Consider the following 121896-nt stretch of genomic DNA (forward strand, 5'->3'; position numbering starts at 1 on the left):
GGGGAAGGGCCGTGGCTCAGTGGTAGAGCATCTGCTTGGCAAGCAGAAGGTCCCAGGGTTCAGTCTCCAGCATCTCCAGATAAAGGGACTAGGTAGGTAGGTGATGTGAAAGACCTCTACCTGAGACCTGGAGAGCTGCTGCCAGTCAGAGTAGACAGTACTGACTTTGAACGACCAACGGTCTGATTCAGTATAAGGCAGCTTCACGTTCATATTTTCAATTGTTTAGTACAATGCAAACCTATTGCCTGCGTAGAAATGCTCTTTTGCAGTTTGCGGAAAGCCAGGAGTGGGAGCCTTCCTGACCTCCTCAGGCGGGCCGTTCCCTAAGGAGGGGGCCACAACATAGAGGGGAGGGGGAAGACTGAACCCAGAAAGGGAGGCCCTGGCTCCCCCAGACCTGACTCCCCTGACATCCGGCTGCTGCCTCCTGCCCTGAGTCAAAGGGTGCTAATTGTTTGCACTATTTATTTATAGTATCCCGGCATGGGGCTGGCCTGCCGTGGAGAGGTGTCTGGGATCAACGTCTGCTTCCCAGCATCTGCTGACGGCCGCCTCCCCCTCTAGGCACATTTGCAAAGGGTCTGGAGGGAGGGGGCAGAATTATCCCTCGTACCTTGCTTAACCTATGCTGGGGATGACTTCATCCTAAAGATCGATGAGTAATCTCTCCCAGGCACCAGTCTGCAGCAGTGGCGGGGGGGGGGGGGGAGAAGGTGCCGCATCATGTATAGGCGACATTCTGGGTTGTCAGCTGCAGATGCCAGGGTACCTTTCCAGGGTTTGTAGCCCAAATGCTTTGCAATTTGCCCTCCATCAGAAATGCCCCACAGTCCTGAAGGAAGAGAAGAAGACAGGGTTGCCAGTTCCCTTTTGAGAGATGCCTGGAGATTGAGAGAGGGGTGGAGCCTGGGGAAGGCAGGGTTTGGGGAGGGGACAGAGAACAATATAATGCCAATATAATGCCCCCCCCAAAGTTGCCCTTTTCTCTAGGGGAACTGATCACTGTCGTCTGCACATCAGCTGTAATTCTGGGAGATCTCCAGCCCCCATCTGGTGGTTGGCAACCCTAGAAAGACCCATGGCGTTAGTGGGAAACAAGAGCCTGTCTGAGTCCTGGGGTCCTTGAGCAGGCTGCTCTGAGCCCCCAAATGCCCCTAAACCAGTGTTTCTCAACCAGGGTTCTGCGAGAAATAGGGATGAATAGGTGAATCATATGTAAATCATACGTAGTCATATGTAGGGGTTCCCTGAGACGTATTATTTAAAGGATTCCGCAAGGGTAAAAAGGTTGAGAAACGCTGCCCTAGACTGACTTCCCACTCCACAGACACTCTCTCTGCAGCCTGGTCTTGAGGGAAAAGACCCCCAGCAGCCATCAGGCTCCATCCCTGGGTAAGGGGAGCAGGTGGCGTGAATGAAGGGAACATTTGTCTCCTGCCCTCCCTGCTTGGTGTAGAAGACCCCAGGGGGTACCTCCACGAAGGAGGCTGCCTTCCTCCCCTTCTGCAGGCTCCACCTTTTGCAGAGTTCTTGGACAAGATGGCTGTAACAGACCCCTCAAAACGGGAGAGACGGGCAGGGGACTGAGCCAGTGACTTCTCCCACCTGCTTGCCCTGTGGATGGCAGTGAGGGCGCCTGTCGCCCCCCTGGATCCCTGGCATGGGCCAAAAGAGATTGCAGGAACCTCTCTGGTGTTGAGTCACGGATCCAGGAAGAGAGGGGTGTTTTCCTCGTGCTGCATGCAGTTGCAGGGGCACTCCTTACTTTGTGTGGGGCAGACGTGTAAGCGGTCTTAGGGTACAGCTGAAAACAAAAGCCCCACATCTAGTTGAGTGTAGGGGAAATAACTGCTGCTCTTTTCTGGCAAATGGCTTCCAAGCAGGCAGAAGGCAACTTCCTGGGGGGCTGTAATTTGAGAGGTGACACTGGAAAAGCCCCAGGTGCTCCCTGCGTTCCTCAGGTGATTCTAGCACCACTGCCTATTCCTTCCACTGAAGCCTCCTTCCGATAGAGGGAGTGGAAAGAGCTACAGTTTAGAAGATCAAGGAACCACAGCTCCATCCTAGACATAGAACAAAATACCCGTCTGTGGTAAAGAAAAACATTGGTGACTCCAGCAGCCACGTGGCTTGCAACTGAATCATATTGAGAATGGCAGGATCCACCCTGTAGGCCTCCAGACTACAGCCTCTGCCCCCAGCTGTAGAACCTGGATGACCTGAACGGCAATCCAAAGGCACCCTCTAAAAAATGCAGCCCCACCCATTGAAGGGCCAGCTCCCCTGCTTGACCACCTGGACGTCCACTAAGTTTGCTGTCCAGGCAAAGTTCAGGTAGCAGAAGAAGCAGAGTCCAAATCTCAGTGTGTCAGGCTGAATGGAACATGTTGACAGAAGCCCTAGCCGCCGCGAAGGTCACTGCAAAACAAACCGTGGGTTGAAATATAACAGAATTCAGGAGGGTCAGATTGAGGGAGGGGCTCTCCAGAATCACTTCCTCCTTCCATTTTGCAAAGATCTATTTTTGGTGCTCAAAGTTGCCAAAGTGGGAGTTCTTGAGGTGTGAAAACTCCTCCCCCCCATACTAGGTGCATAAACTTGAAGGGAAGCAAGAACACAAATAGCTCAGCCCCCCCTTTCCCCCACAATTAATGCTCTGTACACAAATAAAGAATCTTTGTGCCGTGGAATTCCCCTCGGAAATTCTGATTTGGAAACCCTTCCTCTTTTGAGGAGTCCTTCCTCTCCCCCATATCTCTGAGAAGCCGGTGGTGCCACCACTCAGGCCCTGGCAAGAACGTGCATCAGCGTCCCTACCTCTGGGGTCATGTTACGCAACCGTGGGGGGAGTTTTGTGGGGGGGGGGCAGGCTGTGCATCCCAGAGAGCAGAATGAGTCCCCATTATGCAATTAAGATGCCCATTATGTATATCAAGTCGCATCAAAAGCTGGGATGCATTGACTGTGGTCATTCTCTGTGGAGAGGATTTTTGGCCCAGCTGTCCGGCCAGAATGCCAAACTCTGCAAAGGCTGCATCCCGCCTTGTGGGGTGCTGCCAAATTTCTAACCCATGTCAGGTTTTAATTGCCCAAGAAGAATCTCAATATGCTGCAGAGCTAATATGAAAGACAACAGGGTGAGATTTTTTTAAAATTTAAAATCTGTGAACAATTAGGAGAAAAAAATATACAGATTATTTTTAAGGGTCCACAAGGTAGAAGCTTTGCATGAAGCTACACCCGCCCCCCCCCCCAAAAGCTTAAGAATATAATTTCACATTTTCACATATATTGTTTCTGGCAGGGCTGGAACGAAATCCCAGGAGCTCGGTGGCCTGGAGTCCAAAAAAAAATGCAAGGATGGTTCCCAGAATGCTGATTTTTCCTGCCAAACTGGATTTCTGATTGGGAGGATGGAATTGTAGAACTGGTGGTGGAAGAGATCAGAATTAGGGCTGCCAACTCTGGCTTGGGAAATTCCTGGACATTTGTGAGGCAGTGCCTGGGGACAGAGTTAAGTTTGTCCTAGACTCTATGGTATACCACAGAGTCCACCCTCTGAACCAGCCATTTCCTCTACGGGAACCAATCTCTGTAGTCTGGAGAGCAGTTGTAAATTCCAGGAAAGTTCCATGCCTTACCTGGAGGTTGGTAACCCTACGACAAGGCCCTTAAGGTTAACCCCCTGCTACGAGGCAGAACTGGAAAAGGGCAGGCGGGGGAGTGCCCAGAGCTGGTTGGGGTCATCTCACAGTCCCCTAGGAAAGGAGAGCCTGGGGCTGGCCACCTCTGTCTGGTTGCAATCCTGTTGAATTGTGCTTGCCCTTATCCGTGGCCCTATAAACCTGCTGTGCGGGCTGCAGGCCCAACCCTGGCAAGTCACCTCTTTAGCTGGCCAGGATCTAGGAAGGACCTTGAGCCCCACCTGGCAAATGCCAGGGCTTCCTTAGAGCCTGATCCTATTCCACTGTGTGTGTTTGTCCCACTTTGGAAACACTACAAACCTCTGCACCATTTCTTGGTCAGGATGGTAGCAAGGATGTGTTTTGTTTCCACCAGAGTGTGGTTTCCTAGGCTGGCCCCCTAGGATTGCCAACCTCCAGGTGGGAGCTGCAGACCTCCGGAATTACAAGTGATCTCCAGACAACGGGAGAAAACAGCTGCTTTGGATGGGAGAGACTGTGGCATTATACCCGGCTGAGCTCCTTCTCACCAAACCCCACCCTCCTCACTCCCCAAATCTGGTCTCTCCAGACAGGGTTGGAATCCCTGTGGCTTCCTATTGCAGAGCTGGCCCTTCCGCCTCCTCCCCCCCCCCAAATTCCCCAGAGGAACAGGAGAGGGAGGGGGCTTGCTGTTTCTCCCCCATGAATGAATGTAGTCTTTGATTAGACTACAAGTCACTTGGAGTGCTGATTTAGAAGCCAGGCTGGTCATCTCCCTCAAGAACCCCCCCCCCGTGGTCCCCCTCCCCACAAGGAGCCTGTTATCACTCCCGCCCCAGGCGGGGGGAGGATTTGGCCCAGGGCGCCCAGTTGCCGACCCTTCCCGCTGAAGAGAATGGAGATGCTGGATCGATCCCCCAGGGCGGGCGAAAGGGCGCCCTGCATCCCGTTCATCCCCCCCACCCCCAAATCTTTATTTTAAAATCAAAGAAGACAGCAGGAAATCTGCACACCCGACCGGTCGATCCCGGCTTTTGCGAGGAAAACCCCTCCCGCAAAGGTGGAGGAACAACCAGGCGGAGACCAGGCTGGGGAGCGCGCGGGGCCGGACGGCAGCTCGGCCAGCGCACACGTGTCTGCAGTGCGCGTGTGGACTCCAGGGCTGGGGGGTAGCACACAAAGACTGCGGGGAAGAGGCGGCTGCCTTCGGAGCCCACCGGGCCCCAGGAGCAGGGTGGGGAGAAGAGGCCGGAGAGGGCCGCCATCGGGCCAGCCCGCTTGTCCGGGGGGGGGGGCTGCATCTGCACGACCTCCATTGGAACATGCGAACGGGCGCGCCCGAGAAGGCCCGTTTCACACGCCTCAGTAAACCGGGATGTTGTAAAAAAAAAGAAAGAAAGAAAAGAAACCCGTTTCCAAGCCCCCTCCATCAGCAGCGACGCTCCCGTTCGCCTCTCCCCGGGGTGGGTGTCGAGGGGTGCGCGCGCGGGTGCAACCAGCCAGCGAAGCCTCCAGTCTGGCCCCCCCCTCGCTCGGGCACGCGCGCCGAATGCATGCATTAACCAAATGCCAGCCAGAGCAGCAGCAGCAACTCAGCGTTCCGCGCGCGAGAAAGCCCCGGGGGTGCGCGCGCACCCTCCACCCCACCCACCCGTGCGTCCCGTCCCGTCGCCTCGCCGCAGCCTGCCCCGCCCCTCCCTCTCTCGCTGCGCGCGCCAGCAACGGCCCCTCCTCCTCCTCTCCTCCGGCGGCCCCCCGCCCTCGCGCCCGGGCTGCGCGCGCACCCAGCCCCCCCCTCCCGCCTGAGCCGCGCTCCGTCGCGTTCGATGGTGCCGCCGCCGCCGCCGCCGCCGCCTGCGAGGGGGGCAAAGGATCGCCTCAGCCGCCGCCGCCATTACAGGCCGCTCCCCCTCCTCGGCCGCTCCTCTCCTTCGCCTCTGCCGCCGCGGACCGGGTGAAAGGAGGGAGGGACGGAGGGAGGAACATGGCGCCGCCTCCTTCTCCTGCCGCTTCTGGTCCCTCGCCGCCCCGCCCCGAGAGCCGGGCCCGACGCCGGCCCGGTAGGTATCGTCGCCTCCGAGGAAGGGAGCGAGGGAGGAACAATGCGGGAGGGGGGGGGTACGCCCCTCCCCCCCTTTTCCGCCCTGGCGGAGGGGAGGGGCGGGGCGGGCAGCGCCCCCTCCGCCCGCCTCATGCGGAATGTGCAGGGCTGCCCGTGGAATACAGGGGGCTTCTCTCGCTCTCTGAGGGGGCGCGCGAAGATGGAGGAACAGACCCTCGACCCCCCTCCTCGTCGTCCCCCCCCAGAAGAGGATGGGAAAGGGGGGGCCTTCCGAATCTCCTTTTACTCTAATTCCCACCCAGTCAGCCCCCACCCCTAATTGCCTTGTTTGGGGATGCCAAGGATGCAGTCTCTAACCGCTGCCACCCAGCCCCGTCATAGGGTAGGATTCGCATCCAGGGTCCTAGGAGGAGGAAAGCTCAAAGGTGGCACAGAAGTCCCCCTCTTTCTCTCTCTCTCTCCCGCTCCCTTTTTCAATAGGGAATGGGTGGGGCCGAGCTGGAAAGCAGACAGAGCGACACCCCTTCCCTTTGACCATGACCTCTGGGCTGGCATGCTCGGGATGGAGTCCAGCCAAAGGGGGGGGGGAAGAATTCCCATAAAGGAGACAAGGGGAGTGGAAACACCCCCCCCCCGTTGCTTCTTATTGGCGGGGGCTCTTATATGAGGTTAAGATGGGGAGGGGTGGCACAGGAAGACCCATGGTTGGCGTTGAGAAGGGCTGGTAGCCCTCTTTTGGCAGGTCCCATCCTTCACCACAACCCCTCCCCCCCCCACCATGTATTTGAGGTGGATGGCAGGGTGGTGATGTCAGGCTGCTAGTGATCAGTTGCTTCTCCCAGTGATCAGTTCCTTCTCTCCTCCGTTATTTTCTCCCCGTTTTGAAGGAGTTTGGATACACTGAGGATAACGCCTTGAGAGGGAAGTGAGTCTTCATCTCGAGCTTGTCACCCTCGCTTTTAGAGGGAGAGCAGCTCCCCCAAATTCTGTAGGACGTCACCAGGGCTGAGAAGAATACTGCCTGAATGCCTCAGTGCCATCCCCCAGCTCTTCTGTCTGGTAACTATAGGCAAGATTTAGGCATCTAGAGCAGCTTTTTGATGCTCGTTTTCCTGTATTGCAGGCTTTTGTGTAGGAAATGCACAGTTGTAGAATTGTGGTGTGAGAAAGAGACACCTCCTTCGTCTGTTTCCTCTTTTGCTCCCTTTTTATTGTTTCTCACCTTTTGAAAGATGGCAGGTTTCTGTCATGGGCAGTCAGTCACATATGGTAGCTAATGGAAGGTGTAGGGATGTTCTTCTTGGGCTGTTGAAATGCAAATTGTTCTTCTGTAAAAAGTTTATCAAGATGATTTTAACGAAAATATTTGATTCCTTCTGAAGATGATGGTGTAGGAGGAAAGATGAGCACCCTAGAATGCCAGGAAAGACGTGGCTGTTGTGGTTCTGCCCTTTGGGGTTATGCCAAAACAAACTGATTTTATATGAAGACCACCCCCCCACACACACACACACACACGAGAAAGGAGCTAGGAAACGCTCTTAGGGACTATTCTTGCCTTCTTTTCCCCCTACATCGTTCCATTATTGAGTGAGTTCTCTGTTACTTTTAAAACTCTCAAGGCCCAGTGGCCTTTTTTCTGCTGTCTCCCTTCTCAGTAAAATTGTTTTGGTAAGGCTTTGCTATGAATAGATTGACACCAAGAATGCCATCTTCCTCTCCCTTTCTCCTCCCTTTCAGGATTAGAGGATATACCTTCAATTTTGGAGGTAAGGGAAGAACTACTTCACCTTGTTCTACCTGGTCTTGGACTTCCTTAATCCTCTGCCAGACAGGGAGAGTATTCCAACTTCCAAGCACAGACATCTTGGATTATTACAATGCTAATTTTTTTCCTGCTTACTTTCTTGTCCCTTTTCATTTTTCATCTATGTTTAGGCATCGTCAAACAATATCCTTGCATAGCCTGTTCTGAAATAAGTTAGAATGTGCACAGCTGAACGGCAAGTGATGGGTGCTCAGTTTACTAGACAGCATCTCTGGTGTCTACTTTTAGTAATTGATTAAATTGCAATGGTTCTTGCTGTAGAATAAAGCTAGGCCAATGCTTTATGTTTAGTCAAGCCCCTGCTGTGTGAGAATTAGAGCTTTTAAAAATAATTAGCATCTAGTAACTATTATCCAGTATATCAGATACCTCAAGCCAGCAAAATTCCGATTATATTTATTTGTTTTAAACATTTCTACCCCACCTTATTACCTCAGATTCAAGGTGACTCTCAGTGCTAGAGACTGAGGCTTTCAAGTCCAAAAATAGTTGCATCAGTGACTTCTGTTGGATGTTGTTTGTGTTCTGAATTAAGTTTTTGGTAGTTGCAATTTCGAAGACAGTAACAAATTCCAGTCATAACTTTAGACCTGACTAGATCTCCACCATTGGTGGCAGTGCCAACAAGATCTGGTCGGTAAAGATAATTCAGGATCTGATCAGCAAAGAATAATTCAATATGAAGTGGCTAATTAGCCCTTGTTTATCTCAAGCTTTAAATTTAGATGTGTACACATGTAATTTTGTGTATCACCGACTGCTCTGGGTAAATATGAAAGAGAAAAATCTTTCTTTGTGATGCAAGTCAAAATAGTTTTGATCAGGGGAGCAGTCATGAGTTTTTAATTGTAAATGGTGCTGGGGAAATCTTAGCAAGGAACCAGAGCATGCACACACCATTAACTGAGGTTTTTGTAAAGCTAGTTAATTACAGTCAGTAGGAAATTAATTTGTTTGTGAAGGGCCTTTAAGATTCATCTGCATCTCTCAGTTGTGAGGCATTCTGGCCTCAAGAATTCCAAGTTCTCTTTTCAGCAAGGTCAGAATATTGCCAGGAGATGATTTTCAGGATGTGGCAGTAAATGGTTGTGTGTGGTTTTTTTCCTTCTTTGTGCATTGTGGATGAAACCATGGACCTGGCTTTTACCACCATTAACACTCTTACAAAATGTTGGTGTGTGTCCTTTAACAAGGCTTCTGTGCATAGTAGAGCAAGTAGACAACTTCACTCAGAGCAGTTTTTCCTCCCTGTGCCCTCAAGCCAGGTAACTGGTAGGATAGAGGTTGTTGGAAAAGCTGCATTTCCATGCTGAGAGCTGACAGTGAAGGAGTAGATTCAAAGCCAGTGATGTATTTACATCTGCTTTTGTTCTTGTACTGATGGCTTCAGGAACCCTTGGAGATAATGTGTTCTGTAATAGTTACAGATGCCTGTTGCTGAGGGTTTTTTCCTCAAAGAGGATGCATGTTCTGCAAAAGCTTCAGCTTTCCCCCCCACAGGTGTCTTTTTGGGGAGGTGGAGCTGGGGTGCTTCGGATGTGCTGTGCAGAAAGAATAAACAGTGTATTGTTCCAGCTTATTTGTTGGGAAGGTGGCTTGGCAATTCCTGCATGAAAGCCAGCAATGATGGTGATGTCCATGTTTGTCTTGCATTGCACAAGGTCTGGAGGCTTCCTGACGTAATGCTGATTTCATTTTCTTCATCAAGTTTGGATGCACAAATACAAATTTGTGTGTGCCAATAAGTGTGATAGAGAAATGCAGTAATTGGCCTTCATTGCTGCTTGCCTCTCAGCCTTGGTTACTTGGGAGTAAGAACAGTTGATTTAATTTTGCTTCTGGTAAGTGTATGTAGGGAAGTACTTTAAGGATGTTTTAAAATATATACAATTCCACAATTCTATTGACCTTGTCCTGAAATAACTGAATGAATAGTTTGAATTTCTGTGTTTCAGTAACAAACTCACTGGTTTGGCTCATGTACAATTATTTTAAACTACAAAATTGGCAATTTGCAGATTTGTTACAGAGAAGAGATTTCATGCGCTGTTAAGATTCTTTATGTATTCTCTTGAACCTCTGAATGTGATGATCTGAAATATCCTTTTTTTGGAGCTTCCCATTCTTTGTGTGTTAAAATGGAATTTCTTTCCTATATACATCAAGAAATCTCTAGTTTGAGGCTTTCTTTCTTATAGCATAGGCATTGTGTACTGACAGATAGCTTACAACCTTTTCCTCTTCTTTCTTTCGAGGTTAAAAATGGGATCCCTTGAATTAGCAGATTTGCTTGGAATTGGATAAAAATATTCTCTCACTTATATGTGTCAGTCTCTGGCATTGGATTAGAGACCTACAACTTTTTTGGTATTGGAAGATATATTTGGAAGTATTAGAAGTTGGGGAGTGGTCACCTATTGACATATATGGACAAAAGAGTGGTAGATATCAGGTCACTGTAGAGGGTAGGAGACCTATAGAATGCTACTTAACTGGGACGACCACGAGCTTTGGAAGTGCTATTTCTAACCATTTTAAATCATGGTTTTGCTCTCTTAATAGTTTGAGATTTGAAAATAATAACTAGATCCTTCCTTCTTGGAAAATCCTGGGCTCCTGTTTGGCAAGAATTTGTTGTGGTACTTAGGATATGCCATCTCTGTTGTGGTTCTTAATACTTACAAAGCATTGCAAACAAAGTCTTATAAAAGTGGGTTGCTTCACTCATGAGAACTGCTTGAAGAAAGAAGCAGTTCTTAGAGGCTTGTTGACCTGTACCGGATGGCATCCGATAAAGCTTTTAGCATTGATTCTTTTGAAAGGTCACTGGCTAAGGGGAAGATTTGACTTGAGTCTTGTTTTTATTTTCAGACTTCTATTTTCAAATTTCTGCCTTTCTACCCAAAGTAGAGTCTATCATGTAATGTAAATTTGTTCCATTCTAAACAAAGCAAGGCAAATGTGTTGGAGTGAGAATAATATATCGTCATGAATCAGTTCAGTCAGCTGTGCTCCAAAGCTTGGCAGGCCTTCCTATGAGGAAATTCCCTACTTGTGGTGACAAGTAGTGGTGACACCACAGAAAAGGCCCTGCTCTGAATGGCAGCTGATTCTCTGGGGGTTGTACAAGGATACAGATGGTATAAATGAACAGTATCGACCATATAGGGAAAGGTACTCCCTAAGTTACACTGCATCCTGCTCTGCAGGTAGTCCTGTAAATGAGGTCACAGAAGCCTGTTCTGTATCTTATAAATTGATTATTCAGCCTGTTCTAATCTTGGCACCTTTTATTTCTTCAGGGAAATGATGAAAAGCTTAATTGTTTTAATAATCTTTTAAAATATGAGAGTTTGTTCATCATTTTTTGTGGGGGAGGGAAAAACAGCAGTAAGCAAGAGAACTGCAGATAAACGGTGCTGTATAGTCTGTTCTGTTGTAAAATGTTTTGAGTACTCTGAGAATTAAATTGGTCATGCCCCCAAAGTAAGAAACAATGTTTTGCAGCCTATTTAAATTTATTGCACATCAACTTAAATATAGTTACAGTGTTATATCCAAAGGAAAGCTTTAAAAGACTTTTTCTTCTCTGTGGAAAGGTCAAAGGTATTCTGTTTCTCTTTGGATCTCAGCATGTGAGAGAAAATAATTAAGGAGGCAATTGGAGAAACTTTGGTTGTTGCAGAACAGGGATAAGGAAGCCATGTCTTGTAGGACTTCTTAAGCTTAAAAAAAAGCCAGTATTTCACTTAAAAAAACGCAAAGAACTTAAAAAAAACAGAATAGAATGATATTTAAATCAGTGATATAAATAGATTTGTCAGGTTTCCTAACGTGCGTTTTTCCTGAACTACAATGCATCTAAATGACTGCTAATAATTAAAACATCAAATTGCAAATAGAGCTTTTATACTATCTAGAAGCCTAATTCAAAACTTGAATGCATTTTGCACTTCAGAATTTATTTCTGCTGAAGCGAACAGTTGTAAAATTAAGAACTTCTGTTTGATACTCTGTTCTCCACCAATGTAAGGGCATTAAGTAAACATGGGAAGTAAATTCCCCTCCCTCCTGTTGACACTTTAAAAATCCATCACTTAAACAATAACACATACAACCTGATTTATTTGTACAGCTTGACCTCAGTCTAATTTTGGCCCTGGCTTGGCCCTTTAAATAAAAAAGGTTTTAAATTATGGATTCAATATTAAGAGATTTTGGCCACAATCCAACTGAATTAATTACGACTTTGTTCTACTGTTTTCAATAGTCATGACTAATTTCATTTGGACTGGGACATACAAACATAGACCCCCATGTTGGTTGTATCACATTGTCAGATATCATTTTAAACTTTGTTCTTTTAAGGGACACTTAAAATGGCATTGCAAAAAAAATCTAATTCTTGACTTTAATTTTTGTAAACCAGTGGGTATCCCCTCCCCATCTTGGTATAGTGAGGCCATGTGACAGTAAAAAAGCTGAAGGGCGGGGGGAGGAACCAAATAAAAAGGTTTGGGGTATATATCATGGTTTCTTTAGGGCCTAAGCATATGTTATTTTTTTTCAAAATATATTTTTTCAAAATAAAACTATTACAGAATAGTGTGCTGTTTTCCCTTACACTTAGTATAACTTAATTCAGCTGTTATTCCTTGGGCTTCCACTGCTGAATAAGGGGTCGACAGTAGGTATTTTTTATTTCTAGGCAGGTAGGACCCCTATAAATGTCTTGGTGATTATTGACATTATAAAATAATTGGGCTGTGAGGCAAACACCGGTTTCTCATTAAAGACTATTTCTGGCTGATGTGGTGTCACTATTATGATACAGTTTTTTAAAGGCCCAAAATATTCATTCTCCGCCCCCCCCACCCGATCCTGTGTCAAATGGGAAATATGAGCTGGGTTAGCAGAACAATATAAATGAAGAATTTGGTCAAAGGGGGAGGCATTTGCATATTGCCCAAAACACTAAAATTATCATAACCATGTTTTGTTGTCAAGAGCAAGTGTTCAGCAACTGAGTTGCTGGTTCAGGCCATCTTTCTGGTCCAGGGTTTCCAACTACATGGCTGGGATGCCTTTTTGCACCTCATAATTAATGCTCTGAATTCTTGCTGAAGAGTTGTTCCAGGTGGGCTGGGCTGGAGATTTTATACCAGTAGTGATGGTTGGGGACACAAATGAGCAAAGTACATTGCTCTGTCAGATGGCCACTACCAACCTGTTTAGTTTTTGTTCTTCTGCTCCCCCCTCCCCCCAGCTCCTGCTGTACTGGAGTATTGTACGTTTTCTGTGTTATCCATGGTGGATGGTGAGAAGATAGGAGTAGTAGTGATGTCATGTTAAATGCTAAACTGTAAGAGATAAAGTCTGTTTTTCCTGCCTGCAGAGCAGTTGTCTCCATTTGACAGCTATAAGAATTCTTCATTGTTCTGTCTGTCACATCATTGGTGTTTTTTATTTTCATTCCAGCCAATGCAGAATGTGGTGATACATCTATTTTTGAACTACTGTCCTTATAATTTTATTAAGTAGCACTGTATGGAGAATTTTGCTTTCATTTAGCGCTTGAGGGGCAGCCCTGATGACTCAAGTATCACCCATCCTTTTCTCTTACAGACGTAATATGTCCATGATATAGCTAGTGCATCCTAACTCAGTGAGAATCGGTGTGTCTGGACTTGGTTGTTCCAAGGGATGAAGCACACAAAACTCTGTGAAAAAAATGCCTTTTGACTTGATGCAATAAAAAGATATTCCTGCTTTAGCTTTTGTTTGCATCTGAAGGTTAGGGTTAAGTAGGTAATTGTATCTGAAATGTTAGGTCTGTTGTATACAATTTTACAGCCTTCTCTGGTTTTGAAATAGATATTATGCTTTCCCTCCACTCCCATCCTGTTTCTTTGGTTTTGATTCTCTGGTTTTGAACTCTAGGCTATGTGTTGAGTGGTGTGGGGAGGGGGGAGTGGGCATCGCTTCCCCTGTAGGGACTGTGTGGTGTACAATCATAGAACCATAGAGTTGGAAGGGACCACCAGGGTAGTGGTTAAGAGTGTCGAACTAGTATCTGGGAGACGCAGGCTCAAATCCCCACTCTTGCCATGGAAGCTTGCTGGATGACCTTGGGCCAGTCACATTGTCACAGTCTTACCTATCTAACAAGGTTGCTGTGAGGATTAAATAGAGGAGAGGAGAATGATGTATGCTTCTTTAGGTCCCCATTGAGCAGAAAGGCGGGGTTTAGATGAATTAAATAAATAAGAATAAACTGTCCGAGATGCTCATTTGGTTGGAAGGATTATGGTCTAGTGCTTTGGGATCTCCCCTCCCACAGATTATGCTCTGCCATTGAAGCACGATAAGTGGAGCAGTGTGTGTGGGCTTAATTTGTCATTGAGAGATGGGAACTGGCCGCCACATTTGCCTTATGTGCAGCAATGGGAATCTTCCTTGCGCTCCCAGAGCGAACTTAATTTATGCTGGACCAATGACTTGCGTGTTGGTTAGCTGGAGAGAAATCGTTAACAGGTTGCTTTAACGTGGTTACCCTTGTGTCCTGATCTCATTAAGGGCAAGCCTTGGTATGCAGTTGTGGGCCTCAGATGTGATCTGAAATACATTTGGTATATACCCTGTTTCTGGTAATTGCTACATGCCCTTATTTAGCAATAAGTGAAGGTGACAGAAATTGGAAGTTAAGTAGAAAAGGAACAGAAACTGCAGGTGGGACTGCTTGTAACAGATCTTGGGAAAAGAGTGTGCCAATAAATGGTCTTGATGTTGTCAGGTTTCAGTCTTTGTACTGAATTTTTGTCATTATAATTGAGCTCTGCAACAAACTGTTCTGTCACTTACCTTCTGTAGTGACTGGATCAGTGTCTCTCATTCGTTCCTTGGATAAGTTCTCTCTTGTTGTCTACTATGAACCGTGATGTATTTGGTGGCTTGCCTATTAGGTTTGGTAAACTCATTCACTTATCTGTCTCCCAGAAGAGGCTTTCTGAAGCTCCACCAGCGATCTGAGGGGTTATTAGTTTAGAACAATGTCACCCTTCCTTTTCTTTAGTTTCAGAGGATGGTTGTGTTGGTCTGAGGTAGAACAGCTAGATTCGAGTCCAGGAGCACCTTAGAGACCAACAAGATTTTTTGGGTACAGGCTTTTGTCCAACGAAGGGAGCTTTGACTCTTGAAAGCTGATACCCTAAAAATCTGGTTGGTCTTTGATGTCCTACTTTTCACTGTTCACTTGTTAGGTCATGCTGTCTCTGTGCTTGGTTGTGAATGTACAGTGGAGGATCAGGATCACACCACTACCTTCTGGCACCCCCTACTCCTCTCCTGGTCCCCTGTGATTGCCCATTCCAAGGGTTTTGCATTTGCAGAGGGGCCTGTTGGTATAGAGCCAACTGTTCATAGAACCAAACTACCGGGCCTGTACACTTCTGTAATGTGCTGAGCATATCCTATGATGTGGACATGCACACTGAATATGATGAGCAACTGGAGGTGCCTATAATGAGCAAGGAAAACTGAGCCAGCGTGATTCCAATCTCCCATCTTCCTGAACATCTCTGTAAAATAAGCGCTTCCATTTGCCGGCTATCCAGAGAGGCTTACACATCAGGGTGTATAGCCACATTGGGCCAAGTGCTAATAGCCTTAGCTGTAGTTTCAACATGATGGGTAGCCGTGTTAATCTGTCACTAGCAGTAGAAAAGAGCAAGAGTCCAATAGCACCTTAAATACTAACAAAAGTTCTGGCAAGGTATGAGCTTTCGTGAGGAATGAAACTTCTAACACCATTACATGCTCTTTAATTTGCTTTTTTAATATTTCAGAGACATTGCAGGCTCTGTGTGTGTGGGGGGGATGATGGTAGGGAATGCATTACAGTGGTGTGCCTGTAGGAGTGTTATCCTATAGACCACTGGAATAAGAGGTTTCCAGTTCTGTGATTAAAGAACCATTCTTAAAGAACCATTCTCTGAAAATCTGATCAGCCAGTACCAAAACTTCCTTTGTGCTGAGTAATTTGTTATGTGAAGTAACCCTGATAACTATGGAATTGCGATCATTGAGTAATCTCCCCCAAATATACGTTTTTGCTGTATTTTATTAGCTTTCTTAAATCCATTGCATGATTTGGTTAAGTATAGAATACTAAGAACAATAGAAATTAGATTTCTCCCTTTTTTTCTTCTCATCTCTAACTATTATTGTACTGTATATCTCACTGTGTCTTTGTTCAATTTATAAACCTATGCCCCACACCCATCCTACATGCACGTACACCCTTTCACTTAAGAGGACACCCCCCCATTCCTGACAGAGTTCACCAGAGCCTGAACTATCTTCTGGAGCTGTTGAATCCTTAAGGATTCAGTCCCTCAGGCATTTCAAGTCTTCTAGCCCCAGGGAGGTAGAAAGTCCAGTGCTAATTTTTAAAAATTATTTTTGTCTGAAAAGATTGACTTAGTCTTAGAACATCTTCTCATTGTGTGAATTCAGAGGCAAATATCTATTTGGCTTTCAAGTACTGACTTACAAATATCTTAGAAAGCCGCTGGGTCTTGTGCACAATGTGTGGAGGAGGCCCGGGTGATTCGGGCATTGTCCCTGGGATAGAAGTCCTGCTACTGTGATTAGTTTCCCCCCTCTTAAAGATATTAGTAGCTGTGCCTGTGCGTGTGCCCAGCCGAACCCTTATTTTGGATGTGCTGATGAGAAGATTTGAGAAGAATCTTTGTAGGAAAATGTCAGCCTTTTGTTAGCCAAGCTATTAGTGGGATTTGGTTCACATTCACTGGAAATGTTTCAATTGTAACTCCTTAAAAAAAGCCATGCTTGTGTGCAGCTCCCATTAATTTCTTGGGGTCTCTGCACAGGTGACATTCCCTAGCGGATTGTCCCCTTCTCTGTTACCGGGCTGCTAAATTTACAGCTGTCACTTTGGAGGCTAAATGCTAGCTGCCCAGTTATAATTGCAGAAGTCTTAAGCAGTTCTTTGCAACAATAAACTTACCTGTCTCTTTTGAGAACATCTTTGTCCACTGAAGAGACTGCTGGAGGTGGGGAGAGCAGACTGTGGATGGCCTGAGATACTGTTTAACTAGAGCCTCCCCCCCTCACGTTAGTTAGATTTAATGACCCAGCTGGGGAGAGAGTCCAAGCCGCTTGGCTTCTGTCCAAGTCTTCCACCATCTGAGCTGTTAGATGCTTCAGAGTGTTCTGATACCACAGTGATAGGGGCTTTGGAAATGCCTAAGCGAGCCGTAGAATGCCTTGCATTATTTGCCTGATTCTTATACACTTAAGACCCAGTTCTGCTCCCTAAGAGTTTTCTCTGGGATTGTAATAAGCCCTGACTCAGAATGAATAATGGGTGCCAGGAGAACTGGGTCTTTTTCTTGCTGCTTGAGTATTTTATGGAAAACTAAGATTTTCATTACTAGCGACAGATATGCTTGACTTGGTGGCCTGTGCCTGCCTCGTCTTTCCAAATATAGAAAGCTGAAGAAAGTCCTTGTTGTTGGCATAGTTCTGTTGGACTGTAACAGTGCAAGGCAAATGTACAGATGGCCCCCAGAAATGCATATTATAAATCATAAAGAGGAAGAGCGTGGTCCTGTGGTTTGCTATTTGGGGCATTTGACAGAAGCTTAGTTAAAATGAATGAATGTTGCACAGTGGCAGGTCCTCAGTGAAGTGAGAAGAATTGACGAGTTTAGGGTGATAACGAGTCTCAGAAGTTGATTGTGAGCCCTTAAGTCTTAATTGGCATCCAGATATACTAACACCTTACAACGGGGATTGTGAACATTCCTGTTGGATGATACAAGATGATTGGCAAGACCTTACTGATAAAAATAGTTCTTCAAAGAATTGGACACACGTTTATCCCACTGTTACATTGGGCTCTGTGAAGGAGTTGTACAGGTTTATTTTCAGATGCTTCCTTGGCTAAAGTGTTGCTTATCTTGGAATGGAAAGTTTAATACTTATTCAACACAAAAAGTTTGCCCTCTTACTCTCTTTCCTCTTATGGTACACTTTCCCTTCTGCCAACTTCATACTCATGGGTCCTTTATTTACAATTAACTAATGCAGATGAAATATTGCCACACTCCATTTCAGAGAATATGTTGAAATAAAATCATACTTCTTGTTAGCTTGGAGTTTGACAGGGCTTTATAGGATAATTAATATTAAACCTGAATAGGGGCAGTGACACAATACCTTTTTATAAAGGGTAGCTAAAACCTTTTAACCAGTGAAATAGCTTCTGAATATCATAGAACTCCTCTTCCAAGCTTGACTCTAAAAGGTGGGGCAAGGCAGGAAGAAGGGACCTGGCATTAATTGCATTAACTTTGTCGTTGGCTCATCATAACTCATGAAAGAGTTTGACATTGTAGGGTTCGGTTGTAACTTTTGAGCAGATGTAAGAGTTGTGAAGGCTGTCCTTCTCAGGGGAGGGAGGGTGCATGCAGTTTACAAGGCTTGGCCCTGCCACAACTATGGAAACCTCTAGGCTAGGTGGGGAAAATACAAAATGCTGTAAACGCTGTTGGCATATATATTTCCCTTTTCTGTCTCATTTATCACTTTTAATTAACGGCTGGCAAAGACAGGGAGCTTTGTTGCTTGAAGAACAAAGCAGGCAGACAGTGTTCCATCTGCTGGTTTAGGGCCCTACAGCAGGAAGGTGAGAGAAAAGGCCCTAAATTCTTTTTAAAAATCAGACCACGAAAGCACAATTATCTGGCTGGATGGGAAAAGGAAAGAAACCAAGCCCTCTTTGTTGCACACAGATATAAGAAACTGTTGAGCTGTGATGCTGCGAGGACAGGCCCAGAATTTGGCTACTTCACCTAGGAGTAGACTGTTTCCCCCCTTCCCTTCCCCCCACCCCAATTTCTGTTTGTGGTAACAGAAATGGCTTTGCTGCTCTGCAGCATCACATCTTGCAATGGTAAAATTGCTCTGGAACCAGAGAGATGTTTCTGTTGTAGTCAGTGAGATGTCAGCTTTGCGGTAGGGGCTTTTGTTTCAGGGAAGAAAAAATCCAATTGGGCCCAACCATTTCCTTGATGGTGGAAAGTGGGGTCAAGTTGCACCTGACTTATGGTGACCCCTTGAGGTTTTCAAGGCAAGAGATGTTCAGAGGTGGTTTGCTGTTGCCTGCCTCTACATAGTGACCCTGGTTTTCCTTGGTGGTCTCCCATCTAAGTACTAGCCAGAGCCAAACCTGCTTAGCTTCCAAGATACAGCAAGATTGGATTAGCCTAGGCCATCCAGGTCAAGGCAAGAGATGTTCAGAGGTGGTTTGTCCTTGCCTGCCTCTGCATAACGACCCCGGACTTCCTTGGTGGTCTCCCATCCAAGCACTAGCCAGGGCCAACCCTGTTTAGCTTCAAAGATCTGATGAGATCTGGCTAGCCTGGGCTACCCATGTCAGGGCCAACGATATCCTTGGACCCACCTGAAGTAGCTCTTGAATCCTATTTCAATAGCAGTTTTCTCATTAGGATCTAGTTTTCTATTTGACATGCTATGATTTTTTTTAAAAGGAGGTTATTACTAGCTAGTTAATGGGCAGCTGAAAGAGCATATTACCTTTTCACAGATCCTTCATTTTTTTTGTAATGGTGTGCATGTGTGTGTAAATTGGCCTTCAGAAAGCTGAACAGGAGTTCCTGCAGATGGGACACATTTTAAGATTAAGCTTTTCAGGAGACCGGCTTGCAAAATAATCATATTGCAAAAACTCTGTTAGCTCTGCTATTCATGTGTTATTCTAAGTTTCTTGGTGCTTTCATGTCTTCTATCTTAAGTTATGATTAAAAACTGATTTTCTATTTATAACTAGGTAGGAAGTCTCATTATTTAAAAGCTGAAGGTAAGAAATGGTGAAGCTTACAGCTGACATAGCTTCATTCACGTGAGTTCTCATTACAAATCTGTTTATGGACCAGGGCCAGGCCCCCCCCCCCCCAAATCTTTTTAGGAACCAGACAAGAAGAGAAACCTGGCTACTGACCTGTACAGCGGCCTAGTTGTGAGGTTCAATCTTCTAGACACCACTGGTAACTAGGTGCCTTGATTTTTTTTACATACCGTAATTCTGATTATGCATGTTGATTAAAAAAAACCCTCCCATTATCAAACAATATTTAAAGATATTGCCATGGTTGAAGAGCAAGGTTAGGAGTTCTGTTTCCTTAAACTGAGGATGCTGTCTTGAATGTCTCCACTGGGGATAAGGATACAACATCCCATTCTGTTGGATGTACTGGTGAAGTTATCAGTGCTAGCTTGGGAAATACACAACTAGAGGCCTGTGGCAGTAAAAAGCAATGGTGCATTTGTACAGCATTCCATATGTGCTGTTGTTTGTAAAACAAAGCAACATGTGCATATTAATTTTTGACCTTAAGAACTTTTTGCTTGAACTGAATACTTTGAAACCATTCTATGTTTGTAAAAATGGTTTGGATACGCATGCCCTATTAAAGAAACCGGGAGTTGAGCAAGAGTGAAGCTTTTTATTTCACTAGGGAGAACAACATTTTTGAAGATTATCTGTACTGGCTTGTTTTCTTTTAAAAATAATAATACTATTGTTTGTTTTTTGTCAAGTAAGTAGCAGATTTTCCACACAGGACCAAAAGGGATGTGTGAACTTAACTGCATGCACTGGAATGTCAGCTGTTACCCTTTTTCTCTTGCTCCCCTGCATTACTTGAAAAAACTATTCAAAATTTAGGGGGCCCTTCCACAGCAGTATTTGATGCAGTGCTTGATTTCTGCTACTCAAAAGAGAATCATTGAAGCACTTAGATATGCGCGTAGAAGGTCTTTTGGCAGCCTCATTTTCTTTAAGAGAACTGTAAAATAAATTGTAGATTATTTCATGGAATTAAAAGGATTCTCCTTATTCTCCCAGTAGGGATGGGGTGGGCTAGTTAAGTGTCAATAGATTTGGAATCTTCTGCAATATGTTTATTTAAGTAGAGCGCCCATTTTGCTTCCAAAGCTTCTTGCCAACATTAGAAGTGTTGCAGACATAAACTGAGCACAGCCGCACCAAGTGGTATGTTTGGGGAATAGGGTAAAAAAACCATCCTGTCTGTCATCATGGGCCACTGTAAGGGTTGCATTCACTGGGCACCTGTCGTTCAGCAACCTTCATTTTTTTTGAAGGGCTTGAGCGTACAAGACCTTGTACAAGACCACGGAAATGAGTGTAAGGGGTGTGCAGTATAATACACAGGTGAATTTTGCCTATACTTGGAACTCCCCCCCCCCCCGTATTGGTGGCTTTTCAAAGGGTCCAGAGATGGGGTGAATTTGGGGTTGGTGTGGATTGCCTGTGAGCTCCCGGGCTCCCTCCATCTAAGAATAGCGCATCTGTTGCCGGAGATTAAACGATCCAGATGGTTAAAAGCTTAAACCAGCCTTTCCAAAGATACAAATGACCCATTTCAGAGATTTTCTACACTTGAGCCACAGTGGTGCAGTGAGAAAATTTACGATTCTGTGAGGAAATCCTTTGCCTATTGTTACGTATACAGTATATTCAGCAGACTGAAGCGGCACCCCCTCGTGCCACTGTGCTTCAGGGTCATTCGGTGTTTCCTTTATTAAATGATTTTCAGCAGTGTGATTCTGAACACTAAAACCACACCAGACTGAAATTGAGCATTAAATACAAATAGCGCGAATGTTGTTTGCAGTAGCAAACACCCCTTAAATTAGGCTAATTTGTGGTATGTTTTAAAGAAAGTGCTCAGTTGGGATGTGTTTAATTTTGCATAAGAACAGTATCTGGCGAACAGGGAAGATAATTTAGTTGTGCAGCATGCACAAGGGGAGCTTTATTCCGTCAATAAAACATCCTAATTTAACGTTGTGTTTTCATGTACCTAGCACAGGCTTAACTAGGGCTCACTGTAGGTCTGCGCTACTTCTGTGCTTATCTAGCTGCTTTTGGTGTTGTGGAGACCTGTTTTTCCTCCTTGTTTTTTCTCGAATCATACTTAGTGCTAGAGAGTCTCCTTCTTTTCTCTGGAATCATACTTAGTGTTAGAGAGCCTTCTTCTCACTGTCACCTTGCACATGCAGCTGCTGTGATGGGCAGGCAGGATTGTTGTGACTTCAACAGATGAGAGGAACATTCAGCACAGTCCCTGGGCCAGCTCTTAGAAGCAGTGCAGGTTAAATTATGTGGTGGTGAAAAGTGCTGTCAGGTCACCGCTGACATATGGCAACCCCAAGTGGTTTTCAAGGCAAGAGGCATTCAGAGGTGGTTTGCCATTTCCTGCCTCTGTGTCTTGACCCTGGACTTCCTTGGTTGTCTCCCATCTAAGTACTAACCAGGGCCGACCCTGTTTAGCTTCCAAGATCTTATCAGATTTGGCTACCCTGGTCAAGTTAAATTGTAGGGCTGCAGCATTTATATGGGTGTCTAAATTGATTTTTAAAAACCTGTATGATTAACTTTAAGAGCATCCTTGGTTGGTCTGCAGTAGAACAGCTAGATTTGAGTCCAGTAGCACCTTAGATGCCAACAAGATTTTTGGGATATAGGCTTTCATGAGTCAGAGTTCCCTTCATTGGATATGACTCAGACTCGTCTCCAAAGAGAGCTTTGACTTGCAAAAGCTTATACCCCAAAAATCATGTTGGTCTCTAAGGTGCTACTGGACTCGAGTCTTGATTAATCGAGAAACACTTTTTCAAAAATAGTTACTTGTAAGAATTGCAGGTGGCCAGTGCCGTCTGAGAAGAGGCACTCCTCCTCTTAGGAAGACGTACCTCTTAAGAGAGGGCGCCTGCTGTGAGACCCATCTGAAAGCAAAGTAGTTTTTCCTTCAGAACTGTTGTTTTATTCATATGCAAATTTATGCAGATTTAACTGAACGTTCAGTTAAAATTATATGGTCAGCTAAGATTTCTTTAATCAAATGACAGCTCTATTAAATTGTGAAGAAGCTGTGTATTTTAAGGATGCAGCCTGTGACATAAATCTTTTTCCTTCCCCCACTGAAATGGTGCCCCTGTGGAGCAGGACCGGTCAGCCTTCACTGTGGGACCACCCACACAGGGTGCCTGGTACCACAAATTTCACATCTAGACTACCAAGAATGACGGGCGACAGAGGAAGAACATTGCTTGAAGGAACAAGGACCGAAATAAAATGGTCAGCAGGTTATAAGGCTGTTGAGGCATTTATCGCTTGTAGTTTCCCCCCCTTTGATTATTTATTTTAGATCTTGCTGACACCTCATTTGTCTCAGATGTTTACAGTTCCCCTCTTAAGAAAAAAGAGCAGCCTAATCTGGGCAGAATAGCAGCATGTGTTAGGATGTCCCAAAACCACAGGGATTGCTTCAATAAGCAACTGTTTTAGCAGATGCCTGCTGAGCATATTTGTGATTAGTTTTCAAGGGTAGAGAAGTTCGTTTGGTGTCCAACAATTATTTTTTGAATGTTGTAACCATTGAGGGTGCTTGTCACTTGACAAGTTTCCCAATCAGATATCTTGACAATCCTTTTTTTTTTAAGTTGTATCATCAGTTTGTTGCATGTGTCATTCTTTTGTCTTGTTCAGAGAAAAGTCTCCCACATCTTTTTTTAGCACTGGGATGGCCTGCCGCTGCCCTTTCCCTCTGGCAAGTGTGTGTTGACATTGCTGGCTACCCTTGAGACTGCTCTGGAACTCCAGCTGGTCCAGAATGCAGCAACGAGGGTCCTCATGGGGACCCCACTGAGAGCACACATCCAACCTGTACTTCAGCAACTGCACTGGCTCCAGGTGGAGTACCACATCAGGTTCAAGGTGTTGTTGTTAACCTTTACAGTGTGGGACCACCGTACCTTCGGGACCACCTCTCCTGATATGCCCCCAAAGAGCATTATGCTCTGCAAACAACAACCTGCTGGTAGTCCCTGGACTGCGAAGTGTCTGGCTGTCCTCGGCCAGGGCGTTTTCAGCCCTGGCCTGGTGGAACTCTCTGTCAAGTGAGACCCGGGCCCTGCAGGATCTGGTGCAGTTCTGCAGGGCCTGTAAGACAGAGATGTTCTGCTAGGCCCATGGTTGAGGCAGCAACGGTTTCCATCGTAGCTGGCCTCCCTTCTCCTCCTTCCTTTTCCCTATTTATTTGGATTGATGTGATTGGGAATCCTGACTGTTCCCCCCAGGCTGGCTGTGAACCTCTGTATGAAGAAATTGAAATTTGGCGTCAGTTCTGGACTTAGCTTTATAAATTATGGTTTTAACTGTAGAACTATGTCGTTATTTTAATGTGATATGGATTGCATTGAACAATGTTGATATGTATTGTTGAAGGCTTTCACGGTCAGAGTTCATTGGTTCTTATAGGTTATCCAGGCTGTGTAACCGTGGTCTTGGTATTTTCTTTCCTGACGTTTCGCCAGCAGCTGTGGCAGGCATCTTCAGAGGAGTAACACTGAAGGACAGTGTCTCTCAGTGTCAAGTGTGTAGGAAGAGTGATATATAGTCAGAAAGGGTTTGAGCTGAATCATTGTCCTGCAAAAAGTAACAAAGGTAATGTGCTAACCATTGTCCTGTAAGTATCAAGATAATGTGCTAATGAGGGTGTGGTGTGTTAATATGGAACCATTGTATCCTGAAGTGATCTGTTAATGTGTGAAATCCAAAGCTAATCTGCATGGCTATTGTTGAGCCGCTCTGAGCCTGGGCTTGGCTGAGATAAAGCGTGGTATAAATTCAATAAGTAAACAAATAAAAATGGTTGTGGTATCCTCCAGCTGTCTCCCCTACACCAATAGCCCCCAGCTCTTCTCCTTCAGCTCTGAACAATTTCGGTTGTGGCTGGTTTACTGTGTGCTCTTCCCAGGAACTTAAGCTTGACCAGTACTTGAAGCATGTTGTGGAGAAAACTGTTTTGTTTGCCTTGAGCCCTGCTGCCAAGGCACAGCTGGCAAGGGTCTTCTCCAGAGCTTGCCTTGGGACAAATCCGCTTTTGCTTCTTTGCAAATCTTTTTGCACAGTGAATTTGTTTAATTTTACAAATACATTGTGTATGTACTTAGCATGAGCAAACTTGGTGGTGGAAAACACGGTCGAGTCACAGCTAACTTATGATAACCCTAAAGGGTTTTCAAGGCAAGAGACCATTTAGAGGTAGTTTGCCCTTGTCTGCCTCTGTGGGTGACCCTGGACTTCGTTGGTGGTCACCCATCCAAATACTAACCAAGACCAACCCTCTTTAGCGTCTGAGATCTGACAAGATTGGGCTAGCTTGGGCCATCCAGGTCAGGGCTGAGCAAACTTATGAAATAATTAACATACAAATTTAATTGAAGGACTGTTTTCTCCCATTCCAGCCCAAGAATTAAGATTGCGGGGAGAGACCCTCCTGACTGTCCCATCAGTTAAAGATGCTCATTTGGTGGGTGCATGGGAGAGGGCCTTTTCTGTGGCAGCCCCACAGTTATGGAATAACCTCCTTAGGGAGGTGCACCAGGCCCCCTCGTTGATCTTCAGGAGGCAGTTGAAGACTATTTTATTTAGGACTACATTTTGATTGATTTAGCTTTTATTATTGGCAGTCATAATTGGAGTTTTTAAATTGACATTTTATGAGTTTTATAATTGTTGTTTTTATTGTGTTTTAAAAATCATTTTATTTATTTTGTAAGCTTCCTTAAGTTCCTCAAGAGAGAAAGGCAGCTAATAAGTGTTTTAAATAAAAAATAAATAAAAATGTTTACAGCTTCTTGCAGATAGCTATTAGCGTTTCTCATAAGCCAACAGTAATCTCCTGTATTGAGAGGTGATTATTGTTGGCTTATGAGAGGATGCTGCTAGCCAAAAAGCGCAAAACAAAACCAAATTTGGATGCAAATCAGAAACAGCAGCAACATGGTTTAATTCAGCCAAAAGGCCAAAAAGTTTTCATCTAGTGCCGAAAATTGAAAAGAGTTAAGCACCAGCTGAGCAGCTTCAGGGAAGGAATTCCACAGTTGAGGTGGCTCTGTCGGAAGTCCCCAATGTCTTATGACTATCCGTTGCGCTGCTCAGTGGGAGCACAGAAGAAGGGCCTCTGTCAAAGACACTGTCAGGAGGCCAGGTTCATATGGGAGTGAGCAATCCTTAAAGTATCTTGGCCCCAGGCATGTAGGGTTTTCGCTTACATTGAACTTCACTTCCTAAGATGTTGTCCATGCACTCAATTTGGCAAGACAGTTTTTGAGCTCATCATCACTATTCTACTCCCTCCCCATTCCACCCATAAACAGATTAAACAGCACTGATCTCCAGTACTGAACCTTGTGGGGCACTGCTGTTTATTTCCTTCCATTGGAAGAAATGTCCATTTACACCTCCGTCTGCTTCCTGTCGTTGAACCAATTTTAAATCTATAACATCCCCCTATGACCATTAAATTTACTCAGGAGTTTTTGGTGAGGTCCCTTGTCAAAAGTCCAAGAATATAGTGTCTACTGGATTACTCTTATCCATATACTTGTTAACACCCCTGTCAAAGAACTCCAAAAGACTGATGAGGCAGAACTTCCCATTGCAGAAGCCATGCTGATTTTTCTGTTCTTCTGTATACCTAAATCAGTCTTTCTTCATTAAAAATTTCTGCTAATCTGCTTGAAAGAGATATGAAACCTAATGGGCATGTAATTTCCTAGGTCTCCTCTGGACCTCTTTTTTAAAAGTTTGTGTTCTCGGCTCAGAGGGACAAAGGGCATCTTTATGATGGGTGTTTCCTTTTCCTCTTAGCTCGGGAGGCAGGAATTAATATTTAATTTTTTTTCCTGGCTTCTTAGGGTAAACGCCCCCTATTGCCAGTTCTATTTCCTGCCTTGATCGGCAGCCTTTCGCAGTTCTGTGCTTCTAAGGATGGAAATTACCGAGACTTACATCTATTTCTACTAACTTATATCTATTTCTTATTCTTCTACTCTTTACCTACTTCTATTCTTCTTATCTTTCATTGGGGACATAGAAAATAGTCTGAATTAATAGAGGGATCCCTTCCCACCAAAACAAAATGGCGGATCGGCAGGGCGACAATTACATTGCCTCAGCCGACCTGGATCGTAGCCTCCTGAAGGCTATGCCTCTTCCATCCGAGGCCATCCAGCCTTCTACAAGTCAACAAATTGGCTTGAAGGCAAAAACAAAGAGAAAAAATGGTGCAGGCAGCGGCAAGCGCAAACGGGTCCTCTCGACCAGCAGCAAGCACGCTAAACGCCTCATCGAAACAGTCCGCGGAGGAAAGATAGCAGCGGCGGGCGGCACGAGGAGTTCAGCGGCATCTTCCGCTCCCTCCCCCAAAGTATTTCGGGTGCAAAGCCAGGAGTATGGCGGCTCACCATTGCCTACGGGCACTCAGGCTTTGGACGCGGAGCCCGCGGAGCCCACTCTGGCACCCGATGCCCACTCCCTGCAGTTAACCAGGGAAAGGGTTCAGGAGGCTGGCGGCTCGCCTTTGCCTTGCGCCGGTTCATCCTTAGGCGGCTCGCCTCTGAATCAAGGACGAGAAGCGGCAGCGGAGACTCCCATCTACCGGTAGGATCTCCCTTCCCCCTCTGCAGGACGAAGGTCTAGCCTTCTTAAAAGCAGAGCTCTCTTCCCTTATTAAGGACGCCTTCGCTGAAGGCTTGAGAGCGGTTCAGCCCATTCCTATGCAGAATTACCCAGTTCAGGGTGCGCAAGCCCAAGGCTATTACAACATGGGGCCCCTCCCAAACCAATCCGTTACAGGCAATGTTTCTTGGACCTCACATGGGGAGCGCAAATGGCCCACCAAATGGCCCACCTTAAAGACGGCTCTGTACAACAGACCATGCAAGGGGACGATGGTGATGAGTCTGTGTATTCAGGCAACAATGATAGTGAAAGGGAAGAAGGTGAATTCAGTTCTGATGGGGAAGATATGATTGAACAACCTAAACAATCCAGGGTATTTTGTACAGAGGAATTTCCTCTATTATTATCAAAGACGCTAGCTGCACTTGATCTTTCAGATGACTGAAGCCCTGAACTCTCAGAGTAAAAAGGGAACATAAGAGTTCTTTCACATGCACGATACCCCTGACAGAGTGATACCAGTACCAGACTATTTTCTTTCACTCATGAAGTCAGAATGGGAAAAACCCATGACTTCAAAGCAGTGGCCTATAACATCTAGAAAGTTCTACAACTTAGACCAAAGCACCTCAGACATACTCAAGGTCCCCCCGGTGGAAACACCGGTCACTGCGCTTCATACATCAGACCTAGTAACTGAGGAGGATCAGACTTTGATTAGGGACCCTGCTGACAGAAAGGCAGAACTAGCCTGCAAAAAATCCCATGAAGCATCTGCACTAGCTATTAAAGCATCAGTGACGTCAGCATTGGTGTCTAGAGCTGCAATAATTTGGCCTAGAAAATTGACACAACTCATTCCTCAGGAGGAAAAGCAGGCCAGCAAAGGTGTGTCTAGAATATTAAGGGCAGTTTCCTTCCTGGCTGACTCAACACTAGACACAATGACATATGCAGCTAGAGCCATGGCTACCACAGCGGCAGCTAGGAGAGCTCTTTGGCTCCGCCCGTGGCAAGCGACGCACCGATCAAAATCGGTTCTAATGGGTTTCCCTTACCAAGGGAAAAGACTTTTCGGGGACAAATTAGATCCCATTTTAGTTGAAACTAAGGATAAGAAGAAAGCATTGCCTAAAACTCTTCAAAAGGAATACAAAAGTCAGACCTTTACCCCATTTTGCTCATACCACACACTACAAAAGTTCAGACCAGACCAACGTCGTGGACAGTGGAACCAGAACCGCAGCTCCTTTTGGAGAGGAGGAAGGTTTATTAGAGGTTCAAAGTTCACCTCCTATCAGGGCGACAAAGGGAATAAACCCAATCACCAAACTAAACAGTGACGCCACACTATAGCCTGTGTGAGGAAGGCTAAATCTTTTTCAACCACAATGGTCAACCTCCCGGCCAGACCAGTGGGTACTGAACATAATAACTCAGGGTTACAAAATAGAATTTGCCCACATCCCACCAAACAGACTAGTAACTTCACCAGTTTCCAGGAACAAGGACAAGCTTCAGAGAACCTCAGAGGCCATACAGCACTTGATGGATATCAAGGCTATAGAGATAGTGCCTCTATCGGAACACTCATTGGGAATCTATTCAGTATTCTTCACAGTTCCCAAGAGAGACGGCGGATGGAGAGCCATCCTAGATTTGAAGTTTCTGAACAGATTCATCCCATTAAGGCATTTCCGAATGGAGACACTAAAAACAGTAACAGAAGCATTACAACCAATGGATTTCCTAACGTCCATAGACCTCACAGAGGCATACTTACATATACCCATACACCATCAACACCGTCGCTTCCTGAGATTTCTTTATCAAGGAATTCATTACCAGTTCACGGCTCTTCCCTTTGGGTTAACATCTGCCTCAAGGGTATTCACAAAAGTGCTAGTCGCTCTAGTGGCGGAACTGCGCAAACAAGGTGTAAGAATACATCCTTACCTCGGCAACATACTGATTTGTGCAGACTCAAGACAACAAAGTGTAGAACACACAAACCTGGTAATAGAAAAGCTATCATCGCACGGATTCCTAATAAATTACAAAAAGAGCAAACTAACTCCATCTCAACGACTGACACACTTAGGTGTAAATATAGACACACAGCAAAACAAAGTATTTCTCACGAGAGAAAAAATCATCCTCATTTCATCCCTAGCCAAAAAGACGTATGTTGCCAGATCCTCCAAACTCATGTCCTTTGCCAAACTACAAGGCCACATGGTAGCATGCATACCCACTATTCAATGGGCAAGACTCCATGCAAGACCCCTACAACGGCTTCTCAGGCCATATCAAAGGGACATACAAAAGAAAAGAGACTTCAACATCCTACTTACCAAGGACGCCAAAAACAGCTTGCAATGGTGATCGGACCCAAGCAACCTGTCAAAGGGTCTTCGGTTCATTTACCCCATTCCAGAACAGATATACACAGATGCTTGCACAACGGGGTGGGGGGCAACACTTCACGAACACATAGCCCAAGGAACATGGACTCCCCAGGAACAGAAACTCCACATAAATGCTCTGGAGATCAGAGTGATTTACAAGGCCTTGCACAGCTTCAAGCAACAAGTCCAAGGGAAAGACATACTGATCAGGACAGACAATGTAGCCGCAAAGGCACATTTAAACAAACAAGGGCGGTCCAGATCATCAACACTTCACAAGGAAGTGCTACCGATACTCAGGTGGGCAGAGACCAATCTAGCGTCACTCCGTGCGGAACACATAAAAGGAGCCACCAATATACAAGCAGATTGGCTCAGCAGGGAGACGATCAACGACGCAGAATGGTCTCTCCATCCAGATGTTTTCCATTGCATCACACAAAAATTCGCAACGCCAAGAGTGGACCTATTTGCAAACACTACGAACCACCAACTTCCTCGTTACTACTCCAGGTACACGCAATTAGGAGCAGAACAAACGGACGCACTGACGGCACCCTGGCCCAAGGGGATGCGATATGCATTCCCACCCCTTCCACTCATACCAAGAGTGCTAAGGAGGATAAGAATGCTGAAGGCACATGTATTATTCATAGCTCCGTACTGGCCCAGGCTCCCTTGGTTTCCCACCTTAATTCAGATGTCAAACAACAACATATGGAGACTCCCAGACAGACCAGATCTCCTGATACAGGGCCCAGTTTGTCATCCAGATCCAGGATGGTACAAAATGACTGCATGGGTATTGAAAGGGGCAGATTGCACAGATTAGGGTACACAGAGGACATAATTAATACCATTCAGGCTGCACGCAGACCTTCAACACAGAGAATCTATAACTCAACATGGAAGGCATTCACCAGGGTGCAGGCGCAAAAACATCAACCCACTCAAACCACGAACAATTGGCATCCTGTCCTTACAGGAAGGACACAGGATCGGACTAGCCACCTCCACATTAAAAAGACAGCTAACATCAATAGCCACGATCGTACCACGAGTAGCAGGTTACAGGATAACCAAGCATCCACACATAAAATCATACCTTAGAGGTTGAACTCTAACCACACCTCCTATAAAACACAGGTTTCCCCCTTGGAGCCTACATACGGTGTTAACTGCACTTACAAAACCTCCATTCGAACTGCTTACACAGGTTGGATTAAAATGGTTAAGGATGAAAGTCCTATTTCTAACGGCGGTAACCACAGCACGCAGGGTGTCTGAAATAGGAGCCCTCTCCGTGCGACCAGGACTCATTATTTTTCACAAGGACAAGGTAGTCCTAAGGCATGACCACTCCTTCATACCTAAGTGTAATACAAAGTTTCATAGGTAACAGGACATAATCCTCCCATCATTCTGCCCTAACCCAAAGACACCTTTGGAGAAGACTTGGCACTTGTTAGACGCCCGTAGAGCACTTCACATATACATGACCAGAACAGAAAATATCAGAACATCTGAGTCACTATTTATCAATATCTCCCAACCAAAAATGGGTAAGTCCATGTCAAGGGCATCAGTTAGCCGCACCATTTCCTTATGCATAAAGACAGCTTATAAGGAAAGCAAACTGCCCATACCTGGAGGTATAACAGCCCATTCGGTTCGAAGTGCAACCACATCTACAGCATTTGATAGGCTTCTATAGAAGATATTTGCAAGGCGGCCACCTGGTCGTCTGTGTCTACATTTGTTAGACACTACAAATTAAACCTCTACTCCTCATCTGATGCCACTTTCGGTAGAAGAGTGTTGCAGAGCATATTACAGGACGTCTAACCCTCCCAGGGCAGGGACTGCTCTTATATGTCCCATCATAAAGATGCCCTTTGTCCCTCTGAGCCGAGAAAGAGCCTTGGCTACTTACCGTGAAGGCTTCTTCCGCTCAGAGGGACGAAGGGCATCTTGCCCTCCCAGACGTCCATCAATTTTTCAGTTATAATTAAAGTTCAAGGTTATTGTTAAAATTCACAATTCGTGTAGGTCTAATTACAATTTATTGAAGTATAACATATTTCTTAGTTTTTTATCCTACTAATCTTCTAAGGCTTGGAAAGTTTTATAACTGGCAATAGGGGGTGTTTACCCTAAGAAGCCAGGAAAAAAATTAAATATTAATTCCTGCCTCCCGAGCTAAGAGGAAAAGGAAACACCAATCATAAAGATGCCCTTCGTCCCTCTGAGCAGAAGAAGCCTTCACGGTAAGTAGCCAAGGCTCTTTCTGTTTGTTATTTTCCAGCCCTCTTCTATGGAAACTGATTGTAGCAACAAGTTACCTATACTGCTTAGAAGAAGATCAGCAGTTTTGTGTTTGAGTTCTTTCCTAGCTCTTGGGTGTATATCATTCAGGCTCAGAGACTTGTCCATTATACCTAGAACTTGGCCTCTTGTCACCTCTGTTTGACTTGACTCTTCAGACATACTTCGTGAAAACAATGTCTCCAGTGTGGCTATCTGCCCCACACTGAAATGGGCTTTGAATCGGTTGAAAATCTCTGAGTTATGACTGTACTAGAGTATATAAACACTCTAGGATAAAAATCTCTTCTAGGCTTTGGATTAGGAGCTGCCTTTAATTTCTAGCTCATGCCAACTTCCTCCAACCTACTTCTGTCCTAGTATATATAAAAAAACTTAATCTTGTGACTCAGCTGATTTTTTTTAACTACCTCTTAGAAAAGTTGAATGCACTTAAGATTAAATGCAGAAAGGGTTCTACTTGTGACTCAAGTGTACAATAGCATTTTCAAATTTACAGCAGCCTTTTGTCTTGTGTAACTCATTCCAACTGAAGAACAAGTCGAACTGCATTATTCAGCCATCAAAGCAAAGAGTGATTTATCCTGGCTGCGTATTCAAAGTTCACTTTCTCTGACAACAGGCTTGTTGGAGCTGTGCAAGCCAGAGAGCGTTGTCACCTGAGTGCCAGTTTTCCCCCTGCTAAATTTTTGAACCACAGTGTCATTTATATCTGAATTAAAAACAAAACCTGAAATATTTAAACATGCCTAACCAGCTGCAAAAGCAGCATGCCCATGACACTTTTCCGCTTTTTTCTTCATTTAGGATAGCCTCTCCGTTTAGTATCTAAATCTTGCTTCACATACTGAGATAAGATTCCTGAAGAATTTACTGAAGTCTTTTCACACTTTTAATTTACTGTGATTCCGTTAGACTGAGCCTATTTTGGGAGTTCAGGGAGAGATAATCCTACTGATAAGAGGAAGCCAATATCTGGTATCATTATTGAGCTCAAACAAAAATCAAGGGAAGGGACTGCTTTAGCTGTTAACAGCATTATGTTTAACATAAAGTAAGATGAGGTAGAGTTATACCTTCATCGGCCCAGTTATTTCTGCCTCTGTAGCTGTTGAGTGGCCTTTCTTTTGCTGTTCTGGTCTCTTGCCAGGATGGGTCATCTTTCCAACCATCCTTACTGACCCTTCAGTATTTTAACTGGGTTTTGTAACCAGGTGACTGAGAGAGTTTATAGTTTGCAGACATAAAGTTTGACATGTGGCTGGTGCCCACAGACCGCATGATGTGGCCTTTAATTGGTAGTTGGTTAGTATCTGCTGCCAGAGCAGTAACTTAGACATCAAGTTGGCCACTGGAACCTTTATTGGCATAGCCTTTTGCCTGGTGAGTAAGGATCCCCCATGGTTTGTAAGCTAGCTGATCTAGTGAGCTTTTCTTGCAAATTTCTGATCTAGGGACCTTGTGGAAATGATCTTGCCTCGTACTCAAATATACATCCTTCTGTCTAGGGAACTTGGATTCACTTGGAGCAAGATAAAGAGCTTCCTAGATTATGCACTGATATCACAGGCTTGACTCATGTGTGACTGCTTCTCTGTCTCCTCTTTTGGGAATGTTGTCAGGTGAATTTTCCATCCGGCAGCTGTGGCTAAGATCCCAAGTGTGGTTGGCTCCAAGCTGGCATTTCTTGACTTCAGTTGCATAGTGAGAAGTGTGACATTTAAAATTTATCACATTTCTGATCATGGCTGGGATGGCTAAAGCTATTTTTTAAAGAATGAAACCAGAATTCTAAATATGGCCGTGAAATTTGTTATGGTTGTGCTAACGAGCAAAGGGTGTTTTATTTGTACCTGGAAGATTTGGTTTCACATTTCTCAGCACTATCGTGAGAATAGACCAACATTGAAGCTGAGCAAGATAAAAACATTAAAGGGATTTGTATCATGTAAACACTAAACACCCTTATGAATAAAGGTTAAGCTATAGAGGCCCAACTTCATCACCTTGGATATAGCAGTGAAGCTCTATTACAGCTAAGTTACCAAAGAGCCAAATCATTAATCAAAGCGAAGGCTATGGGACCCCGCTCTTCAAGTTGATCACGGGCTCCCCTCTTACCAACAGGGAAAGACCATAATAAAAATTTTGCTCCTACTTTACTCATTGGAAATCCCTAAGCTGAGAAGAGCTTTCACCTTAACCCGATTCAATACAGTCCCATCTGCCCTTGTTGAAGGGAGACGCCCAGCGATTCTGTCCCTGCCAGTCAGGCAAGATAGAAACTATTGAACATGTCTTACTGGATTGTTGTTTTTATCAGGAGATTAAATCTAGGTTTATCAGCCCAATATTGCACAAATATCCAGGTAGACTAAATTCCTTTTATACTGACCTTCTTGCTGACTGTTCCAATGAAACCACCCTTAAGGTGGCAACATTTTGTGCACTGGCATGCTCAATAAGACAGAAGAAGGTAGCTTAAATTTTAAACACTCTTATTAATTATAGTTAATGTGTAGAGATTTAGATGTTTTAAATGTACTTTTTGCTAATGCTGTATATTAACAAATTGTGTGCAGGTGTGTATGATGAAGAGATGTCCTTGCCCGTAAAATGGAGTAGAGTACAATAGCCATGTATTTAGACTAAGAATTTATCATCTTGGATCAGAGATGTGCTGTATTGTTGTAATGGTGATATCCGATAATTTTAATATGGCTGGAACTATGTCAACTGTTGCTGGTCTTTGACCATAAATAAACCTGATTTGATTTGAATGGAGGTTAAGGGGTAGTGGTGGTCTACCCTTTGAGCCCCCTTCCCCATCCTACCCTCTATTGGCTCTCTCATCTATGCCCCCATGGGCTAAACTCCCCCCCCCAAACAGGGAGGGAGGCATGAGAAACAGCGGCCCTTAACGCTGCCACCGTTCTCCTTTGCACAAAGTGGCGCTTCTTCCTCTCTCACACAGCCTCGCTGGCGCTGCCTCTGTTAACAGGGCTGCATTGTGGAGCTTGTGGGCAGGGCTTCCCCCTTCTTCTTCCTTCATACTCGGAAGAGAAAGAAAGCACTCTCAATTGGAAGCCCCAGAGCAGCTCTCTGGAAGCTGCAGGCCAGGCTTTTCTTCTTGCCAGCCTTCCTGGAAACAAGCGGGCTCTGCAAGCCGCTTTTAGAATGCCGCTCTGCTGGCTGGGGCTGGCGAGGGAGGGCGCTGTCTTTTTCCTTCCCAGTGCAAAGGCAGGAGGAGAGAGCCCCACCCACAGGGACATCATCTGAGAGGCTGCCTGCAGGATAAAGAGCAGTCTTACTAGCATTGTGCTACGCAAAAAAAACGGGGAGGGGAGGGGCTCAGTGCTACCATTTACTGCTCCTCTGCATAGGGCTGTTCTGTCTTCAGGAAAGGTGGAGGAAGCTGGCTACAGGACTCGTTCCCTCTCAGCATCATATGCTGCCTCTTCCTGCTCTAAAAGAGGGGCTGAGCTGTAAAGGCTGCGTACAGGAGGCTGTTCCTTGCTCACTTTCTGGAAGTTGTGGGGGGGGGAGCATTCCGTGGGCACCTTTCAGTACTCCTCAAATGCATTATGAAGGAGGCGGTTCCTTACTCCCTTCCTATCTAGGTGAATATCCTTAAAGCTCAATGTGTATCTTTTTATCATTTGGTCTCATCTTTGGCACCTGAATGATTTAAAAACTGTACTTAAAGATCTTCCTTGTGCTCTGACTTCAAGCATCCTAAGACTTTTTGCTTTGTTTTCCCTAGGAGGAAATGCTGTCCGTCCAGTTGTGAGGATTGGCGACAACTGAGCTGCTTGCTGGCAAATGCAACATGGGAACAGCTGTCCTTGTCGCCCTGGTGATTGTCCGTCTGGATTGGAAATAGTCACCCAGCCATTTTTTTGAGATTGTATTGGGGTCCAGAAGACACGAATACTCTAGGAAGCAGCCAAGTGTGGCAGGATGTTTGGACGATGATGATGGCAAGGAAGCAAGATGTCCGCATTCCCACCTACAACATCAGTGTGGTGGGGTTATCTGGAACGGAAAAAGAGAAGGGGCAATGCGGCATTGGGAAGTCCTGTCTCTGCAACCGGTTTGTGCGCCCCAGGGCGGACGACTTCCACTTGGACCACACTTCGGTTCTCAGCACGAGTGACTTCGGAGGCAGGGTTGTTAACAATGACCACTTCCTGTACTGGGGGGAAGTGGTACGTTCCTTGGAGGACTGTGTGGAATGTAAAATGCACATTGTGGAACAGACTGAATTTATTGATGACCAGACTTTCCAGCCTCACCGCAGCACGGCCCTGCAGCCCTACATCAAAAGGGCAGCTGCCACCAAACTTGCATCGGCTGAAAAACTCATGTACTTTTGCACTGATCAGCTTGGGCTGGAGCAGGACTTTGAGCAGAAGCAGATGCCAGATGGGAAGCTGCTGATAGATGGCTTTCTTCTTTGCATCGATGTCAGCAGGGGGATGAACAGGAGCTTTGACGATCAGGTCAAGTTTGTCTCAAACCTGTACAATCAGCTCACAAAAACAAAAAAGCCCATTGTGGTGGTTCTGACAAAGTGTGACGAAGGTGTGGAGCGGTACATTCGAGATGCGCACACTTTTGCTTTAAGCAAGAAGAACCTCCAGGTGGTGGAGACGTCTGCCAGATCCAATGTGAACGTTGACTTGGCTTTCAGCACTTTGGTGCAGCTGATCGACAAGAGCCGGGGGAAGACTAAAATTATCCCTTACTTTGAGGCTTTGAAGCAGCAGAGTCAGCAGATCGCTGCTGCAAAAGATAAGTATGAGTGGCTGGTGAGTCGCATCGTCAAAAACCACAATGAGACTTGGTCAAATGTCTCGCGGAAGATGCAGTCCTCCCCGGAGTATCAGGATTATGTGTATCTGGAAGGGACACAGAAAGCCAAGAAGCTCTTCCTGCAGCACATCCATCGCCTCAAACAGGAGCATATAGAGCGTAGGAGGAAAATGTACCTTGCCACTCTGCCTCTTGCGTTTGATGCCCTCATTCCAGACCTGGATGAAATAAATCACTTGAGCTGCATCAAAGCGGAGAAGCAGTTGGAGACTAAACCAGACTTCTTAAAATGGTTTGTTGTTCTTGAGGAGACTCCCTGGGACGCCACCAGTCATATAGACAACATGGAGAACGAGCGCATTCCATTTGATCTGATGGAGACCTTGCCTGCACAGCAGCTCTACGAAGCCCACCTAGAAAAGCTGAGGAACGAGAGGAAGAGAGCAGAAATGAGAAGGTCTTTCAAAGAGAATTTGGAGACGTCCCCTTTCATAACGCCTGGAAAACCCTGGGAAGAGGCGCGCAGTTTCATCATGAATGAAGATTTCTATATGTGGCTTGAAGAGTCTGTTTACATGGATATTTATTGTAAGCATCAAAAGCAAATCGTAGAGAAGGCAAAGGAGGAGTTTCAAGAGCTGCTTCTAGAATATTCCGAACTGTTCTATGAGCTGGAGCTTGATGCCAAACCCAGCAAGGAGAAAATGGGTGTCATCCAGGATGTGTTGGGTGAAGAGCAAAGATTTAAAGCGTTGCAGAAGCTGCAGGCTGAACGAGATGCTCTGATTCTGAAGCACATTCATTTTGTCTACCACCCAACGAAAGAAACCTGCCCCAGTTGTCCAGCCTGCATAGATGCTAAAATCGAGCACTTGATAAGCTCCAGGTTTATAAGGCCGTCTGATCGCAATCAGAAAAACTTGCTTTCAGATTCCAATATTGATAGAATCAATCTAGTGATTCTTGGTAAAGATGGGCTTGCCCGAGAGCTAGCAAATGAGATTCGAGCTCTTTGCACAAACGATGACAAGTACGTGATAGATGGAAAAATGTATGAGCTGTCCTTGAGACCAATAGAGGGTAATGTCAGGCTTCCTGTTAATTCTTTCCAGACGCCAACATTTCAGCCACATGGTTGCCTCTGCCTTTATAACTCTAAGGAATCCCTGTCTTATGTTGTTGAAAGTATTGAAAAGAGTAGGGAGTCGACTCTAGGCCGAAGGGACAACCACTTAGTTCATCTTCCCCTGACTCTGATACTAGTGAACAAAAGAGGCGATACCAGTGGGGAAACACTGCACAGCTTAATACAGCAAGGACAGCAGATTGCCAGTAAGCTACAGTGTGTCTTCCTTGACCCTGCTTCTGCTGGTATTGGATATGGACGCAACATTAACGAAAAACAGATCAGTCAGGTCCTGAAAGGGCTGCTGGACTCCAAGCGCAACTTAAACCTTGTGAGCTCAACAGCGAGCATTAAAGATCTGGCCGATGTCGACCTTCGGATCGTCATGTGCTTGTTGTGTGGAGATCCTTTCAATGTGGATGACATCCTTCTGCCCATTCTTCAGTCCCAAACCTGTAGGCCTTCCCAGTGTGGCAGTAGCAATTCTGTGTTACTTGAACTTCTGGTCGGATCACACAAGAGGCGCATCGAGCTGTCCTTACTTTCATACCATTCCTCATTTAGCATTAGGAAAAGCTGGTTGGTCCACGGTTACATTTTGTTTTATTCTGCTAAACGTAAAGCATCCTTGGCTATGTTACGTGCCTTTCTTTGTGAAGTACAGGACATTGTCCCCATTCAGATAGTGGCTCTCACTGACGGTTCCATAGATGTCCTAGACAACGATTTAAGTAGAGAGCAGCTGACAGAGGGAGATGAAATTGCCCAAGATATAGTTGGAAAGTTTACAACCATACCTTGTAGTCACCCTCAACATAAACTTGAGATTTTTCACCCATTTTTCAAGGATGTGGTAGACAAAAAAACCATAATTGAAGCCACCCATATGTATGATAATGCAGCAGAAGCCTGCAGTACAACAGAAGAAGTATTTAATTCACCCCGGGCTGGCTCTCCTCTGTGTAATTCAAACCTTCAGGATTCAGAAGAGGACATCGAGCCTCCAACCTACAGCCCTTTCAGAGAGGATACATCTATGCCCACTTTGTCCAAAGATCTTTCTAAACTTTCCATGGAACTGGAGGGGAACGATGGTCTTTCTGTCTTTTCTGTTTTGAGCACTTTTGAAAGCAAATTGAACAACAAAGTACCTCCGCCAGTGAAACCAAAGCCCCCTGTCCACTTTGATATTACAAAGGGGGATCTCTCTTACTTGGATCAAGGGCATAGGGATGGACAGAGGAAGTCTGTGACTTCTAGTAGCTGGCCACCCACAGATGGCTTTGACCCTTCTGATTATGCGGAGCCCATGGATGCGGTAGTAAAACCGAGGAATGAGGAGGAAAATATCTACTCTGTGCCTCAAGACAGCACCCAAGGCAAAATCATCACCATTCGTAATATTAACAAAACCCAATCCAATGGTAGTGGGAATGGCTCAGACAGTGAAATGGACACCAGCTCGCTTGAACGTGGCCGAAAGATGTCCACCATTAGCAAACCAGTGTTGTATCGGACAAAGTGTTCGAGGCTTGGGAGATTTGCCAGTTACAGGACCAGTTTTAGTGTAGGGAGTGATGATGAGTTGGGGCCCATTAGAAAGAAAGAGGAAGACCAGACCTCCCAAGGATACAAAGGAGATAATGCTATCATTCAGTATGAAACTACTGATGAAGATCCAAGGAAAAGGAACATCTTGCGTAGCTTGAGGAGGACCACAAAGGTAATACATTTAGTGCTTTTCAGAGTCTTTTAAAGTTGTGAGAAAGATTTTGATCAACAGCCTTTTACCTTCAACTCAGATTCATATTTCCTTTGAAAGTTGGGTACAGTTGGGGAACTGAAGGGCTGAGGGGAGTCCTTCATATCCCAAGAATATTTGGAATAGAGGCAAGCAGTTTTGTAATAAATCCAGATGTTTGCCCCAAATCTGCTAAGAAACACAAAAGTAGGGATTAGTATGCTTATTTTGGGATGGCTGCTGCTGCTGACCTTGGATCAAGAAGGTAGATCTGATGTGCCTGCTTATCTGTATGAAAAGTATGCTGTAAGGAGAAGATTATTTTTTTAGAAGCCTGAATCAAAAAAGCTAATTATGGAAAAGAGAAGCTGGTCCCTGTAAGCCAGGGATCTCCAACATGGTGCCCGTGGGCACCACCGTTCCCACAGGCACCTTTCATAGCGCCCGCCAAGTGGTTTTTAGAAAATGACTGGGGCCAGGCAGGGCTTTTGCCCAGCAGGGCTTCTGATCGGCCATTGGGAATCTAATTGGCTGTGCAGATTTTTGAAAAGTTGCTTCCGCAACACCTGCCACAACAGCACAAGGGTCTCCACTGTGTGACTGTGTGTATTCATTTTAAAAGGCCTCCTGTTAAGCAGAGCTTCTGCCTGAAATGTTGAAGAGTTACTATTAGAGTTATGCATAACCTCAATCCTTGACATTTTGTGGCTGGCTCCACCTCCTGCGGCAGCTGTTTTGTATTTGTGTCCACCACGCTGTGTCAGAATTCCAAAGGTGCCCACAGGCTCAAAAAGGCTGGGGACCCCTGCTTTAAGCAGTACTGAATTTTGAAGGATAAGGAATGCAATCTGCGAATTTACAGTTCAGGAGCTCTGAAGATAGGAATGTCTGGCGTAGCTATCCTAAGACATTCAGAGAAGCCAATTAAACTGCAGTTTTCACACTGTAAATAGGATATATAAAGGAAGCTACCTTTCCCACATAAGTTTAATATTTCAGGCTTCATTTTCTTTGAATTATTTTCTTAACCTGGGCTTTAGAACTGTGTGGTTCCCCCCCACCATTGCAACACAAAATAAAGAGCTACTGAACAAAAGTAGGTTCATTTCTTTCATGCAAAGACTTTTGTCTCTTTAAACAATGTCGTGACTGCTTTGCAAAACAGTGGTGATTTCATACTTGCAGCAGCTGTCCCCTTGCCAGCAGGGTATACTTCTCTTCATTGGCATTAGAGTCCTGTTCCTGGAAGAGAGGGGGAGGGGAAACCCAAAAACAAAGGCAGGCTAAACTGGTAAAAAGTCTTTGAGGAAGCTTAGAGCTTCCCCCCCTCCCGCAATTAAAAAAAGTCTATTATTGTATGTTTCTTTTATATATAAAAATAGTTCTGCTGCGGCTTCATACAGTGGAAATTAATAGTAGAATAAGCTTAAAAGCCTTTTTTGTATGACACCCCCCCCCCCCCCGCAACAGGTCTGAATCCTGCAGTAATTTCTCAGATCTCCCACTAGGAGCCTTGATCAGAAAGAGAGCAAATGTCATTAACCCCTTCCCTTCCAGAGGGTGGAGCAGTAAAATCTGTGCAGGTGAGTTTTGTGTGAAGCACTGCTTTGGGCTGTTGCTGAACGGAATAAGGTAGTGTTGAAGGCTTTCACGGTCAGAGTTCATTGGTTCTTGTAGGTTCTCCGGGCTGTGTGACCGTGGTCTTGGTATTTTCTTTCCTGACGTTTCTCCAGCAGCTGTGGCAGGCATCTTCAGAGGAGTGTCCTTCAGTGTTACTCCTCTGAAGATGCCTGCCACAGCTGCTGGTGAAACGTCAGGAAAGAAAATACCAAGACCACGGTCACACAGCCCGGAGAACCTACAAGAACCAAGGAATAAGGTAGATTTGGAAATGGAGCTAAGGGGAGACGTTCCACCCTCACTACTGTCAGCAGTTTCGAGGTGTATCATTTGTAAAAGTGTTGTATTTTAACACATTAGTCAGAAATTAGAATGAAAACTTCAACTGGAATGCTTTCAAAAAATGGGGGTGGGGGGGAGAAGGGTCTGGGAGGAGGTGGCTCTGTGCTAAGCTGATCCAGAGCCAGCAGAGGGCGTGCATGTCAGCTGCCAGGCAAAATCACTGTTGCTTAGTGCTGATGTAATAATTAAGTAAATTGAACTCTTCTGTTAATTTCAAGTTCCATTGGAAGTACAGGAAGACCATCTCAGACACTTGCCTAGCCGGTAAAAAGGCACAATAAAGAGAAGCAGAAATATTTGGTGGGTTCCCACCTATAAAGAATAAACAGAAATATTTGGTGGGTTCCCACTTATAAAGAATATGCCCATTAACCCAAGAAGTTTGAAGTGCTAACATGGTTTGGATTTCAGCATGTAGCCCACTCTTTGGGTTTCAATGCTTAATTCCAAAAATGAGATGCCCTGCTTCAAAATCCTATCCTACTACCCTGGAAGTTCATCCCCATAAGCTAGATCAGGTACCCCAAGCTTTTTGAGTCTGTGGGCACCATTGGAATTCTGACACTGAATGATGGGCACAACAGGTGGAGCCAACTACAAAATGACTGCTGCAAGAGGTATAGCAACTTGGAAAATGTAACTTCATTGTAACTCAAAGAATAACTCTGCAGCTTTTCAGGCAGAAGCTCTTTTTAACAGGATGCCTTTTAAAATGAACATATTTAAAAATATTTTCTTCCACAAACACATTATCTTCAGTCATACAGTGAAGATCCTTGTGCTGGGGTAGCAGCTGCTGCCAAAGCAACTTTTAAAAAATCTGCAGTCAATCAAATGTCCAATGGCCAGTCAGAAACCCTGCTGCGCAAAAGCCCCACCTGGCTCCACCCACTTTCTAAAAACACTTGGCAGGTGCCAAGAGAGGTGTCTGTGAGCACTGTGTTGGGAACCCTGAGCTAGATATTCACTTTGGTTATGGGCATTCGGTGGTGAGGTGCACCAATAATTTGATTCCAGCTATTAAAAACTGCTCATTGACTAGATAATATATACAAACATTTGTATCTTACCTTTCTCATAAGTAATTTAAAGTGGTGTACAGTCTATACGCCAACAGGCATATATTGAGAATAGCAAAATGTTATACATATTATAAAAATATTAAAATAAACCAGTCTAAAAAAATTCAAGCCATCAGTTGAATTTCATGATACAGAATCACAGTTGTTAGAAAAATGTTAAAGCTTTGCACTTAACAAAAAGCCCCCCCCCCAAATAGAACAAGCTCACCCAAAAAATTTTTTAAAACCCATAAATTATACAAAGCTAGTGCTATAACTGAGAAAGCTCCTGCATGGACAAAGGCAGAACACACAACTCTCTTAGAAGATACTGTCTGCAGGAGCTGGTGGGGGAATGTAGTTGGTGTACAGGTTTAGATAGGGACATGAATCTGTCAGGTATGTGGATCATGGGCTATGAAGGGATTTAAATGGAGCTCAGAAGCCAATAGGCAACCTATTTTAAAATAGGTGTGATATGTTTGAAATGGCTTGCTCCTATCAAAAAACAAGCTGCTGCATTTAGCGCCTTTTGAAGCTTCTGGAATGTCTTCAAGGAGTTTTCAATTCAAAACATGTGGATACTCACTCAGCTGTTCGAGAAGCAGGTTGCTATAGCTGCCATGAGTGCTTTCTTTCAATCACATGCAACTCAAGCTACTGTAAAGTATCCACATGCTTTGAATTGAAACCCAAATTGGATGCAATGGCAAAGAAGCAATGTATAAACAGTTCTCCTTTTTTAGACTCAGCTGACCTAGCTAAACTAATTCCTCTTACTGCATCCTCCAGCATGGACTACTGTAACATGCTCTATATAGTGCTGCCCCTTGAAGACATCCCCATAACTTTTCGCATGTTCTGCTGGATAGAGATTTGCCCCTTCTGGGGGTGCTAGATGGGTCCCTTTCAGAACATTGGCCTTCCAAACCCGCATCACTTTCGTCTAGTCTGAATTCGGTTTATTCCCTCCTCGGCCACTTGACCAAGCTTTCAGGTACTGATTCAGGACCGCTGCAGGATGCTTCATTAATGAAACACAGGGCTCTGTGTTGTCAGTCTGTTGGTGACAACAACCCCAGAGCCTACTTACAGTCTCACTTAGTGGCCTGACCTAGAAGTGAAAGAGCATTGGCAGGAATAAGGGGCTTTGAGGGACTCCATGGGTCAGGTTCCAAACAGTTGATACTAAAATTCTCCAGAAGCTGATTGAGCTTGGCAAATGCACTAAGGGCAACTTCCTTTGTATCATCCTGTTTTCAAAGGCCAGCTTGTTAAGGTGAGGTTCCAAATCCCACAGCTGAGTCTCCTGGCATCTCATCAAATGGTGGCTCTTGCCACAGTGCAAGTTGTATTCTTTGTAGTCATCCCATTAGGTTGGGAACAGCTTTCTTCTGGAGTCTCAAGATTGTTTAATGGGGTGAGATGAGTGTGATTGCTGACTCTTAAGGAAGGGAATGCATTGATAGTGATACAAGGGAGTTGCCTCCAAATCATAAGTTTGGTCTGTTTCCTGACACCTTGATTGGTTTCTCAGACTGTACTCATTTTAATGATATGTTGCCACTTTTTATAGCTCAGCTGTGACATTTGCTGATAATCCTCTTGCCCCCTCTCCCCCCCCAGTTGCAGAAAGTGTCTTTTGGAAGTGTTCCAAATAGTGAGCATACACTTTGTTCCCTTGGCAAAAGAGGCTTAGAGTACATCATTTTCCCTGGTTCACATAATACCTCTTCCCCCAAACCAATTTCTCTTTAGGCTAGGCAGTATTGCGATCCTAACATCATCCACGTAACATGGTTATTAAAGATTTAAACGTTCTGTCGCCTGCAACTTCATCAGCCCAATTCTTAGATGCTTGGGTCATGGATTTCTACTTTCTTCTGTCACATTGATTTCCCTCCATGATAAATCTTTCCCTTTTTATCTGCATTCCCAGACTGCAAGCTTAATAGCTGATTCAGCATATGGTCGAAGTCAATTGCGTATGGAAGGACTGACCAAATTTTGCTGTAGCCGTCTTGTTTTAAGTGCAGCAGAAGAATCACATTTTAATCATGGTCTTGTGAACTGTTTAATCTGTTTCAAATATGCTAGGATGGATCCAGCCATGCAGTTAAGGAAATTTAAGCTGCTCTTACATTTTCTTACAAAGAAATGGCAAATTTCAGTGCTTCCCCCCTCCTGCTCCAGTCTATTTAGCCCCCTGCAATTTTGTTCCATGGGGGTAGCAGACCTTCAGGCAGGGGGTCTGCAGTGGGAGGGAGCAGTTGGCAAAAACCACTACCCTCTGCTTAAGAAAACTTAATGGCACTTAAGTTTTCTTAATGTGGTTGGGTCCACCCCATTGCTTTCCCCAGTTTGTGGCCCCAAAGTGAGTAGATTATTCTGACCACCCATGTCCCTCTGACTGGGCTATAAAGACTCAGGGATCTCCATTCCGACTTGTATCTGATGAAGGGAGCTTTGACTCTCAAAAGCTCATATCTTGAAAATCTCATTGATCTCTTCAGGTACTGCTGGACTCAAATCTGGCTCTTCTGCTGTAGATTAACAGGGCTACCCTCCTGAAACTATCTTGCCACTCATGACTAATTAGAATGCTAAATTTCACCATTACCAAATGAAATTCATGAATTGGTCCCAGTCAAGGTCATTGTTGGGTAGGTATCTAGCACACATACTAGCATCAACTGATCCTCATGTTGGCAGTCTTGATAGAAACCAAGAACCGCATTGACCTTGGAACCCCTGCCTGAATGCTAGGCAACACATTTACTGAAGGTTTCGAAACCTGTTTGATGCTGAAAACCTGGAGCTTTTCCAACATCTACTCTGTTCCCTTACGGAAGAAAATTCAATGAATACTGTATAATAAAACTAGAAATCTTTCTTTTTCTCTGTGGAGATGTCCCTTGGATAAATTGGAACTTCTAACCCAGTATGATAATTGTGCAGTGTGCAAAACAGTACAGGTAACTGGGTTTTCGCTCCCAGTTGCCCTTGAGCTTGAGGCAAGCAGGTAACACCTATGAACGGGGAATGAGAGTCATCTGGTGCAGTGCTCTTCAGTCCATCGTACACCATTGGCTGCATCTGTCCTGTTCATTTAAACTCTAGTTTTGCTTATATTTAATAATTGAAGATCTAAGCAACACCCACCCACCCCCCGCATTGGAGTGGATTTCTGGAAGTTTCATATCGTTTAAGTGTGGAGTTTATCTGTACAGTTCTTTTTATCTCTCAAGATTAATGTGTAGGTCTTGCTCATAAGTATATCAGGCCTCCGTGTCCTGGGCTTCTGTGCTTAGCTGTCCAAGCTTATTCTGGTGTTTTATGGCAGCTCTGTACCCTGCAGCTCGTTGATTTATTTCACACATTTTAGGGCATCCATGTGATTGAGTGTGGCTGAGCAGACAGTTTTTTGTTAAGGTTGTTAGGCAGCTCTCTTAGGAAGCTAAGGAGCCCCACTGTTATGGACACCTTTGAGTCCTCAGGTGTTTCCTTTAATCTTCGTATCCTGGCATTGTTTTTGGTGCTTTTTAAAGCAAATATGTTTAAATGTCCTTTCTTTGTGTTCTATGCAGCCGGCAAATCACACTATTACTATTTTTAGTTACATATACATCGGTAAGTGTGGTGTTTTATGAGATAGTAACAAGCCATGTCCCTTGACAGAGGAACTTGCAATGTAAAATTTGGTGCTTCAGTTTGCCTTAACTGGAGAAGAATATGCATTCAGTTCACTTGCACTGTGCCAGAGACTTTATGTTATAGTGGGGCTTTCAGGAAGGGTTTGACGGAAGAGAGAGAGGCAGCATCGTTACGATGGCCTGAAAGACAATTCCAGGCATAAGAAGCAGTAGGCAACCTACAGATTTTTGAAGGTAGAAGAGTACAGGTAGGGATATATTGGGATATGAAAGCAAAAGAGATAAAGGTGAGGGGAGTCCATCAAGGGCTTTGGAGGTAAGGAGGTATCCTAGAAGTGTGGACGGGAAGCCCCTGTTGGGATTTAATGAGAGGTGTTCCATGGCCAGTGTGAGTAGAGCGAGGTGCAAGATTTTGGTGGTGTGGTTCTTTGTAGAAGTCAAGGGGCCAAGGATCAACTTAAAGAAGACCAGAGAGGAGCTGTCTGCAGGAAACAAGTCAGGAGACTGGCTTTTTGCAATGAGTTGGAGAAACCTATCAAGGCATATATACAGAAGAACGCAAAGTGTTTGCACATTTGCAGTTTGCTGACATTGATAGAGATGAATAGCACTGTATACTCCTCTTTAAAGGAAGAGTGAGTATGTCCCTCCATGTAAGGACTGTAAAATTCCTAGGAAAATTATGGGGCTTTTGAACAATTCCATATAAAAGAGCTGTGGTTTCTGTGAAGAAGCTAAATATGATTTGATGGTAGTTTCATATTAGGGAGTTAATTGTGCCTTGCAAATGGATTTTGATATAATTGCTTCATTAATAAGGAATGGAAACATACACTAAGAAGGTTTCTAGATGATGCTCTGGGGAGCAGCAGCGATTATTCTTCGAGGTCTCTGTGCATCATGTTGGGCGTCAGGCCTGTGCAGAGCTGTGATGGGGAAACTTCTAGAGTTATTAAGCATGAACATCCGCTCGATTGCACGTGCCTTAGGGAGAGGAGTCGCATTTTCCTGCTCAGTCGTTTCTTCTATCACAAAAGTGTTTGGGGATATGTGTGAGTTTGATTTCGGAGAAAATTCCTTTTTCTCCTCCCCAAAACAAACTCACACATATAAGTACACCCCCCCCTTTTCTCCACCATTTCTATCCTGTCCTAGTTCTGTTCTCTGTGGCATCTTGGCACCACCTTTTTAAAGGTGGTGGCTGTGTTTGCTTAAAAGGCAAGGTGCTACTTCCTGACTCCAAGCTGCCTTTTGGGAGCCTGCTGCAGTACAGTTGGAGAATCCTCAGTATTGTGTGCTGTTGATCCACATTCTGATGCTGAAACCATTCATACCAACTCTACCCAACCCACTGCAGACTAATCAAGATTTGAGGCAGAAGAGATGGGTCTGAGAACCATTGGAACCAAGGAAGAAGAAACATCAACCTAAGGAAGATGAATAGAGATGAGCTCCTCCACCCTTGCTGTGGCCTCTGGTGTGGATGTTTCCCCATATGTTTTGGTAGACCCAATCCCAGTACTACTCGAACTGGATTCTAGAGATCATCACAATCCTGAAAACCTCATTGTCTGATTCTGGAGATCATCCCAATTCTGAGAACCCCATTGTCTGACACTATTCAGTCTTCAGACATCCAGTAACTGGAATCCTTCCCCATGGGTTTATTTCCAACCCCCTCACCTAACTCATTGCCACTAGAGTCACTCAGGAGGCAGATTTCCATCCTGCTCACAATGCCCTGGTTCTTCCTGGAACTTATCACTAGACTCCTGGAGCTACCTCCGTGTCATACGTATGATCCAAACAGTTTCAAGCTCTCTTCCCTTGCTTATCCTCCTTACTACTTGGGCTCCAGTGTATGACTATGAACTCTGTGATGACAATGTATGGTACTCTCTCTGTGCCTCTGCCTACTTCAGCAGCCATGTTTGTCCCAAGAGAGACCATTCCATATCAATCATCTGGAGCTCGTGGTTTTCTGCATCATTTTATGCCTTCCTGTCCAAGCTGCAGGGTCTAGTATGTAAGGCCACAAAATACTACATAAACAATTTGGCACTGTCTCCATCACTCTTCCTTCCTTAGCCTGCAGCAGAGAACCAGCAGGTTCAGCACATTACACCAATACCAAGCTGGCAAGGACAACACCCTGGCAGATATGCTCAGTTACAATGGGGTGGTTGCCCATGAATGGTCCCTGACCAGGACTTATCTGAGACATGTCTTCCATTGCTGTGGCACACTGGAGGTAAACCTACTTGTCTCATTAGACAACACCAAGTGCCAGAGGTTCTGCATCAGAGGGAGGCTGGCGGGGAGAGCCAGCATGGTGTAGTGGTTAAAAGTGGTGGTTTGGAGCGGTGGAGTCTGATCTGGAGAACTGGGTTTGATTCCCCACTCCACATGAGTGGCGGACGCTAATCTGGTTTCCCCACATGAAGCCAGCTGGGTGACCTTGGGCTAGTCACAGTTCTATCATGAGCTCTCTCAGCCCCACCTACCCCACAGTCTGTTGTGGGGAGGGGAAGGTGATTGTAAGCCGGCTTGAGTCTTCCTTAAGTGGCGGAGAAAGTCAGCATATAAAAGCCAACTCTTCTTCTTCCCTGTGTAATGCCTTCTTCCTACACTGGACAGAATGCCAATCCTGTGTCTTTCTTCCTATCACACTCATCTGCAGAGTCATCAGGAAGGTAAACAAGGAGTGCACAAATTGCATTGTAATCACTCTTTCCTGGTGGAGGCAACCTTGGTTCACCAAGGTACTTTACCTGTCAGTTCCATCTTCTCCATCTGACCGAGGTCCCAGACTTACTGTCACAGAACAATAGCAGGATTCTACATTCAAACATACATTCCCTGAGCCAACTGTCCTGAAAGATAGTTCTGGAGTATCACTCTCAGACTCCCTAAGGGAGATGCTTCTCAGTGCTAGGACACAATCTTCGAGATGGCTCTATGAGATGGTCCTTTAATACTTTTGCTTGTGTAGGGATGGGATCTGTCTACCTCTCCAGTGGCTTCCATCCTAGAATGCTTTCTCCATCACTCTTTCCTAGGACACTCATGTCTCAAGGTCTATCTAAGCGGCCATCTCTACATCATGACTTGGTGCAGGGCTGTTTCTTGTTTGTTCAGCCACACAGTGGAGCAGTTTTTCAAGGCCCATGTTAAGCTTTACTGCACCACCAAGATGGGTCTTAAAGCTAGTCTTCACCCAGCTAATTAAGAAGCCCTTTGAAACCCTGGCTACCTAATCTTTAAGATTATGTTGCTAGTTCCAATTTATTTAGTAAGCATGTCCAGAGAGCTCTCTTTATTTGCATATTCGCAGGGTCAAATCAGTTTTTTTGCGTAGACATCTTTCCTGCAAAAAGCTTTCTCTGAGCTCCACCTAAAGCAAGACCCAGTCCTCCCTATTTATTTCCCTAACCTGAGCTCATGTAGAGAGGGCCCTGTGTTCTCTGGAAGGACATTATTTGGACAGCACTGCTCTTTTTCAGGAAGTATGCAGACCTTTTCCTGTTTTACTTGAGCCCAGAGATTCAGTCACTGGGTCATAGCTGTTATCATGCGCTGCTATGAGCTGAACCATAAGGTACTTCTGGGGATAATCAGAACTCTCTCCACAAGAATTGTTGCCACAGCAGAGAAATCTCTTTTCCTCTGCAGAACAGTTTCCCTGGCCCAGCCTTCCACCTTCATGTCTCAGTATGCCCTAGTTGTCAGAGACGGAGAAGAGGTGTTCTTCAGTAGGGCAGTGCTCAGTGTGTTGTTCTTTTGACTATTCCTGTATCCGTCTCCAAGTACATCAGCTGATGGGAGTATGTGTGAGTTTGATTTCGGGAGGAAAAAAAGGAATCTTGGTTGTCAGTATGCACGTTGTGTTGTCTCATGCACTGTGACATTTCAGCCTCAATAAAACGGTAGGCTGATAGAGATTTGGGGCCAATAAAGTAGAAAAGGTCACTTTTCACACATTTTGCGATGTATGTTCTGTTTTGTTAACATTTACTGCCCACTCCAATTCTCTTCCTCCTTCTACTGCTAGCCTTAGGTGTCTTAGCAGCTGTGTCTTTTCTGTTGCCCATTCCCCCTTGCTCTTTGCCACCTTCCACTGGCTTTGCAAGAGACTCTGGCAGGGCATTCCTAAACGGATCTGCTCTGTCGTACTGTACTCTGGCCAGGGAAATGGGGCTGGGAGATCCCGATCCTGTTTGACCTTGCCTGTTTTGAAAGAATAGCTCCATTGTGCCAGGCATTCTGTCACTTCTCCCCCAACTCCTCTCCTGTTGACAAACGATGGGAGAAGTTGCCAATTAATTTAGCCTTTGCCCTGTAACGTTGTATCCCACCTTTAAGAAGTAGGAGGAAATCATAGCTTTAGGACCTGTAGTTGGTTGTATTCCATCTGTGCATCATTAAAATGATGTACAGTGTAAAAGCTTTTTACAGATTGGAATCATCTCAACCATATTTTCTTGTTTTATTGCAGCACTAGATCTTCCTTCCCTTTTTAACCCCCAAGATGCTGATTGCAAAATAGCCAGCACTTTTAAGAGGTGGATTTCATGCTGTTGTGTACTGGGGGCAGGATCAAATGTATGTCCTTGCTGGTATTGCCTGTTGAATGGGCTTGTGTTAGTGGTGAGCCTTCTGTAGCTGCAGGAACTATGTCAGGGCGTTCCTGCAGGCAGCTTCCTAAAGGGCATATGCTGAACTTGTTCCATCTAATCTTGAAACATAATCTGCCATAGGGGACTTTATTTACAGAGTAACAAAGGTTTTCATATGTGCTGTGTTGTAGCAAGCAGCAGAGCATGTGGCAAACCATGTGTCACTAAATCCCTTGACTCCCAAGTGATAGGGTTTTGGCTCATTCACTATTCGGCTTGTTTTATATACATTATACACACACACAGAGAGAAAAGCCCTTTTCTGTAGCTGTTGTCTGAAAACAAATTACCACACACCCCCATTCCCTGTTTTTGCAAAGAAGCATTGCTCAAAGTATTCTTCTGCCACCAGTGCTTGAGAAGAGGAAATTGTATGGAAACAGACTAAACAGGAAGTGATCGCTTTCAGTTGGGGGAATAGGGCATAGACAATGGAGGAGGGGGGAAGGAGATTTCCCGGGGCCACATGGTTCCACAGATGTCCTCAAGGGAAGCTGCTGGCTGGGAGCAAGTTAATCTCCGCTTGGGCTCAAAATAACAGGACACCTGCCCGCCTCTTGTGTGATTCTTTTGTCAAGCTGGAAGCCTCCTTGTGACAGTCATATACCACATACTGAAACTTTTCAGTTGCTGCAGAGTGTCCCCCTTCTTCCAGGTTTCCAGCCATCTACCTCTTCTAGTGGGAAAACTGTCTTTGTGTAAAGTTATTTATGTCCTGTACCTGCCAATAGTGGATATTCACAGATTTTTTTAAAAAATGGGAGAAACCAATGAAAGGGATTCTCAAATTCATATATCAGGAATTGCCCCACTCTCTGTCTGATGTGTGAGGCCTGTGTCGGGAAAAAATTCCTCATACATGTTATCAGACAAATTCCAGAGCTGTTCATGAGGAATGTGCTCTGCCTTGTTTAACCCCTTCTCTTAGTTTCATAAATCCATGAGTGCTGTAAATCTACCCTTTTATTGTGTGCAGCTGTTGGAAGTGGGCACTGCAGGAAGAGAGCCGCTTTAGTTTCTGAAGAGGAACACTAGTACTGGAGAAACACAATTGGAAGCCTGTTAATTCTTTTTGGCACCATGTACCTCAAGGGTAATAATATAGAAAAATAGAGGAGAAAATGTAGGTGGTTACTTGCACTGTATTTTACTGTTTTACCTCCTTAAGGAGGTGACATTTGCAAACTAGAAGCAGAATAAAATGGGGGTGCATAAAAGAGAATTTACATTGGCAAAATTTTGGAAATCCTGGACAAGGATTAAAAAAATAATAATGTTGGCATCCGGGATGAGGGGATTCCCCCCCCAAAAAAAAAATCTTGTGTGTTGCTGGTATCAAAAGTTGGATATTTGGCTCTTAGAAATATTTTGGCAGCCCTGAAGAGAACCAAGAATTTTAAGACTAGTCTTGTCTCGGTACCAGGGATTCTTGGTGTGACTCTCCTTGGAGGGACGCTCAGTCACGTATTGAGAGAAGAATGCTGATCACATTTGCCCTTGCCATCTTTCCTGCTTTTTAAATTATGTCTAGTTTAGCCATCTTGTCCTCCTTGCCTCTGGTTCAGTTGTTTCCTCCTTGCGGAGTATGGGTTTTACCTCAGTGCTCTACACAGAGTAAAGTTGTAGCTTAACCTGCTGCTTCATGCCCTCATTTGCGCTTACTAAGCTGTTCTTGGCACATCATTGCTTGAATTGAACTGTTTGGGACTGAAACAATCCTCATTTGTTTGCAGTTCTTTATCCACTGTGGGAAGAAAATACCTGCTGGCCTTAGAACTTTTCCGTCTCTTCCCCCTGTTCCTACCCCCAGTGAGTAGAATGTAGTTACCACCAGAGCATCTTGCTCTGGAGGAGAAGGTACCGAATACTTCCTAGTAGGATTTTGCTGGATTTATTTTGTTTTACTGCTGGTTACTGCTATTTCAGCCTCTTGCTGTGTGAGGTGTAAAGGAATCCATTATAGCATTCTCTGTGATAGGTGAATGTCATACCTGGCAGTTCAAAAACATTTCATTTTATTTATGAATTAGAAAAATATTATATAGTTGTGCATGCTGATGTGCCACTTACTGAGCAAAAACCAGCATAGGTTTATGGCAAGTTGAGCCCATGGTAAGAAGTACATTTTCTATTTGACTAAACAACCGAAAGATTTCAAACCTTTGGTATTTTTAAATCTATCAGACTTTAATATTGGCCTATTTTGGCTGCTTTGGTAAATTAAAAGCAATGGTTTTCTTATTTGCGAAGAGCGCATGTTTTCAAGTGTATTAATTTGGCAGGGTTCTTTCTTACAGAAACCAAAGCCTAAGCCTCGGCCATCCATCACAAAGACAACGTGGGAGAGCAACTATTTTGGGGTGCCTTTGACCACTGTGGTGACACCAGAGAAACCCATTCCCATTTTTATCGAGAGATGTATTGAGTACATTGAAGCAACAGGTAAGGTCTCTCTGCAGCAAGAGGAGATCACTGAATGTTGGGCACTTGAGACAAAAATCAGCTCGGTGAGCAACCTGGCTGTCATCACAAAATATAACGATGCATGTATAAGAATGAGTGCGCTGAAGGAGTAGGGAACGTTTTGCAGTTCATTAGGTTCAAATGTTCCGGCAGGTGGCCTTTTTTGGTAGATTCACAGGTATTTTGGTCAACCGTTGCTCAAATGGTACGTAGCTAGTTTGTGGAGTTGGTTACCTGTGAAAGGAGGCAAAGACCGCTTTCTTTGAAACAGTTTGCAGTGTCCGTAATGGCACGTGGGCTTTTAAGGCTGAGTTTTGAAAAAGCATTTTTTTTTACACAAGCACAGTTTTACAGAGAGCGTGGAAACATGCATGCAAGGAAATGTTTAATAACTTTGGCTTGTTCTTTTATCTGTGTTGTGTATATTGATTTCAAGACAAAGTGAATTCGCCACAGATTAGCACTTGTGAACAGTGAACAGTTTTCAACAGTGTTTGAAAGGAAATGCCTGCTGTGCTGCAGGAGCATTTTAATTCCATGCCATTTTTACGTGGGTTAGTGGATCTATGAACATTGTGCTTCTTTTGTTTTGCTTCCAGTTAGTCCAGAGGCTCAAAAATACCAAATCTTTATGCATAAAATCCTCCTCATCCTTTAGGTGCTGCCAAAACCTAAGTTGTATCTTTACCACAGAGTAAATAACTGAAAGTGTGATAACCGGATAAACACTGGAAGTGGTTATTTCTCGTGTGCTGAGCATCCCCACTCAATCCTCTTGCACAGCTTTGTCCAAAGAGAATCCCTTTTCTCAAGTGTGGGGGTGGTTTCCGATTACTGCTAATCTCTACCTTGATGTGTCCTGAGAATGCTGCACACTACAAGGTGGTGTTTAACCAGAGAGCTGCTGTCTTTTGCTTCATGCTGTTCGGTTAGACGAAGGAGCTTGTACTGTGGCTTGTGCAATGTCTGCATCAAGGAGCACAGTTCTAAGCAGCTTGATTTATTTTTTGGTTCCCATCACAGCCTAGCTGTAAATATGCTGCTTATTTTCACCTCCACAACTTTATTTTTAGCCCCTTCCAGTATTTCAGTGTCAGACTGGTTTTCTGTCTCAAAGGGCAGCTCTGCGAAAACCTTTTCTTTGGGCTGGAGGAAAATGGACCTGTGAAGCTACTCTTTACTCTTGGTCTGTGTCTTCTCGGTATTGGTGTTCTGCTGCTGCCTGGCACTCTTATAACTGGACCAGCTGCGTGCAAAGTGAGTGGTCAGCTGCAAAGCCCCAGCTCTTCCCTTGTTTCTTGGGGGGGGGGGGGAGGAAATGTTTCACCCTAAATGGTGAAATAAATGTTTTCTTCTTTTCTGCCCTTAGTCGAGGTATTAAGCGATAAGATACGATAAACTTTATTGGTTGCCACCAAAGGCCATTACACTCTGTCGTAAATGCTAGCCATATTAAGCTTTCCTTCTGTCTACAGATTTTCCTATAGCTTATAGGTGGAAGCAGTTCTTGGATGGAGCAAACAGGCATCTATGCCATCAGGTGTCTCTTCAAGCAGTGGCTGAGAACCCTTGGCTGCAAGAAACCTCTAGTGGAATTCCCAAGAATCCCACACACAAGGAAGTGAGCACATGGCTTTGTCTACCTGACAGGAATGCTAAAGCTTTCCTCCTTAGGGTAGCACCGCAGTTGGCTCATCTTAGTGGCAAACCAGTCCCGAATTGAAGGATCTTATGTATTTGTAATAGCTTCTGTTCAAACTTCCCAGACATAAGCTAAAGGAAACTTAGCCAAGGTGAACATAGTACTGTGATGGGGTTTTGGTGTTCATGCTAAGGATTTGACGTATCCATATATAGAAATATAAACGGAATTGTCCGAGGTTATCATCCTGAATTTTGTAGCTTTTGTGAACATAGGCAAGAGGCCCCTTGATTTTTCATTCTCCTTCTGATCCTGAGTCATTTTGTGCATGCTTGCTAGAATTGCAAACTCGGCTCATCTCTGTCTAATTAAACATGAAGTCTAGAGCCCAAAATTGGCTGGCTTTTGTTTTGTTTTTTGCTTTGTGCTTTTCTTCAGCTGTATAAAAATCTAATGATGTGTGGAGCCATGATTGAGATTGACTCCCCCGCACAGATTAGCTAATAGAAAAACTTGCATGTATACATGCGTGTTCACTGTGTGTGCACAGAAAGGACAGGCACCATCTGTCTTTTATTCTTTCCAGGACTAACAGTGAGAAAAGGTGTATATAACCCCTTCTAACCCATGCCACAGCTCCAGTTTGAACTGGGGCCCTGTGTGGCAGCCATTAGATTTAAAAAAAATACTGGGACCCAATCTCAAATCTGTCAACATAACATCTGTCTTTGTCCTAATCGCTTAGGAGCAAGCGATACCATGCTTTGTCCTGGCTTCTTAGGGCAGGCAGATACCGGCAGTTGATTAAAAGTAAACAATGGACTCCAGTATGCCATATGTTGACTCCAGAACCCAGATTCCTGCCTGGGCAGTAAGTGGGGCGCATTATTGCCACAGTATTAGCTCAAGCAGGACTTGCAGAACGTGAACCTTTAAGGGCATAAATGTGGAGCAACTGGTAAGTTTTCATATTCTTGATCTTGGTTCACAGACGGTGTTCAGGCAGGGGGTGTTATTCTATCAGCAGCCATAAAAGAAATCAAGAAGGTGCAAAGTACCAAGCTACACCATGACTATAATCTCAAAGGATTTGTCGACAGCGCATCTAAATGAGTAGGCTAGAATACTTGGCAGATCCACTTGTGGCTCTCTATCCCAGCAGGTTTTGAATCTGGTATTTTAAAGCATCCTGTGGATCTCAACTGTGTCACCCTCTCATTGTTAAGCCGTGCATAGATTTTCTTGAATGTTGAAACATCAGGGAATCTTCGGGGCTTGCCTCATGCTTCAGAAATGCATCTGCTTCTTGCTGGCTCCTGTTCTCCGTGTCTTGTGCTATTAAAAACAAACAAAAAGGATTCTATGTTGTATAGAAAATCCCTTCCTTTAGCTGCTTTAACTTGTTTGGTAATATATTCTGACAGTTTTGTATAAATAGCAGTAGGGACAAGTCTTTAACGTAGTTCCGTATTTTGCTGTCCTAGTGAGAAGAAATTCCCTGCTGATAGCATCACAGCTGTCCCAGCTCTAATGTCAAATTCCTGGTGCTATAACATTTTCCCTTTTCTTAGCTCTGTAGATCATGTGGAAATAGAGGCACAGGTTGTGCTGACAGTACTCATAGGAAAGGATGAAGCTGCTAGTGTGCTCTAGTGGATAAATTTTGGATTAGGACTCAAGGAGGCCTGGGTTCAAATCTCCCCACAGTCATAAAACTTACTGGATGACCTTGGGCCACTCCACAGTCTAGCTTACCTCATGGGGTGGTGGCTGTGAGGATAACATGGGGAAGGAGAGGAACTCTGTATTCCATTCTCAGCTCCTTGGAATAAAAACACCAGTGAACATGATATCATGGAGACACTTGGATTTAGAGCAGAGGATGGAGAAATGTTGAATTCTTAAGCACCACCACCTTATTTGCAGGGAGCAGTGTCAGATTTCTAGGCAGTGCCTCACATTGGGCTAAACAAATATTTCAGATTCCTGGCTGACGGTGTAAAAATCTGTAAAAACTTCTAGTACCAGGAGTCTGAGATTTTCTTGCCAGACTCTGGTGGGGCAAATAATGTACAAAAATCTGTGTTTGTAGAACTGTACACGAAGACATTAACATTGTCTCCCTATTACATGCATTTTGTCCATATTGTCTCAGTCATTTTTAAGTACTACCCTACCTAGAATGCCAGAGTCATCCTCAGCTGTCAGATGGGATGTGCAAACCTGAAAGAGCAGGCCCACAACAAGCACCACAGAGTTTTATGGTTGGATGGTCGATCTCAAAGCCAAGGATCAACTTGAGAAATGTTACAAGTCCTAAAGCTAGGCGCTTTGGCTAGGCCGCCAAAGACCCATGGTCTGGGTTGTAGCAAGGTGCTCCAGTGTGCAGGCGGGTGAGTTGACACGACGGTCTTCCAAAACATCATAACTGATGCAGTTGCCCAGTTAAGGACATTTTTGTTGATAGATTATCCAAGAATTAATCTGAGCAAGCTTGTGTAGAAGAGGAAAAAACAACTCTAAAAGAAAACCAGTAAATTTGTTTTTCAGATAGTACTCAGTTATTCTGTGGTACACAATATCCTTCCTGAAGGTGGATTCTTCTCCTAAGGTGGGGCTTGTCATCTGCCCCTTTTAAGAAACATTTGCCTGAAAGCCTGCTACCAAATTAAGCAAAGGTCCTTTTTTAGTCAAAGACGTTTTAAACAGGGTGGATTTGGTTTAAATCAAATCGATTTAAATCACTAGTCAGTAAGACTTGATTTAAATCATGTTTTTTTACAGAAAGACTCATTCTTGTTGGTATAATAATATTTACAACCAGATGAAGGTTTCATTTTTGGAATAATAAATTTTCAGAGTAGTTTTTAGAGTTATATCAAAAATTACTGATTTGGTTATACTATTAGAAATACATAGACAGTTAATTATGAAATTATTGCGAGGAAGAGGAACTTCAATAAAATATTCCCAAACTGGGTCTCTTTTATGACCTGCTGCCATTATAGGTTTTCTCCTCCAGGGAGAGAATATTATGATAAACCTCAGGCTATACACACAAATGTAATGGAATTTCAAAGGGGCTATATCTCCCAGCAGCCCTGGCTGTGGAGAGGCTGGCCTTTCTTTTTCCAGAGGGGAGGAGGAGAGATACAGTTGGTAGGCCTAGGCTGGAGCAGGCTGGCAGGAAGAACAGGCTGAGGAGGAGAAACAGGCTGGCGGAAAGCTGGAAAAGGGGAACCAAGGACTGGAGCAGAGAACTACAATGATACAGAGCAGGTGCCGCCACAAAAACTGTCCAGTGTATTACCAGGGATACATTATATACATGACAGATTTGAGCTGAGTTACTGTTGTAGGAAATGCTGATCTCGTTTTAGTGTAACCTTGCAGCTTAGGCAAGTAATAGGCTAGATTCTCTTAGGCCAGTGCTTTCCAAAATGATCTACATTCAAGAAGCATTGCTAGATCACCTTGTTTGCCAGAGAACCTCTGCACATTGGCAGAGATTACTGGGACATGGTACAGGATGAGCTGTCAGTTCTCACAGGGCACTTGCCTTTTGGTTGGGTCCACCTTGTTGTCCCTCATAAATTGCCGACGCGACCTAGAATATATTCAGCAGTCTTCTATAATTGCAGGTTTCTGTGCATGACCTGCATCAGCGGAGGGCAAGATGTCTTTCAGAGAAGCTTGTCTGTGTTGTGTTACTGAATATCCCACTGAGGAAATGACAAGCTTCCAAGGAATTCTAGTTACCTGGAATGAATTTGAAATCATTGGCGTCATGTGTCATAGTGAGTAGGATCTTAGACCAGGGCGACCTCCGTTGAGCTACAAAGCTTGGAGGATGACCTTGATCTACTGGGATGGACAGTAGAAGACCGCTGATATGAAGATGACATGGGTGGGCGAGGAGAAGCAGGCAGGCTCCCCTGAACTCCTTGGCATTAGAATGTATTTGTAATTTTCATTATGCTTAACCCCTTCGACCCAAATCATGAATCCAGTAGATAAAAATGGAATTATAATTTATTTCACTGATGGTTTAAACTTTAAACTGGATCCACTGCTTAAAATCCTGCCTCGTCTCCTTGATGGTCCTCTGAATTTTACTCCTCATCATCTCACCTCTTTGCTGCATCAATAATTGCCTAACTGTGGAAGTTCAAACAGAATATGGATTCTTTTTATCCGTCGCAGCAACAGTAGGTGAAATTGGATAACATCTGTGGACTGTTTTAATATTTAATTGTCAGCCAGGTTGATCTTGGAAGCCTTAAAAAAATCCTTGCAATTGTGCATCCCCGTAGGATAAATGTTCTGTGAACCTTGGGGCAAAAACTGCAAAGTAGGCTCTGTAAGTGTGAAAGGTCTGCTGTGAAATTTGCAACAAAAATAAGAATGTCTGATTAGCTACTTTGTGGCCTTAAAACGTTTGCTTGGCTTTCTAACCCAGTCCCCACTTCCTCCTTATAAGGAGGTGTCTTGGCTGTGGCTTCGTGTTGTGGTATGAGCGGTATTTGCTTGTGGCTTTGTGTGGTTACTTGTTGAAACAATTTTATTCCCTGATGGAGAAAAGAGTTCTGCTTAGTTAACCCAACAATTCACCAGCAAGGTTGTCGATGGTCTTCATCATTTCTAATATTCCAGAGGTTTCCACGGAGAGGAAATATTAGGCATTTTAGTTGCAGGGTTTGAGCACATGCACCAGTTTTTATACATATCTGCTAACCAGATATGCGTTTTGTAGAGAACGTTAAAACCTGAAGCTGTGGATTTGTGGCTGCCTTAGATCAGATGGTGTGAGTCATTTAGAGTTCTCACTTCTGTGTTGTAACTGAAAGCCCGAGCTTTTCATCTTGCACCTTAGTGTTTGTTACCTCTGTTGCTTTGCCACACTGATTGGGTAAATGAGCAGAGTGATCTTGTGTGGGCGCACATATTTTTATATTTTCCCTTTTTTCATTAGGGGAACTGTTTCTTCTGAAAAGCCTTTTTTTTCCTCCTTGGAGATCTTAAAAAATGGATTGGCATTGAAGGTTTTAAACCTAATTATTCTCAGACATGTACATTTGCCTTATGGCATTTAATAGTGTGCTTAAAAAAAGTTTTGAATGGGGAGAGTTTTCACGAATGTTCCTTTTGAACAGTAGCTTGGTCCATGATTATTGCTGGACATAAAGTCTAAAGCCCCAAAGAAACTGAATTGGCTGCAGTCTCTGCTTTGGGGGTGTGGAGGTTGACTAGCAAGAATTGCTGTGTAAATGACTGTGAAGTAATAATTTTAGCCTGGTTCACTGGAAAGGGTTTCTTGCTCTGAGAGGGAGGGGGCATCTTGAACTTTGGGCGATTGCTCAGGGAAGCAGGACCACCTCTAACCATTTCCTGTCTCCCGGTTGGGAGTCATCTGGCCCAGTTTGTTTCCTGCCTTGTTAATGGAGTGTAGCTGGGGGGAAGCTCTTAGCAGTGGCTTCAGTCCCCTCCTTTTTTTTACTTGCCTTTCTCCTAGAGCGGTTCAGACCTGAAATAGAGTCTTTAAATCTATCCAGCCTCTCTCTTTCTCTTCACACCCTCTTTGCACACCTACTTTCTGCTGCTTCTTTTTTTCTTCGAGGCTTTTCTCCACTCTTCCCCCCCTTCCTTCCTCTTAATGGTCCTGCTACAAATCCCAGAGGCTTTGGAGGGATGCAGAAGATATGGATTTTCTCTTGGAGAGCATTGGAAAGCAATGTTCCTAATGGAGCAAGCCAGGAAGGTCGCAAATCAAAAGTGAAAGTGCTTAAAGTTGCACCATAAAAAGGTGGGAAAACAGCATCTCAGGTGCAAAGGGCCCTCTCGGCAGCCAGTTTGGCCCCTGATGGCTGTGATGGCATGCCACAGGCTCCTCCACTGGAACCCCCCCAATTAGGGTTGCCAACTGCCAGGTAGTAGCAGGAGATCCACTGCTAATTCAACTGATCTCCAGCCTTAGAGATCAGATCACCTGGAGAAAAATGGCCACTTTGGCAATTGAACTCTATGGCATTGAAGTCCCTCCCCAAACCCTGCCCTCCTCAGGCTTTGCCCCAAAAATCTGCCGGTGGCGAAGAGGGACCTGGCAACCCTACCCCCAATACAGATGGATTCCTTGACGACCAGAATGGATCTTAAAGGGGGTAATGTATGGTGTGTGTGTCTCCCTCCCCCCGCAGGTAGCAGGCAGGTGGACTCCTTGCTTGCCTGAGCTGATGGGAATTCTAGGGAGAGCCTCAAGAGGAGCTGCAAGGAATGCGAGAACACTCCTCTCCTAAGAAAACAGAGGCTTTTTTGGCTGCCATTTCAGCCCCTCAGGGCTACAATGGCATGCCAGGCTCCTCCATAGAAACCCTCCCATCCAGAACCCATCTTGGGCCCAAGCATCCTAGAGGCACCTGGTTGGCCACTGTGTAAACAGACTGCTAGACTTGATGGGCCTTGGTCTGATCCAGTAGGGCCTTTCTTATGTTCTTATGTAAGCGTCCAGTCCGAGATCACCCTTGCCAGCCTCCCAGGAAAGGTCCAGCTGCAGTGAGGGATATGCCTCATTCTGTTGGGACCCTTGCTCCCAGTGGCCCACCAAGGCGGCCTGGGAAGTCTCCTCCTCCACCGCCACCCCTGCTAGAGTCCAAGGCAGCCCCCCAGGGATTGAAAGCCCCTCATCACAATCAGACCCTGAGATGGAGGAGGAAGAGTTCTCCCCAGAGGAGGAGTCTATAGCCACTGAGCAACACTCAGACGACCACCAGTCCCTGTTACCAAAACCATCCTGGCCCTAGCCCTCGCAGAAACTCCTGACCTCAGGGAGGATCCCTCAGGAGGTAAATCCTGGCCTCAGGGGAACAAGGAGTTCTTTTCCAGGGAAAACCTTGCCTCAGAAAGGTCAGTTCCCTTCCCCAATTTCTTTGAAAGGGCGATGAAGGGAGAGTGGGCCAAGCCTATATCTAACAGACAAACACGTAGTGGAACAGCCTTTGCACTACGGGTGGAAAGCACCACCACTTTGGTGGCAGCAGCCCAAGAGCCTAGCTTTAGGACATAATACAACAAGCAGAAGCTCCGGTTGCAGCATTACAGTGACTACAGCATTAGAGGATGCCAACCATGTTTTCAAGGCAATCACTGTCCTGGCAGATGTCTCACTTGGCACAATGACCCTCGCTACGGTGGCCGCTTCTACAAGGCGCATCTACAGTCCTCCCTGGAAAACCTTTGCAAGGTTTTGCTAGCACAAGCATGTCAGTCCTTTCAACTTTGGCCTTGGTCACTAGCTGGCCTTTCTATAAGAAGGCATTTATTTAAAATAAAATAAAAATCCACCCTTTGCTGCCAGGTGGCTGCTATAGCCACGATAATACCTCAGACAGCCGGTGTCCCCTTACCCAGACATCCTCATATCATCCATTTACTCAAAGGGGTTTGTGCACATGAACCCTCCTGTGGTCCACAGATTTTTCTCATGGAGACTGCACATAGTTCTTTCGGCTCTCACCAAATCCCCTTTTGAACCCCTAAGGGAAGTTCCCCTTAAATTGCTCCACGTTAAGGCTGTCTTCCTCACAACAGTGAATTCAGCTAGGAACTGGGAGCCTTGGCAGCCAGGGAGGGGCTATGTGTCTTCCACAAGGATAAGGTGGTGCTTCAGCCAGACCCCTCCTTTATTCCTGAGGTGAACTCACTCTTCCATAGGAGTCAGGAGATTCCTTTCCCTCCTCTGCCCCCACCTAGCCACCCGAAAGAGAGGCAGTGGCACTCACTGGATTTCCGGAGGGCCCTCATTATCTACCTTTCATTTCATTAACAACCCCGAATAAGGAAAAGAAGATGTCCAGATCGGTCATCAGCCAAGCCATTCGATAGTGCATCTCCCATTCCTACAAGGCAAGCAATACTCTGGCTCCAGCAGGGGTCACAGCACACTCCGCAAAAAGTGCAGCCACTACCACAGTCCGATTATGAAACCTCAGTGGAGGAAATATGCAAGGTGGCCACATGGGCTTCAATGTCAACATTTGTTAGACACTGTAAACTTGTCTCCCCCTCCTCGGCCAACGCTGCCTTTGGACATAGAGTGCTGCAGCATGTGGTGGATGATGGTTAATTCCCACCTGTCTCTTGGGACACTGCTGTTGGATGTCCCAAAGTTCAAGATGCTCTCCTTTTTAGAGTGAGGACAGAACCTTGGGTACTCACCATGCAGGTTCCTTCAGCTTTGAGATTAGGAGGACATCTTGCCCCGCCCCACCCCAAAAAGAGAGAGAAAGAAACACAGATAGAAAAAGAGGAGTGTTTACAGAAAGCAGAATCCTGAGTCTGATCAAGCGTGCTCAAGCGACAGGGAGAAGATGCTTGCTTGCTCTAATCCTCCTTAACTCCACTCATATTGTTCCTTTGGTTATCAATTGTTTTGCAGCTAACAGTGTTTTTTACCTGTTCTGGTGTTGATTCATCTCTGTTCTGTTCCTTCCTGTCCTCGGATTCATTAGCTCATGAAGTAACCAAACTGAGCCCGGTGACCTTCCAGCTGGGAGATAGGAAGTTGTTAAAGTTGGTCCTGCCCCTCTGAGCAATTGGTGGGAATCCAGGTGGGAACTTATCTTCTTCCACCACATTTTATAGCACTCTTCTTCCGAAGGCTGTGTCGGCTGAAGAGAGCGAATTTATTTTGTAGTGCCTGACAAAGGCTGAGATAGAGGACCATGTGGCTGCCTTGCCTATCTCTTCCACTGAGGCTTGGTGATCAAAGGCAGCAGATGTAACTGCACTCTGGATGGAGTGTGCAGTGATGCCTGCAGGGACGGTAATATTGCTGGCCTGGTAGGCTTGGAAAATATACTGCCTGATATTATAACTAATAGCAGACCTGGACATCTTCCCCTTTTGGGGGCCTTCATTGATATGAACCATGAGTCCGTTTTCCTAAGGGCTCTGTGCATCTGATATATATGCGTAGTGCCCTGCGCAGATCCAGAGTGTGCCATGCCTTCTCTTTGTCATGTTTGGGATGTGGGCAGAATGATGGAAGATGAATTTCTTGTCTCCTGTGAAAGAGAGAGTAGACTTAGGGAATAAAGGTGGGCTGCAGAACCACTTTGTCCTTATGGAAAATACATCGTCCTTTCCTAGATGATAATGTTGCCAGTTTGGATACCCTATGTACTGAAGTCACCGCTGTTAGAAAAAAACTGTTAATACGTTGCCACTTAAGTGAGACCTCTCTTAACGTCTTGAAGGGAGCCTTGGTAAGGGCTAATAACACCACACGTAACCTCCAGGTTGGAAATCGGTATACAGTAGGAGGACTAGTCTGCGTCACCCCTCTAAGGAATTAGAAGACATGTGGATTGTTCGTCGTAGAAACTCCTGCTATCCAGGGCACTACAGTGGCTATGGCTGCCACCTGATGGTGCAAGATAGCAGCCTTAAGCTTCTGATGGACTCCATCGTGTTGGAAGGCTAATACCTGACCCAGACCAGTGGGTTGGCATGCTTTTGCTGGCACCATCTCACAAAGGCTTTCCAGGATGAATTGTATATACACTTGGTGGATAATCTTTCGGAGTCCATGATGGTGTCAACGACCTCTGGAGCGTAGCCTAATTTTAGCAACCCGTTCCTTTCACGAGCCATGCGGTCAGACATAACCACTCTGGATTTGAGGGCCATACTGGACCCTGTTGTAGCAAGTCTTGGCTCACAAGAATATGCCACAGCTGGTTGAATGGATAGTTCCATCAGTGATGGGAACCATGGTCTGCAAGTCCACTCTGGAGGCACGAAGATGACCAGCGCCTGCTCCTGACGCATCTTCCTCAGTGCCTTTAGAATTATCTGTAGTGGAGGAAAAGCACCGAGCAGTCCTTGGGGCCATGAAGAGAGAAGAGCATAGGGATGTGTGTGGGAGCTTACAGTAAAAGAACAGCATAGTCATTAACTAGCTTGAAGCTTACTTGGTTGCCTCCTCAGCCCCCCACCTCAAGAGTGCCTGCTAGATGGTCCTTGGATTATAAAACTGAAGATGCCATTTATCTACAAAAGCTCATATTTATCATCAGAGTTTGCTATTAATCTTCTGCTTCTCTTCCTGTATCCAGTCCTTTTACTGCCGAGTAATCCTTCCCTGTCGTGGGCAGTGAAGTCATCAATTTCTTCTGTGCTTGAAAGTATGTCAAGGCAGTGAGCCTTGGTAATAAATGCTAAGTGGATACCACCTTTGATTGTAAAGACAGAAAATCATTTAGAAATCTGCTTTTAAGATCTTTTGCAAGCACAGAATGTTCCATCAAGGGCTGTGGACTGAATTTAGCATGTGCTTTGGTTTGTAATTGCCAATTCTGCTTATGAATGCAGAGAACACCACATTGTAAAGATAGAATATTGTTATAGCTTTTGATAAGCTCCTTGTTTTGTGTTTTTTTTTAAGTCCAGAATTTGAGGTCAGATGTTTGGAGCTATCTCTCTCTCTATGATTTACAGTACTGTTGAGGTAACATTTTCAGACCCTGTTTTGAAAATAATGTAATTGTTGGAAAATTTCGTTGGGGGTGACTGCCTACCTTTCCATGTAGGGAGAGACTTTTTGTCAAGGGGCAGAGCTGCCGCCACCTGCTGTGCCTCCTCTCCTCTGTGTACCTTAGTTTGTTGATGGTAGATCTGCTGTTAACTGGGGTTTAAATATTTTCTTTTGTGTTTTGGGGAGGGGGGTGGTAATATTGTAAGCTGCTTTGAGTCCACAAGTGAGCGGAGAAAAGCTAGTTAAAAGTATTCCAAATAAACACTAGCTTCAGGAATTGGTTGGTTAAATTTGCATCACTGATATCTGTTACTGCGGGATGCTTCCCAACAGCAAATTGCTGAACTGACCCAAAGACCTGTGTGCCCAGATCTTGTGCCCAGGGGCTTTTCACTTCTGTTTCTCATACTGCAGACCATTGCTTTACATGGCAGGCCACTTTTTTTGGAGGGGGGGCTGGTGGGAGATTAAAAAGAGGTTTGTGCCATGGCATGGTCAGGGAGATGGGTGCGGCTGCTGATATAAGCAAAAACAGCACCAAGTCCAAAATCTGCCCATGTGCATACAAGCTCTTGGACTGTCCCAAAACAGCTCTTTGGAGCCCAGTCATATATTATCAATTTTCCTTTGCTTGCCGTGGGTAGATTTGAGGGAGTAGGAGGTTGGTCTTGGCATCAGTGGTTTTCAGACTGTGTTTTTGTATTTCACTATATCATTAAAGAGCATCATGTAAGGAGCCGTTGCCTATGAAGTTCTGGCTAGACCCTGCAGAGCTATGGCTGCCATGCGCCTCCATGAACATGTCTGCAAGCAGCTGTGCTGTGGAGCCAAACTGTGTGGGTAAATTATATGCAGCTAGGTGAAAAGAGCTAAAACAGCTTAAGTATTTTTCCTAAATGTTCTCAGCTTCATTCTTGGAAGAAGACAAAAAAAAAAAAACCCAACCCATGCTTAGTTCTATTGGATGTGCTGGCAACTGTTAAGGTGTGTATTCAAGTTTTTGCTTAAGGGTCAGTGTCCCATGTTGTTTTTAGACTTGCTTTAGATTAATAGCATTTGCATGTTTGTTCTGGGAAGTCTTGTCCTTGGTGGGTAGACAACCTTTATTCGGTATATAACCAGCAATTGTCCTTGGTGTTTATTCCAAAACAGAGCATGGCAATGCATCGTTTGGTGTGTATATTGGGTTCAAATCTCTGGGGTTTGCTTTCCTTATAAGTACAGGAAAGTGAGTTGCTTCAACACAGTACATAATCCCCTTTTTGATCAGTTTTTAAAAGGGTTTGTAACTAAATCACAATTTGGTAGGACACAAATATTTGTATTTGTGACCTGTGTTTAATGTATTTGAGAATAGGTTACTTTTCCATCCTGTTTAACACGAAGCAGTGTAGCTTTTTTTTTTTTTTGCCATTGTGACAGCTGACTTATGGCAACCCTGTACGGTTTTCAAGGCCAGAGATGGTTCAGAGGTGGTTTGCCATCGTCTGCCTCTGCATAGCAACCCTGGTATTCCTTGGACATCTCCCGTCCAAATACTTGGATAGCCCAAGCTGTGACTGGCCCAAGGTCACCCAGCAAATTTCCATGGCAGAATGGGGATTCAAACCTGGGTTTCCCAGATCCTAGTCCAACACCTTAACCACTACACCATGCTGGCTCTCCTCCAGTGTAGCTTAAAAACTTGCGTTTCATTTATTTATTTGGTTGATTATTTGTAGTGCGCCTTTCTTGCCTGAGACTCAAGGTAGATTGCATAGGGTAAGTGAAGTACAGTCAACAGGATGGGGCATCCAATGAACATACAATAAGGTTTGGATTATAGAAATCTGAAAACAGAAGTCTCCAACAGAGCTGAAACAAAGCTTGAGCTTTTAAACCAGATAGGTTCAGTGGTGTAGAAACTACATAGTCTGGAGCAGGCTTACAGCAATAGGTAGCAATACTAAGCCACAGTCCCTGTCCTTTTACCAGTGCAACTTCCTGATCATTGCATGCCCATGTCTATCCCTGTAAAACATGTGTCCAGTGGTTTCTCCACCAGACACAATGGTTCCAACATCCATCCCAAAAAACTGCAGTAACAGCAGCATCAGACCTCCTTTGTAAACAAGGTTTAGGAAATGAAGGTAGAAGGGAATCGAGCGCATAGTTTCCAGTTCCATAGCCACCAGCCAAAATAATTTGCATGAGTAAGGAAATAAGCGATCTGGCAGTATAATTTAGGTTGTTTGATGAGCAGTTTTTAAGCAAAGTCCTCAGTTTATTGTCCAAAGGATATTATCAAGCCCTGCTTGAAATCAGGATTGTTCCATGGCCAGAGCATTTTAAGGCTGTCATCTGGAAACTGTTCTACGGAAATGGAACACACTTAAGAGTGCTGTCAGGGACGTTTCGTGATGGGAATGTATTCTGAATGGTTTCTGATTACATGTGTAAGCTTTACCTGGCCAGGGAAATGAAGCTATGGCTAAGGATACGTTCAGACCAGCGAGGCCGGTTTTCAAAGAGAGATGGGATTTAAACTGGGCAGCCAGAAGCAGCCAAGCTGCTTGGATACTCTCCCTTGACAGTCACGTCAGGCTAATGGATGGCTGAGGAAAGAGGCTGTAGAGGCTGAATTATGACCTGGTGATTTTGCAAACTCATGCTTGGGTTAGTCTCCTTAAAGACCTTCTTTGTGAGGATTAGGAACAGTAAGCAAAGTCCCTGTGGAGAGGTATCAGTTCATTATATACCTTTTGGGAAAACCCTTCTTGCAAAAGGGTAGTAGGGAATACCGAAGGGTCTCAGTCAGCATTTTGGTCTGATCTGATGTGCAGAAGGCACACAATTTCTGCTCTATCCCCCTTTAGTTGGTTGTTCTTGCTTGAATAAGAGAGTTTCAAATGCAGAAAGATAAGAAACTTGTGTGCTTTATGTAAAATATTCTGCCTTTGATCAAAATAATGGGCAAAGACAGCTCCATGTTGCACTCCAGCGATCTTCAACCCACAGTGGCGACCCTCAGGGGTGGTCCCAGAGTCCCGTCTGTTGTGCTGCAATCTCCTATAGGCTGTCTCTACCTGCTGCTTTTTGGAAGGACCTGCAGAGTGCCGGACCTTCTGCCTCTCTTTGCTGACAGGGGTAGTAAGACGGTGAGGTCACTCAGTGGCGGATTCCCTTCTAGCACAGGCAGGTTCAGAAACATGCCCCCCTCCCTGCAAAAGCTCTTCCTCACTTGCTGCTGCTGCTTCCAGCACAGCCTGGTCTGGCTGCCACTTGGTACTCCAGCACTCAGTGCAGTTGTTGTTTTGCTGTCCCCCCTCCTCCTCCTGAGAAAGCCAATCTTTTGTGTCCTAAGCCCATCAGACAGCTGGCGGAAGAAGCAAGTTGTACTGGGCAAGGGAGAGCTCTTGCTGTTGGGGTGCTGCAGTCTTGGCCTGGACACCAGTGAGGTCATAGCCTGCTTCTCTGCTTCCCTGTCATCTGACACCACAGGCAAGCCAGAGTCTTGAGACTTCCTGTCACATTACTGGCCGTTCAGTGGGTCCCATGTTTGGGGGTTAAAATTGGGTCTGGAAAGGCTGGGGAGTTAAAGTTCCAAGCCATAATCATTACAATGAAGCCATCTTATGCTGCTCACTGTTTATAATGACCTAAAATAAATGTTGTACTGACCAGTGAAAATTCTCAAATATGACAAATGGGTCTGTGAGCACATTATGCTGTCAACAGTGTTGAAGCATCATTGGTCACGGTCATATCCACAGAGTATTGGACAGGAAGTGCCATATGTCTGGTAAAAGTTTGCAGTGTGTATGAAATTGTGGTGTCCTTAGGCCAGTTAACTCAGTGTTGTCTGCATGGTCTGGCAGCACCCCTCCAAGGTCCCTGGGGGAGACACACCTTTTTTTGCCTGAGATTCGTTTAGCATGTGCTCTGCCTCTAAGCTATGACCCCTCTGTCCGCAAGCTACAGCCAGCCTGCCCTGACCTCCCTAGTGGGGGTGGGGGGTGTCTGCAAAATGCTACTTTTTTCCTAACAAACCTTAACATCTCTGGTCTTGTTCCAGGGATATGATGCTTGTTTTCATGTAGCTGGAACCTGTTGCTGTTCTTCTCCAACAGGGATTAAAGCTAATCTCTACCCACCCTCGCCTTGTAAGTGAATGAAATGGTTTTAAAGCACTTGCAGACTGTTAGTGTTTCCTCTGTGTGTGTGTTGGAAATAGAGCATGGCTTTAACTTAGCTGTTGGCTGCCTTGAACACTACTTAATGTGATAACCATTACCCAGCATGGTCAGTTGGGGCTGGGCAAGGCGCATTACAAGGCATTCTGAGGAGGTCGGGGATGAGGGGAATGGGGTAGGCATTGGACTCAGTAACAGCGTTAAGCCCCCTATAGTCCACACACAGCCGGAGGTCCGAAGTTCCTTTCTTCTTTACGAAGAAGCAGGGTGACGAGAACGCGGCCTTGGAAGACCGTATGAACCCCCGGGCCACGTTCTTATCAAGGAATTCTCGCAACACAGTCTTTTCTTGGGGGCTCATGGGATAGACCCGGGCTTTGGAGGGTTTAACGTTTTTGGTCAATTCAATGGTACAGTCCGTGGTGCGGTGAGGGGGTGGCAAATCACAGTCCTCCCCCTCGAAAACTTCCGCAAAATCACTATACTCTGGGGGTAGAATTGAGGGTTCCGCGGCGGTGGCGCTCACCCGCCCTCCCTCGGGCATGTCCTCCCTGCAGTGTCGCTTGCACTGGGGGGAGTCGAACACCAATTGGCGCTGCACCCAGTTGATCCTTGGATTGTGTCCCGCCAGCCAATTACTCCCTAGGACCACCGGGTAAGCAATCCCAGGAGCTATAGTAAGGCTGATTAGTTCCCAGTGGTCTCCCACCCCTAACAACACCGGGTGGGAACGCAAATGGACGGGGGCCCCTTGCAGATCACTCCCATCCATTTGACGGAACCGTAGGGGTTGATCCAGTTCCAGAGCCCCTACTTGTAAACGGTCAAATGCCCCTTGATCTATCAAGGTCCGGGAGCAACCAGAGTCCAGTATAGCAACTACCGCTACTGGATCCCCCCCCCCCCCGGGATTCCGTAACACAACGAGTATCAGGAAAGTGTTTCCCTGATTGCTCACCCAGGTCGGAACCTGATTGGTGTTTCTAAAGGTAGCCTTCCGTGCCGGTCCGCTCACAGAAAGCCCTCGTTTTTTGCTGGTGACGAGTCCCTGGAACAGCAGTGATGAGAGCAGGAAGCGGGTGCCGGGTCGGTGCGCAGAGCAGTTGTCCCGCAATGGGTGGTCGGGCCCTCCGTTCTCCTCAGATCCGGGATACAGATCTGCCAGCAGCTGGTTCTGTAGGTCCACTGGGACATTTTGCCGCAAAGTGCCCCACTCTCCCGCAGCGTAGGCAGGCTCCCTCTCTGAAGCGGCGCGCTCTCTCTTCCGTGAATCTGCCCCGGGCCCCCTCGTCGCGGCGGGACTCTGTCGCGGCGCCCCCCTTGGGAAGGCCTCGGGGAGTTTCTTTCGCTGGGCGATCCCTCGCAAATTGGAGCGTAGACTTACGGGTCTCGACTTGCGCTGCCAATCGGATCCATTCCTCGACCGTTTGTGGGTCGCCCAGGGTCAAACAGCCGTCCAACACTTCCCACCACAGTCCTTCGCGGAAGTGTTGGACCTTGGTGGCTTCGCTCCACTCTCTTATTTTGCAAGAGAGGGATTGAAATTCCTGGGCATACTCCATTACAGAGCGAGCCCCTTGTTTTAACTTGCGCATGGCAATCTTGGCCCTCTCCCCCCTGTGGGGGTCTTCAAAATAGCGTTGTAGGGCCCCCAAGAACGCATTCAGTGAGTGTAGAATTCGGGGTTCGGATTCTGTCGCCGTGACCGCCCACTCTACCGCCTCTCTCTCCAGCAAGCTGATGGCATATCGGACCCGGGCTTCCTCTGAAGGAAAAGTATCCCCTTGGTCTTCCATGAACCCGGTCAGCTGGAGCAAGAAGTGGGGTAGCTGGGCACTGGCCCCGTCAAAAGACACCTTCAGATCCCGGGTTGCAGGCCGCCTAGGTGGAACGGGTGGGGGTGTCCTTGTGCTGACGGGCGTTTGCAGGTCTCTCACCGCTCCCAATACAGCTGCCATGTCCCTCTGGAGGGTTTGCAGCTGCGCCTGAAGATCCCGGTTCTGAGAAGTCAGCGCCTGGTTCCGCTCCCGCAGTAGGGCTTCCTCCTCCCTGGTACCGAGGGCTGGGATACCAGGGGCACGGACGGTCGAGGGTTCGTCCCATCGATCGGTGGTCACCCATACCCGATCCGCTCCTCTCCCCCTCCATACATGGGGGTCAGCGGCCCTCGGTAAAAGCGGTCGGGGTCCGTTGCCGTCGGTCGAGCATTCTGGCTCCTTCTGGTGCCTTGGAAAACTTTGCAAAACAGATGAAACTGTGTCTTCTTTCTATTTCCCAGTGGGTCAGATCCAGTGGAGGCTTGTGTAGACTCCAACTTGTAGAGGTGGGACTCCTCAAAGCCCTGTCAAATATCTGTAGAAATTGCCCTTCAGCAAAATAAAAAAAATCTCTCTGGTATTTTTGGTTAGGCCCAGTCAAAAGAGAGCCCCATTTTTACCAGTTAAGTGGGCACCATATTTTTAAACAATTGTTTGTGCAGGCAAACCTTTCTGGATAGAAAGGCTGACAAAGTAAAAGAGAGAGAGAAGTAAAAAAGAACATTCCTTTCCTGTGTTTTTGTGACTATTACACACACACATAAAAACTTCAGTAATTGTCAGTGCTTTTGAAAATCACTTCTGATTTTTATGGGTCACATTTGAGGATGTTGATCATGCAGCAGAGAAACGAGTAATTAAATGTTCATATATCACTTTTTTATAAGAAAGAGGTTAGTGGGGCTTTGGCACCACCAAAACAGTTCTCCTCCATGTGATTGAAGTGGCTTCGTTTGTTAAAGCAGTGTTGGAATGTCAGTTGAATGTCAGATTGATGTGTAGCTTATGGCTTTCTGCTAATAGTTTCTGCCCTATCGACACACGTGCAAGTTTGAATAGCTGGCAAGTCTAGAATTTGGCATGGCATCGTCATCCGCAAGGAATGGGTTAGTGGACCGTGCAGACATCCTGTCCAAAACTATCTTGATAGTACAAAATAATAAAGAAGAGGAGATGCTAGCCTGTCAGACCTCAGCAAGTCGATGCGTTCCAGGCAATAACTTTCCTCCAGCCGAAGCAGCGAGTTAAAAGTTTATTTCAGAAGAACAGCGATTTCAGCAGGTCAAAGACTTTAGGCTAGCATACAGGTATGGGGAATACAGAGACATATATAGGGTGGATACAATGGGGTTGATTGGATTATTGGAAACAAAGGCACAATACCGAAGCAAACTGCCGGTAACGACTTGAGCAAAAAGTATTCAGAGTAAAATGCGTGCGTTAAGTGGCTGATCTTCCCGGGCTCTCAGTATTGTTTTGCGGGACCTGGTATCAGATCAGCCATTACTGGGGCGGGTCTCCATTGAGCTGCAGATCTTGGGCAGGAGACCAGGTGCAAATGGAGAGGGACGGAGTGCAAAAGGACCCCATTTTGTCCGTGGGGGAAACCATCTTGTTTCTCTCCGGGGCCGGCGGAGAGCCTATCTGACAGGTTAGTGGGGCTTTGGCACCACCAAAACAGTTCTCCACCATGTGATTGAAGTGGCCTCGTTTGTTAAAGCAGTGTTGGAATGTCAGTTGAATGTCAGATTTATGTGTAGCTTATGGCTTTCTGCTAATAGTTTCTGCCCTATCGACACACGTGCAAGTTTGAATAGCTGGTAAGTCTAGAATTTGGCATGGCATCGTCAGTCATGCAGCCGGTCATGCGTACATGATTTTATGCATCTTTAATATATCCCCCTTCAAACTTCGGATTCTTGCAGCTTGCCTCTTTGAATGTACAAGTAATGCTCACGCTGACTAGAAATGCATTTTAAGTTTATGCTGATAGACTAGGAAAATTAATCGGAAATATAGCTTGTTCTTGTTGGTCTGTAGTTAGGTAAGTAGAGTGTGGAAACTATGCACAATTTGTGTGTGTGTGTAACCCTGAGTGTTTTCTATTGGACTCTAATGTTGGACTGGAAGGAAAGGATGAACCATGAGAGTTTCCAAAGGACTGTTCATAGCTGACTTCTTCAGAAGAAAATAAGCAGAAATGTCTCCAAGTCAAGTACCAGCAGCTTTTCCCCAAAGGCTTGGGAGTTGTGGTGGTGGGTGGGTTTTGTGTGTGTGTGTTTTGGAATCTCCATATTTGCTCTGATGCAAGGGTGAATTTAAAAGGTAGAACTAGCAGTTTATTTCTTAAATCAGGCACTCTCATAACTGCTCGCCTTTACTGGCTTTTCCACCAGGCTTCAAATGGGGGGGGGGGAGTCTCTTGCAACCGTAAATTTTGGCACAGGACATCTTTGCTAACAGACTGCTAGCTGGCCAAAAACAGGGAGTAATTGAATGGACAAGGTCCCCCATTGCCTCTTGTGGCTGACCATAAAGTCACTTCTGTGCTTTAACTGTTTTTTGTTTTTTTTGTCAGTCTCTGACAGCTATCTTGGTTTGTCCATGTGCTTTGATCTGTAGGGACAAAGAAAATGCAGGGACTACTGGAATTGTTCTATGTATGCCTATCAGAGAGGGAGCCTTCTACGCCAGCAAGTGGAGAAAGGGCAGGCAGCTTCACGAAGCCCCCATCAGAATTTTGGCAGGCTGATGTAATTGGCTTGGAATGCAGTTTTCACCATAATGGATGGGATGACACAAATCTTTATTTTTATTGAGGAATTTGCACAAGTATAACACACACACAACACACACTTGGAAAAGTTGTTCTCCTGGATCTTTGAAATAGGAAACCTTAGATTTTTAGGGAAATCCCAGCTTTATGATTGAAATTATTTTAAAAGACACTGTTGTGCATAATTTCTTTCTTTCTTTCTTTCTTTCTTTCTTTCTTTCTTTCTTTCTTTCTTTCTTTCTTTCTTTCTTTCTTTCTTTCTTTCTTTCTTTCTTCCTTCCTTCCTTCCTTCCTTCCTTCCTTCCTTCCTTCCTTCCTTCCTTCCTTCCTTCCTTCCTTCCTTCCTTCCTTCCTTCCTTCCTTCCTTCCTTCCTTCCTTCCTTCCTTCCTTCCTTTTTTTTTTTTTTTTTTTGCTTTGGGCTATTCTTTTGTTGCAGAATAGGTAGCCTTGTTTAAAAACCCTGGTTGGACCAAGGAAAGCTAACAGTGCAGGTTGTTACCAACAGGTAGTTGGTGCTTTGGGGAAAACACTGGAAGCCCAGGTGGGGGACTTGGCAGGGGGCCTGCAGAGCAAGAGAGCCTCATCCTCCTGACCCACTGAAATCCCTACCAAGAAACAAGCAAAACTCTTTCCAGGCTGCCTCCTTCCATCTTCCCCGTTAAGATGTTACTCTGTGTGTATGTGAGTGAGGTCATTATAAAAGTTGTTTTTGGAATATTTGAGTGGATTTTGAGCCACATGAAGCTTTGCTTGTGCATATGTACTTTGTTCTCTGGTGAATCGTTTTCAAAATTGTTCCTGTGATAATTTGCAAGTTGCTTCAAGGGCCTCTGTGGCTGGAATGCACCCTCAGAATGCAAATAAACACTTGCTTAGCACATAACTTCTGCGGTGTGTTTGTGCTGCTTTTAGCACTCTGCGATCTGAAGGGCAGAGGACGACCTGTGGGGATGTCTGGCTCTGGTTTGGACAGTCATGATATTCGACTGGCCTGCCTTTAGCTCCCCTCTTTCTACTATCTTCATCAGAGAGCGCTTTAAAATAAGCATCTTAGTGAAAACTTCAATAATCAGGACTCTGATGACTTCTGAAGACATCAGTGGCATCATTGCAACTGTGTGTATTTCTATATCATGTGTGGTCCACCCGCCCAGCAAATATTAGTGTGCATGTGTTAATAAAAATAGCCATTCCATTTTGTTGTCAATTGGAATGGGGCTCAGTAGAAGAGCCTCTGCTTTGCATGCAGAAGGTCCCAGGTTCAATCCCCAACATCTCCAGTTAAAAAAAGAGAACTGAGCAGTAGATGATGTGAAAGACATCTGCCTGGAGAGCTGCTGGCAGTCAGAGCAGGCTGACCTTGACAAAGCCGTTCATGATCTTGGACCCTCATGTCTGTGAGACCACCTAACCCCCTATGCTCTTCCACAACAGCTTTGCTCATCAGAGCAGGGTCTTCTGCAGGTGCCATTCTGCAAATGGGCAAGATCAACAACGGCCCATACGCATGCCTTCTCTGTTTTGGCCCCTGCCTTGTGGAATGGCCAGCCTGAGGAGGTCAGGAAGGCTCCCACTCCTCTGGGTTTCTGCAAATTATGCAAATTAGAATTATTCAAGAGGGCTTTTCTATGCAGGCAACATGGTAGCACTGTACAAAAGGCTTCACAAAGTTACTTGGATAAATTACTAGGGACTATGGTCTATACTGCTGTGCAGTTTGCTGGGGGTTGGATCCTGTTGTATAATTTTGCATCATTTAATGTGCCCTGTCAATCCTTATGATTTGCTCAGGTTGGTTCTACAACCCAAATACTATTTCATTGTTTACTGAATGTCCCATCTTGCTGATTGTATTGATTCACTGTATGTGGGCCTTGAGTCCCAGTGACAAAGGCGGAATATAACACAAATAAATAAGTGGTACACCAGTGGTCTGATTCAGTATAAAACAGCTTCATGTGATTGACAGGCAGGCACTAAAGAATCCACCAAATAATGAGACCATATAATGCTCCAGGTGTGGTGCTATATTTGTACCTTTCTCTCCCCCCCCCCCCCGCCCAACTAGGGCTGTTGAAAAAAAAATGGTAAAATTCAGTTTCAACAAAATTTGGCCCGTTTTTATTCGGGAAATGCCGAAGTCTGAACTCCCCCAATTCGGATCCGTGGAATTCGGCACTAAGTTCGGAGTTCGCGAATAAATTCGGCCATTTAAAGCCATTAAAAACACATTTGTGGCTTTTCACGGCTCCGGGGGGGGGCAGTTTTTGAGTTAGAGGTCCCAAACTTTCAGTGTAGATTGAGGGGACCCTTCTTGCAAGAACCCACATGTTTTGTAAAGATTGGGTCACGGGGTCCTGAGATATGGGGCCCGGAAGGCCCCCTCCCCAAAAAAATCACCCATTGGGATAAAAGCATTAAAAACACATTTGCGGCTTTCCACGGCTCTGGGAGGGCATTTTTGGAGGTAGGTCCCAAACTTTCAGTGTAGCTTGAGGGGACCCTTCTTGCAAGAACCCCCAAGTTTTGTAAAGATTGGGACGGGGGTCCCGGGATATGGGGCCTGGAAGGGGTCCCCCCCCAAAATCGCCAATTGGAATGAAGGCATTAAAAACACATTCGTGGCTTTCCACGGCTCCAGGGGGGGTGAGATCTCTTTGATCTCGTAAAGAGATCAAGCCCCACCCCAAGACAGGTAAACCCCCCCCAAATCACTCTCCACAGAAGCAATCAAGCCCTCCCCCAGGAGAACAGCCCCCCCCGAGCCAGAAGACACAAATTCCAAACGAAGGAGAAGAACAGGCCAGACAGAGAGAGACTCACTGACATGGGATGTACTAAAATGAATGACAGGCTAGCCCATTATAAACAACAGGAGCGGCTGCACAGCCCATTGGAAACAATAGAAGCCAGCCAGAGAGAGACTCTGTTAACCCACTGTTAACTCCAGACAAAGTTGGCAACGGGTGAAAACAGCAGAAAGCACAGTCCCACACAGAGGCATTCGAGCCCACCCCCCAGCAGAACAGGTAAACCCACCCCCCTTTGGCTTCCCCCCTCTCTCTCTCACACACACACACAGAGAGAGAGAGAGAGAGAGAGAATCTCCCCCCCTACATACACACACACAGGAAAAAAGTTATAGAGAGAAGTCCCAAATGGGTCTTACTGTGGATGTCTTCTTCTCTTCCATCAGGGACTGGGAGTCAGAACTCAGGAGTAATCAATACGATTCTAGCAGACTCACACACACAGACTCTTTCTGGCCATTTATGCATGGGAGGTTTTGCCTTGGATTTGCCGCTCTCTAGATGCACATTAAGGATCGCCTGCTCCCAATCATTCCAATGGGCGGATGGGGGGGACCGCATAACTCGGGGGTCCCTTACCCATCTTTACAAAACTTGGGGGTTCTTGCAAGAAGGGTCCCCTCAAGCTTCACTGAAAGTTTGGGACCTCTACCTCCAAAAATCCCCCCCCCTGGAGCCGTGGAAAGCCGCAAATGTGTTTTTAATGCCTTTATTCCAATTGGGGGGGACCGCATAACTCGGGGGGCCCTGACCCAATCTTTAAAAAAAATGGGGGTTCTTACAAGTAGGGTCCCTCCAAGCTACCCCTAAGGTTTGAGACCTCTACCTCCAAAAATGCCCCCCCTGGAGCCGTGGAAAGCCGCAAATGTGTTTTTAATGGCTTTATTCCAATTGGCGATGTTGGGGGGGGACCCCTTCCAGGCCCCATATCTTGGGACCCCCTGATCCAATCTTTACAAAACTTGGGGGTTCTTGCAAGAAGGGTCCCTCAAGCTACACTGAAAGTGTACGAATTTATCCAAACTTGTACAAATTTATCCGGCGTTCGGTTCGTCGTTTTCCCGCCTTTTTTGACTTCAGTTCTATCTGAAGTAGAAACCGCCGAATCAGAGAAAATTCAGCTGTTTTTCTTGTCGGATGAAACTGAATCGACAGCCCTACCCCCAACCCTGAGACTTCTGTGGCACAGCTGGCTGTGAACATAATGAATCCATGAATTAGAAGAACCGTAGCACCTGGTCCCCAGGACAGCACCCATCCTGGCTGTCACAATAGACCAAGTAGATCTCGCAAGTCAATGCTGGTGGTGAAAGGCAAATGACTTTGTTCCAGCAAGGCACATTTCCCCTGTACATAGATTTCCTCTGCCACATTGAAAACATACCCTAAAAGCTACAAAGCACAGGGCAGGGGTCTCTTGAGCTGTCTGGCACCTTTCCTCCGCGCTATTCAATGGAAACTGCGTATGTGAAGTAAGGATAACCTGTCAGGCAAGGTTAAATGAAAACGTTACCCTCCCCCTTCCCCTCACCCCATGAAAAGATTTAAGGCTGGCTCCTTTCATTGAGTTGGTCTTCAGAGCGATGACTCTTCATCATTAATATCTGCAGTCTTTAAAAATAAACATGTCTTCCCTTGGATATTCTGTAGCTTCAAAGGAAACATAGCTGACAGTTCAGTGCACTAGATATACCTAAAATGAGGGGAGTTTATTCTCAGAGAGCTTCTGTTGAATTGGGCACAACCGTCTTCCAGTAACTTGTCAGACCCTGGAACATATAGTTAGGTAGGACCACAAACAAGGGCAAAAATAAGCTGCAGTAGGTAACAGTGTGAGCTGGCTCTTGATGGTCCATAGTTTACAAAACAGATAAAGGTAAAGATCAATGACCTGATTTTAACAATTTTAATCAGATATTTTTTGATTTAAATCGGATTTTTAAAAAAATAAAATGCTTTTTGAGGAATAATCTATCTAAAGACAGTTTTCTGTTTAAGATACATACGATTATTCATAATGAAATAAGGATTAGTTTTTAATGATGTGGCATGAGGCTGTATATTCATGCAGTGAATTTTTTGATAAATTAATTCCATTAATCCATTCACAATATCATGCTCTTCCAGAAGTTTCTGTAAGATTATTTTGGGCAGTTTTTCTATCTAGAAAATATTGCAGATGCTTGGTTTTGCAGTTCTCAAAACTGTGAGTTTGTGTCTGCAGGGATAACATGCCTCCTCACAGCAAAATGAGTTGAAAAAAAGACCTTAATCCCATTGTTCCTTTGCAAACCTGTGTACACAGAATCAACTTCTTACCCCTTAAGTGCTAAATTTCAAGAAGTTCAATGAATAGAAGATTGTATGGAATGGAATAGAACTGCTACATGTGAGGAGGGAGGGGAAGCAGTAAAAATGAAAGTGAAACCTTTTGAGCAGAATACTCCACAAGTCTTGGGATCTTTGTGTGCTTAGCCTAGGTCCGTGTTGGCGAACCTATGGCACGAGTGCCACTTCCGGCACTCGTAGCCCTCTCTGCCGGCACGCGCGGTTCCTCCAAGCCGCTGGCCTTTCCGGCTCTGCCCCGCCCCGGATGGGGGAGGCTGTAGCCCAGGGGTGGGGAACCTCCGACATCATTGGCGGTGGCCCCCGGACTCTCCCACAGAAGCTGCCGCCATTGCCGCCACTGGAACGTGCGTGGCCGGCCAGGTGGGTGGGAGAGCGGGGAACAGAAGCCGAGCGCTCACACTCGGCATGGCCGGCGGCTTCTCCGGCGCCCTCTGGGCCTGTGCGGGTGGAGGGGCGCGGCTGGCCGGTGGGTGCGAAGGAGGCGTCCTCTGCCCTACCCTGCTCGCCTCTCACAAGCCTGCCGCCGCCGCCACGCCCCACCGAGTGGCAAATCCAAGGCAAAACCTCCCATGCATAAATGGCCTCTTTCTTTTTCTGTCTCCCTCTGTCCTTTTCTTTCCCTACTTTTCTTTCTCTTCCTTGCTCCATTTCCTTCTCCCTTTCTCTCTCTTTTTCTTTCTTTCTCTCCCTCCCTTCCTTCCCTTTCCTTCTCCCTTCCCTTCTTTCCTTCCTTCTTTCCCTCCAGCGGCTTCTCCGGCGCCCTCTGGGTCTGTGAGGCGGAGGGGTGTGCAGTCCTATTCCACCTTTGAAGTGCCCACAAGCCATCCTTCAAACACCTTTCCATTTGTCTTGATATGTAGAGAGAAAACACTAAGGAACTAGTTGCCAATCTCCAGGTACTAGCTGGAGATCTCCTGCTATTACAAGTGATCTCCAACCAATAGAGATCAGTTCCTCTGGAAAAAATTGCCACTTTGGCAATTGGACTCTATGGCACTGAAGTCCTTCCCCAAACCCCGCCCTCCTCAGGCGCCACCCCAAAAACCTCCCACTCATGGCGAAGAGGAACTTGGCAACCCTAGCCTCTCCCTCTGGGCCCCCTCTGGGGGTGGTATTCAGGTTAAATTGCCGCATTGGCACTCGGCGATAAATAAGTGGGTTTTTGGTTGCAGTTTGGGCACTCGGTCTCTAAAAGGTTCGCCATCACTGGCCTAGGTTTATCATATTATTTTCTCACTGGAAGAGAAAACCTATAATGGCAGCAGGTTGAAAAAGAGTGTAGAAAACCATGATTTAAATCAAGTCACTGACTAGTGATTTAAATTGATTTTATTTAAATCAAATCCATCCTGGATTTCCATTAGAAATTTAGCTTAAACTGTTTGTTTTCAATAGAACTGTTTACTTATTATAAAAGAAACACAATTGTCACAAGACATACATACTTCTCATTTTATTGTATAGTTCTGTGCTTAAACTAGATTTTATCATTGTCACTGCAGCTTATGGCATGATGTCCCCAAAGGAGAGTGCCTGATAATGGTTCCTCTACAACAGAAAAAAAAAGATTTTCCTATTGGGATAACTTACCTTAGCCTGTATTAATTACTGGGGCCCAACTTATCCTCGCTGTTCCATTAGAAACTTAGCTAAAGCTGTTTGTTTTCAATAGAAAAGAAACACAATTCTTATAAAAGAAACACAATTGTCCTTGGAATATGCATACACCACAAGACATGACATAGTGTGCGTTGGTTTGTTGGCATGCAGTGGTGTGTACTGTGACGCATGCTGACTTCTGTTGTCAAATGCAATTAAATGTCATTGGGGTAAACACCACAAAATCAGTCTGGTCTAACCACCAGTTATTCCCCCACCCTTATCAACAAACATATCCCCCCCCCCCGAGTCTAGAACTGTGAATAGTCAGTATATTTATCTTGTAATACAAATATAACGGGCTGTATACCTCTTGCAGTTCATGGTCTTCTGGCACCTATGTTTATAATTTTTTCACTGTGTGTTAAAATCAAGCTGCTGATTATAACACCCCAGGCATCTGCGGTAGGCTGTGGCCCATGAGAGCCTATGCCACAATAAATAGCCTTTACGGTGTTGTAAAATCCTGTTTTTTGTGTTTCCCAAAAGGAGACAAGCTCAGAGTAACTTTGCCCATCCCATCTTGCTGAAATGTAACAGTTACCCAAATGCTGTGGATCAGGCAACTGTAGCTTGTGTTATGAAATAAGTGTCCCCTGAAGATTTGGGAACATCTTTATTTTAGGTAACTTAGTACAATGTATGTTCTTCTGCTGGGCTTTAAAAAATCATGTCATATGGCTTCATATTAATCATTCCTCCTTGAAAATGAACAAAAGCAGAAAGCTTTGTAAGGAAGGGATATTGTAAAATGACCTTTTAAACAAATGTTTGCGTGCTTGGCCCATTTTCCAGCACAAATCTTTCTAACTTTTTTTTTACTCTGTAGGAAAGGAGCTAAATATAGATTGGGAATGAAACACAGTGATGAAAAGTTAATTAACATCTCATAGAAATGATTTGTTTATGTGAAAGGATGCAATCTTTCACACCTGACATGCTGGGCAAGGACAAACTATACTTGGGAGAGGTGCACTGGTAATCTTAAACCTCTCTTTGTAATGATACTGTGTGTGTGAGGTGCTGTCAAGTCGCTTCTGACTTACAGCAACACTATCAATGCATGTTCTTCCGAACAACCTGTTATTAACAGCCTTGCTCAAACTGAGGGCCAAGGCTTCATTTACAGAGTCAATCCATCTCTTGTTGGGCCTTCCTCTTTCCCTGATGCCTTCAACTTTTCCTAGCATTATTGTCTTTTCCGGTGACTCTTGTCTTCTCATAGTGTGCCCAAAGGATGATAGCCTCAGTTTGGACATTTCTGTCAAGGGCCAATTGCATATTTATAACATCATTTGGGGGCCATACCGGGCATACATCTCCTCTTCGCCAACGGCTGGTTTTTTTTGGGGTGGAGCCTGAGGAGGGTGGGGTTTGGGGAGGAAGACTGCATAGCCATAGAGCCCAATGGCCAAAGCGGCCATTTTCTCCATGGGAACTGATCTCTATTGGCTGGAGATCAGTTGTAATAGCAGGAGATCTCCAGCCACCACCTGGAGGTTGGCAACCCTAGGAGAGGCTATGCAAAGAAGGCTTGAAGGGTGCCTCTGCTCCCCCCGGTCCTCCCAGGTGGGAGGGCAGCCAGTGGCGGGCCCGGGCAACCAAGGCGCCAGGGCTGTACAGCTTGCAGCCCGCGGTCGATCTGCAGGGAAGGGAGGGAGGGAGAAGGAGGGAGAGAAAGAAAGAAAAATAGAGAGAGAAAGGGAGAAAGAAATGAAGGGAGGGGAGAAAGAAAGAAAAGGACAGAGGGAAAGAAAGAAAAGGTCGGAGGAAGACAGAAAGAGACAGAAAAAGAGGGAGAAAGAGAGGGAGAGAAAGAAAAGGAGAGTGACAGAAAAAGAGGAAGAAAAGAGAAAAGCCTTCACCCCCCCACACACACCCAGCCAAGCATGTGGCCCCGCGCGACTGGGCTGAAGCCTACACACACACACACACACACACACACACACACACACACACGGCCCCGAAGGAGCAGGCTGGTACCTTCCCGCCTCCAGCGGTGGCAATGGCAACAGTTTCTGTGGGAGAGTCTGCGGGCCGCAGCAAATGATGTCGTGGGCCTTAAACAGCTCACGGGCCAGAGGTTCCCCACCCCTGCCGTAGGGTTTACAAGGCAAGAGAGGTGGATTACCAATTACTAGCCAGGGTTGAGTTTGATTTTATCTGGAACCCACTTATTTGTCTTTTTGGTGGTCCATGATATCCATAAAACTCTCCTCCAACACTACATTTCAAATGAATAAAATGTATCAATTTTCTTCCTGTTAGCTTTCTTCATTGTCCAACTTTCATTCCCATACATACTAATGGGGAATATTATGGTATGAATTAACTTTATCTTAGTTACCAGCGACACATCCTTACACTTAAGAATCTTTTCCAGCTCCTTCATGACTGCTCTCCCCAGTCTCAATCTCCTCCTGATTCCTTGGCTGCAGTCTCTCTCTTGGTTTATGATTCAGCCAAGGAATAGAAAATCTTGAACAATTTCAGTCTCTTCATCATCAATGTTAAAGTTGTGTAATTCCCCAGTAGTAATTACTTTGGTCTTCTTGATGTTCAGTTGTGATCCTGCTTTGGCACTTTGTGCTTCATCAGTAGTTGTTTCAAGTTTTGCTTCAGTTCTGTTTTTAGACTTGATACCTTGGGGAAACCATTCTGTTTCTCCATATTCTGTCCTAACAGTAAGTAGCCTCTTGTCCAGAGTATAGGTTGCTCATCAAAACACTCATTTCTTTTAAAACCAACCATAGCTTTTCATGAACCACGCATTGGTGTAATCTATGAAGCACAAGGTGATTTTCTTCTGAAATTCTCTCGTATGCTCCAGTAACCAACATAAATTTGCTATATTATCTCTAGTGCCTCTTCCTTTTCTAAATCCAGCTTTAACATCTAGCATTTCTCATTCCATATATGGTAAAAGTCTCTATAAGATTTTGAGTATATCTTTTATTTGCACAAGAAATTAATGTGATAGTCCAATAGTTGCTGCAATCCTTGACCTCTCCTTTTGGAACTGGAATGTAGATTGAATGTTTCCAGTCAGTGGGCCATTGTTTGGTTTTCCATTTCCATTCCATGGTTGGTTTATTCTTCTTAAGATTTTGATGGATTCTGTTTCTGTGGCTTGAAATAGCTCTATTGATATCCCATCTGTTCCTGGTGATTTGTTTCTCCCAGTTGCTTTGAGTGCAGCTTTCACTTAACTTTCTAAAACTTAAGGTTTGTCTTCAAAAGATTATTCTGGGAAGGAATCTGTCATCCTTTCATTTTTTTATTTTTATTTTTTGTATAGTTCTTCAATGTATTCTTCCCATATTTTCTTTATTTTGTCCTGTTCAGTTAATGGATTTCCATGTAACCATGCTTTAAATTTCTCCTTGATTACTTGGATCTTGTGGAACAGATCTCTTGTTCTTCCTTTTTTTGTTCTCTTCTATTACTTTACACTGGTTATTGTAATAGTTCTCTTTGCCTCTATGTGCAAGTCGCTGGAACACTGCATTTAAACTTTTGTTGAGGCTTTTCATTTCTTTTGACTACAGAAATAGTCTTTGCACATTCTTCCTTGATAATATATCTGGTTTCAACCTATAGTTCTTCTGGTTCCCATTCACATGAACTTAGTAATGCAAATATATTATTAACATGGTCTTCAAACTCTCCAGGAATGTTGCTTAGATTTTATTTTGGTGCTATGAATGTTTTGGTGTTTTTCTTCAGCTTTATTCTGATTTTCAATATTAACAGTTCATGGTCTGTACCACAGTCAGCTCCTGGCCTTGTTTAAGCAGAGAGAACAGAGATACTCTGTCTTCTGATTCTGGTTATGTAATCTATTTGATTTCTCTATTGGCCATCTGGGGATGTCCACGTGTGCAATCAGATACTACTTAGTTATGTAGCATTTAAAAGTTCTTCATGTTACCATGCAGCCTTGGAAGGTAGGCCAGCATTATTATACAGTGGGGTGGGGCAGAGGCTGAAAGAGCTGATCACCTGAGGCTAACCAGTGATTTCATGGCAGAGATGGGAGTTGAACAGAGGATGTTTTGATTTGTAGCTCCTGGGGCCACTCACTTCTCTTGGGCAGCAAGCTCAGAATTCTGACATCTTTCTGATGTCTCCCCCAAGCTACGAACTGGGCTGTTTATTCAAGCAAATGAACTCCCTTGCAGAGCGTGCCACAGTGCACGCCTTAAAGTTCTTGTTTCTCTTGCAAGTGTTGAATGATACTCCATCCCCAGCAAGTTAGCTGCTAACTCACCCATCATCATGTGTTCCTCCGAGCCACTTTGTGCTTTAAAGCAGTTTTCCTCATTACACATGTAACTGCTGTAAGTGTGCCCAAGAGATCGCTCCGGGAATAGTCAAGAGGAGGACTCTGATGGTTCAGGAGTTCCATGCTTATCAGGTTCTTGTGATGTGTAGATGTGCCTAATGGCATAAGGCAGTTGGGTTTGCTGGAACTTGTGGGTGCAGATGAAGTCAGTGGAGAGAAAAGCCACCTCAGTTCCTAGCGCCCCTTCTGTAACAGAAGCCGGCTGGTGGTTCCATTATAGCTTTACCGTGGGGATGTTTGATGAATGAGGAGTATGTGTTTGCATAGGAAGCCACTGGGGGATCTAAAAGCAGATTAGCCATAATGTGCTTATTCTGCCAAGTTTCTCTCTGGCTATTTGAAAGGAAATGGCTTTTCTACTCTCAACATATTACAGTCTGAAGCTTGTATGTGGGAGAAGTCTGTTGCCGTAGCAGTCAAGCAGGTTCCTAAAATTCCAGCCCATCTGCTTGAGGGGAGAGACCTGTTGTGACTGTGTGTGTGTCTAGGTTTCCCCCAAACTGCTAGAGGAATCCCTAAAGCACAGAAGCTTTTCTCAGCCTCAGAATTTATTTATTTATTTATTCATTCATTCATTCAGTTTCTAACCTGCCCTGCCCAGCTGAAGCCAGGCTCAGGGCGGGTAGCAACATTAAAACCAGCCAACACCCCCCCCCCCCAAAAAAAAAATTATTAAAACACTAAACCCATCATTAAAACATTCACAAATAATCAATTTAAAATAGAAGATGATGCTTAAAATAGAAGATGACAGTTACCACTAAGACTAATTGCAGCCAGGCAGTCTCCCCATATATCATGAACATAATTAAGTAACATGGGGAGGGGGGAAGATAAGGAGACCAGTACAGATGACATCTGTGGCTGTCGTCAGTTATAGGCCTGGTGGAGCAGCTCTGTTTTACAAGCCCTGCGGAACTCCTTGAGGTCCTGCAGGGCTCTGATGTTGCTCGGGAGGGAGTTCCGCCAGGCTGGAGCCAGGGCCGAAAAGGCTCTGGCTCTTGTCAAGGACAATTACACACTCTTAGGGCTGGGGACCACCAGTAGGTTGTTACCCAGCAAATGTAATGTTCTTTGAGGGGTGTTCCAGCAGAGGCGGTCCCGAAGATACGAGGGTCCTGGACCGAGTAAGGCTTTAAAGGTCAAAACCAGCACCTTGAACCTGATTCAGTATTGCAGTTGGAGCCAGTGCAGCTGACGTAGCACTGGCTGTATATGTTCCCGCAGTGAGGTCCCCGTAAGGAGCCTCACCGTGGCATCCTGTACCAGCCTTGAAGAGCTGTGCGCAGGCATGGAGGCCTTCTGGTGAGTCTAGAGCTCTTTCCATGTTATACGTGTTATAGCTCAAAGAACAGCCGTAACAGGTAGCAGGGTGTGGCTGAGGCTTCCTTGGGCTGAAAGCTACAGCCCCTGCAGCTGCCATGGGTGTTCTTGCTACCACAGTATAGAAAGGACAAAAATGGAGATATGTTTGTCAAATTTCGATACCACTTGAATATTAAGAATAGACTAACCTACCGCGCAAGTCCTCATTTACATGTTCCAGCAGTGATCCTCCTCTCACTTTGACCTAGAAAGAAAGGGGTGTTTTTCGGTAGGATCACCCAGTCCCTTGTCGCCCTTTTCCTGTTCTGTGTGTGCTCCCTTTTGAGCCTCCCATGCTGTTGTTTATTTGTAGCCAAACAAAACTTGTAAAACTGTTTTGCTTAGCATGACCTCCTTTATCCTGCCAGTCCTTGTGTTGATTTGCTGGTGGGTTACAGGAAACCCCAAAGTCTTGAATGTACAGCTTGTTGCAAAGCAGCTAAGGAAGATATAGGGTTCCTGAATCAGTGGGTGAGCCAGATAAAATTGGGATTGCTCAGGTAAAATGCACTTGTCACTCTCAGTATTTTAAAAGCAGTTTGTGGCTTGGGGGTCATGTGCATTATATTTGGCAGCCACCCGATATTCCACCCGATATTCCACACAACTCTTCCATTGGGTAGGTGGGCGTTGGGAGCCTCTTTTTTCACAGGATCAGTGACTTCTGCAGTTATCAAGTACCAACAGGGCAACATCTGTGCAAAACGCTGCAGTTGCACCTGTAATGCTGCCTGGATAAGGCCTGCTACTGAGCTAGATCTGTGGGTGCTCTTGAATGAACCTGGCAGCCAACGGGGGTTGTTTTTCTTCTGTTTTTATTCTGCACTTCCTCCAAAGAAATCTGGGCAGCGTACCTTGCCCTCTTCCACCCCCTGTTTCATCCCTTCTCTGCTGTTTGGTTGATCATGGTCCCAAGGTCACCCAGCGAGCTTCGTGGCAGTGGGGATGGAGCCCCGGATCTCTTGTCAACTGTATAGCCATACCCATTCTTGCTTTCTTCCTTTTGTTTTTGCACATACATAGGTTTGTTGTAATAGCTCATATGCTGTTGTAGAAGACCAAGTGTGGTGTGAGACAGGATTTTGTAATGTAAACATGGAAGTGGATTGCAGGAAATATTAAGCCTCTTATTAAACATTGCTGTTTCTGTGCGGTGAAGCTGAATGGCTCTTACAATTGACTTACATCCATTCCCAGCGCATGGCGTGATTAGTACTGTATTTTTCGCTCCATAAGACGCACCTGACCATAAGACACCCCCCACCCCAGCTGGCTGTCAGATCGGGGAACGGCGGCTCGCGCCATCCCGACTCGCCCAGCGGGCTCTGTGCGGGCCCGCCTGCCTCCCAACTGGCCATCGGGGTGGGGAACGCCGGCTCACGCCCTCCCGACGTGCCCAGCTCTGTGCGCCCTGCCCTCCTCCCAGCGCGCCGTCCCGATGCGCTAAGCTCTGTGCGCCCCGCCCGCCTCCCAGCTGGCCGTCTGGGCGGGGAACGCCGGCTCGCGCCCTCCCGACGCGCCCAGCTCTGTGCGCCCCGCTTGCCTCCCAGCGCGCCCTCCCGATGCGCCAAGCTCTGCGTCCTGCCCGCCTCCCAGCTGGCCGTCGGGGCGGGGAACGCCGGCTCGCGTTGTTCCATCACGCCCAGCCGGCTCTGTGTGCCCCTCCCGCCTCCCAGCTGGTTGTCGGGGCGGGGAAAGCCGGCTTGTGTTGTTCTGGCGCGCCCAGCCGGCTGGCGGGAGGGGAGGGGGTCCCTCCGCCCGGCTCTGGGAGTCCCAGATGGACCGGGCTAGGGTCCATAAGACACACATTCACTCCATGAGACACACAGACATTTCCCCTCAGTTTTGAGGAGGAAAAAAGTGCGTCTTATGGAGCGAAAAATACTGTAAGCTGTTGCCAGCTTCTTAACTCTGAGGCCATTGATGTTCTGTTGTTAGTATCTGAGCACAGCTGATCATGAAGATGAGAAGAGGGCGTGTGTATGCGTGAGAAGCTCAGACATTCCACATAGAGGGGGAACTAATGGGGTACAAACTGTATAGCCGTCTTTCAGGCCCCGCCGTCTCCACATAGCCTGGCTTTTAAGGACACAAATTGCCAAAATGTTTGATTTTTTTATTTTGCTCTGTTAGGAAGATATATACTGCCGAGTTCTCTAGAACCCATATACCTACCACAGGAATGAGGCTAGCTTGTTTGGTGTAGCGCAGCAGGGGAGATTCGGGGTCATGCTTGCTAACTGGAGAGCCCCGCTTGCGAGGGCATCTTAATGACTGTGCCAAGGTGTTCAAACAGCCCTTCATGTTTCTCGCGGTCCCTCCCCCCCCCCCCAGTTTAAACATGCTCTCCTTTTGATTTTTCTGTCTGGGCTGTGTTGTGTATGAAAATGGAACTGATGTGTGCACGGAGTGTGGGGGTTGGCTTAACTAGCCCCCTTTTGTCATTGAAACATGGTAATGGTGTATTCCGAGGCGTCCTAATGACAGGGAAATGGGCTGCTGCAAGTGATGTCGCAGGGAGCCATGTGCATCCAGGGGCACACGCAACAAACCTTCAGCATTTGAAACCTTCACTGGACAGTTGAGCTTTGTCATTCCCATTTGACAAGGCGGATGAGAAACACGTAATTGAGGAGATGAGCAGAGCTGGCCCAAGAGACCTTGCCTTGCGCAGAAAATCCAAAATGCACATGGTTCTCTGGAAGCTGTCCCCCCACTCCAAATTTTAATGAATGTAAGCTGAGCCAGGGTCAGTCAGTGAGGTGTGCACAGGAGGGCCCTCCTGTCTTCCCCTCATTAAGCTAACCTTAATGGTGTCCAAACTCTACCATATTTCACCTTGCCTCTAAGCAAACAGAACAGGTACTTAGTGTGTGTGTGTTTATGGAGCCTCTGTAGTCCACTGACAAGTTTGGACTTCAGGCTTACAGGAAGACAAATGGCAGCGGTGGTAGCTGCTGCTTTCTCACTCCCAGCACAGGGACACAGTGATCCTTTTGTTCTAGGCTTGGAATTATACGGCCCTCTGGGCTGGTCCATTAACCCAGTTTTCCTCCCCATGAGGTGAATTGCTTTCTATGAAATGAAAGGCAGCCCTCTCCAGCAATTAAGAGCTTTTAAGCTGCACAGTTGTATGATCAACGAACGTTTCAAATAAAATTCCCCTCATTCCAGATTTCACCTACCATCAGTCTATATTCCCAGGCTGGGCTGCCTGTGTCCTGCTTTTTCCTTTCCAAGTACAGGATTCCAAGGAAGTGGCATTTAAAACTATTGCAGAATTGGGAAGTTTTGCTCCTGCCTCTTACAGTGTTACTTCCTGTTTTACGAGGTCAAGCACCTTAATTCTCCTGAAGCCGTCCCACAGATCTGTTGCTCTAGCAGAAGCACTTTCCTCTAGTGGAAGATGCTCAGTCTGAAAAATGATACGGCGTGTTAATAGGTACCTTGCAGTAAGCATTCATATAGCACTTTCAGGTGTTTGGAATGGTGGCTTGCAAGCGCTGTCTTGTAATCCTTACGACAGCCTTGGAGGCTACTAATGCTGTCCCTGTGTTGTAGCTGAAAGAATCGCTCCCCGAAGGCCACAGGATGAGCTCATTATAGTGGGATCCGAGCGAGTCTCTCTGTCCGTCTGCTGCTCTTGGGGCTGGTTGCACTTGGGGCTGGTGCCATAGCTGTGTAGTAGAGCAGGAAGCTTGCATGCAAAGGTTTGTTGCAGGTTCAAGCCCTGGCCGGGTCCCTAGCTGAAGAGGATCTCTGGTCCCAGGTCTCAGCATGGGTTTTCTCTGCTGAAGCCAATGAGAGCCCCTGCTGGTTGGAAGGGAGAATGCCATGTTAGGAAGGGGTCTGACTTTTTACAAGAGAGCTTTGTGTATTCCTTGCAGGACTGCTGCATATTTTCCCTAAGTGGCAGCTGTGGGGGCAGGCGTTTCCCATGGGGGAGATAGGGAGGAAAGGAACGACAATTTTGAGGAGCAGTTTGCATCAATTGTGTCTCAAATACCTGGGGAACCTCAGGCACGAACATGCCTGACGTAGAGACTTGGGCGGGGTGGAGATAGAAGACTTGGTTTGAAACTCCTTCATTCAGTATTTTTGATACGCCCATAAGATGTATCTTTATCTTGAGCTCGCTGGTGGATGGATATTATCTGGAGCAGGCGGCGACACTGGGATCAGCCTTCTAACCTACATTCCCTCTGTACATTTCAGAAAATACCTGAACATATCACTTCCTCTGTTAATAAAAGAGTGACATCTTGTACCTGGTCTCAAGGAATCTGTGTGACAAGAAACTATCTATTTCAAACCTAGAAGCATGTTAGGGTGGAGAGGAGAAAAATATACAGCTTAGGGAAGTTTGCATGGATTTATTTCTAAAATATAATTTATTGGTATTTGGAGAAGAGCTGTTTTACGAGTTGGAGAACTCCAGGCGGAGCTCATTAAATTTTATTTACTTTGTTTTATAAGCTGCCTGCTCACCAAGACTCTAGGCGGATGACAAAATGCAGAAAACGATTCAATCAGGCAGCATGAGACATCCCAAAACAGTGCAGTAGTGCTAGGATTACAGAATTAGAAAACAATGCAAACAAACAAGAACTGTCAAAGGCATGACATACTATCATGCAGAAGGTGGATTACAAAGGTAGTGCATTAATATTTATGGCCTCAGCTCTCTTGTGGTTTCTCATTTCTGTTGATATTTTCCCTCAATCCCTTTGCATTAACTTGGAGGTCTTCCCCACGCATGTAAGTGTGGTGACCTTCCTCCCCCCACCTCAAGAATTTTCTAGGGCTGTGAGCTTCTGATGTGCTGTGTTCCAGGCTTAATTTCTACTTTCTTCTCCAGGTTTGAGTACAGAAGGTATCTATCGGGTGAGTGGAAACAAGTCTGAGATGGAGAGCTTACAACGGCAGTTTGATCAAGGTAACGCCCTATCTGGAAGGTTGTGAAACAGCTGAGAGAAATGCACATAAACACTGTGAATTACAAAAGTAGAAGTTGAGTCGCTGTGCTTTTTTGAAAACAAACCAAATGACCTCTATAATACTCACTAAGAAAAGGACTCAAATTTCCTGGGTGACTTCTTCTCAAAGCCGTGCTGTGTCTGCCCCCCCCCCCCCATCAGTAATTGAATGGGTGAGCACTTGGTCCCTGCATGCTGAAATGTCCCCGCCCAACTTGTAGCTAGTTATTCCCCCCCTACACACACACACAGGGTCTCTCTCACCCCTCTCTGCGTTATTACACTCGCCCAAGCAGTCTGACATGAGCAAGGGCCATCATCCCCTCCGTGGTGCATGTGTTCTTCTCACGTCTCATCTGCCTCCTTGTGATAGCCACGATCAGCAGGGTGTGACCACAGTTAAATCCTCTCATTGCAGATCACAGCCTGGACTTTGTAGAGAAAGACTTCACAGTGAATGCTGTAGCTGGAGCCATGAAGAGTTTCTTCTCGGAGCTTCCTGACCCCCTTGTTCCCTACAACATGCAGATCGAGCTGGTGGAGGCTCACAGTAAGTTTGCACCAGTCAGAGATTTTTAAACTTTTATTGTTTTTAGAGCACTGGGGAGGATCATAGAATCATAGAGTTGGAAGGGACCACCAGGGTCATCTAGTCCAACCCCCTGCACAATGCAGGAAATTCACAACTACCTCCCCCCCAAGCCCCCAGTGACCCCTACTCCATGCCCAGAAGATGGCCAAGATGCCCTCCTTCTCATCATCTGCCTAAGGTTATAGAATCAGCATTGCTGACAGATGGCCATCTAACCTCTTCTTAAAAACCTCCAGGGAAGGAGAGCTTACCACCTCCCGAGGAAGCCTGTGATTTATTTTCAACCCATTGTTTCTGGTACAACCTTCTGGGGCAACAGAAAACAACTCTGCACCCTCCTCTATATGACAGCCCCTCAAGTATTTGAACAATGTTATCATATCCCCTCTCAGTCTTCTCCTCTTCAGGCTAAATGTACCCAGCTCCTTCAACCTTTCCTCATAGGACTTGGTCTCCAGACCCCTCACCATCTTTGTTGCCCTCCTCTGGACACGTTCCGGCTCGTCTGCATCTTTCTTAAATTGTGGTGTCCAAAACTGAACACAGTACTCTAGGTGTGGTCTAACCAGAGCAGAGTAAAGCGATACCAGCACTTCACGTGATCTGGACACTATACTTCTGTTGATGCAGCCCAAGATCACATTTGCCTTTTTAGCTACTGCATCACACTGCTGACTCATGTTCAGTGTTTGGTCTACTAAGACCCCAATATCCTTTTTGCACACACTACTGCTGAGACAAGTCTCCCCCATCCTATAATTATGCATTTGATTTTTCCTACCTAAATGCAGAACTTTACATTTGTCTTTGTTGAAGTGCATTTTATTCGTTTTATCCCAATTCTCCAGCCTGTCAAGATCATCCTGTATCTTGGCTCTGTCTTCTACTGTATTTGCTGCCCCTCCCAATTTAGTATCATCTGCAAATTTAATAAGCATCCCCTCTATTCCTTCATCCAAATAATTTATAAAGATGTTGAACAACACAGGGTCCAGGATAGATCCCTGAGGAACTCCACTAGTCATTTCTTTCCAAATGGATGAGGAACCATTAACAAGCACTCTTTGGGTGCGATCTGTCAACCAGTTACAGATCCACCTAACAGTAATAGGATCTAACCAACATTTTCCCAATTTGTCAACTAGAATACTATGTGGAACCTTATCAAAACCTTACTGAAATCAAGTTAAACTATGTCTACAGCATTCCCCTGATCCAGCAAGGTAGTAACTTTCTCAAAAAAGGAGATAAGATTAGTCTGACATGACTTGTTCTTGAGAAACGCATGCTGGCTCTTAGTGACTAGATCCATCCTTTCTAAATGCTCAAGGACTGACTGTTTGATGATCAGGACCCTTCTCCCTATTTCTCACATTGCAAGAGCTAGTTTTTCTCCGGTTTGGGGGCTGGCGGCTTTCATAGCCATGAGGCCCCCTGTGCACATTTTAATACCATGTTTTCCTTTTTTAATTGCCTTCCTGAATGTTACCAATGTAACAAGCAAATATATGACATGCATACCTTGCAACAAGAGAGGTTAGGAAAATGTTGTGCGTACACTAAGTATCCTAATTCAGTTTTTTCTCTGCTTCCCACTCCCAATTCTTCAGGATCCTACAGTGTATCCTGGGATATTCTTGTAAAGGCCTGAACCCCCAGACATGACTATCCCCATTCTTTATGCTGGAAATCACCGCTTGCTTGTTAATTTAGCTCAGTCAAGTTCAAATGCAAAGTTGTGGAAATCCACTCAGTGTCCTTTCAATATGAGATCTGCTTGTCAAGCTGCTACATAATTTAGTTTGGGGAGGTGGTACTTTCTCCCCTTCTAAAAGGTAATGGTAAAGGTCCCCTGTGCAAGCATCGGGTCATTCCTGACCCATGGGGTGACGTCATATCCCGACGTTTACTAGGCAGACTTTTGTTTTACGGGATGGTTTGCCAGTGCCTTCCCCAGTCGTCTCCCCTTTCTCCCCTTTACCCCCAGCAAGCTGGGTACTCGTTTTACTGACCTCGGAAGGATGGAAGGCTGAGTCGACCTCGAGCCGGCTACCTGAAACCGACTTCCGTCGGGATCGAACTCAGGTCGTGAGCAGAGCTTGGACTGCGGTGCTGCAGCTTACCACTCTGTGCCATGGGGCTATTCTTCCCTCCCCCCCTTCTAAGCCTCCTTCCGAGGTCGGTGAAATGAGTACCCAGCTTGCTGGGGGTAAAGGGAAGATGACTGGGGAAGGCACTGGCAAACCACCCCGCAAAGTCTGCCTTGGAAACATCGGGATGTGACGTCACCCCATGGGTCAGGAATGACCCGGTGCTTGCACAGGGGACTTTTACTTTTAAGCATGCTCTAATTTCCAGACTGCCACTTCAGCTTCATAAGTTTCTGTCTGCCTCTGGCTCTCTCAACAATAGCAATTTCCTGAAAAGACAGATGCACCTGGAATGCAGTTACCAAGAGCTGAATGTCTTGATTCTTATAGCCATTTATCCTGGGCACAGCCTTGTGGAGCTCCAATGAAGCTTCCATTTATTTGCCATGTGGAGCTCCAATGAAGCTTCCATTTATTTAAATAGGGCCTTCTAGAGGAGCTCAAAAATACCCAGTTTGTAAATCGGGATTGTTTTCCAGTGTTACCTCCAGCTCCCCACACACTTCCTAGTGATTGCTACTAATTATTATTATTATCATAATCATTATTATAAAATAAGGATATGTAGCCCTCTAGATCAAAAATATTTTAACATAGCCCTCATGCCAAACAAATAACTTGCCCTGATACAGAATCTGAGTAGGAAAGTAAGTAAGGTATCTCTGCTTAACACTGGCTAGTTCTCTGGAATTGTGGCTGGCTTCTGACTAAGTAAGATACAGAAGAACCTGAAAAGATTGCGAGGCAAACTTCGGGGACTGAAAAGAAGCTGAACCGCGTGTCATGAGGAGAGTTTCAGAGAACTTTAAGAATGGAGGCCAAGGCTGGGTAGAAGAGGTGATGACATTTTCCATCTTCTTCGATGTCCCCCTTTCAGCTGGTTTTAGAAAAGATGTTAGACAAATTCATGGAGGACAGGCCCATCAGGGGCTGTTAGCCACAACAGCTAAATAGAACCACCATTGAAGCCTGTGACTGATTGGTACTGGCTGGCAACAGCAGAAGGAGGCTTTGGCCTCTGTACCATGCTTGAAGGCTGCCTGGGCGCATCTGGCTGACCGCTGTATGGAACTGGATGCTGGACTAGGTAGGCCACTGGTCTGATCCAGCTTGGCTGCTCTTAATGCCACTTCGAAGGGGAGCCACAGCTCTTTGGAGTCACAGATAAAGTGACAAAGGGTGCAAGAAGGCCCAGCTGCAGGGAGGGGTCGCTTGAGCGTAAGGACGGGCCTCCCCCAGGACCAGTGTAGAAACGTGGGAAGAACCTTAAGGGCCAAAGGAATCTAATGCAGGCATAAATTACACTAAGAAAGAAAGGATGGGTCGGCTGTAACACGGATGAAATCCTCTCCTCAGCAGGGCTATTAAAATATTTTATGAGAACCTTTTTTACCTCTTGAAGGGCTTCAGCAAAGAGATATGAGTTTGACGTCTAGCACCACCTACAGCTAGAAAATAAAATGGCATGAGAAAAGAGTTCCATTGTGTGTGAGAACTGCTGAGGCAGCATCTTCCAGGTTTTATTTTTTCCCCCTAAGTGAGAAAAATAAATGACTCCAAGAGTGCCACAGCTGGCTTTCTTAAAAAATGTGCTTAGGCATGTTACACTAAATGACAGCACAGTATAATAAAACAGTCGGCTGTGCTGAGCATCATGCTTCGGCTGGGATTTTGGGCAGCGCGAACGGGCTGCAGAGTAGGGAATCAACTGATCTGTTCTCTGTGGGGCATCATCTGTTGGGACGTTCTCCCCATGAGCCCTGTTTGGAATGAACGGGAGCCTACTTTCAAAATTTAATCCTGAACCCTGTTTCTACCTGATTTAGCCCATATCAGTTATGTAAATCTGGCCAGTTGGCATAATCTGAATATTCTGCCGGCCCTTTTTGTAAGCTGCTTTTAAATGGTACTTGGAATAAGTAGAGTATAAATTACTAAGCTTCTAGCATATGTACTAATACAATACTCTTGCATACAAGGTGGTGTGATTCAGGGAGTCGGCCTTTCAAGCTGCTCTCAGCCCTCCTTAAACAATGGCTGTGGCTCAGTGGCAGAGCGTCCGCTTTGCATGCAGAAGGTCCCAGGTTCAATCCCTGGCATTTCCAGTTGAAAGTATCAGGTTGTGGGTGCTATGAAAGATCTCTGAGACCCTGGAGCCGTTGCCAGTCGGAGTAGACAATGTTGACCTTGATGGACTGATGGTCTGATTTGGTATAAGACATCTTCAGGTGTTCATGTGTGTTCACCCTACCCAGGAAAGGAAATGCAAAGATTACAACTGCCTGGAAGCACTGAATGGGCAAAGGCCAAAGGGTGATGGTTGAGAGTGGGGATATCAGCTATACAATCTTTGGGTACCAAACTGGGCTACCCCAAAGGAAGAGGGAAGCACTTGTCACTGAGAGCAAGATGGCAGTGAAGTGCTGAAGGAATAGTACAGGATGCTCGTTCAGAATGGGTTTGTGAGAGATTTCCACCTAATTCCGTCCTCTTTGAAAGCATACATAGCTTCTAACGCATTTTGAAGCAAATCAGCTTGTAACCTATTGAGAACCTGATTGTACTCCACTACCATCTTGTCCCTCCTGGGAAAAGCCTGCACCTGCTTCATAGCCCTTCCCCATAGGATTTTGCACTAAGGGGAGGCACTGCCTGGACCCTACAATTTTAAGGACTACATCTGTTTCTGAATGTAACTTTAGACAACCTCAGAGTTGTCAGATCTTGGAAAAAACTGGGTTCCGAGCAGTGTTTTGCTTCAGTTCCCATCTGAATCTATTCTGCATTTTGGGGTCCTAGTTTTAGAGGTGGTCTTCATGAAATTACTGAGAATTGGTGGTTACTGCCTTTCCTGTTTTGGTAGGCAAGATTTAAAGAAAATATTTTTTAAAGTGCTCAATAAATGGCACTGAGCCAGAGGAGCACGCACCCTGGTAAGAAAGTCTGTGTAGAGAATCCACATACAAACACCAGACAGAAAATTACCATCTGTAGTGAGATAAGAATCCTATCTCCCTTTCCCGCCTTGGGAGGTGGGGTCCATTGTTCTGAACTTGTGAAGTAACTCAAGTTCAGCCTTCTCATGTTGCAATTTCCCCTTGAAATTCCTTTTCTGCCCCCAAGTGTTTCCCCTCGGCTCTAACCAAGCTGATTACAATAATGCATGGTACCTTTGCCTCCTTTACAAGCATTCTTTACAACACCCCTCCCACCTTCTGACTAGGATAAAAGGGCTCAGATCTACATTTCTACTCTACTCATGTCTGACAAAGGGGGCTCTGACTCTTGAAAGCTGACACCCTGAAACTCTTGTTGGTCTCTAAGGTGCTACTGAACTCAAATCTAACAGACTGAAAGCAGGAATTCACAGCTCTTGTACAAGTCAGGAATACAGACATCTCAGGCAGTTTTTGTTTACAGCAGTCTGTCTCCAACTCAGGAGTGGGCACAGTATGTAGCCTCCAAGACACATCTGGTCTTGCCAGGGGCCCCTCATAGAATCCATTCTTTTTTAAAAATATGCTTTTAATGGAATTGATGGAGCAGGTTATAAACTGGGAGGTGAGGTACAATGGTTATTTCTGCTCCCCAGTAGTCTTCAGACCTGGATCTGCTCCCCTGTCCCTTAAAATCTGAGCAAAGTTCTTAATGTTTCAAGGTAGCTTTGGTCAAAGGACAGTTGTAGAACAAGTGGAACATGTATATTGGATGTAGCTTGGCCTATGTCACGGTGGTGATAAAATAATAGGGAAATTGTTTTAATTGCCTGCCAATTACCTTGATCCTCCCCGCATGAAGCCCTCTGATGTTTAACCAAATGACTTGTGTTTAGTCTTAGTGCAGACTGATGTGTGATTCCCTTCTCTTAAGAAAAAGGCTCAGGTGTTTCAGGTTTTCATTCTTGGAGCAGTATCAGTGCTTGTGTTGCATGCTAACAGCCGAGGATCAGAAATAACCTGTTTGCTTATTTCCATCCCTTTAAAAACAGAGATCAATGACAGAGAGCAGAAACTGCACGCCCTGAAGGAGGTGCTGAAGAAATTTCCCAAGGAGAACTACGAGGTCTTCAAATATGTAATCTCTCATTTGAACAAGTATGTCCAACATGCGTCTTCTTGCGTCCCCCTGAGAAGTAGGCAGGGGAGGGGGGGCGAGGCTGTCCCCTTCGGTTGAGCAGTGGACTTCTTGAACAAGCGTTGGAGCCATGCAATGCCAGTGCTGGCTCGCAGCAGCAGAGCCTGCCTGGAGTGAATCTCTTCCCCGACATGTCTTCCAATTAAGCCCACATTTATCAAGGGTCTCATTAAGTTCAGTAAATTCTGCTCCTCCAGAAATTGGCAGCAGTGCTCTGGCAGAGGCTGTTATCAGGCCTGCTGTCTCCCCAGTTTCATTAACTACAGCCGCAGGGCTTTGGTTGCTTGGCAGAGGTTGTGTTCACAAGGCTGTGCTCTTCTGTTCGCAGCTAACGAGTCCCGAATTAACCACCCAACCCCTTCGGTACTGCTCTTGCAAAGTTCCTAACAGGCTGTGGCAGCCATGCAGTGCTTGGAGGGGGTGTTCTCAGCAACAGCCTTCTAGTTTAGAAAACAAGGCATCCAAAGAACACACTCCCCCCCCCTTCTATGGTGTGGAGTGTGTTTAGCTCTTAATGTAGAATGCTTTTGCAGTCCTGGAAAGAGAAGCCTATGAAATAATCCCTCATTCTGACTTGTATGAAAAAAGAATTGTGGGATAATGTTTTATCTGCAGGCCCCTCCTGGCCAGTCCAGTATGTCTAACCAGCCCCAGTGCCTCTATGCCTCCCCCTCCCCCAGTGCTACAGAAATGTGACCAACCATAGGCCGGGCACAGAAATCAGGGTACGACTTTGCGACCCAATGCCTAATAAAGGTTCTGTCACGATGACTTTGCAACCAGCTGAGGATCCGTACATTGATTGTGGAGATTCCCCTTCCACTGCTTCAGGCACATAAGCGGTATCCCTGGGGAGCGGGGTGGGGGGTGCATAATCTGCTTGGAGGAGTGCAGAACTGCTGTCTGCGGTTACCCGGTTTTTTCCCTGCAGGGAAAAAAGACCTCCTGCTGCCCAGACCCTGCTCACCTCGCCTGGTTCTGTGTCTTTGCAGAGTGAGCCACAACAACAGACTCAACCTGATGACGAGTGAGAACCTCTCCATTTGCTTCTGGCCCACCCTGATGAGACCTGACTTCAGCACGATGGATGCCCTCACCGCGACCCGCATTTACCAGACAATCATAGAACTCTTCATCCACCAGTGCCCCTTCTTCTTCTACAATCGGCCCATCATTGAGCCCCCGGGGGCCACGCCCAGCTCTCCTTCCACCATTCCCACCAGCGCCCCTTTCCTCTCCTCCACACCCGTGATGGCCCAGCCTTCTCCTCCACAGACTCCTCCTCCCTCTCCACAGTCTCCCCTCCAGCCCCTTCTCCCTCCCCAGCTTCAGGCTGAGCAGCACACACTGTGAAACCTCAAGAACAGTAGGAACAGAGGTCTGCTTCTGTTCTTGCCCGCAGAACAGAGATTGGAAACTCAGTCCCGGTGCCCGTCGGCCCTCTCTTTCCTCACCTCAGCCGCGTCAGCAGCGGCCAGCTGGGGCATTGGACACCTGTGAAGCCTTGGTTCTGTCTCAGTGCCTGGCACGGAAGGGCCCGCTGGGTCAGTGACATCTTTGGACGTTGCCCTGGGCAGCAGGAGGTCTTGGGCCTCTCTTTGAATGCTGAATCTGTTCAGTCGGGATACGCTTTGACCCACTTGAACCCGGAGCCCCGTGTAAACACTGCGAAGTCCAGCTGGGAGGCTCTGGTCCGAGGTTTCAGATGGGCGTTTGGGAATCACTCCCATCCCCTACTCCCTGTGCATGAACAGAGTGGGCCTGATAGATAGAGCCCTCCCCCCCAACACATTCCACAAGTTATAACCGAGGCCTATCCTACATTGCTGGACATCTCGCTGATTTTAGGGGGACCACAGTTTCACCTGAGACCAATTCACATCATCTCAGCCTCGCTGCTTTGAAGGCCTGGACTGACACGTCCGTAGGAGGGAAAGGCTTTTTACATTTTGACAAGGCCGGAATGTAACTTTTTTTCCAGACTGTGAAGCAGTGGCCAATCGTAAAGTGGGAAGAAACTCCTGAAGCGGCTGGGGGAACAAAAGGAACACTAGAAAAAATGGAATGATACCCCTCCCCCCAATCCTGCTGGTTGGGTTGGGTTCTTAGTCTGCAAAGGAGCGTTGATAACCAGGTCTTTTTTTTCCTGGAAAAAATCTGTGCATGGCAGAAGCAAGGGTAGGGAGGAGACAGAGCCCAGGTTTGGTCCGGCCTGGTTCATACTGTCGCCATTTGACAAATCAGTGCATATCTCTCTCGCCTCACTCCCCCTTCCCCCAATGGAATATTGGTGTTAGCACTTAGGGGGGGCGGGCAGCGCGAGCACGCACATGTTTTGCCAACTGTCCCATGTTTTGCCGTCTGACTTGGGTTTGGATTCCTTTGGAACACTATGTTGACAGAAACACTGTTTGAGCGTGTGTGTGTATGTGTCTTTTTGTTTGTATGTACGTGGGGCATGAGATTGCTTGCAAACGGGGGGGGGTGCTAGAACCACAGTTTTTTTTAAAGAGTTGCCAATGGAACCTTTTTTTTAAAGTGTGGAATGTGATGCAGGAAAGAGATGGAGGGAATTGCAGGTCTGCCAAACTCCCCCCCCCCCCCAAGTGCTGAATTTGGGAGAGGCTGCCTTTGGGGGCGAGGAGAGCCACCAGAGGCATTTTTGTGCTGCTGTGACTCCTTGGGGTGGGTGCCTGGGTGTGTTTGGCTTGGGAGGCCTAGAACCTGTTTCCAGGGGCTGCATTGGGTGGGGGCGGGGTGTCTGATCCAGGCCCTTCATTGATTTCTGCTGCTTGCTGCTCTGACGAAGCTCGCGAAGCAGCTTGGGGAGTGCCCGCATTGAAGGGCAGAGGCTGAGGTTGTGGATGGCTCTTCAAGTTCCTTAGCTCTGTCAGCCTGGTGGCAGGATCAGCTGCCTTGCCTATGCCAGCACAGGACAAGAGGCCTCTGCGTGTGCACCCAGGTCACTGTGGCCCACTCTTCTCCCTGCCCCCAGTCCACATAGAGGTGTGTGCCACAGCTTCACTGTCTTGTGTGCCCTCCTGCAGCGTGCTTGCTTCCTCGCCTTTGCCTGTCCCAAGAGCAGCCGTCTCCCCTGATGAGACCTCGGATCTGTGGTCTTTCGTGCACTTCGTAGCCAGGGTATGTGCTGGATGAGCAGCGCAACCTGCCTTTGCTTCAAGTGACTTCTGCTTGTCTCCATGTGGGGGGAAATGGCAAAGTAGTCCACCACTAGCGAGTACTATCCAGTTGCGGTTTTCGCTGTCATGGGGTGGTGATGGTGGTGGTTGTGCTTGGTCGGGGTGCCTGCACCTCTCAGTGAACGAGTGGAGGGGAGAATGGTTGTTCTCAGTAACAGAGCAGTTTTTAAACTGGAGTTCCCACGGTACCACTGGGAGGATGAAAGGGGGCCCATCCCTTCTGTCTCTTCGCACTTTAAAACAACCTGTGGTTTATCACTTATTTTTTAAGCATTTCAAGGATGTTTGAGTGAAATAATGGGGAGGGGGGACAGTCCCAGCCCCCCCTTCCACAATCAGGCCCCGTCTTTACTCCACTTCTGTCTGGCATACAGAACCTCCCCTCCCGGCATCTTCAGCGACTGACTCTCTCCTCTAAATAAGCTGAATTATGGGCTCATTATTTTAAAATTGGCATTAAGAAGCTGTACCTGTGTCAGGAAGAACCACTTGTGGGCGTCCCTCCCAAGTTTTGTATTCTCATGTGTTTGAAAATGAAGCTTTTATGTAAATATTGAATTTTTTTTTTAGAATGTTACGAAGGAAAACTGAATATGCCTCCTCAATAATTATGCATTCATAATGCTAAAAAAATCAACATAGGGCGGAGAGGAAGGTGGTGCTAGGAGGTTCCCCCTCCAGCCTTCCTCCCGGCAGAGGGGAGAGCCGCTTCTGGCTGGCCTGCGCTCATGGGAATTGGGTTTTGGCCACAAACAACATAGGCTGGGAAATGCCGCTCTCTGCCTTGGGTGGGTGACTTCTGGCTCACATGCAAGGTGTGTGTTTCTGTGCCTTCTCTCTGGGTCTGATGCTAAACATCTTGAAGACCCCTTATCAAGACCTGTGGAGATACAAGGCCAGCCTTCCTGGCCGGTCTTCTTGAGGAATGTTTGGTCACTGTGGCATTCTGTGGAATCCCCTACTTCCTTTCCAGTTCCCTGCTCACCCTTTGAATCCTCTCCCCCCCCCCCCAGTCCATGCATCCCTTAACTGCCACTCACTGACACAGCGGCTGGTTCGGCAAGCCAACAGAAGCTTAGTTGTTCTCTCCAGAAGACCAGCTGCGACCTTCCAGGTCCTTAGTTGGAGGTCTTCCATAGATTTAGTTTGGTTGGACCTGATCCAGCCTGATAGTCTAGATCGGGGTTCCCAGCTTAGTGCCCATGGGCGCCATGGCACCTGCTGACACCTTCTCTGGGTGCCCACCAAGTGTTTTTAGAAAATGGGCATGGCCAGAACCAGCAAGGGTTCTGATTTGCCATTGGAAATTTGATCAGTTGTGCAGGTTTTTTTTTTAATTTGCTTCGGCGGCAGCTGCCAACGTAATACAAGGATCTTCACTGTGGTGACAGAAGGAAAGCTGGGGCGGCAGTTTTGTGTCTGGTTCCGCCTCCTGTGGCAGCCATCTTGTGGCTGTGCCTACCACCCAGGCTCAAAAAGGTTGGGGACTGCTTTTCCAAATGCAGTAAACAAAGGAAAGTTGCTGTGTTTGTGCAGGGTGGACCTCACAGCTCCCTTCTCCCCAGTTTTTTCCCCATCTGCAACCTTGCAAGTCTGCTGCATGAGTAAAGTTGGTGGCCCAGAAGAGACTCTCCCTTGGGTCCCCCCCCTCCCTGCCTGCGTCCCGCCTCCTCTTGACACAAGTGACTTCAAGTGCCCACTTTTAAGTGGGTTAAATCTCTTTCCTCCTGTGGGGAAAAAAATTAAACTACCTACAGTCTCTTTGGATGCCAGGGGCTGTCTGAGACGAGGTCTTCCTTTCCGGTAGGAGTTGACCTCTCCTCCACTCTGCCAAAGGAGGAATGTTGATTTGCCACAGGTGGTGTGCCCCTCTGGGAGTGGGGGAAAAGAGCAACTTCCTATCACTCATGTGCTGCGCAAATATTATTGGTGTTCTCTATGGCCTAGGCAGTGGCCTTAACGGTTGGATTTGAGGTTATCACGCGGGTTGGGTGGGAAGGGAGGTTGCTATGAAGAAGGCAGGGTCCGATCTGGGCTCTTCCCCAACTCTTCCCCCAGTGTGGGTTAAAACTGGACTTCCTTTTTCAAATTGGGAAGAACTGCCCTTCCCCTGCCTGCCTGGGTAAGCTCAAACTCATTCCAGAAGCCTGCGTTCGTGCCAACGGGGGCAAATTCCCATCATGCACTGCCAAAGTAGCCTGTGGGGGGGGGGTCACCTTACCTTGCTGGGACAGACTTTCCGTGCAAAGGCACATTAGCTTTCTTTCCAAGAGGAATCCCCCCCCCCAATCCGGACTTCGCTTTAAGAAAAACATCCAGCAAACACCCCTGTGGTTGAAAATGACCAACATGGCAAGACCCAGCAAGCGGGTTTCTGCTTCCCAGGTGCAACCTGCCACACCTGAACCCTCACGAAGCTGCCTTAGACTGAATCAGTCCATCAAGGAGAGTATTGTCCATTTACACCGACAGCGGCTCTCCAGTGTCTCAGGCAGAGGTCTATCTGATTCCTTTAAGGGAAGAAGCCAGGATTGAACCTGGGACCTTCTGCGTGCCAAGCAGAAGGTCTGCCCCTGCGCCATGCCCCCCCCTGTTTCCTGTTCCCCTCTGAGCTCTTGCGGTTGATCAGATAATTTATACATGTGATTCTTTTTTTAAAAATTTAAAAACCCTCAAAAGGAACCCAACTGAGGAATTCTTAAAACAATAACACTATAATTGCTTGCCTGGATCAGGTATTGTTGACTTGGTTGACCTGGCCGTTCTGTACAGCAGCTTCTCTTTGGTTTCTGTCGCCTAGCCAGGGGGGTGCGTTGGGTGGTCCACGGGCCAAGTAGCGGCCCCCGGCGGCCCACGAGGCGTGTCTGTCCGTTCAAACTATCGCTCTGACTGTAGAGGTTCATTTGGGGGGGGGGAGCATCCCCTGGAGCCTGTGTAATAGGTCCTAGTTTTGACTGTTAGGTTTAACTCTCCCACACACCTTTGTAAAGTCGGAATACGATAGAAATATTGTATTTTAAATGTAGTTTAAGGCAGGGCATAAGTTATTGTTTAAATAAACTTAATTTTTTTTCTGTGTACATTAAAAAAAGCAGCCCCATCTCTGTTTCTCAAACTGTATGGGAATAAGGCTTGTCTTGAACAGCTGGATTTAGTTCTGCACTCTGCTTTTTTTCCCCTGGTACTTGTATTTTCACATGTAAAATGATCTCTATATATGTTGAATTAACAAATTTCTTTTTGGAGTTGAACAAAAAAAATATTAATGGTAATTAAAAAAATGTGTTAGTAGTTCCAGCTAAGTATGTGCCCGAAACACTCTTTTTCACAGAAACAAAATACTGAAAGATCTGTATGTAAAGAAAAGTATAATGGTTATTTCTCTGTATTTTAGGAGCCTAACAACATCCTTTAGTTATTGGTGATAGAATATATTTCTTTTAATGCTTCTTTTAAGGACATTTTAAACCATTTGTGGTTCCCACCCCCCAGGCCAATCCAATTAGTGCATGAAAATGTTGAAAGCTCTGGGCAAACAAACAAACAAAAAAAGCCCTTTTTCTGCTGAGTTTAAAAAGAAAAAAAATCATGTATTTGCTACAGAGTATTGTATGTGTCTCAATGGGAATGGTGTAAAAACTTAAAGGCCTTACGTGATATGTATCATAGTTAATAAATCAATCTTGTACAAAAAGGATCCCTCCAAATCCCCCCCCCAAAAGCTCTTTCTGTTCCTGCTGCTTTTTATACCTGCACGTGGTCTTCGTGTGGTGTTTGCTTCTTCAGCCCCCCTCTGATCAGGGCACCCTGGAAGCTCAGTAAACAGGAAGGAGTGGGGGGGCCTTGAATGCTTAGAGAGAAAAGGGTGGAGAGCACCTGCTTTCTCGTCCACGTTGCCACCCAGCCAGGCCCTCTTGGGAGCTGGTTCTTTGTGGGCTCGTGGCCACGTGCCTCTTTGACACGAAGGCCCCCGTGGTCAGTCCTGCATGGAACGGGCATCTGTGGGCTTGCTAGACAAATGCAGAGCCAGAGCTCCTTGCCAGGCTTTGCTTGCCTATGATTTAAATCAGCCTGCAAAGGAGGAAAACACACACACACCCTACAATATTTGGTGTTGGATATATGCTTTTGGATTTGGTGTCAGTTTCCTCTCTCTGTTGCGGAAGAACCAGCAGGATTGCCCAAAATGTATCACAACCCGCTAGGTCAGAATGTGGTGAGTCCCATTTCCTTCCAAGACAGGATCTCCCCCCCCCCCCACTTGTTGGCCCTTTTCCTGCAGAGAGCAGCCCGTTCTGTGGTGTGTGAGAAAGGCAGGGGCAGGAGAGTCCATTCCCAGGCTGAACGCTTGGGAAGTCGGGAGTCCCTGATGCTCTCGTGAGGAGCCACTCCCTGCAGCAGTTTTTTGTGGCACTAGTGTGGCCTCTACTAATGCCCAATCATGGTGGGTCGAAGATACTTGGCACGGAGCACTTTCTGAAGTCCTGTTGCGCATGGCTACGGTGAACCTGCCTTCTGACAATAGGGGAGGGTGGGTTAAGTAGACAGCTGGGGTTTGTTTGTTTTGCTAGCCCTAAAGTGCCCAAATGTTTTTGTGCATAGAAGATCCTGAAAAAGGAGCTGCTTTGGAAACCAGCTTTTGTGTTTTACTGGAACTGGGATGGGAGAGGATTTTTTTTTGATGCTGAGACAGACTTCAGGGCTGCAAATTGAATTCTACAGTGCTAAGTCGAGAAGGTAGTGCATGGGGGTGACTGGATAGTATAGAGGGGTGGTCATTTAAACACCATCTCCTGATCTCCAATCCCTAGAAAGCTGCATCTCGGCTCTACCCGTGAAGGAGAGCCAATGTGGTTGTAGCGGCTAGAGCAGTGGTTCCCAGACTTTTTCAGGCTACTGCCCTCTGGTTTCCATGAACTAATCCCCAGTGCCCCCTACCCTATAAAAAGCATTATTCAGAACCGCAGTTTGCATGACCCACTAAAGGAAGGTAATAAAGTTCAAAACAGTAACAGCAAAAGCTTGAAAAATGGTGAGACAAAAAACATGCACTGGTGAGTGTCTTGAAATGTGAAATGCTGGTCTGACTAGAGCTGTGCTGGCATATTTACTAAAAATCCCAGTGGTTTCCACCAGATTTCAGCAGGCTGCAGAGGCAGAAACTTAGAGCACCATTTGGCAGCATGGTGCCACAGCCTGGTCAGTCATAAGTCAGTGAACAATGGGGTTGAAGGAGCCCACCTCCACTACGGTCATCTGGTACAACCCCCGGCACAATGCAGGAAATTCACAACTACCACCCCCTACGCACACACCCAGTGCCTGCTGCTCTATGCCCAGAAGATGGCCAAAAAACCTCCAGGATCCCTGGCCATACTGGCCTGGAGGAAATGTGCATATTGACCCCAAAGTGGCAATCAGCATTGCCCTGGGCATGCAAGAAAGGGCCATGAGAGCCAAACACTGACGTAACCCTTCCTGCCCTCCCTTCTCATAATCTGCCTGAGTTTACAGAATCAGCATGCTGTCAGATTGCCATCTAGCCACTGCTTAAAAACTGCCAAAGGAGAGGCCACCACCTCCCGAGGAAGCCTGTTCCACTGAGGAACCGCTCTTAACTGTCAGGAAGTTCATCCTAATGTTTAGCTGAAAACTCTGATTCAATTTCAGCCTGTTGGTTCTGGTCCAGCCTTCTGGAGCAACAGAAAACAATTCCACATCCTCTATATGACAGCCCTTCAAGTACTTGAAGATGGTTATCATATCACCTCTCAATCATCTCTCCAGGCTTTGTGTGTCTCTCCCCCCCTCCATGTAATCTTACCTCCCAGGGTTCCTTTTGGGAACCACTGGTTTAGAATGTCAGACTAGAATCTGGAACCACTCGTGTTTGAATCCCTGTTCTGTCTTGGAAGCCTGCTTGGATGACCTTGGGTCAGTGACCCACACACACACAGTTGCCCTAACCCCACCTCGCAAGATTGTTGTGAAGGGAAAAGAGGGAGATGCTGTCACTTTAGGTCCCTATTGGGGAGAAAGGTGGGGTATAACGGAAGGAAACAAGTAAATAGCAGCCCATGAACCAACACCGCACATTGAGTTTTAGGGGCTCAGAGGCTCCTTGTTACTTCAATAATGCTGCTGCTCTCCAGAACACCAGGTGCTCCATCGAGGAACAAACAAGTTTCGATCGACCCTATTCTTCCCCACTCTGTCTAATACTGGGAACTTCTGTCATGCTTCCAGTGTTCTCAGTAGCTAGGCTAAGTGTCATCACTAGGCCCAGGTGTTTTGTCGTTCCTGGCAGAAGGCCTTGGCGTGAGCGTTGTCCCAGGGGTTTGGCTTTCCTGTGCCAATGAGGGAGTAAAGCTCTCTTAGAGCTACCTGGTGAGTTTGGGTGCTTCATGGTGCTTGCTCCTTTTCTCCCTAACGGCCCCAGAGCGGCGCATCACATTCTCTGCCCTGTCTTCCCAGTAACAACCCTGAGAGGTAGGTTAAGCTGAGAGAGTGGGAGGAACCCAAAGTCACCCAGCAACCTTGGGCAGAGCAGGCACTCAGACCCAGTCGTTCCAGGCCCCAGTGTGGCACTCGAAAGCACCACGCCCCGCTGTGAACGAGTCTCCCTTACTGACTACAATGATGCCCTGCCTTTCTCCTCAGTGGGGAATCTATGGCAAGCAAGAGTGCTAACTGGAGTCTGTGAGCCAAAATGGGAGGAAACAAGGCCGGTGTGAAATGGGGCCTGCTTTCAGCCACCAGGTGCTCGAGCCCCTCCGCTGGCTCTGGCATATGAGATCTTGAGCTCTGCCGGCCAGCCAGGAGGCTTTATGTGCCCCCCCCCATCCCAAATGGCCACTGACCACCCAGGCAGCTCAGGGTTACTTGTCTGCCAAAGCAGCAGGAGAAAGTGGGCACAAACCCATCCAAACCCATAAGTGATTAAATTACTTGGTGACGTTCTAGGATCCGGCAAAATCGTTATGGTAAAGACCATAGTGATTTGGGGGAGTGTTCCTAGAGCTTTGCTTAGTGGGTGGTGCTGGAGTTCTGGAATTACAGCTCCTCTCTGGACTGCAGAGGTCAGTTCCACTGGAGAAAACAGCAGCTTCTGTGGCATCTCAGTCTTTCACAAAGCTCTGCCCCCCCCCCCCCCCGGTCTCCAGCAATTTCCCAACTTGGAGCTGGAAACCCTGGATCGTCTGCAAAAATGCAGAATGTGTATCTCTTCCTATCAGACCCTATCAGACCCAGAGGTCCAGAGAGGACTCGGCGACTTCCAGGTCATCTTCGTGTCTTCAGTGCAGTCCCGGCATGGGACTGCGCAGGCAAAGGCCAGCCTGCCCAGTCCCATGCGTGCCTTCACAGAAGACACTCAATGAACAGCAGTTACAGGTAAGTTCCACTGTTGTTGTTTTTTGAGGCCCCTAGCCTCTCCTGGTATACCGCCTCTCCTGGTATACCCCCGAAGGACACTTAAGATCGTCCAATGAGAATTTACTGGTGGTCCTTGGCCCTAAGAGCGTGCGGCTGTCCTTGACAACAGCCAGGGCTTTTTCGGCCCTAGCTCCGACCTAGTGGAATGCTCTGCCCGGCAACATCAGGGCCCTGTGGGATTTGAAAGTCTTCCGAAGGGCCTGCAAGACAGAGCTTTTCCACCAGGCCTACAACTGAGGACAGCCACTTATAAAAGCTTATACTATATTATACCATCTTTACAGGCTTTCCCCCCCTTCTCCCCCTTGATTGGGAACAATACAAAGTGAAGGGTTGCCACCTATACGGCACCCACAGCTTTTTTAGACTTGATGCGACATTATGTTAGGTTTTAGAACGTTATTATTGGTTTTATTATGGATATACATATTGGTTGTTGTACTTTTAAATGATGTTACCCATGCTGAGCCAGCTTGCTGGGGAGGGCGGGTTATAAGTCAAATAAATAAATAAAGCAGAAGAAAACGAAATAATGCACAAAATAAAGAGTTGAGACTAAACTTGATTTTAAAAAAATTACTTGGGCTAATAGAAATGCACGTAAGCTACAGAGCATCTCCAGTACCCCCACCCCCTTGAGCTTGAAGCCCAGGCCAAATTGCCCCCTCCCCCCAGCCACCCCCGCTGCTCATCAGCCCTGAGCAGGGATCCCCAGCCAAGAGGAGGAGTTTGGAACCGGATCCCAAATCCGGCCGCAAAGACTTCATTGCAAACATCTAAGTGGCCAGCAGGTGTCAGGCTATCCCAAGTGTCTTCACTCGCGCCTCTGTTAGAGTCTATTTTCGTAGCAAACGCCGCTAACTCAGGCAGGGAAGCCCTGGAGGGTGTGGAGGCTCATGGCGATGGGGCCTGTTGTGCCTCGCCGCCGCCGAGTTCCAACGGAGACTGGGTCAAGGAGTCACCACTTGCCTGTAGCGGTAGGTACCTGGGATGTGTGGGTGTGTGGGGAGGAACGGGAAACCAGCCATGGTGGGGGGCTTCTTTCCCCCCATTACTAGCCCGCATCTTCTCAGTGCACTTCAGGGAAGTGCAGGTAGAAAAGGCACAAAACGAGTCCCGAATGGGAAAATTATAGAACACGACTAACGAAGTTTGAGAAAATTACCAGCCCCCCTCCTCGTTGCAGCCCTCCCCCGCCCAATTTGCCAGTTAATAAATGAGAGGCCCCTCTCATAGATTGCTTCCTAGCCTGCCAAGCACTCATCTTGTTGCTGTCTTTACACCAACCCTCAAGGTAGTCATGAACACATGAAGCTGACTTATATTGCGTCAAGATCATTGGCCCATCGGGGTCAGTCTTGTCCACTCAGACTGGCAGCAGCTCTCCAGAGTCTCAGGCTGAGGATCTTTCATATCACCTACTACCTGGCTGTTTTAACAGGAGGTGCCTGGGATTGAACCTGGGACCTTTTGTGTGCCAATCAGATGCTCTACCACTGAGCCACTAGCCCTCCCAAGAGGTCTGCAGTTACTCCTGTATGGGGAGGGGAGGAAAGAGGCTGAGCATGGATTGTCCAAGGCCACCTATTTTCTTTATCGCTTTACATTATTTAGAGCCGCCTTTCTCATCTGGACTCAAGGTGGAGTACAGGGAGTGAGACAATGCAATCAATAGGACAGGACATTCATCTAATAATGACATAGGATTAGGGGTAGTAGAACTATAAAACTGAATTGAAGCAAAGCATGAGTATTACATTACACAGTAAATAAATTACACAATAAATAAAAATAGGTGACCTTGGCCAATCCACGCACAGCCTCTCCCCCCCTCCCCCCAATACAGTTTCGGCAAACTAAAAGTAGTATAGACCATGGTCCTGTCCAAGTAATTTTGTGGCTCATTTAGTACAGGGCAACATAATTCACTTTTGCATAGTTTGCAGAAAGCCAGGGGGGCCTTCCTGACCTCCTCTGGCAAACCATTCAATGAGGTGGTGGCCACCATGGAGAAGGCAGGTGTAGGGGTGGTAGTTGACTTCGCCCATTTGCAGGCTGGCCCCTGCAGAAGACCCCTGCTCCAGTGAGCGAAGCTGTCGTTGTGGAGCATAGGGTGGGGGGGCGGTCAAGCAAATGTGAGGGTCCTGGGCTACGAAGGGCTTTGTAGGCCACAACCAGTACCTTAAACTAAGCCAGGTAACTGATGGGTTCATAGCATCATAGAGCTGGAAGGGGCCATACAGGCCATCTAGTCCAACCCCCTGCTTAATGCAGGATCAGCCAGCATCCCTGACAGGGGATCTGTATCTGTTAAATACAGTTAGGTGTTCACCTAACTCTGCATTTTAACAGGGATGCAATTTGTCTCAATTCATACCACCGCCACCACCCCCGTTTGCTCTTTGTGAAGGTGCCCTGAACTCAGGTAGAAACTATTTTAACTTCCCACACACACACACACACACACACACCGATTTGAGCAGCCCGCAAATGCATTTTTGCCATCAGCAGGCCGCTCCGTTGCTTTAACTCGCGGTGGAGGATCAGCCCCCCCTCCCCGTGCCTTTTGGGCGAGAGAACACCCCCCACCCCACCCCGCCATCGCCTCCTGGCAGCTCCCGGGGCCTTTTCCTTTAGTGCTCTGCCGCTTTTGGAGAAGGCGTCCCAGTGGCCACAAAACCAGCCTGCAAAGCCGAGAGTGGCCCGGCTGCAAGGTGCGCTGCCATCAGCTTAGCCCCAAGGCGCCAGTTTGTACTCCTGCACAGAGTTGCCAACCTCCAGGTGGGCAAGGAATCAAAACAATGCACTTGTATAGCTAACAATAAAAGCTCAGACTCAAACTGAAATGCAATTAGGGCTATTCAAAGGAACAACCTTAATTATAAGAATAAATACGGGCTCAAAGAGCAAAAGACAAACATCCAACAAAATTCACAGTTTTTGATTACTCAACCTCCAGGTGGGGCCTGGGGATCCCCCGGAATGACAGCTCCTCTCCAGGCAACAGAGCTCCGTTCTAGGGAAAAGGGCATCGCACCCCACTGAGGTCCCTCCCTAAACGCCCCCTTCCCAGGATCCATCCCCAAATCTCCAGGGATTTGCCCACCTGGAGCTGGCAGCCTCCCCCCCCCCTCTTCCGGAGGACCTTTGGCTGGAGAGGGCGGGGTAAAAGAGTAAACGTGTAAGAAATGCAGCCCCTGCGGGGTAGACCCCCCCGGGCGCTGTCCCGCACCCCGGAGAGGCGCTGCGGGCAAGAGTGCCTCTGGGAGCGTACGAAGGGCAGCTCCCGGGGTCGGCCTCCCCCTCCCCGCGCTGCCGGCGATGCGCAGCGGGGTCAGGCGCGTGTCAGGCGCGGCGGCGTCTGGAAGCGGCCCGGAGCCCCGCGGGGCGGGTGATTGGCAGGCGCTGCTCGCCGGAGCCAAAGGGCTTCCCCGCCGGGCCCGGGTCACGCCGGCAACCTCTCCCAGGGCGCATTCACACGTGCGCGTCGCGGGCCGCGCCTTTCCAGAGGGCTCCTGCCGGCCGCGGCCGGCAGGAGCCCTCTGGAAAGGCGCGGCCCGCGACGCGCACGTGTGAATGCGCCCTGGGGTGGGGATCCTGGGTAGCTGCCGAGTCCGGCCCCAGTCGTGGGAAGGCGAGGGGGGGTCTTCCTCCACGGCGCCGGCGAGTCAGGCCTGCCCGCCGCCAAGAGCTGGAAGCGACGGCCGTGCACGTGCGAACCCGGACGCAACCGTCTTCCAGGAGTCTGGCAGTCGCGTGGCGGCCGTGCACGTGCGAACCCGGCTGCGGCAGCCGGGCGGGGGGGAGAGGGGCCGCTCAGCCCCCGAGTCCGGCCAGGAAAGCTGCGCAAAAGGGGGGGGGCTTCCTGCCCCCTCCTCTCCTCGCCCCCACCCCACTTGGCTCCCCCCTCTCCCCCCTCCTGTCAATCAAGCGCCTGCTGCCTCGCCGGGCCCGCCTCGGTCATTACTGCTGACAGCTGTCCGTCATCTGCCAACCTGCCTGCATTAATTAATTAAGCGCGGCTGCCAATCACGGGCGCCCGGCCGGCCCCATCGCCGGCGCCTCCTGGGCTGCCCCGACTCGGCTGGAATCCCGCGCAACTGCGGGAGTCTCCCGAGTCGCCCCAGCCCCCGTTCACACGTGACGATCCCCTCCTGCGAGCCAGGGAGCAGGCGGCCTCTCTTAGGGGCCCGGATTGTGTTCGGGGGGCCTCCAGTTGCAGACACACACCCCCCCAGCATGAAGGAGTGGGCAGAAGAGGGCGAAAAGGGGAGGCGGGAGCGCCAGTGTGGGGGGCCCGGGTTCAAACCCCCCCCTTCTGCCACCCTGAGCTTGAGTCAGCCGCTCTCTCTGTGCCGGCCTAGCCTACCTGGCAGGGTTGGTGTGAAGATTCAAAAGGGAGGGGGGAGCACGTTGGTCCACCCGGCGTTGCTTGGAGGGAGGGAGCGGTAAAAAATAGACTCGACGGAGCCCGTTGGGATTAAAAAAAATCATTATAAGGGTGGGTGGATTTGGGTGGGGGTCTTTGTGCTGGGGGAGGGGGCCCCGCTGATTTGAAGCCGGCCCCCGGAGCGTCTTTGGGGGAATGACCCCTCGCCTACCCGCATGTTTTTAATTGCAGGACAAGCAGCGAGTTCTGGGAGGGGGCCCCGTGTCGAAGGCAGGCGCTGCACGTGCGAACGCGTCCCCCACCCCACGCCCGGGTGACACGACCCCCTCCCAGTTCGCTGCTGGCTGTCACGTCTCCCTCGGACCGAGCTCTGGCCCGCCTACCTGCCGCGGATCGGGACCCTCCAGAAACCCCAGACAAAAAGGTGCAGATGTGATTTTATTTTTAACGTTTGAAATTTCAACGTGGAATCTGAAATGCGGAATGAGAAACGGGCAGGAATCGGCCGTGGGAAATCTTGCCGCCAGCTCTGAACTATCCTCTGGAGATCGAGCGGGAGGGGCTGCGGCTTCCGGCGCGAAAGCTGCGCAAGGGTCCCGAGTTCGAATCCCGCCAGGTGCGGCGGCGTCGGTAGAGCCGGGCAGGAGGCGGCGCTGCGCTGAGCGACCCCGACGGTCTGATTCGCACGAAGGCCGCTTCAGACGACCGCAGACGTGCCGGGTCCGTGCCGCCGCTCGAGAGCCCCCTCCCCGCCCTTGGGCAGAGGGTCTCTGCTCTGCCGCTTGCTTCTTTCATTTGTACCCCGCTTTTCTCCCCAGCGGGGACCCAAAGCAGCTCACCTCCTCCTCCCTTCCTCCCTTCCATCCTCGCCACAACCTGGCGAGGTAGGTTAGGCGGAGCGTGCGCGACTGACCCAAGGTCGGCCAGTGGGTTTCCGTGGCAGAGCGGGGATTCGAACCTGGCTCTCCCGGACCCCAGTCCCACACTTGAACCCCCACGCCACGATGCTGCGCGGCGGACGGCGACCCCCAGGCCCCCTCGGGGGGGATGGCCGGCGGAGGCGAGCGCCCCCCGGCCCTCCCGGGCTGCAAGTCCGCGCCCCCGGGACCCTCCCCGGCGATTGGCTGCCGGAGCCCCCGCTCCCTCGCCATTGGCTGGGCGGCCGCGCAGCTACGGGATGCCCACGAACACTCCAACTGCGCGCAAGTTTGCAGGCTGCCGCTCCCCAGGAATGCCCCGTCCCGCTTCTCTCCCCCGGACCCGCTCCAGCCTTCCCGTCCAGGCCGTCGCTTGCAGGGGCTTCCCCCCCCCCTTCCCCGAGCGCGTGCAGAGAGCTCTCCCGCCCCGGGGCATGTGCAGAGCGCGCCGGGCGGCCGGTCCAGGCGGCGGCGGCAGCATCAGTATGCGCAGCGCCGCGCCCGCTCATCACCATGTGAAAGGCAGCCTTGCCGGCGGCGGCGGCGGCGGCTGGAGCGCCAGCGCGGGGGTGTGGAGGGCCGGGCTGGGCGAGGGGGCGAGCCGCGCCGCCCCTCCGCCCCTCCGCCCGCCTCCCCTCGTGCGCGCCACGCCGGCCCGGCTGGCCGCCTCCGTCCGCCTCCCGCCGGCCCGCTCCATGGAGGAGGGGCCGGGCCGCCCCCAGGCCGCCCAGCCCAGCCAGCCAGACCCCGGCCAGCCGGCCGCCCAGCCGCCCTGCCTGCCTGCGCGCCAGGTGAGTCCGCCGCCCGACCGGCTCGCGGCTCTGCCCTGCGGGGGACAATGGCCAGGCGCCGGCCGGGAGGCGGCTTGGCCGGGGGGAGCCGCCTGGCCAAGTTGGGGGGGGGCGGAGGAGTGTGCGTGGGGGGGGGGCGCTGACCTCCCTCCCTCCCTCCCCGCGCACAGGTGTGGCCGGGGGCAGTAGAGGCGGGAGGAGTGATAGGGCTTCGCGGGTGGGGGGGGGGCTTAGGGGGTTTCTGCACGGGGGGGTGGAGTGGAGGTGGGACCGCGGCGCGGAAGGGGGGCTGCGATCCTCCCAGAAGTTGCTGCTCTCCAGCCCCAGGGGGGAGCCGGGCTGTGCCCTGTTGGAAGCAGGATGCCGGACTGGAGGGTCTGGACCAGTCGGGCAGGGCTGGCCCCAGCTATTCCAGTGTGTGTAGGCTTTTCCCACTCTCTTAGTCCCACCTCTGCCCTTTTTGTGGGTTAAGTGAGATGCGGGCATCTTGGCCCCGACCTTCTTCCACCTCTCCTTCATAGGAAGTGGTGGGTTCTAACCTTGTGGGGCTGGCGTTTCCTCTGGTCTCACTGATGGTGTGCGTGCCGGGGTGGGGGCACTGTGTCAGCTGGCATTGGCTCTGCCCTCCTGGCTCCAGGGTGCCTGTTGATGGGGATCCATCTTCTTGGCCAGGCCCTTTGCAAGACCCAAGAGTCAGCTTTGGTGCCTTTTGGGGTCCAGGAAGAAAAAGTGGAACTGAGCCTTCGGGAGAAAGCTTGAAGGAATGAGCACCCTTATATCCCTGCCTGGTGGGGGGCCCTCTGTTTGCAGTGGGGAGCAGCAGGGGGGGTTGTCCACCCGCAAGGCTCTCATTTTGCAGTCTGCACCAACCATGGATGGAATCTAGTGGTTAGTTTTTAGGAAGAGGGATCCTCTATCTGGAGGCCCTTTCTTCTGAATTCCAGAGGCTGGTTTTGGCAACTGGTGTGGAAAAGACTCTCTGCACATGATCTGAGATTCCCTGGATAAAATACTGTCGGTTCCAGAGCTGAGGCTTTGATGGCGGCCCGACTGGCAGAAGCTTTGCCAGCTGATGAGGCTTTGCGGGACCGTGGCACCGAATGCCCTGGCTGTTTTCAGGAGCACGGCTGGAAGGGTGAAAGTAGAATTGGCAGAGAGCGAGAGAGGGACAACCCAGGAAAAGACAAAAGTTTTCGAGCACAAAGCGTGCGAGTTTTAGGAAGAGCTGCCTGGTTAGAGGAGAAGCAAAAAGACAGACTCGTGGCTTTCCTTAGGGCTGGCCAAAAGAACGCAAAACAGTGTGGAAGGAGAAGCAGCTAAGAGAAGAACAGAAATTGGACTTTTCAACAGAGAATTCCGGCTAGGAGCTGGAGGGCTCGGTTTTGAAATGGCTGCTCTAGAAGGGATGTTTTGCTGGGAAAGTGGGGTTCTCCATGTTTGTTAGGTTTTCTGAGAAAGTAACTCTGACTTGAAAGTGCCCTTGAATTTTGACACTTGTCCCGTGAGATCATCTGTGACTTCATACCCATAAGTACGGCGGCTTACAGACACCACCAGAGCCAAATGGTATGAACGTAGGAAGATTTGAAGATGGAGCTTGTGCAGGCTTCCAAATATATATATATTGCATTGTCACCTGTGGTAACTAAGAATTGCCGTGGCAGAACACCTGCTTTGGGCACAGAAGGTCCCAAGTGCAAACCTCAGCAGCTCCAGTTGAAGGATCTCAGATGCAAGGAACAACCCAAGACCCAGGTGTCCTTTAGAGAACCAGGCGGAGAAGTTTTGGCAAACTCAGCTTCTCTTTCCTTTTCTTTCAGGCCAACAAGTGATATTGCCTATGTGAACAGGCAAGCAGGTGTACCGTACCTCTTTGTGGGCTAGTAACTTGCATGAGCTTTTCTTAAATCTGGGCAGGTTTCAGGAAATTCTGCTTCTCAAGAGTTATGTTCTTCTGGACTCACTGGAACAAAAGAAATCTCTCTCCTGCTCCCCCCCACCCCACTTGGGATTTAACCCCATAGCATGCAGGGTGGCTGTCTGTGTCCCCCTTTCTGTGTGCTGGCATGTCAAGCTACAAGATTTGCCTTTTCCTGGCAGAGCTGGCAGCTGAACTGTTTCCCAGCTGCTGGGGAATTGGCTGAGGTTGTGTGCAGGATGCAAAACCAGAGTCATTTTTGGAAGGGCTGGAAACGCATTTGAGAGAGGCTTCGCTTCCTTTGGGGGCTGTTTCTTTCCCTACCCACTCTCAATTCTTGGCAAACAGGTTTTTGAAACAACACCAAAACCTGCCAGACCTGGGTAGCAAATCTGCACATGGGTCGGGGGTTCGCACTGAGAACAGCCACAATTATTTCTAGCTTCCTTCTAGTGTTCTGAGCAAAACCCAGTGGGCCCCTCTCCCAGCTCTTTGAGGCCAAACGTGGGCCGGTGTCGCAAGGCACCAATTAGTGTTGAACATCAGAATAGTTTCCCTGGACTGAAGTCCTTGTTGCGTTGGGGCTGGTCGGCGCTCCCCATGGCAGGAAGGGAGCTGCTTAGCACACTGCTTTTGCTTCATCTCTTTCCGGCCCATGCCACTGAAAGCTCACTTGAGAGTGAAGGTCCCAGGAAGAAGCCCCCCTGGATCAGGCCAAATGGCCTGACTCTGACAGCAGCTAGCTGTCCGGATTTGTGGGGAAATCTCACAAGCAGGAGTTTGTTTATCCACAGTACTTGGTGTGTGGAGGTAGACTGCTTCTGAATGTGGATGTTCCATGTAAATATTGTGGCTGGAATCCTGATTAAGCCCAGGTGCGCCAGGTGTTTCTGCAGAGCCGGATTGGTGTAGGGTGCGAATCGACTGGACAATTCTCCTTGTTCTTATTGTAATGGATGGGGATTGTGGAGCAGTGATCGTTCAAGAGTGTCTGGGTTTAGGTCAGTTGGTGTGAAAAGTGTCTACTTTTTTTTAATGCTTTCTAGCCCTGTTTCTCTTAGTGTGCGTGCCCTGTCATTTGAGATGTTTCTGGATAAGGCTGACGCTGCCTTTCAAGGTGTCCTTTTGGGTTGAACTGAGAGTTTTTGCTTGGCAAAAGTATTTGAGTATAAATCAGAAGTGTGTCTGTGTGCGTTTAAGAGTTGCATTTTCTTTATGTTGTTGCTCGGCTTGGGCCTACAGTCATGGTGTCAAAAACCACTCTAAACCCATGGCTCAGCCCCATCCCGCTCGCTCAGCCATGCCCGACTGACATGATCCTTCAACCTTGGCCTCCCCGTCTGCTATCTGGGGATAATAATTCTGGCCTGCCCTGCAGGGCTGTTTTAAGGATGAACCACAAATTGCTTGCTCCACTGAACCAACCCTGCAGTTCTCTTTTGAACTGGAAATTGTTGTGGGTCTCTGTTGCCTAAAACATGCCTAGGGATATGGGTGCTTTAAAGCCTCCAAAAGGGCAATCTGTTTCCGGCCCCTCTTTGCCATTGTCTCTGTGTATTTGGTGCAGAAGAGTCTTGGGTAAGGTTGAGCTGAGCACCTTTTAGCCCACCCACTTGTTTTTCAGAGTCTTTCATTTGACCTTTCTGGGGTGGGGGGAGGCTTCTTCCTGGCGGGGTAGTGAATTTTCCAATCTTCTGGCCCTGAAATCTCAAGGCTTGTACTTGGATTATTCCCAGAACAATCTTTCTCTTCCTGCCCCTTTTAATGCATCCCACGAATGACTATTACCCAGTGCCTTGTCCCCAGACTGAAAGTTTGAGGGGGGGGGTCAAGCCCCAGGGCAGGGGTCTTTCCACAGCTGTGAACTCTTCCTGCACCCCCCCACCCCTTGCTAGGCTGCCTGCCGTTGGTGAAGGTGTTTAAACGCAGGGCCAGGTGGGCATTGGTATGCGTGGAACGCTGTGCCTATTGATGATCTCGATTTGATATGCGCGAGAGGTGTGGGGTTTGTATTGGTATGTGCGAGAGGGTGCGAGTGCGGTTGAGCGTGCCTCCGGATCGGTATGCGTGGGCGCTCGCGCGCTTTCCGTGCGGGGAGGGCTCGGACGTGCAGCCAGCGGAGTGTGCAACCGCTGGTGAGTCTCTGCTTGTAGCTTTTTTGTGTCTGTTGCCGGTGCGGTGGGAGTTGCGTTTTTTAAACTTTTCCATCCACTGCAGATAATATCTCAGTATTGTGGTTGCTGTGTTGGACGGGTCTACTTGCCGCGTGGAGCTAAAAGGGTCTCCGGCTAGGAAGGCCTTTCTCATTGAGCAAATCAGCCACAGTACGTACGTATCAAGTCGCTACTGACTTATGGCGATGCCCGCAAGGGGCTTTCAAGGCAAGTGAGAAGCAGAGGTGGTTTGCCGCTGCCTTCTTCGGCAGAGCATGGGTGTCCCCCATCCTTGTACCAAACCTGCTTAGCTTCCGAGATCTGATGAGATCGGGCTATAACTGTGCCGCCTCCCCTCCCCTGCCTCAGTACAAACAGCCATAAACATGGCCCTTGTAAGCCTTGAAAAGTTTTCTCCCCAAATTGAGCTCGACCGAGGCGGAGTGAGAGAAACCCTTGGCCTGTTTGAGCCACTGCCCTGGGCCACCGAATTCAGCATCCGTTTGCCCCAAAGGGCCAGTCAGTTGCCCCTTAGAAGCCCACAAGCAGGGACGAAGGTCACAGCCCCCTCCAGCGATGACGCAGTCAGCTACTCTTTCTCGACTTAACCTGCCTCACGGGGTTGTTAAGGAGGGAGGGGCGAACCGGGTCAGCTGCGTGGAGCCCCTTCAAGGGAGGTGGGATGAAAACGGGTGGGAAGATGACCGGTGTTCCGCCTAGTCCAGCATCCTGTTTCCTGTGGAGGTCGAGCAGATACCTCCAGGCGGCTGCCTCTCCGCAGGGGTTTATATTTGGGTAAGCGGTGTTGGGCCTTTGGACCCAGAGTTTGTCTCCTCTAATTGGCAGTAGCTCTCTGGGGTCTTGAGTAGAGAGAGGGGCTTGAGGGGCTTCAACCGGATTGACGCCTGGGACTTGCTGCATGCAAAGCAAATGCTCTGCTACTGAGCTCCTCCTGCCAAGGACTTTCTCCCCTGTTCTTCTGTCTCCCCCCCACCATGCAACTGGTACACACCCTGCCTTTGAACCCAGTGATTTCCCCTCGGGCTCATAGCTTAAGAACTGTGAGGCCACCTTTCCTTCTCCATGGATTTCTCTAAGCCTCTCTTAGTGCCGTTAAAGTCCAGCGGCCGTCACTGCGTCTTATGGCAAGGGGGTCCATATGCTGTGTTCTCTGTGCACCAAAGATCCATCATGAGGAGAGGGTGTTTTTTTTTAAACCCTTCGAACAGATTTTAGAGCTGAGGGTACAGCTCTCTCGATGGTAGTCTTTGGACTTTGCTCTTAGGTCCTTGGGGCTGGCTTCCAAAAAAATACATTCTTCGTTTTGCAGGTGATAAAAGGCAGGCACCCACGTTGTTCTCCTCATGGCCTGTCTGTGTACTTGTGCCGACGCTTGGGGTGAATGCTTGTTAAAAATTGGACCTTCCATGTGAGTGGGACTTTGGGGGCATTTTATGGCCAGCTGATGCTGAAGCCAGTCTGGAGCGGTAGGGATCTGCCATTGTTGAGACAGAGGACAGTCACCTAGGGATGGCCCCTGGTAGTTGGAAAGCAGTGGCCAGAGTCAGCACATGTGCTCACGTGGTAAGCTTAGTACACATTAACACACACGAAGCTGCCTTATACTGAATCAGACCCTCGGTCCACCAAGGTCAGTTTTGTCCGCTCAGACTGGCAGCGGCTCTCCAGGGTCTCGGGGAGAAAGGTCTTTCCCATCCCCTGCTGCCTGGTCCTTTTTAACTGGAGATGCCGGGGATTGAACCTGGGACCTTCTGAGTGTCAAGCAGATGCTCTTCCACTGAGCGATGGTACAAGAGCAGCACCTTCAGCTAGAAGTGTTCAAGAGCCATGCAATGATTCTGGTTGCTGTTTTGGGAAAGTTTTGAAGGGAGAGGCGGGTGGGGCTTTACCTCTGGTGCATTTCTCTTTAGAAATTCTGCCTGCTGGGAATCGCCTGCCATCACTGCCCGTCCATCTATCACATTGTTCTCCCTCCCTTTCTCCAAGAGGTTCGGGAGGGTGTTCTCTTCTTTGTTGTGTCCTCACAACAACCCTGTGAGGTAAGCTAGGCTGAGCGAGAGAGTGGCTGCCCCAAGTTCGCAGGATGGACCATGAAGCTTATTGGTTCTGTTGCCCTTGAAGGACAACTTGGCTTCTGGGGGAAAGGCAGACACTCTGTACGTGTCTGAGTTGCTATATTACATGGGATCAATTGGATGCTGCATCCATTCCTCGCCCTTAATCTAGCCTCAGCCTATGACTTGTAAGAGAGATCAGAAGAAAGAAACGGTTGTCCACCTTATTCTGGGCACCAAGTTTTCTTTAAGTTTTAAAATATTTTTATGTTCGCCGTCTGATTGGCTGGAAAGGCAGCCTAAAAATGTTT

The 121896-nt window shown here is 47.0% G+C and overlaps 2 protein-coding genes across 2 annotated transcripts; both read left to right on the top strand.

The window, feature by feature from the left end:
* Positions 1-35755: 35755 nt before the first annotated feature.
* ARHGAP35 (Rho GTPase activating protein 35) lies at positions 35756-100293 on the top strand. Its single transcript, XM_056846207.1, has 6 exons — positions 35756-39555; positions 53223-53367; positions 91714-91791; positions 92250-92381; positions 98562-98667; positions 99700-100293. Exons 1-6 carry the CDS (start codon positions 35863-35865, stop codon positions 100058-100060), a joined length of 4515 nt encoding a protein of 1504 aa, XP_056702185.1. The 5' UTR covers positions 35756-35862; the 3' UTR covers positions 100061-100293.
* A 9950-nt stretch (positions 100294-110243) lies between these two features.
* On the top strand, positions 110244-117271 carry LOC130474285 (serine/arginine repetitive matrix protein 1-like). The gene is made up of 5 exons (XM_056845837.1): positions 110244-110318; positions 112550-113112; positions 113963-114155; positions 114675-115439; positions 117260-117271. Exons 1-5 carry the CDS (start codon positions 110244-110246, stop codon positions 117269-117271), a joined length of 1608 nt encoding a protein of 535 aa, XP_056701815.1.
* The last annotated feature ends 4625 nt before the right edge of the window (positions 117272-121896 follow it).

The sequence above is a fragment of the Euleptes europaea genome, chromosome 3 (genome assembly GCF_029931775.1).
Source record: "Euleptes europaea isolate rEulEur1 chromosome 3, rEulEur1.hap1, whole genome shotgun sequence".
Taxonomy (NCBI): Eukaryota; Metazoa; Chordata; class Lepidosauria; order Squamata; family Sphaerodactylidae; genus Euleptes; species Euleptes europaea.

Excerpts from the sequence above, each read along its gene's own strand:
- ARHGAP35 (XM_056846207.1), top strand. The coding sequence starts at position 35,863 with ATGATGATGGCAAGGAAGCAAGATGTCCGCATTCCCACCTACAACATC. Across the intron at positions 39,556-53,222 it reads GCTTGAGGAGGACCACAAAG|AAACCAAAGCCTAAGCCTCG; the intron begins GTAATACATTTA and ends TCTTTCTTACAG. Across the intron at positions 98,668-99,699 it reads GTAATCTCTCATTTGAACAA|AGTGAGCCACAACAACAGAC; the intron begins GTATGTCCAACA and ends GTGTCTTTGCAG.
- LOC130474285 (XM_056845837.1), top strand. The coding sequence starts at position 110,244 with ATGGGGCCTGTTGTGCCTCGCCGCCGCCGAGTTCCAACGGAGACTGGG. Across the intron at positions 113,113-113,962 it reads GTCGCGTGGCGGCCGTGCAC|GACAAGCAGCGAGTTCTGGG; the intron begins GTGCGAACCCGG and ends TTTTAATTGCAG. Across the intron at positions 114,156-114,674 it reads CAGAAACCCCAGACAAAAAG|AGCGGGGATTCGAACCTGGC; the intron begins GTGCAGATGTGA and ends TTTCCGTGGCAG.